The sequence below is a fragment of the Diadema antillarum genome, unplaced genomic scaffold, assembly GCF_040938485.1.
Source record: "Diadema antillarum isolate AM-2024a unplaced genomic scaffold, OU_Dant_1.0 seq00000130_RagTag, whole genome shotgun sequence".
In the NCBI taxonomy this organism is placed as follows: domain Eukaryota; kingdom Metazoa; phylum Echinodermata; class Echinoidea; order Diadematoida; family Diadematidae; genus Diadema; species Diadema antillarum.
In genome coordinates, this window is record NW_027271208.1 from 610,117 (window position 1) to 754,295 (window position 144,179).

Genomic DNA, 144,179 nt, shown 5'->3' on the forward strand with positions numbered 1-144,179 from the left:
TAGTTGCGCCCGATGCCCCCACCCCTTAATTTCCAAAGCGAAAGATAAATATAGCTACAAACGGGAGTTTGGGGACTGTAAAATGTCAAAATTTTTAAGCTCGCTCGCTTCGCTCGCTCGCATTGAATCGTTATGCCACTCTCCTAATGTTGCTGCCAGTAATTGCCAGCAGTTGCGCCCGATGCCCCCCCCTCTTAATTTCCAAAGCGAAAGGTATAGTTACAAACGGGAGTTTTTGGACTGTAACATGTCAAAATTTTCAAGCTCGCTCGCTTCGCTCGCTCGCATTGAATCGTTATGCCACTCTCCTAATAGTAGAGGCTACTATGTAATCCCGTGAGATTTTTGTGCCAAAAACTTTGTCAATTTGGGGGTGCTGAATCCAAAAAACTTTGGTTCCATTTTTTCCAACCACGTCTTCAGCCGCCATTTTGAATTTCAAAATGGCCGCCATAGCAAACTGTATTTTGACCCATATTTCATAAAGTGAGCATTGTTGAAGCTTCAAATTTGGTGCAAAATGCATGAGTGTGATGTCAGACACCATGATATATCTTTTTCTGATATTTTGGATTGTTTTGATACAATTTGTAGGCTGCCATCTGGAATTTCAAAATGGCCGCCATGGGAAACTGTAATTTGACCCATATTTCATACAGTGAGCATTGTAGAAGCTTCAAATTTGGTTCAAAATGCCTCGTTGTGATGTCAGACACTCTGATATATATATTTCTAATATTGTGGATTGTTTTGCACAATTTGTAGGCGGCCATCTTGAATTTCAAAATGGCCGCCGTAGCGTTTTTACCCATATCTTAGGTTGCAATTATTGTAGAAGCATCAAATTTTCAAGAATGCGCATGCTTGTGGTGTCCAACGTTCCAGTACAGCTGTTTCCTAATTGTGGATCATTAGACAGGCAACCATGTTGAAATTCAAGATGGCTGCTATATAGAAAACATATAATACTGTTGTAAGCGCCTTAGATGAATATGCCAAAATAGTTCTAGTTAGACCGAATTCATTTCCATTTCAAGCAGAATGACAGCCAACTCTCAATTCAAAATGACAGCCATCTCTCAAAATGGTTGCCATAAATTCAAAATGTAAGGACGAGGTTCCAATGACGTCATCAAGCCATGCTGAGGGGCAAAAACTGAGCATGGGGGGGGGGGGGGCATACCCCTGTCCCATACATGTGGGCAAGCAAGCATGTAAGCGTTACATCCCATATAGCCAGGCGGGTATATGCGGTTCCCGAATTGCGCGCTAAAGCGGTTTGTTTTTGCCTCTCAGGGAACACATCACTTTGCATCGTGGAACCTCGTTAATGATTACATTTAATCCCAGTCAGTAAGATATTTGTACAAAAGCAACCATTGATACAATTGAAGGTGATCTTCAAAAACTTGATGCTGCCTCGAGAGATTGAAGACAAACAAGGAAAAGTCTCGCAATGGCAAGAAATGCCACGGTCACCCTACCAGGCATCCCATTCACAAGCTTGTTTGTTGGCCACAAACTGAAACTAGATTTGCTAGACACTAGATATATTTCTGGAATAATGCAGAATGAATAAGGAATGAGTAGCCTCTTTCCTGATTGCCCTTGAGTGGGTCATCTTCAATCATTAAGACTTCCGAGCCAGATGCTTACTGCTGTACAGCCTATGATTCTAAAACAACAAAGGAGCAATAATTGTTCAGTTCTGTGGCACTTTGCATGCATCAGAATTCCCCCGCAATTTAGAAGACCATCACATAAGGGTAATCTCAAAAATTGTCACTGCCTTGAAGCTGATGAATGTGGTGTTTGGCATTCAGCTATCGGAAACATGCAAGGGGGATATTCTAGAAAGAGATGAAAAGGGCAGTTTTCATCTTCTATACTAAGAATTTGTATCTAAGAGAATGAAAATATATTCATTTCTCGGATAGTATGATAAGGCCAGACATTCAGCTCGTGCAATCAAAATACACCATGTAAGATTGGATCCAAAGTCATTAAGCATGAGAGGATCACCAACTTCTCAAAACATTTCTACTGGTTCTACAGTCTAATAGACCTGTCATTATCCAGTCATTGCTGGACAATACAATTATCGGAAGGTATAAGTTGTAAGTAATTCCACAATCACTCTTCATCTCATAATTTCATGGCCTTCTCCTCATTCTCACTAACAAATGTTTATTTTTCATACCCATGCCTTAGAAATCCACAAAACTGAGCCAAATAATCAGCCTGAAAGTTGAAATACTGAGCAGTCATTTCTATCTGACACAGAGACCACATCACGGAAAGAAAAGAAACAAAAGGTTCATCAAAGATGCCATGGGAACTGTCACCCGTCACTCACAACGAGGAAACAGATAACCTCATTCCATTGTATGTATTAGATGCTACTTCAAGAGCAACGGGAAAATCAGAGATGTTGATGATTATTACGTGTACACTGACATTTCAATTCTCCTGATGGATCTTGTAAGTTGGCTTTACTTACTGCATTGCATGATGTCTGCTCCATCGTTGGAAAATTGGTAAAATGATAAAAGTACAAATGACATTATTGATAGATTATGTTCTGCAGTTCGTTGTGAAAAAAACCAACAACTATAAAGATCTGCTTTTTCATGCCTTTCATGGTGCTGGCTGAAGTTGAAAATTTGAGGATGTCTCAAAGAGCAGATGGACCAAGAATTCTCTAAGCCTTGAATCATGCAGAATGTAAAATGGCACAGTTCATGCCTTCCAGAAGTCTCCCACTTTACGCTATAGTCTTTATACAACACATCGAGAGAGTAAACCTCGTCAACTCTCACAACCTAATTTGTGCCTCTACTACAGGGAAATATGATATTACATTGTAGCTATTTCCAGAGGGTATCCATAAACTGTTAAATTAAATACTTGGAGCTTCCTAAACCAACGGTGGCCACAGAATTCATTATCATGCTCATAGCAAGAAATGCAAAAGTCATTCTTTCTGGAAGAATTTTATAGAACCAATCCTCCCCGTGTACAGCCTTAAAGTGATGTGACTTCAAAACCTCATGCAGGGAATGAGCCTAGAAGACATTATATCTATTAAAGTGACTATCCCACAAATTTTTAGAACATAGGGCTGATATTGTAAACTCTACAACCAAATCGTCTAAATGGGGCATTTAGTCACTCAGACACAGTTATTAAGAGGTTCTTTTGAGAGTCATTCGTTTTGACGTCAGAATCACATGATTTCCCATTCACAATTTTTACCCAAACGCTATACGCTTTTAAAGGAATGTTTCTCATGGCAGCCATTTTGCATTTCAACATGGCAGTGTACCTACGGGACAGGAAGCAGTCCCGCCTACGCAATTCACTGGTGATTGACTTACACATGAGTGTTCCAGCATGCTTGAACGGTTTGCAGTTTAATGATCTTACAGCACCAAATATGGTCGAAATCCATCTTGAATATCAAGAGTGGCGGCCAATGCGAATAATCCATTATTACAGAATGTATAGGCCCTATGTGTTTTTTTTTTAAAGAATGTACAATGTACGCCATCATAGACATTCATTGCTTGTAACCAGAGATATTAGCTGAAAAGCAGCCATTTTAAATGTTAAGATGGCCGCCTCGAAAGTGATCTGCAATTTCAGGGAGGGGAAAAGTGCATCTGAATGTTCAACATTATAAGCCTGGTTTATGCCCGAAATGTGAATTTTCTTTATTGCTTACAACAGCCCCTAGCAACATGAGATATTGGTCAAAATATACGTTTTGGTATGGCGGCCATTTTGAATTTCAAGATGGCCACCTTCCATATCAAAATGAATCGTTTCAGAAAAAGATGTTTCAGAATGTCTGATAGCATACGCATGCTCTTTGCCCCGAATTACAACCTTACTCAATGTATACGATATGAGATACAGGCCCAATTACATTTGTTATGGTGGCCATTTTGAATTTCAAGATGGCCGCAAATAAAATGATCCATCATTTAAAAAAAAATGTATATGTTAATATGCCTGACATCACCAACATGCTTTTTACCCCGAATTTATACTTTCCATAATGCTTACAACCTTAGATATGGGTGAAATATATTTAGCTATGGCGGCCATTTTGAATTTCAAGATGGCTGCCTAAAAATTGTATTAATACTATCTACAGTATCAGAAAATGGTGTGCCAGAATGTCTGACATCATAAACATGCTTTTTTCATCAAATTTGAGCCTTCTATGATGCTCACATTATGAGAATTGGGTCAAAATACAGTTTGCTATGGCGGCCATTTTGAAATTCAAAATGGCGGCTGAAGACGTGGTCGGAAAAAATGGAACCAAAGTTTTTTGGATTCAGCACCCCAAAATTGACCAAGTTAGCCAAAAAAATCAATTTTGGCACGAAAATCTCACGGGACCCAATATTTCGACATAGTAGACTGTACTATAACGTTGCTGCCAGTAATTGCCAGCAGTTGCGCCCGATTCCCCCCCCCCCCTTAATTTCCAAAGCGAAAGACAAACGGGAGTTTTGGGACTGTAACATGTCAAAATTTTCAAGCTCGCTCGCTTCGCTCGCTCGCATTGAATCGTTATGACACTCTCCTAACGTTGCTGCCAATAATTGCCAGCAGTTGCGCCCGATGCCCCCCCCCTTAATTTCCAAAGCGAAAGATATAGCTACAAACGGGAGTTTTGGGACTGTAAAATGTCAAAATTCTCAAGCTCGCTCGCTTTGCTCGCTCGCATTGAATCGTTATGCCATTCTCGTAATGTTGCTGCCAGTAATTGCCAGCAGTTGCGCCCGATGCGCCGCCCCATTAATTTCCAAAGTGAAAGATATAGCTACAAACCCCAGTTTTTGGACTGTAAAATGTCAAAATTTTCAAGCTTGCTCGCTTCGCTCGCTCGCATTGAATCGTTATGCCACTCTCCTAACGTTGCTGCCAGTAATTGCCAGCAGTTGCGCCCGATTCCCCCCCCCCCTTAATTTCCAAAGCGAAAGACAAACGGGAGTTTTGGGACTGTAACATGTCAAAATTTTCAAGCTCGCTCGCTTCGCTCGCTCGCATTGAATCGTTATGACACTCTCCTAACGTTGCTGCCAATAATTGCCAGCAGTTGCGCCCGATGCCCCCCCCCCTTAATTTCCAAAGCGAAAGATATAGCTACAAACGGGAGTTTGGGGACTGTAAAATGTCAAAATTCTCAAGCTCGCTCGCTTTGCTCGCTCGCATTGAATCGTTATGCCATTCTCGTAATGTTGCTGCCAGTAATTGCCAGCAGTTGCGCCCGATGCGCCGCCCCATTAATTTCCAAAGTGAAAGATATAGCTACAAACCCCAGTTTTTGGACTGTAAAATGTCAAAATTTTCAAGCTTGCTCGCTTCGCTCGCTCGCATTGAATCGTTATGCCATTCTCCTAATGATGCTGCCAATAATTGCCAGCAGTTGCGCCCGATGCGCCCTCATTTATTTCCTAAGCGAAATATATAGCTACAATTAAAACTCCAGTTTTGGAACTGTGGAATATCAAAATTTTCAAGCTCGCTCGATTCGCTCGCTCGCATTTTATTGTTATGCCATTCACCTTATGTTGCTGACAGTATATAATTTGTCGATTGTTTCACACCGTCATTCCACAATCCATGTGAGGAAAACTTACAATGTTCCTCAATGACTGCGTTGTTGAATGTATCACATTCCGTAATGTATTGTAGTCCCATTATTGCTCACGCACACACGCACAAGCATACAGACCGTCAAAATTACTTTATGGTTCCCCCCATGTTTCGACAAACCGTACGCCACTTTACATATATATATATATATATATATATATATATATAATAGATGTGTGTGCGTGTGCGTGTGTGTGTGTGTGTATGTGTATATTGTGTAACATATGCATGGTCTAATCTTGAGCCCCCTCCAATGTTTGCCCCCCCCCAATCCAAAACTGCTTCCGGCGCGCCTGATATACATGTATATATCTGCTTACATTATCATGCCATAAAATATCCAGGAGATTTTTGGCACACGCACAATACGCACTGCCACAAAAATCACAAGCCGGATTTTAACCGGGGGGGGGGGGGGGGTATGATCATTTTTGAGTTAAAGCTGTTGAGTTAATGATCCTTTCTTACAATGACAGTGCTCCATCACATATTACTAGTTTTGTCTTGAATGTGCCTCTTGTTTGCTAACGAACACCTACGCTCGACAAGAAGTGAAATAGATAAATAAATAAAATATATAAGCAACAAAACCACTAGCCAAAAACAATAATAGTAAACAGAAAACAATTAAATACGAAGCCAACACGTAACGCAGTTACTTCAAGCCTCCGGATTCATGAACAGAAATTCAATATCTTTAACGTTAATACAGTGACCGATGTGTTCATTTTTTCTACTGTTATGCTATCGTCATGAACTTAATGGATTTTAGCGACCAAAAGCCCTCTCCCCTCTGACCATTTTCGACTATTTCCACAATAATCTGTGTTGATCCCTCTCAACATACTGGTTACCCTCTATTTGCATGCTTAAGTCTGTGATTCATAATCAAAGAAATGTGGCGCCACCCGCTGCCAATGCATACATGAGAAACTAATAATCGTTTAGCTCTTCCCCTTATCAATCCCCGTTGTCAGATAGCGTTTCGTCGTGAATCACGTGGCTGTATAGTGAAATTATTGTTCAAATTCATGAAATTCTTCTGTCAAGATGTTTTCATTGCAACTGATTGACGAATTGCCCTACACCAGTGTACACCGACGTAAATAAGCACTGAATTGATCAATGTTTGTTTGCTTGTTTTTTACGAAGCACACTGATCAATTCAGTGCTTATTTACGTCGATGTATACAGGGCATTTTGTCAATCAGTTGCAATGAACTTATTGTTGTCTGGAACTTGTTGAAGGGTGTATCATTTCCAGTCTGCATGGAAATGGCACATCTCAGCAGTGATAAACTAACACACATGGTTGTTCCATTACTCTCCTCATGCAGAGATGATGGTTATTATCACAGCTTGTAACACTAAAGCATTTTGAGAATTACCTGCGAATTACTTTGCCTGAAATGTAAGACGTGCAGCCATTGATAGGAAAATGCCATGAATGATAGATTCATCTATATTTTATTCGATGAACGCAGCGAAATGTCAGCATTTCTTTTTAGAAGTCCAACATTTTTTTTTTTAAGGAATGAAAGACAATTTGAATCATTAAGTAAGTATATACAATCTGACACAGCTTTATATAGGAATCTCGATAGAGTGTCACCTTATCATTACCTCGTTGATATCACTGAATATGGTGTCATGTATATAGGCAGTGCACAAGGTACATGTTATACTGAAATCTGATATAGCATGTTTCTAACGAGGTTGGTTGAAGTTCTCTATTTTGCTTCAAATCTAGTGTTTTTTTTTCACTTTTGTCTTTCTTGATATATGTCTGATTTTGATCTTATATACTTAACTACTAAAAGCACTTAAATTCAAGATTTATTTTAAATAGGTCTTTTGGTGAATTGTTCTGTGAAAGATTTAACATCCTACAACTAAGGCACAAGATCCACAGATGTATTTGAACTTAATATGAAAGAACATAGTAATCGTTAAAACTGTATACTTGCCTTGCGCTCTACAAATTTGTGTTGTTTGTGATCAATTCATTATTTCATCTTTTTTTTTTTAACAGATTGGCATTGTGTTTCACTTGCTCTTAAGTATTGTTGCCAACTGTTTTTCTTAAACATTGTCATGATAATAATTATATGCCATCATACGCCTGCAATATAACATAGTCAGCACTTTAATCTGGTGGTGATTATTGAAAAATCTATCATCGAAAACTGGTTTCGCACAATATGGATCGCACATGGGGCTTTCTCGCAGGCTGCAGAATTTCTCTGAATGCTCTCCGAAAGTCGTAGCTTCTGTAGCAGTATATCAGGGGGTAGATGGCAGATCCAGCGGCAAGTAAGATCAGGGAGATTTCATCCCACATGAAGCGTGTATTGTCGTCAATACCTTGGAAGCTTAGGGCCAAGGCGATGCAAGTCGGTGTACAGCAGAGGAGATATGTTCCGACAATGAGGGCGGTTGTCCTGAAGGCCTTGATGTTGTCATTTGTCACCCTTTGTCGCACCAGGTTTTGACCCACGTCAATTCTCAAGACTTCTATCCTGTTGGACTGCTTAAGGGCGATTAATAGAAACCAGATATTTGGAATTGCTAACGCAACGACTAGCAGTGCAACCATTCCGGCGAGGATAGCATTAGGGTATATATAAAATAAACTTGAGTAGTTATTTGTTTTGCGAGCGTAACTGATCGAAGAAAATCGTATGCTCTGAAGTAGTCCTCCACAAATCCACGCAGCCGTTACTGCAGCGGTGATGCGTTTATTTGTCGCTAGGGCTGGATATCTCAGGGGCATGGTGATGGCGATGTAACGATCTATAGTGACCGTGATCATATGCGTGTACGACACGACGGCGAGAGATATAAACGGGAAGTAGAATGCATCTCCCTCGAGGTAAGTCAGAGTCAGGAAATGCGATGCCATTTCTATTGGTAAAGCTACGATACCTTTCAGAATATCGGCAACGGCAAGGCTTGAAAGAATTAAGTTTGTCGGTTTACGTAAGCATGCACTTCTGTACACAGCGAGTAAAACAAAAAAGTTCACTACGATGACACTGGTGATGATGACCAAACGAGCAATAACTAATGCAACCGATACAGTCAGAGGTCTATCGAGGAAGTTTCCAGGCCAAATAGAGGAAGAGAAGTTCCTCTCCATTTCCCTGATGTCCGAATCTTCAGTAGAAGGTGAAGATTTCCTCTGTTGAACTTTTGTTGCCTGGAGTCACGCAGAGCAGATTATGAAGAAATCTCTTCATAAGGGAAACAAGAACACCGTCTGATTTCGTTTTTCCTCATTGTAACTTCATCATCCTCTGAAATCAGAATTCCTTGCTCGAGATCAATAATCATGGATGATAGTGCATGAAGAACATCCAATACTCAAGCCTTCAGCGCTGTTATTGGTGCCGACAAAATCGAGCCGGATGAAAGCTTCCATAGACGGGTCTCAGCTCCTATGCTGAATGATTTGGTCACTGCGATGCGTAGTTCTCCTATGTCATGTACATGTATTCGAAAACTAATGAAAGTGCTAGATTCGCCCATCGGCCGTCAGTGCGAAGTTTATTATGTGCTGTGTAAGCTTCTTCAAATAGAGCTCTCTTGATTGGTCGGTAAGGTTTGCTATAGGCCTACCCCTCAAAAAATCGGTTGTTCAGAAATTTCGGACAGCCTCCAAAGGCAGCTCTTGCAGTGTGGCATTCCCTTTGCTGGTTGTTTTTAATTCAGTCTGTCACGTGACAACCCCCTGATCTCTCCCGTGGCAATTACTAATGAGAGATGTCCTTTCAAAGAGACTATCAATACCCTGCCTGCATCCATCCCAGTTACCTTTGCTCAAGAAAATTTCCACTCACCAGTCCTTATTGCAAAATTGCTTCATTCCTGAAGGAATGTTTACTCTCGCTGTAATTGTGGAAAATTATGTTTGCACTGGCAACAGAATATTCAACTTTGATTTTCATTCTGCTCGCGCTGCATGCAAATACAATCAGATCTACCGGATAATATCTCGTTGATGCAGCACTTAACCTTTACTGAGAGAAATAGTCGAGATCTAAATCACGTTTCAGATGTTTTGCAGTTAGCAGTGTGTGATCACATGCACATGCAAGTGGCTATCTCGTGCAGTCTTTAGATGCGACGCATTTTGTCCTGAGCTGCCATACATTAATTATGAAGAACAATGTACAAGTACAGTGTACTTCAACAGTTCTTTTAAAGGACACCCAAGGACCAAACCATTTTTTTTTTCAATAGAAAAATCGAATGTTGATTAAATTTGTATGGCAAAACTCAATCAAACGAAAGTCGTGCAACCTTATTCACGTGCTGCATCAAACATTAACTTATAGTTCATAGCGGACTTTTGTCACGACGCTTTTATTTTTCACTTATCTCAAGGCAGACATTGCATGAGATGAATTTATAATGGAGAATCCATTATTACGCGCAATGACGCACTGCACCAGTGAGCAGGTTCTCTGGCGTCATTAACATTCACTTTTTCGCTGAAGAATTAATGTTTCATTGTGTTCCGTCCACAAAGGGAATTTCACGCTAATTGCATGGGTGCATGTACGGAATATGATATCTTATTGTGTTACTAATTAGCGCACTTTGCTCTGTATTTACTTCGCTGCTTTAATCGCATTTAATGAACATTTCACATTATTTCATACAACAGCTAATAATGATAGTTGCGTTTATTAGGTAATGATGTCATCACCTTACAAACCTGTACATCTTTGCTAAATTTCATGTTTGGAAATATTGTTTCAAGGAAAAGAAAAGCTTGCAGTAACTAAATTCCAAAGGCAATTGACATTGATTTGGTCTTTTTTTTTAAATAGCTTTTTATAAGTACAGGATTTTTTCGTTTTTACTGCAACACCGTCCTTTTCTTCTGTGCAATATCAATATCACTTTCCGGTTTACTTTTTATATGTTTGATTGACGCTGTATCAAAATTACTTTGAAGGGGGTATAGAGAAACTACTCTTCAATTTCTCAGTGTTTTTTGATACATTCATTTATATTGAGGGAGAGCGAGAGAGAGAGAGAGAGAGGGGGGGGGGGTGAGAATTACAAAACAGCATATCCAGAAGCATGCACGCATCCCCTATAAGCTCTTAACATTTTATGTTTCAAAACTTTTTTTTTCACCAAGAATCAAATGGTGCCCATGAAACAACATTTATTAGGCTGAAGTTTCTTAACCCTCTAGAGAGTTTATCTTTTTTAAGCGAAGTGAACATGGTACAGTTGCCTTTCTTTCTTCTTTCCGTTTTTAAGTTTGGTGTTTATTACAAATATCAGCAAAAATTTAGCATCTTTATTCTCACTGCTAATTTGTGTTCTTCCATTATGGTATATGCACGCGTTCAACCTTATAGGAACCTACTAGCATGGACAAGCATTGCTTTTAGTTAGTTCCATCATATTTCACACTTTTACCTGACGGACCTGTACTTTTACCGTCATTTACTCACAGATAGCCTTGTGTTGTCGATTCGTTTGATATCATTGCATTTAGTTTGTAGCAATACGTTTTTTCTTGTATTATGTTGAATTATAATCTGATGATTTAGGTGCTGTCCAGTGATATGTATTGTATTTGATTTTATTGTGAAATGTGAGAATGAATTAAATTAAATCAAATCAAATTGAATTGAATTGAATTGATCGCCTTCTTTACTTCTCGGATCTGTTCAAATCCCTCACTAGCTCCGTCAGGGGGCTGCAAAGATAGCAAAATACCTCAGCATCCCCTAGATACGAATAAGGATTCAGCGAAAAACAGTGTTTGTTTCTTGATATCATACTATCTGTATTTTCAAAGTGTCTCTTTAGCCCCACTCAAGTGAAATTGGAAAAGCCGAAGTAAGCGACCAAATCAGGGGATAACTGATAAAATAAAAACTAAATGCAAAAAAAAAAAGACGTTTAAAGAGGCAAGGTATCATTCTTTTCAGTATTGACACAAAAACCGAAACAGCAAAAGTACATTTCATCTCGAAATATGGAGCATTCTTTTTTTTTTTCAACTCATCTCAATAATGTTTATCATTGGGGCATGGCCGCATCTTTATCTTTAATGAATACAAAATATTACATATTGCTCCTTTTTAAAGATAAGGTTCTGTTGACATAGCGGTTTGTGAAAAGCAAAAAAAAAAAAAATAAAATAACGGAAGCGTGCAACATCTGCAAAAATTTTCTCTCCGTGCAATTTGGCCAGCTCATTTCAAAAACAACAATACGGGTCAAAATGAGTGTGAAGTGTGTTACGGTCATTTTCATCGCACTCTATATACCAGACTTGGATTTTTTCTCTTGTTTTTGTTTATACAGTCCTCATCACCTACAAAACGGCAAACTTCGATAAAGACCGGCTCATTTCCGTGACGTGGACAATGCATTTTGGTGTTACTGGAATATCAGCATGAAACAGTTTTGTCACCTTTTCTTATACTGTCAGCCGTACGCAACGGTGATTCAAATCATATCAGTTCATTAATATGTCTTTAGGGCTTTTCCTTGTCCAACAAAATATGCCAAACTAAATATATACGGCTCGCTCATTATTGCACACAGCTGTTACCATGGAGACGATACAATTTGGCACGAACATGACCTCAAAATACTTCAGATATTGAGTTTATTATCCTAAATGGCCACACTCTATATGAACTGAACACTGAAAGTTTCTGGCTGTTTATCAAGAAAGAATCACAGTCATCCCACGAGACCGACACCCACGAATCATACAGCCCACGAGTTCCGATCGACTTTGGGGAAAAGGTCCATGAGTCATACGCCCACGAGTCTACAGCCCATGAGTTATATAGGTAACAACAGCCCAAGAGTTCGATATTACAACACTACGGGGCTTTCAATGTGTCGGTCTCTATATAGGGTCTTGTTTGCCTTAGTGTCGGGCTGTATGACTCGTGAGCTGTATAACTCGTGGGCTGTATATAGGCTGTATGACTCGTGGCAGTCGTGGGCTGTACTATGATTCGTGGGTGTCGCACTCGTGACGTGCACCTAAAGAATAGACACTTTTCTCATAAACTGTACTTAATCATAATGTTGTCATAGCAATTGATTACCTTATTACTGTGATATTCATGATACGTATGCATGGCTCTTTAACATTGACTGGAGCAATACTGCATGTAAGCAACATATAATTCTACGCAATACACCCATCAAGATATTTAGATCACACTCCGAGGCAATATGATAACGAAAATATTGCATTTTCCACACATTATTTACTGCTCCGTAGGATATTGTTATGGTATAAAACATGGCTGCATATCACATGGTGCCCTTTCACAATTCACTGATTCAGGGGAAAAGGGAACGTGTAGGCCTAATTACTTTTAAATGCTGCAGATCTAAGGTACCCCGGAAGTTGTATCATGTGCGATACAATATAGGGCTCACATCCATTCTGTAAACATAATGGAATGTCCCTGACCGCTTCACAAAATCGTACCAAAGATACTTACATAAATGAAAAAAAAAAATAGAAATGCAGTTTGGCATAAAACTGAATAGCTGCAGATATTGAGTATGAATTTCTCTACAAACTGCATTTTGGTTGGAAGATGAAAGCTTTTGTCATGGAATTTGGAAGGGACTATATGTATTTGATTGGGTGCATGTACAGAAAAAGGTGACTTTTTGAGTGGAAAAAACTCGTAGTCTGGCTTTGCGAACCCTTGGACAGAGTTTGAGCTGAAGACACCCCCCCCCCCTTGGAAATTTGATGGATGAAAGGGTATATCTCACTTTTTGTCCCCGCCAAACGAGTTCGAGCAGGGGACTATGAAACGGGCTCCGTACGTGTGTGTGTCTGTGTGTCCGTCTGTCATGGGCGTAAATCCCGGGGGGATGGGGGGATATATCCCCCCCTGAAATGGAGGAGGGGGGGGGGTGGCCTGTACAATCATCCCCCCCCCCCTGAATTTTGAAAAAAAATGGAGGAAGCAGAAATGTGATTGTATCAATTTTGGCATATTGCATGACGTTTGTACGCCGGCCTTCAGACAGGTAACAGTGCTGAACAGTATTCTATCTTGTAGGAAATTGAATGCATAATTTTCTCAAGCGCTCGCTCGCTTCGCTCGCTCGCTCGCGAAGAAAGTAACATAGACATACACTGTGAGGTATGGCTCAGACGTTGACAACGTCAAATAGTATAGGCCTACATATACATGTAAACATGCTATGACGCGAGTAACCTGGGACCATCTGCAAAATATGTACGAAAACAAAAAAACAATAACAAAACTATATTGCCATAATTGAACCCAATCCATTTCCTGAATCATTCATGAGAAACGACAGTGACTGATGACTCAGTCAAGATACATCTATGGGCATACCCAGGGAAGATCAGGGGCGTCGAATCTATTTCGGGGGGGGGGGGGGGGGGGGGGCAAAGGTGCATTTGCCCCGCCCCTACGAAAGTGTTTAGGCAGACAAATCATGTATCCCCCAAGCAATTCCCGAGATGAGGACAAATCTCGAACTTTCTTAATGGAAAATTGTCCAAATACCGCCAGAACTATGCACCAAATCGTTGAATTGCAATCATAAACATGCAAAAGCTCCGCTATACTGGATCCCTTTCGATAAGTACACTGTTGAGATTGACGAATATTTCCCTAATTTGTCAAAGAGTGTGCAGCAGATCTTTCACTTAACAAAAGCTCCCTCATATGCAGAGGCGTCGATGGGGGGGGGGGGGATGGTTCCCCCATAAAAGTGGGACAAACAAAAGCGCAAAAATATAGCTAAAAACGGCAGTTTTTGGGGTGTAAAATGTCAAAATTTTAAAGCTCGCTTGCTCCGCTCGCTCGCATTTAATCGCTATGCCATTATCCTGATGTTCCTGCCAGTGATTGACAGCAGTTGCGCCCGGTGCGCCCCCCCCCCTTAATCTCCAAAGCGAAAAATATAGTTACAAACGGCAGTTTTTGGACTGTAAGATGTCAAAATTTTGAAGCTCGCTCGCATTCAATCATTATGCCACTCTCCTGATGTTGCTGCCAGTAATTGCCAGCAGTTTTCGCCCGGTGCTCCCCCCTTAATTTCCAAAGCGAAAAATATATCTATAAACGGCAGTTTTTGGACTGTAAGATGTCAAAATATTGAAGCTCGCTCGCGTTTAATCATTATGCCTTTCTCCTGATGTTGCTACCAGTAATTGTCAGCAGTTTTCGCCCGGTGCTCCCCCCTTAATCTCCAAAGCGAAAAATATAGATACAAACGGCAGTTTTTGGACTGTAAGATGTCAAAATTTTCAAGCTCGCTCGCTTCGCTCGCTCGCATTTTATCATTATGCCATTCTCCTGATGTTGCTGCCAGTAATTGCCAGCAGTTTTCGCCCGGTGCTCCCCCCTTAATCTCCAAAGCGAAAAACATAGCTAATAACGGCAGTTTTGGGACTGTAAGATGTCAAAATTTTCAAGCTCGCTCGCTCGCATTTTATCATTTTGATGCCATTCTCCTGATGTTGCTGCCAGTAATTGCCAGCAGTTTTCGCCCGGTGCTCCCCCCTTAATTTCCAAAGCGAAAAAATACAGCCACAAACGACAGTTTTTGGGACTGTAAAATGTCAAAATTTTCAAGCTCACTCGCTTCGCTCGCCCGTGTTTAGTCGTTATGCCATTCTCCTAATGTTGCTGCCAGTAACTGCCAGCAGTTGCGCCCGGTGCGCCCCCCTTAATTTCCAAAGCGAAAAAATACAGCCAAAAACGGCAGTTTTTGACTGTATAAGGTGTCAAAATTTTCAAGCTCGCTCGCTTCGCTCGCTCGCATTTAATTGTTATGCAATTCTCTTGATGTTGCTGTCAGTAATTGCCAGCAGTTGCACCCGGTGCGCCCCCTTAATTTCCAAAGCGGAAAAATACATTCACAAACTGCAGTTTTGGGACTGTAAAATGTCAAAATTTTCAAGCTCGCTTGTAACAGCTTGTCAGAAATATATCACTCTCCTCCCACTTTATATTTCATGCATAAGAGTGGGACATTCGATCCCTGTAAAGTGTACGTGTGTGTGTGTGTGGGGGGGGGGGGCGGGGGTGGGATGGGGTTACCAAGCTTCTCTTCCCCCCCCCCCTCAAGGCTACGCCGGTCCGGTTATGGGCTTGTAATCGTGGTGATGGTGACTATCGCCGATCATCCCCCCACTCCTCAGTACGGATTTACGCCGTTGCCGTCTGTCCGTCCGTCCGTCTGTACGTCCGTGTGTGATCAAAATGTTCAATTTGCTACTTCTCTGTCATTTATGAGCCAATTTTGATTCTGTTTGCTTTATATGATAGCACTACATGGGAGCTTTGAAAATCTACACAAAATTTCAGTTGTGACCTTTGACCTTGACCTTTGACCTATATTGTACATTTTGCTTCAAAATGCTACTCCTTTGCCATTTCTAACCCGATTTTGATTCCGTTTGCTTTATGTGATGGCACTAGGTGAGGGCTTCAAAACTTCTACACAGAATTTTGACCTTTGACTTCTTTGACCTTTGACCTTGATTTTTGACCTATATTGTACATTGGCTACAAAATGCTACTCCTTCGCCATTTCTAACCCGATTTCGATTCCGTTTGCTCTATGTGATAGCACTAGGTGAGGGCTTCAAAATTTCTACACAGAATTTTGACCTTTGACTTCTTTGACCTTTGACCTTGATTTTTGACCTATATTGTACATTTTGCTACTCCTTCGCCATTTATGACCCGATTTCAATTCCGTTTGCTTTAAGTGATGACACTAGGTGATGGCTTCAAAACTGCTACACGGAATTTTGACCTTTGACTTCTTTGACCTCTGACCTTGATTTTTGACCTGTATTGTACATTTTGCTACCAAATGCTACTCCTTCGCCATTTCTAACCCGATTTCGATTCCGTTTGCTTTATGTGATGGCACTAGGTTAGGGCTTCAAAACTTCTACACAGAATTTTGACCTTTGACTTCTTTGACCTTTGACCTTGATTTTTGACCTATATTGTACATTGGCTACAAAATGCTACTCCTTCGCCATTTCTAACCCGATTTCGATTCCATTTACTTTATGTGATGGCACTAGGTGAGGGCTTCAAAACTTCTACACAGAATTTTGACCTTTGACTTCTTTGACTTTTGACTTTTTTACCTATATTGTACATTTTGCTACTAAATACTACTTCCAGCGGGGACATATATTACGCACCGCGTAATTTCTACTTTTCCTTATTCACGTTAGTGAAGGTGAAACATTTCATTTCTCCCAGCTATTTTACAGAATTTTTTGAATTTTGAATCTTAACACACGTCTACTGTACATGGGGAGATATTTACCCTTGTGAGCCCTATACTTGCTCTTTTGAAAATTTTTAAGTTAAAAGAGTTTGTTTTGTGAGTAGAGTTCTGTGGGGTAGACGCGAGACCGAGTGGCGCCTCTCTGTCTCTCGCGTCCACCCGGGGGGTACTCATGAAGCATTTGTCCGACAAATCTGTCGGACAAACTTGCTCTCAGCCAATCAGATGCAAGGATTTCTGTAGCTTGTAACAGTTTGTCAGAAAAATGCCCGACCAAAACGCTTCATGAAATGCCCTCCTGGGGGGCGTTTCATGAAGGAACTTGTCGGATAAAATGTTCGACAAGTCAATTATATCCGACAAGTTCAGAGAAATCAGCCAATCAGAATAAAGAATTTCTCAAAACTTGTCGGATATAATTGACTTGTCAGATATTTTATCCGACAAGTTCCTTCATGAAAAAAAAAATGGTCCCCTGGTCTCTCGCAGTTAGTCTCTTTTTCAGCCACGAGGCCGTGGCAAAAGGCTAGAGAAGCGAACACATGCCATCAGCATGCACGTACCAGAACTTAATATTTGCCCTAACCGTATAACAGCAGACACATAGCGCGCATAAAAATATTTGTGAAATAATTGAGAAATTAATCATATGTAAAATAATGATATTACGTAGATGAGGGCGCAAATATTCATATCTAAATGACGCGTCTCAAATACAACAACTCTAACAACAATTCTAACAACAACAACAACAACAACAACAACGACGACGACAACAACAGGGTCTATGACACAGTGAAGGTTGTTGTTGTTGTTGTTGTTGTTTTGTGTTTAGTGGCGTTTTCCATTCTCTTTAGAATATTTACGCCAAACACTTATCTGTAAATTTCTTTTGCTTTTATCATTTTTTTTTTCAAAAAAGAATATTGTAATGAGTATCCTTGGTCAGCTGTCGGTACGTCTATTTGCCTGCTTTAAATATCATATCTTCTGGCCAATCCGGCTCATTGTCTCGAGCAGACTTCTCAGCCGTTTAAATGGCCTAGGCCCCTCCGATATGCAGGCAGTAGAGTCCGATGCTTACCAGCACAGGAACCTCAATTGGTCCGATACAGAGCCAAACAAAACAAACAAGCAATATCAATAAATTACAAATATATGTAATAATCACATATACATTCTTTAGTAAAGTAAGCAATCTCTGGGCTGTGGTGCGCATGAAATGCCTCTTCAGAGTACCTCGAGGCAGAGTTAGTGCAAACTATGTACACTCATAACATGCATGAAAGTTTATCTAAAATCGTTGTGATCTTTTAACATATAACACAAGAGCTTTTTGGTATACTGGGTTAGTTGAAATTAGTAAGCTTTGAATGCTGTTCTCATGAATTTTTGTTTCAACTAACATCATAGCTCTGGGTATGATATATCTGGGGCAGAACATAAGAAAATGATCAACTGTTTCTGGGACGTTACAATATTCACACATACCCGACACATGTTGGTTTATTTGAAACAAATTGTCATTTAAACCTAAGTTCCCCATCCTGAGGCGATGTAGGATTGTCTCAGCTCTTGTGTCATTCAAAGTGCATAAATAGGTCTGAGAAACCTTTCGTTGAACAAATTTCAGGGGGGAGTTTGTCTCCTCCCATTTAATTTGCCATTTTGTCATATAACACCTTTTCAATTTTTTATTAAATTCATATTTATTCAACTTGTTATTCACTTGTATGGAAACATTTTGTAAAGCCTTTTTTGCTGCTTTATCTGCCACTTCATTTCCTGTTATTCCACAGTGTCCAGGAATCCATTCCAAACTCACTAATATTCCCTTAAAGTATAGATTAGTACAGAAACTTAGAATTTCTGTAACAAAACTTTCTTCTCTTTGAGATCGAATGGCTTCAAGGGCACTGAGTGAGTCACTAAAATAACTACTCCTGTTTGAAGTGGTGGTAGTTGATCAATCCAATACAAAGCTAACGTGATAGCCGCCAATTCGGCTCTATAAACAGATGTTTGGTTCTGCATTCTTTTACTCTGAACATATTTATACACTGGCACATAAAATGAAGAGGCTACCTTGCCTTCAAGTGATTTGGAGCCATCTGTATATACATGTAAATAGTTTTGCCATTTGGTATACATCACTTCTAAGGAGGCCTGTTTTTGGAAGGCTGTGTTGTCAGTCTTTGACACACACTCTTTTAATTGTGTCGATACACACGGAGGTTTCCACATCCAGATAGGCACGTTGGGAGGTTTTACACACAATTCAACATGAAGTGGATCTAAAAATTCAAATGAGTTTTGAGTCCTTTGTCCGAAAGGTTCTTTTGAAGCAGTGTTTTTACAAAATTCAAATTGCCAACAATTCTTAAGCCCTTCTTTCATAGGATGATTGGGAGTATTCTCAATACGTGCTTTCAGTCTAGCCGAGAGCATCTCTCGACGTAACTCTAGGGGCATTTCTCCGAATTCCACTTGGAGGGTTCTTAGGGCTGTCCCTTTTTTTGCGTTTGCACAAATAGTTAAAGCCTGATATTGTATGGAGTTTAAAACATTCTTGACACTCATAGTAGCAGAATCATAAGCCTCACAAGCATAATCTATTATGGAGCGTATTAAAGATCTGTATACGCCTAACAATTCTTGTATGCTTTGACAAAAATTTGTATGAGCTAAAACTTTCAGTATATTCAACCTTTTCTTACATCGCAGAACTACGTCTTGCAAGTGTGGTCTCCAAGTCATCCTCCTATCAAATATCACTCCTAAATATCTATATTGAGGAGCAAATTTCAGCTCATTTTTCTCCAACAATAGACGAACGCGCTCATCTTTGTTTCCACGAGAGAAAAGAGCAGAAGTGGTCTTCAACGGTGATATTTTCAGTCCCCGTGAAGTGAACCATTCATTCAAAACGTCTAAGTATGTTTGAATTTGAACAGTCATTTCTCTAATATCATTTCCTGATGTCCAGATAACGCAATCATCTGCATATAACAAATTATAAACATTATTCGTTCTGCTTACAGGTACATAAGAAATAATTAGATTAAACAATATAGGGCTCAAAATACTGCCCTGCGGGAGACCGTTTTTCATATGAAAAATATCAGATTTCTCGTTTCCTATTTTGACCTGGCAAGTGCGATATAATAGAAAGTTCTTTATAAACTGTAAAATATTTCCTCCTAAACCCAAATGACTGAGTTTTACTATGAGTCCTTTTGTCCAGAGTGTATCATACGCCTTCTCCAGGTCAATGAACACTGCTAGAGACTTCACACCAGTTTCTAAATTCTTCATTATTTCATTTTCCAAATGTACGATATTATCAAGAGTGCAACGGCCTTTTCTAAAGCCATGTTGAAAATTTGCGAGCAGATCGTGTTTTTTAATAAAATATTGCAATCTGTTTTTCACCAGCGTTTCCATTATTTTCATGAAACATGATGTCAACGCTATCGGGCGGTAAGAGCACAAATGATGCGGGTCCCTACCCTGCTTGAGGAGAGGAATCAAAATCGAGTGTTTGCATGCTTCTGGAATATCTCCAGTATCCCATATTTGGTTGTACAATTTCAGTAATATCTCCTTTTTTGACTCTGGTAAATGTTTATACACTTCATATCCTATCTTATCTTCTCCCGGTGCTGAAGCCTTTTTATCTTGCAGAACTCTTTCCAATTCACTCATCACAAAAGGCTCGTTTAAGGCCAGTTGCAAGCCTTCCTTCTCCTGAACCTGGATCACATTAAATTCTTCCTCTATCTCTTTATAAATTTTACTTTCTGTATTCCCTTTCCCTGTATACTTCAAATATCTTACAAATTCATTTGCTTTGTCTTTATCATCAACAATAATACGTTCACCTACATATAACACAGACATGCTATGGGTTTTATTCCGAGGACTACCGTTCATACTCTTAATGAATTTCCACAACGCCGAAACAGACGTGGATCGATTCAGACTTGCACAAAAGGCTTGCCAAAATCTGGTTCTTGCCTGTCGTATCGTTCGCTGCGTTTCTGCTTTCTTCTTTTTGTACCTGTACAAATTTTCCTTAGACCAACACCTAGAGAGTCTATTTTTCAATCTATTCCTTTCTTTAATTTTCAAAGAACATTCTTTTGTCCACCAAGGCTGTGACTTTTGGTGTCTATTTTTTCTTCTTTTAACTCCAACTGTATCTTCAAGTACCTCTGTAATGTGTGACATAAACATCTCATAAAACATTTTAGTATCCACGTTAATATTATCTATATTCATAACATTCTCACACAATTGAGCAAATTTTTGCCAATTCATATTTTTTAGATTCCAACCATTGCTTCCATTACTCATTTCTCGGAGGAGAGACTTTCCTCCCAAACGCAACTCAATACAAACAGGAAAATGATCGCTGCCTAGTTTGTCCGGCTTAACATTCCAAGTGCACTTACTTGCTAACTGAGATGAAATCAGAGACAGATCCAAACAAGATATTTTTCCTGAATGGGGGTCAAGTCTCGTGCCAGATCCGTCATTTAATATGACTAGATCATTTTGTAAAACAAATTCCTCAATCAATTTACCATTTCTATCCAGTTTATCATCACTACCCCAAAGGGGGTTATGAGAATTAAAATCACCTACAATCAATAATTTTGCAGGATCTTTAGCTTTACTTATAAATAAATCTACAGCCTCACAGCGTATCTCTCTGCAAGGGTTATAATAATTAACTACTGTGAGGAAAAACTTACCCCCAAAAATATCAATCACTTGCAATTCAACTTCAGACTCGCCGCCTTTATAATCGTAATATACAGAGTCATGTACATAGAAACAACACCCTCCTCTACTTTGTGTTGTTCTATTTTTAAACAAACAAGTATAATTTGGAATCTGCAAAACATTATCACTGTTAAACCATGTCTCCTGTACACATATCAAATGTACAATATCAGATTTATTTGTACTTAAAAATTGTATCAATTCTTGTCCGTGTCCACTCATTCCCTGAGCATTCCATTGGAGAACGAGGAAGACCGACATATATAAACTAGCAAGTTCCCCCAACATCATAGCTGTCTTGTCCAAGAAGTTTACCGGCTGCTGCATTTATCAGGAGGCGAATTTCATCCTCTGATTTGTCTTTCATGAGATTCATGATCAAAATAACTATGAAATTGATGAGCTCATTGTCTGTAGCCTGAGCTACAAAGTTTACACCTAACCTGTTTTGGGCAGGTCCCTCTCTTTCTTGGGGTAGCTTTTGCATGATTTGCTGGGGCTGAGCTTGGTTTTTGCTTTGGTTGGGAATCAACGAAAAGGACCGTGTAGCTTTTGATGGGGGTTGTTAACTTCAGCTGAATGTGGGGTATGACTCACGGGTTGGCTTGCCCGAGGGGTACCATGCTTCATTTCTTCAGGGCTCTCTTTAGTTTCTAGCTGTTTCTTTCACTGCAGGCTGAGGTATGGGTCGTGTCTCTACTGCAACATTCGGCCTTTGCTCATGTTCTTGCCATTTGCGAGTGGCCTGTGCGTAGGTTAAGTTGTTCATTACTTTAAATTTTTGTATCTCTTTAGCCTTTTCCACCTCTCGGCATCCGCTGTATGCAGCCGAGTGGTTTTCTCCGCAATTAATGCATTTTGGAGTGTCTTTCTGTGGACATTCCTCAAAGGTATGCGGGTCGCCGCATCTCACACATCTTTGTTTTGCCTTACAATTTGCAACTGCATGCCCAAACCTTTGACAGTGGAAGCACCTGAGTACAGGGGGTATGTATTGTTTAACCTGGAATTTCTGGAAGTACAAATCAATGTCTTGGGGTAATGTGGTTGCTTCAAAAAAATAGTATGACACTGCGTGTCGGGGTGAGCTTCATTTGCTCGTTTCCTGAGTTGTTTTGATTTTTCTTTTGTTCCTTTCTCATTATTCTTTTCACATGAGACACCTTTTGCTTTTTCAATTCCATCTGAATTTCTGTCTCAGACATTTCCGTGGGGATCCCAGATATTACTCCTTTAATGGAGTACATCTGATCTTGCACCTTTACTGGCATTGTACCAATAGATTAAAGTTCCATCAGTTTTCTGTACTGTTTCTCGTTTCTACATTTCACCATAATGCCATTTCGAGTAGACTTAACAAACTCTGGTGGGGATCCACAGCAAGTATGGATGGCTTTGGCTACCGTAGCCAAGCTTGTGTTTTTTAGGGACCTTTTCTTGTCTATTGGACATATGTACAATCTCAGATCAGGTGGTTTAGATCGGGGGGTACCAAACTTTTCATTACCATTCAAAGATTTATCATGATGGTCATCCTCCGAAGAGGAGTCTACTCTTGTCGCAAGGTCCTCAACATCAACACTTCCTTCGCGTATTTTCCTCTTTTTCCGACGGACTTGTCTATCAGACACAACAGTTTGAAATTCGTCATCAGGTGTCGCAGTACCCACTTCCGAATCCATAAATGGATCCGGGGGGTTTGCGGCGGCCATATTGGCGCTACTCGATAGGGCGGGAGATTCAAAATCTATGTGTAAATCTATACTAGCTGTAATAGGTCTATACTAGAATCATTAGTTGTGCAAAATGGGGTGCAAATGAAGCCCAGAATGATTGCTTACCTCTGAGTGATTCTATCCACAGTCATGAATCCATTTAGCCACAAAAATGGAAAAACAACGAGAGACCAACAACCAGCAACCACCCTGTCCTACGCTCCCTCTCCTGCTGAAGGAGTGGTGCATGTAGTAGTCTTGGCGCAGACTCCTTTACGACCAACAAGGGTTTGTGACTGCTCACGTACCGCTACGTGTTTTACCATACGTACGCCTAGCCAGTAGCCTAGCCTGCAAACCAAAGAAAAGCGTCTTTGCATAGCTAGCTTCGTACCACGTTACCGAGCCGATCCTCATGCCTTTCGTGAAGTGGAGGAAAGAAAGTGGCGTGTAGATAGTTACACAATGGTGCATTTGACAGCAGCACGATTGCTTCGTAACAGGGGCCCGGACCGTTACTGGAAAAGGAAGTTCATACTTGATCAATCAACGGTAATTGCTCCCATACTTCTCGCAATTTTCAAGGTTTTAGCCAATCGAAGTAGAGAGAAACATCATTGTGTAGTCCCACTCGTACTCTCCTGTGTTGTAACATTTTTTTTTTTTTTTTTTTTTTTTTTTTTGAGTTTACACGTGTAACATTGCTAATCAGTCAAGTTGTGGGTGCACGTGGGGGTGGGGAGGGGCCGGGGGCAATCCGGGGTTTACGTCCTCATAGAATTGTTGATACTGTATTGTAGTCTTCATCAAAGCTGTATTCGAAACTAGGCTGCGTAGGCATGTGCGTTGCCTTGTAATCAGGTAATGTTAAATGATCTAGGCCTAGAAATCTAATGATATGATGCAGTGATGACTGATGTAAAAAATATTTAGGCATAGAGGTCTAGACCTAGAAGTACTGTCTAGTAGATCTAGCGTTAGTCTATATTTATAGCTAACGTTAGATCTAGATATCTAGATCTATAGAAATCCTATCTAGATTTCTAGTATGAATAAAATGAGTGTGTAGATTTAATTATGTCAAAACATATTTTAAGTTAAATTTAACCCTGGTGCATTCCTTCACTGTCTACACTTTTGGAACGTCCTGGATTGAATAGCTTATTACACAACTGTACATATATATATGTATCTAAGTTTACAGTTCCCCGTGCTAAACTTGTACATATTCAGACTGGTCCTGTAGTCTTGAAAATACAGTTTTCTTTGTTCATCTTCTCAAGTGCTTCGATTCACAATCTGAATCAGGGTTACATCCTCGATGCTTTATGTACGGTATACAGCTAAGCGATGATCAGCTAGCGTGTGCATATTTAGTTCCAAATCACATAGATTTCACACAAACAAAGTGTAGAAATTTCATAGTGGCTAGCATACATACTGCTGTAGTATTAACTAATAGACCAAGTCAAGAAAAAAAAACCCCATCAATTTGGACAGTGAAAAACTGAGGAACCAAATTATACCCATGGTGATTTATGCATTTATTCTACATCCTTTGTGAATTAAAACTATTAAAAAAAAAATCTTTAAAGCTTAATTTCATGTCAGAATACCACCACATACAGCTGTACAAGAATCTTGATGCAAACCTTCACAGCTGGAATGCTTTGGGCTGGTCGCAGTTCTTCTTCTTGTGTGTGTGTGTGTGATAATGTGTGTACATGTACTGACTGTACCTTTTCATGTGCTTGATGTTTGTTGACATCCTTGTGATTGGTATGTTAATAAGGTGTTGAGTCTCAAGAATAAAGAAGGGACATTGATATGATTATGAAAATGCATCAGATAATGATCATTTACATGGAGTTTGTGACACTGCACTGTACAAATGACATTGATAGTGTAGTAATGTAGAGTGTACAATGCCAATGTCAAGCTGACGTACAATTGTAATTCTCACTTAGACTTAAGCTCTACAAATTAGTTTGTCATGTTAATAGAATGCAATGTTTAAATAAACTGTCACAATGTGTACACAAATATATCTCTATTGAAGAAAAAGGACGACTCCTATTACCTCTGCCAAGGAAGGAGGTTATGTTTTCATTGGTGTTGGTTTGTTTGCTTGTGTGTCTGTGTGCAAAATAGCTCAAAAAGTTATTGACAGATTTGGATGAAACTTGCAGGAAAACTTGATAATGACACAAGGAACAGATTAATGAATTTTGGTAGTGATTTTGGGAAGTTTTATTGATTTTTAAAGGATTTTTTAATCTTTTGGCTGATAGAGTCAATGAACTTGGGAGTTCAGGCTACCTGGTATGTGTATTTGAGGTTTGCAAACGTGCTATGAAGTGCATGCTGTGCTGGGGAAAGGCGCTACGCAGCTTGAAGAGCTCTGATGACGTAAACAAAAGGCTTCTATGCTGGGAAATTGGATGATCAGCATGTGTTTATGGGTGGAAATCAGCTGCTTGGCAGAGGTTGGCACTCTCAGAGTGCTTTTCTAGTTTACAGGCTTTTTTTTTCTCTCTCTCAAAACTGGTAGCAACCATGCAGTAGAAAGGTCTACATGTACAACCTGTACATTCTGCTCTACCGTGTTCAAGGGAATTGTTACGACAATGATGCCAGATATACATTGTATGTGAAATTGTTTTATTGTGGGTACAGGGGTTTTACTTTGGTGCCATTATTTTGATGTTTTGTATTGAAGGCAATGGAAGAACAGTGTGCTTGTATGAAGCTTCACATTTCATGTGTTTCGATTAGCATTCGTAATTAGCCTTTGATGTGAAAAAGCATGGCATTGCCCCATTGCCTTTCACACCTCAAAGTGAGGACAATTCCTTGGTCTCATCAACTTTGACAGAAGTATTATAGTAAGAATAACTGTAATGACACTGTAGCCAAAGCTATAAAAAGAGCTCAGTGTTGAATATGTCGCTTTGTGTAAGGTTTTATTCACATGAGACACAAGTTTGTAGTTTAATCTGTAACTCTGGTAAAGCAATGCTGCAAGTGAGTGCATTCAAGTGGTAGTAATTCCTTGTAGCAAAGGTACAATAGATGCAGTTTTAATGTGTTCTTGGAATAAATGTTATGAGCCATTTATACTTCAAGAAAGTCATGTCACTCTTTTGTTTTTATGTGAAGTTGTTCAGCAGTTATTATTCACACTATCTACAACACCAGTATATGGGGATACCAGGATTTGCCCATTTGTGTAAATGTAGAAGATCTAATCAAAATGTTTCTTTTCTTTGTCTTCCTTTTTCATCTGTTGCTGCTGTCCAGAGATACTTTGGGAGACGCAGAAATTGTTACTCTGTAGCCCTGCGAGCTGTGAGGAGAGCCTGGCAGAATGCCACCAAGGGAAGGCGTAAGAAAAAGGGAGATATAAGAAGGGTAAGTGGAGGGCAAGCATAATAAACTTGGCTCCATCCTACACATTGATGTGCATCTACAACTTGCCTGTTATATAAGCAGAAAATGTGTCCTAGGGGTTGTAATATAAAATGAGTTTGTATTTATAATGCTAGAGCCATACCTGTCTTAGTGGCCACCTCCCCGTAGAGACCACTTGCTTAATGCGGTATCTTCAAACTTAGATTATTTGTCACAGTACAGTTCTATATTTTCAAGTTGGCTTGAGTGAATAGAGTGCCAAACTGGACACAATCAGAACAGAATTGTAGCAGTGTCATCAAGTTGAACATAAGATAAGAAAGTTCTGGAATTCAGAGGCTTTGCTGTGTCTTCACAAATCAGTGATATTCACCACAACCACATTGTTTGGTCTCAATTTTTGTCCAAACTTATTTCAACTTCTATCATTTCGTTCATCTGATTTTCCTCTAAAATTGAAGTCAACTTTCAACATTTTTAGATTTGGCAACCACCTATTTGTACATATGTGACCGTCCAGCTCAAAACCCACAAAACGTAGACCAAGATGAATTTCTGCTTAACAGTAAGCTCTAAGCTATAAAACGATACGTAGCTTGTTAAAATTGGACCATCCTAACACATTAAAATTAAAATGTGATTGAAATAAGGGAGAGAGAGAGAGAGGGAGTTAGGAGGTGCGGTTTCATAGAAAAGGGAGAAAAGAGGATCGAAAGATTGATTACCCTCACTTAGGCATGTTGTGCAGAAGTATCAATGAAACTCACAGTGAAAGCAGCATCTATCCCAAAAAGTATGGTCCAGAAAAACTGCTTGGTGGCTTTAAACAAAACTTAAACTGAGATATATCTCAGTTTAAGTTTTGTTTAAAGCCACCAAATTTTGACAGTTGGTAGAGAAGAGATAACTCTCCCAGGTAAGACAAACTTTAAACATTTGAGTTGGCCAGCCCAAATGACTATGTACATGTATTGTGGTTGATTACAGAGAATCCTAATCTGTAGCGTGACTTTTTGTGGATTTTGAGCCAGGCGGTCACATGATATTATGTACTCTGTCTTCCATTGGCAATGTTTCATTTTGTGTAGCAGCCACAGACTGCGAGTCTTGTCTGTTGACCTATCCACCCACCTCTCTACCAGTCCAACTTCGGAATTGCAGCAGCCTCAATACCTTCAAGTCTGAACTGAAGACTTATCTTTTCCAGCAACTTTGTGAATGATGTGTGACACTTTTTGGGAGCTGGGCGCCTTTGAATGTTTCTACAGATAAATGGCACCATACAAATGCTGTTTCATCATCATCGTCATCATCATCATCATCATCATCATCATCATCATCATCATCATCATCATCATCATCATTTCTAACTGCTACTATTCTTTCTGCCAGTGGTTCTTTGATACAAGTGTACCACATACTGACCCTTTTCACGGTCAAGTACTCTAAGTGAAGGAATGAGATTGAGGAAGAAAAAAAAAATACTTAAGGTGTTCGTAATGGGGTGTGACACTTGTGAGCACCGAGAGCATGATGCTGTTTGTTAACAAAGTTTTTCATGATGCTCTTCAGAAATCAGTCTCCAGATGAAATTTGTTGAAATCAGCACACATTACAAAACAGAGCTGCAGTCTCTAAAACTACAAGAGAGAACCAATAAGAAAAGAACAACATTCAAGGAAGACTTTGTTTTCTTTAAATATTTGATTTGATATCTGTGTTATCTTTGTCTCCCAACTATAGCTGTGGAATATGAGGATTGGTGCAGCTGCTCAAGAACATGGCATCAAATATGGAACATTTGTGGGAAACTTGGTGAAGGTTAGTAGTTATATGGAATATTTGTAAAATTACAGAATATACGAAACTAGTTGTTCTGTTTGTTTTTATTGAGATTTTTTCCTGTTGTTTATCAAGTTATTGTATGCTGTGACAATTTCTTCTTTTTTTCATCTGTAATCTTTGAACATTTTCATTTTGCTCCCGTGGGCAAAGATACTGATGGTATACTGATACAGGCAATGACCAATAAAGGAGGTAGGTTGCGTCAAAATAAAATCTATCGTAAAGCTCGAGTGAGTGTCAGACTTCACTGGCTCTTTGATGTTCCTTGAAGATGAAACAAAATTGTTGATCTTTAGAATACTCAAATGGCCTAGGATACTGTATGTTGTTTTCACAGTTGTATGTAGGCACCACTGCTGTTTGCAGCATTCTTGTGAAAATTCATGCAAATGGTCCATTTGGATCATTTTCAGATCCAATAGTGTACTGTGCAGAAATAATTAATTCAAGGACCCATCACATGCCAAGCTACCCAAGTACATTTATTGCAATACAATACTGAAGATGGAATGAGAATGTCGCGAACACAGCAAAAGAAGGAAAAGAATGTGAGTTAAAAAGGACTTGGACAATAGACTGGTTTAATAACATATTCAAATTTTATGCATGTTTTTCAGATGATAGTTGTTATCGACCACCTGAAAGCGTGCCTGAGGTTTGCTTTACATAGCAACAACTAATGCATGCAAAGGGATGCTGTATTAAAAAGCATGGTCTAGTCACAAATTATGATAACTGTTGTGATAATGAAACATTGTCTGAGACAAACCATTTTTTTGTGCATCCCCTGTCTGTCACAGTACAACATTCAGCTGGACAGGAAGGTGCTCTCACACTTGGCCATCTATGAACCCAAGACATTTCAGGTGAGTTGGCACACCTACCCCTCAGTCTTCACATGTATCTTGTAGGGAAGCTGAGTGATCTTTTGTTTGTAATTCTTCCATATTTCTGTAAAATACGTTTTGTATGAATATGTCTGATCAAAGTTGATTAGACTTATGCAAGGCTGACACGACTTTGAGAACAAAAGCAGTAAATATGTGGACATGTCAGCCATATTCGGGGGGGGGGGGGTGTGGAGGTGAGTCATGGAATAAAGTTACAATGCACAGAAAAGTGGACTTTCACTGCATTTGAAAGTTGAATGCTAGTCAGTGTCATTTTGTCATGCAGAAATTACATCATTAGTACTTTTGAAATGAAAACTCCATGTCAGGACAGTTTAACATACTTGTATCGAGAGTGTCTTTTATGTTCGTCATTAATATCTTTTATGTTCATCAATGGAAGCACTGATTTCTGTTTCATTTTTCAATTTTTGTACACCCCTTGAATATCACCTTTTTGCATATCACCTTTTAGTGTTTGGCAGAACTGGCAAAGAGAAAACACAGAGAGGGAATTCTGGCTGCCTTTGAGAGAAACCCAGAAGGCATCTTTACTCGCCTGACAACCCAAGACGATTTGTTGGAGGAGAGCATCAGGAAACTAAGGCTAGACTCCAAGGCGACATCCTCTTCTCCATCGGCTTCATCATGAATATTTTGATCCTGTGACCCAACGTCTTACCACAGGGCCAAGGAATTGTGTGTGGACATCGAACAAGACTTTCCCACTGTTTTCAATGATGTATCTTGGAAGTGGTGGAAGAGAGGATATCGTACGTTTTTAAGTACGTAGCTGGCACAAGCAAACTTTACTTGGCCTCCAGAAGGTGATGTTAGCGCTCTGGTCCCTAGAGCACAAAGACTTTGTTTTGATAACTCTCCTTGAAATTGTTATAACCAAACGGGTGCACTGAATGCATGTTATTAACGGTTTATACAGTGCTGATAACAATGACTTGTTTCACAGTGGTACAAATGTAGCAAAACACTCTCTTGTGCATGGTGGGGACCTTTCTGAGCAAAGCCTAGTCTTGATTCTGGACTCTTTTTATTACCGCTAATACCAGTATATCTTTATTTGAGCTGCTAAACCTGTACACATCAAATCAAGCGATGGTGTGATCCAAAAAACCCGAGAAAAAGTGTCCAGACAGATTGCTCTCAGCCCACAACAGAGGACAAAACTTCATGCACTTGTAATTCATGCATTTACTCCCTCAAACTATTCACGGAAAGTCATTAGCACAGAGCAATCGATATGGACTCCATTTTTTTCCCCATCAGTTCTTGGGATCACACCATCACTCGACTTAACACGTACAGGTTTGGCAGCTTGTATAAAGATATCATACAAAGAGTCCAGAATCTGGACCAGGCAAAGCTAATCCAGATCCATCTTTCCCAATATCTCTGGAATATCTGAAAAGTGTAGTTGAGTGATCGTCAAGATAAGGAATCATATGAAGAGTTGTACATCTGGGCAGACAAGGCTCCAAATGGGATTCACAGAGCATCTAACCCTCCCAGCACCACCATCTTAAAATGCCAGTGAGTTTGTGCATGAACATGCTGGCAGTAAGTTAATCAATTATCTGTGGCTAGTTCATGTATTGCAGAATATGTGTAATGGCATTGTTGAAGAAGTGTTATGTGTATTCGGATATACTTTACATGGCTACCAAATGCTACCAAAATACTTTTGAGCAAGTTACCATGGGACTGAAGACACAGGCCCCAATTCACAAAGGTGGTTTAAACCTGGTTAAAACCTAAACCATGGTACAAATTTAGACCATGGTCTAAAATAGGCATGAAATAGACATACCTTTGACATGCACGTATCAATGCGCGTTTGTTACTGGACGTCTGTTGGCATATGCAATCTGTCAATCGTATTTACGCGGAAGAAATTTGCATAAACCTTGGTTTAAATTTGTGCCACCTTTGTGAATTCAGGCCTTTATGTCCCCTCTGAAGGACTAGGCAGTGAAGGTAAATTGCCATGCAGAGGTGGCACAACTGTTGTTGCTAGCACAGGCAAGCCATGGACTTCATGACTGATGAGAGTGCAGTGTCATGCACTGAACCACAATGGCTCCTCAGTACAGTATAGGAATAATAAATGCTTTGATAAATGAATTGGTATGTCTTTGCAGTTTGCAAATTTGTGTCCCATCTTTTGTCATAATAATATTAACATGGGTTGTGAGCTGTGTGTCTGTGTAATATACATATGTACATATAAATACATGTACATACAAGTATTATATATATGTATATAATATACTATACAGTCCAACCTGTCTATAGCGGCCACCCAAGGGAGACGAAAAAAGTGGCCGTAATAGACAGGTGGCCGCTATACACAGGTTATCCAACTTTGTGTGCATTGCCTACATGTACATGTATCATCGTTGTATACATCTATAGGTCTAAGTACTTACATGTACCTGTATGTGTGTACGTATGCACACATGTGTTTCATGCATTGAACAGTGCTGGTGTTTATGAAATTGTTGCACAGTAGCATGTGTACAGTCGTGATGAAAGCTTAACACTAGTGCAGTATTATGACTGAATGAGTGATGAATGCAGCAGTTGCCCAGGAATGACTGGCACAACTACAAAGCAGAAAAACACGCTGAATTACTGGCTCGGCTACGGCTCCATTGGGTCTGTGGCCGTCCTAGACAGGTTAAAATCTACCGCGGGAAACAAACAGGTGGCTGCTATACACAGGGGGTGGTATTCTGAAAATCTTCCTAAGCTTCTTCCTAAGTTTCTTCTTAAGTCAGAAACTTAGGAAGTGCCGAGGAAAGACAAAATTGGTATTCTGAAATTTCTTCCTAGGCACTTCTTAATGCAAATTAGGCCATCCTTATCCCGGTCCACGTCCTTTTGCTAAGCCAGTACGAAATGCTGTATCATAAAAGGAACTAACCAATGGCAATTGCATATTACTATGACGTAGGGTCAAATACACGAGTGCGCGGCATGTCCCCTTTCTCACGCTCATTTCGCGCATCAAAGTACATGTGCGCGCAATGACTGACAAGCGCGCCTATCACGATGCTTGCAGTTTGCTGTTCTCAACAACGTACTTGGGACAGGGGTGGAGCTTTCCTAAATATTTTCCTAAAATTCTTTCTTAAGTGCATTCTAGAATACCAACTTCTTCCTAAGTCAGAAATTTGCATATTCCTGCCCCCTTCCTAAGTTTCTTCCTAAGTCTACTTTGGAAGAAACTTAGGAAGATTTTCAGAATACCACTTTGGAAAATATCCTGACTTAGGAAGAAATTTCTTCCTAGGAAGGATTTCAAAATACCACCCAGCGTCTTTAACAGGGCTTTTCTCTTGGGGGGGATTTTTCAGTGGCCGCTATAGACAGGTGGCTGCTAAGGCAGGTTTTGCTGTATATATATTGAGAATTCACATATTGGCTGCATGAAGAAATGAAGAAATTAACTGGTAATGCATTTTTTTGCCAATAAAGAATGAGTTATTCTACTCAAATTTTCAGCGGCCTCCGCCTTCTTCATTGTCAAGACCCCTGAAGAAGGCGAAGGCCGCTGAAAATTTGAGTCGAATAAACTCATTCTTTATTGGCAAGAAAAAAAGCATTACCAGTTTATTTCTTCATTTCTTATATATATATATATATATATATATACATATATATGTATACACGCAGTCCACGTGTTGGTGTGATAATATCATCAAAAATAAAATTGAAACCAAGTTCATGCTGTATTCATTCACCAACAGTTTATTTCGGCACACACATTTTCGAGCGGTTTGCTCTTTCTCAAGTTTTGCTTTTGTGTGCCAAAGGTGAATACAGCATGAACTTGGTTTCAGTTAAATATATATATGTGTGTGTGTGTGTGTGTGTGTGAATAAACACCCTCATATAACTTCATCTTATCAATATATCTGTCAGATGTGTGTTGAGTGTGTGAGAGAGAGATCAAGATGGCAAAGAGAGTTCAATGGACTCTGACTAAAATGACTGAAAGCAACATCTCACCTTCAGACAGCAACTTATTACACATGTATTGACAAATTGAAACAGAAATGTCCATGTGCAGGATCAAAGTCATCTCTTCTTTATTTACATATATATATGCTACAATTCATAACCATGTTCTTGTTTTCTCTGTAAGACAATGAACCGAGTACTTTCATTGACGACTACTTGATATGACTGAAACTGCCGCTCGCATGCTGCTATACCATTTTGTAATACTAAGCTAGGGCACTGCAGTAAAAGTTACAGAGTGAAAATGAAGGGGGAAAAAAACCCCACAAATGCTAACTGCAATTATAGATAAACCACTGATGGCCATTAAAAAAAATGTGCCCTAGATTGCACAAGTACACTGCATATTGTTAATTTTGATAGCCAGATTCTGATCACAGTTAAAGCCTTGAGTGAAAAAAAAGATTGTGTAAAAATCATGTTGCTAATTCCTAAAAAGCCATGAAGTCTGTGAGAAATGTCTTTAAACTGTACCTTGGCACCTCTGCTTGCTCCTGAAATTGCAGTATTTCATGGGTTTTTCGAGGAAAAATAAGAATTGTTAGTAAGTGCATTTTCATGAGTGCCTCTACAGGCCTGGAAGTAGGTGCCTACCCGTGCTTTAAATGACAGGTTGTTAAATGGTTGCTACATGTGTACTAACACAAAGTGACTATTATTGTTTTGTATATAAAATGCAACAAAACATCACCAATTTCATCTCAAGCCACTACCTTCCCCTTTTGCAGTGCAATAGTTTGGTAAACCAAGTTGAGAATATACGGTAATACTGCTACTCAGCAAAAGTCTATAGCAGCATATCATTTGGCTGATAAAATTTAACTGTCAAAGATGCTGCTGTGCTGGACTACAGGGTGCACAGTCAACATCCAATGGATGGGGACATTACTTTGGTCACTAGTTGATTGTTTGTACCATCTGTTGTGCTACTGTGCTAACCTAATCCTCCAAATGTTACAGATGTTCAACACATCATGATTTCATGCCATGTACCATGACACTTTTTCCACTGGCTAAAAGCACACATAGGCCTATCTGTGGTATAAGCAACGACAGATATCAAAAATTCTTACTGTGCATATGATATGCACAAACTTTGTCTCTTCAAGCAGAAGGTATGTCCTTTGTTTCAATAATAAATCATTAGCAATTATTTTATTCATTCAGTTTTTTTTTTTGTGGGGGGGGGGGAGGGGGATTTCAATTGTTATTCTAACAAACATGACACAGTGGAACCTCAATATAAAGGGGTTATCTGACAGGTCCCATTACTTTTATATAACGAGATACCTGATATCATGAGGAAATTTCAGTGGTCCCAAACAGCTTGTTTAATACAGTATAACGAGGTTCCCCTGTGTCTACAGTTGTACTATAATTGGGGGCTGTGCATGAAAATTTTGAATCGCATAAATTTCCATGTCAATGTGTGAACGTAACAGTCACACACAATGTTTTCTTAATATAAAGGATCAGCTTTTACATGCCTTTGCAGTAATCATTGTGCCACCTTCATTCTAGATTAGTTATCTTTGATCATGGAATCATGTTCATTTCATAGCATCACAAGCCCAATTAAAAATCTTGTAGGGAAACTTAATAATTCTACTCAAAACATGCACATTGAAAAATGAGAACAGATTGTTTGAAGCATGTGAGCATGTTTGAGAATTCCCCAACATGATACGCCCCACACTGCAATGGACACTCCTGCACAAGAACGGTAAGGCCTATCTTTCAATTCACAGGTGTACATAGGATGATAATCTTAACAACCATCTTTCTTACAGATACATCGTACTGTGGACGAGAGACTCGTCTGAGCACCTGTTTAAATAGACATCCGTACTGCCATAGAGGTCATAGGTCAAGCTGTGGCCAATATGCTTAATTTTCATGATGGAGGTCAATACAGGCACCTGTATGCAACACATGGACATATTTGCACAAATCTTTAATGTCTTCTTGGCCAGTATGCGTTTGATCTATGCACTGCAGCAGCATTCAACAGCTGTAAAATAACATATCCACCACCTTCACATGTACAAAGCCTATGTATAGTATGATATCACTCCAATGCATTGAGTATAGAGTATGGTGCAGCAAACAACGAAGCACAACAATTTACCCATACATGGGCTTCCATGTTGTAATTCTCGCCATATGTTTCCCTTCCAACGCTGACTTCTATTTCTTGTATATAGCTTTCATATAACCACTTACACAGGGTCTATAAAAATATTATTAACAGCTTACAATTATGCATATGCCTTCAGAAGATTAGTCAACAAACTGATTCAGAGGCCTGGCTTCACTATAATTATACTCACACAACTCAAGCACTGTATGGACTACTGGATCCCTGATTCTGTCTTTAACTCGTTGAGGACAAACTGATTTTGCTACAACATGCATTTTACCATAGACACCTGCCCGAGTATACTCGGGACTCGTCCTCAACGGGTTAACATACATGGTAATACAGTAAAGTAGATGTTGACTCTACTCACATCCTCCTTGCTCTAATCAGTTTTAAAAACCATCAGGCATCAACTATGAGCAGAGTCCACTGGGTTACAATGAAGATGTATGGGAGACACATGTATGCTACTAAAGATGAGCCCATTATTGAAACCAGTGGCCACACGTGCTTTCCCACCTATAGCTGCTGTCCAGTGTGTAACTTGTATCTTTATCCTCCACTATACCAGGTGATATGCTTACCTTTGATGTTGGTACGTAATCATATGATATCCCCCATTTGCAAAATATCACCCATTCACAAAGTTTTAAGAATATTTCATGCCTTATACTCCAATGAAAAAAAGTGTCATAATTCACTATATAACAACTTTGTAGTGACATAAAGTGAGTTGGAAAAGCTTCATTCTGGAACTAAAAGTTACCTACCAAAGACGTACTTGCTCATACCTGATTCTGAAGTATACATCTCTACACACACATCTGGTATCACCATGCATCACAAACTAGTGTATGTACGCATGCACTTGCACAAACAGTGGGCATTTACAACAGAACCAGAGTGATTCTGTAATACCTGTTTCACATCAATATTTTAGTGCACATTGTTTAAAATGAGCTATTTCAGATTTTCTTTTCATTCTAATGTTGACTTTTCAGAGAAAAGATATGATCACTGTTTATGGTTTGATACCAAATGAAACATAGAACTCCACATTCAGGGAATAATGTATTTCATAATCCTTCAGCATTTTCTGTAAGGATCCCTGACATAAAGATATCAAGGGCCTTGTTATTTAAGAAAGGACAGAAAATAGATATGATGATCCTCTTCACATTGGTTGAAGTCTTAAGAATGCATACTTTAACATGGATAATATAACCCATGATCAATCTATGTTATTTGTAGCTTACTGCAGTTTCCAAGTAGCTTTTTAAAGTGAGGACAAAAGATCTACACTGCTAGTCTATAATGTCAGTTGGTTTTCTATTTGGTAAGGCACTGGTACACTTTCCCCAAATAATCACTGTTCTTTATTAATACATGAACATTTATATTAATGGACTTATTAATAAATCACCCCACTCACTGAGTCATCTCAGTCTAGTGTGGTCACTGCTAATAAAAATGGCAATATACAGATGAATTTTATAATCATATAATAATTATATAATAATACTCTTCTTTACTGTACAATAGTAAGTTTACAATGAGCTGATGGTAATTTGATGATTCAGCTTGATTTCTTCACATTTCAAGAGAGAAAATAAAAGCTTTGTTGGCACACAAAGTCAAAAAGTTTTGATCAGGAAGTATCTCAATGGGAATACTTTTTTCAAACACGAATGTCCTGTGGTAATGCACAGCAAACTCATATAAAACTTCTACTCAGCACTGTAAGTAATTCAGAGACAGAACTATATGAAAATGGGAAAATTTACCAGATAAATGTTTTTCACTGGATCATTTACCTTCCATGAGCCCTGAAGTGAAATCCATGAACAATACAAAGTCAGAGAATGAATATATAATTTACCTGACATAACTTAAAAGCCTGTTCAATAAGCCTGAACGACCTCTTTAGCCATGAGCCTTTTGGCTAAAAAAAATGTCAGAAACATACTTTGACAGAATGATGCTTCAATCTTATTAAAAGTGACATGATTTCTTCATATATCTTTGAGAGTGCGAAGCAACCTGAATGCATCCTTTCCTGATTTCCTTACAATTCCCCCTCCCTTTTTATAGGTAGAAATCAGTTCTCTTTTGGAAAATTCAAACTCTTCCACTCATCAACATTTACAGGCTTTAATTCTATATGACATATCACTGTGGAATCTTCCAACTGCGGCATTTTGGGGACCTCTTTGCAAGCACTTGATTATGAGAGTGAATCTTTCAGGAATGAAACCAATAGAAACACATGTAATGATTTAAATGATATGGGCACCGGCAGGTTGATTTTACCTGCCTTTTACAAAGCAAAACTAAACTGAGACTGCTGTGAAAATTTGACTTTTGCAACTTGCAAAAGGTTGATGGAAGATTAGTGCTGAACCATGCATTTGTTGGTTTCCCTGACTGCATCACGGCAACTTCTACAACTTTGGAATGTTTGAATATATGTTCATTCACAGATATCCGCAGAGCAAAGGGAGACCATTATCTCCTTTACAAATAATCCACATCATTGGCAGGTCAAGATTCTTTACATTGATGACACTGATGAAAATGGTGTCCAGTGGCATCACTCCATACTTGGGAACTAAGCGACATGACAAGCATTTTTTCAACTTTTCTGAAGGTCATAGATAGATGTTATCATAGTTAAACACAACACCCAAAAGGAGAGTGAAACTGCTAGGAGCTACACCCATAACACATACACAATACACAGTGCACATCAAATTTCCAAAAGCCAACTGCATTTCCCTGTTCTGACACCTATCATCTCTTATTCTTCTGATTTGTACTCAATCCTATTAGTTAGTCAAACAAGGTTACCATTGTAGCATTATAAAATGGGCTTAAGAATATCTGCAATCTGATTGGTCAATTGTCATGCATTGATTTTTACTGATCCACACTGAGCCATGCGTCCAATAAAATCCGAATGCATGGCTCAAGTCTTGTAGGTGAAAAGGACGCTTGATGGGGAAAATGGTTGTATTTCACGAATTTACGGGCCCATTTTATAACACAAATGATGCACAGCCCTATATTGTGGATCAGTGAGAATTGGATGCTCTTGTTTAACTCTGGAACAGTCTAAAACCCACTCGCTGCACTCGTGGGTTTAAACAGTTCCAAAGCTAAACTCGCGCATCCAATTCTCACTGATCCACTCAGTCCTGTGCATCATTTGTATACTATCAGCTTTTCTTAGTCATGGACACAAGCTCATGATAAAGAAAAGCAATTGTTCAGTTTCACTAAAACAATACACACAGCATATCTATCTACTCTTTGCAGTCTACTGTTCTAATGGATTATTTCAGAAGAGTTAGAGAACTTAATGTCCGACTACTGAAGCAAAAACTGACTTTGTGACGACTTGGCTGAAATCTGGTCTACAAGGCTGAACATATATAATTTCTAAACAGTCTAGATTGCACAGACTGGTAAGATCAGGAACAAGCATAAAAAACTTTGTGTGAAAAAAAAGAACATTTTGTGTACACAAACTACAACTGAACCCAGCATTATATGTGGGACTATTACGATAATTTTTCGCTTAGGAAAAGAGTTTGTCAGCAATTCAAAGTGGCAAAAATGTGGTCATGGGGCACTGCTTTATGATAAGACTTCCTTTACCTAGCACATCAATCATATTTGTGATTGTGGAAGAAAAAGGCAATGTAACATAGTGTTCTTGCATTTGTCACCCCTCAGTGCTCCATCCTGTGTTTGTGCTTTGTAATATGACGTAAGCCAGTGACTGGAGGGACTTTTGAGTCATGTCTTCAGAATATAATGCATAAACAGGACAGCCATCTTCAAGTACACAAGTACACAAATCTGCATGTAAAGGCAGGAGACAACTTTTTCTTTTTTTCATCCTTCTCTACCACTCCATTTTTGTACACTATATTAGAGTTTGCTTTGATGATTTGTTTAAGAGTTGCCATCATGTTTTGCTGTTGTATACTCTGTTCATTTCAAAATGTTTTGTCTCTGTCTTCCTTGATGGTACAAAAGAGTGAAATGTATGCGATTTTGTTTTGACAGAAAATGAAAAAAAAAAATCAACTGAACCTGAATTCTCCATGACTAATATCAGGCAAGAAATGAAAGGCTACAAAATAATTTTGTATTTACTTTAAAACAATACAAACTCTTATACATACTATGATACCCCCTCGACAATGCATCATATGTATCTTCAGAGGAGGATTAACTTGCTGTACACAAAAATGACCAAGTACCCAATGAAGTATTTGAAATCATACTACAAATATCTACTTTTTTTTTCTTAACAATGGACTGATCTACTAAACAAGGCATTTTCTGTGTGTTGTTTAATACCAACCAACGATGCTTGGGGCAATAAATATGTCACAGAAAAAGCAAGAGGATATGATTTCAGCATGAAGCTACTCACGCTCAATGCGTAAATGTGAATTTTACAGATGAATTCAGAGTCATTGTTCTCAGGAATGCAGCAATCAGACAGTCCCAATTATCTGATTTTTTTAAAAGAAGTGACTTAATGTCAGATATATCATACATGTAAAGCAACTTGTGAACAGGGAAGACAGCAGGACAATGGGTTACAATACAGTAAATGGAGAACAGTATCTTTCCTTCACAATATTTCCAGATAAGGCAACTATTTTTCAGCTTAACAGATCAGAAAAAAAAATATTCTTGCTTAAATCATTTTAAAACTACCAAATTTCAGCTGAGGTCATGGTATATCACCATCTTGGAAAAAGCATAATATAGGAGAATAGCACAAACAAAATTGGCTGTGTTCTGCCAAACTGAAGAGTGCCACTTGAGTCTCTATGAATCTCTCAATTTCATTCGAGAATGGGCACTGGGTATTAACCCATTGAGGATGGCTGATTTTGGTATAACACGCATTTCCCATAGACACTTGCCCCAGTATACTCGGGACTCATCCTTAATGGGTTATTGAAGAAGATTGCACCATTGGTTGATATCAGACTCCAAAAACTGTATTGTATTTCACTTTAAACATAGAAATATTTGCAGTACAACATACACTGTACATTCATTTTTGCAGATTTTGGGCTACTTTTGGCTAGCACAGATTCTAAAACCTGCAAAAAATATCTGAACAATTTTATGTGCACATTTTAAATAGGTTGATTTGTGTGCTTCGTCAGATGAAAAACACTACTACAGTAGAAGTATGTGCGTATGTATGTGTCCTAGTATTAATTTGAGCGTTTGAGTATGCTAGCAGCTTTCAATGCACACCATACAATTGAATGGATCATGCATGTGTAGTTGTACTACACTGATTTTCGTGCATGGAGATGTCATATAAAATTCTGTTCTTTTTGTAGACTTGATTAAAACATACAAGTGAGCAAATTTAAGATCCCACCAATATGTTTTAAGCTGCTCAGCATAGTATACAGTATAGCTGTGGATTCTTTCATAAACAAACAAAACTAGTTTACAATATAAAGTTAGGATTTAGAACGCTGCTTGAGCTCACAAGCAGAATTATGCTATAATGTGCACTAGAAAGGCTTACAGGCAGTGTGTGCCAAAATTACAGACCTTTAAGGGGAGATGTGTTCTGCTTCAAACCCTGGCATAGGCCAGGGCCTGAGTAGCACCGCTAAGTCTTGGATTATCTACAATTCTTAACACTTTGAGAGTGCCCAAACCTGCCACATGAATATTACAATCTTACACAAGATTTGAGCTCGAGGCAAATGGTAATCAGACTCTGACTACATCAAGTATGACCTGCAAAGCATTTCGTCTCCTCTTTTGAAAAGCAGGAATAAACTGCCAAACATCACTTATTACACAGAGACATTCGGTAATAATACCAATAATTGCTACATGTATGACATATAGCAGAAGTCTGCTGTGTTCACATGTGTTGCAATACTAAATAGCAAGCATTTGATGTTCCCATGCCTTGCTTGGTATGTATGAGTGCTCAACTGTGGTTTAGCAGCACAAAGAGACATCTCCTTTTCTGGCTCACGGTGATATGAACACACAAGTCTGAGTCGCCAAATTCCATCATCTGAGGACTAACATGAGAGCTACTGGTCTGTGTTGGCTATGCTCCGTAGAACATACTTGACCGTCCATGCAAAGGCTGCGAAGCCTATGATGACCAGTACATTTGCCATGGTGCTCCCTACGATACCAGGAGCATGGTCAGGCTGGCCATTGAAGTTATTCGTCCGTTGCCGTGCCTGATGGTGGTCCGTTGCCTGGGGTGAGCCAGACTCTGCTCGCTGCTTCATTTCCGCTTCCTCTTTCTTCAGTGCTTCCGCAATTTCCTGGTGTCAGAAAGATCATTGAACCATTGTAACAGGTACATATTCCTCTTCTGTATTATTTAATGACCTTCCTAGCGTTTGTTTCAAAAGTGCACAGTCATCAGAAAAATATGTGAATTCGGAAAATGGAAAATAAAATTTGAATGTTAATGGATATGCAAGATAGTCAATTTTTGTCAATTTTCATGAAATCCTTGCTCTGTTCTCTTGAGTACAGCAACTGTACAATGTCATACCTGTAAATGCGATCACCAGCTTTGTACATAGATTTTCACGAATTTCCACTTTCCTTGGACATGTTGGTAGACTATCAGAGCAATAGGAACTTCAAAATCTGGCACTAAATCACATAAAACAACAAACTCTAACACAAATCAAAATCAATGTGAATGATTAGGTATTGCTTTAAACAGAGAATGTTATATTTCAAATGTTATATATAGTGGACTTATCTTTTTAACCAAATTATGTGGAAGTAGTAAAATTACTTGCGACATATCAAGAGTCTGTGATAACAGTTTTTGTGTGTTTGTTTGCCTTTTTTTTTGAACAAGCTAGAGTACATTGTACTACAGATTAGATACTTGACAGGAAAGCTTCATACTTTATGGCTTTGCTCCAAAAGGTGAAACATAGCACAGCTAACTCAAACTTTTAGGGACTTAAATTGTTTGGGAATTTTGTTTGAATCATTTGTCACATATAACGGCATGGACTAGCTTACCTGCGCAACATCAGGAAATAGCTCCACAAATGTTGTATTTTTGATGTTGAATGCCCCACTGTCATGGGCAAACTGCTTTTTCTATGAAGAGAAGTGTTAACATACAATGTGTAAATACATCAAGGGAAGAGAGAAGTTATTGCGATGGAAAACAAGAGACCCGGGGGTCACGCGCTCACCCGAGTATTGCAAGTTCACCTTCCATGCATTCTTGCAGATTCTTACCTGAGAACATTGGAAACTTATGGTGGGGGTAGCTTTGAGAATGGGGGCATGGTGTCCATTTACGTATTCCATCACACTGGTAAAAATACCTGCCAAGTACACTGTACTTAATAGAATGTTGGATTATGCAGCTTGGGAAAAAGGACTGAAAGCCCTATCACTTTTGATTAGAACTAGAGAAAAATAATATTGAATATTCATTAATTTAGGAGGTTTGGACCCCCTGGGGCCCCCAAGGAAAGCATGGTGCCCATTCAAACACTTTGAGATCTTATCCCTATGGGAATGCTACTTGACAAGTTTGGTGAAAATCCATTACCGGTATGTTGTTTTCAGCAAAAATTTGGACCCCTCCCCCCATCCCATCCCGCTTCCTTGGGTCCCAAGGGGGTGGGGGGGTTGGGGGTTGGGGAGGGCACCCCTGATTCTCCCATGAACAAACTTGAAACAACAGTCATCAATATACTGACTCATTGTATTAACTAAGCTCAATCACTTCCAGTTCTAGAGAAAATCTGTAAAGATTCCTTACAGGAGGGGGGGGGGGGGGGGGGGCATGGGGGCCCCCTAGGTGGGGCATGGTGCCAATTTGATGGAATTGAGATTCTATCCCCCTAGGGATGCTACCTGCAAAGTTTGGTGAAAATTAGTTACAGGGTTTACAAGAAAAAGCTGAAAATTTACAATTTTGGTCCAAATTTAGGCCCCCTGGGGCCCCCCAGGTGGGGCATGGTGCCCATTTGATGGGATTGAGATTCTTTCCCCCTGAAGATGCTACCTGCCAACTTTGGTGAAAATTCATAATGGCATTTTCAAGAAAAAGATGAAAATGTACAATTTGGGCCCCATTAGGACCCCTCCCCACCCCCCTCCACTGGGTCCGAAGGGGGGCACCCCTGATTCCACCATGAACAAACTTGAAACTACAATCATCAATGTACTAATTCATAGTATTAACTTTGCTCTATCACTTCTGGTTCTAGAGAAGAAGATTTTTTAAGATTCCTTAATTTTGGGGGGTTTGCAGAGGGGGCCCCCAGGCGGGGTATGGTGCCCACTTGAACAAATTGAGATCCTATCCCCCTAGGGATGCTACCTGCCAAATTTGGTGAAAATCGGTCGAGGGGTTCTCAAGAAGAAGATGAAAATGTAAAAGTTTACGCACGACGGACGACGCACACCGGACGAAGAGCGATCGCAATAGCTCACTTGAGCCTTCGGCTCAGGTGAGCTAAAAAAAGTTTACAAAGCAGCTTATTCTGCAGAGAAAGGATAAATTATGTGCATGAAAGTGCTATTGTGAGTGATATCAAACCCAAACAGAATTGAAGGCTTTTCTCAGGTTAGGCAGCAAAAAAAGACAAACACGTGTGGTAGTACATATCAGCAAAATCTTGACATACAAAACTTGTATCTTGATATCAGATCATTATGTGTCAAGGAACTGTCAACTCTGTGCTTTTCAGCAAAAGAGCCAAGTGAGTAACGTACGTTTGTATATTACATTCTCCATGAATGAATAGGTTTCTAAACAGTACACAAACCCTGGGTCTTTACATATCTTTTTGTTTTTCATTGTCATTATTGGATGTAAGAAACATACACGACAAAACCCATGAGATACATTGTATGTGCTTGGTATTTCCTTAACCTTATGTACACAAGAAAGTCATGTTATAATGTGAATTCTTTGTGAAAGAAGAAAGATCCATTATCAACAAAACAGCAAAATTTGCACATATGTCTTACTACCCTACCATACAGAAAGTTGCAAGATGTGCTGGTTAATAAACACCACTGACTGCTCATTTCTCATCATGGAAGTCACTATATAAATGGTCTTGATGTGTATTGCCATTTCAAAGTCACCCACTGGGAGATACCATACCAAATGTTAAAAAAAAAAGACATTTGATTTTTCTCTCAATTCCAGAAAATTCTCTTCCTACTCATTTTTTGTTAGTTCTGTAGGAAGTTCTATGACTGAATCATTTTTTTAAAATACCAAATACCATAACAATTGTTAGGATGTGGTAACTGGGAATGTTAAAAAAAAGACTTCTCTATTATCATCATCGACATTATACTTGATTTTGAAACAAATGTATCAGAAATATAAAGGTGAAAATGTGATAAATGCAATGCAAAAACTTTACTCACCACAAAATCTGTAGTCTCGATGCTACCCCACGTTGGGTTTTTCTCCACCATGAAACTGAGCAGGCCTGTGAGAATCGTTGACACTGACCAAGCTGGGTTCCATGTATCAGGGTGAAAATCACTAATTGATAAGCACAACCTATTGCGAGAAAATACAAATGTGTACAAATTGCAATATCATGATATGTAGATGACTGTCAAAACATTTGTCGCAGGCATCAAAGATCTGTATGCCCTCAGTAAACAAACTCCCATTTCCCCATTTGCTACCTTTTACTAAGAATTCTAGGCCTGTTGGTGCAGTGGATTCGATTATGGTTCATGAATAGCATATCTCAGTTATGAACTACAAAACATTGAGAAAAGAGTAATTGCATAATCTCGATGTTTCAAAGTCACATCACCACGGCAGATTATCACATATGACATGATTATTCTTAAAGGCATAATTTATCATTTTGCAGAAGAAACAAAAACCCAGCATTAGTGCTTCAAAATAATTCTAAAATGTGAGTTAGGGATAGAAACAACTAATGTGAACATTTGAACCAGTATAATCAATGTTAAGTATTGTTAAATATACAAAATGTGAACAATAGTTATAATAAAAATGTTTCCAGACCAATCCGTCTACAGTTACGGTTTAATGAAAAAAAATAGTGATATCTCCTTATATTTTCGTGACACAACTGACCTACACATACGCATCAAAAATGATATCTTGAACATTTTTTAAATCACTGCTCCCAAAGGTAAACAGGACCTTTAAAATGCACTGAAATGCATAATAAGCTCAAGTGCATCCTGGATTAATTTCTGTATTTATCCCTAGTTGCAAGGTACAAAGTAACGGCACATCACAGATCAGAAAATATCTTTTATGAGGCACACCTGTGATACTATATAGGAAAGTGTGACCATCTTTAGCAAGTTCTTCTAACACAACATAATTTACATCAAAATTTAAAATAGCATCTGTAAAACTATAAGAGATTAATATTTCACAGACTACAGATAAAGAAAGTTTCTATCATTACCTGCTCGTAATTAGTGACCTGTGTATTAAATCCATGGAGATTTCAGAATGCAAAATGAAATGGGTTAAACTAGGCAGCTGCATTTTGCATGTACAGTACCTCAAAAAGACTACATTACCTTGTGTTAACCTTGAACCGGCCATTGGGTGTGATCATGTAGATGCTTGGAGGCTTGAAGGGAAATTCTCTTGGGAATACAAGCTTGCCATGATAGACACCACCCTCATAAGGCGTGTCCTTGGGTCCCCTCACCACATAGTGCCTGTGAGTGGGCAGAAGAGAGCATGCAGTAGATGGCTGGGATGATACACAATCAACGCATTTGGCATTGTACTCATCACTAAATTGACAATCACTTTCACATGACAAACACTGGTACTCACCATTCAACAAAACCACTACTCTGTGGATACTGAAAAATTTAAAAAAATGGATTCTGGTAAATCTTTTTTTCCCCTTTTAAATCAAGCTCCAACACATGCTCTGAAACTTTGCCAGAGGGTAATTCACTTTCATATCCCCTGTACAAAATAACAAAGCAGGGAAAACTAACTACTTTGCAAAGATACTTTGTAGGATAGAGGATGCTAAAAGCTCAAGATATAAGGCATTATAAGAATGACATGTACACACTTGTTAAAAAGAGTCAAGTAATGTTCCACAGACTTATTCCATCACCTTCATCCTTCAATACAGCCCAATAAGGTGTGTCAAAAAACTGAATTATCAAAGCAATATTTCCTGCAAACTTGAAGGATGGCAACACCAGCCAACACCAACATTTGTTATTGATTCAGGATTGATATAGTGTCATGAACTTACCATTCTAAGATATTTGAAGGTAGTGGCTCAGCTGTTACATACGGAACAGGGTCCTTTTTTAGTCTCATGTAGTCTTGTTTTAAGCGTGCAGCAGCTGTTGTGTTCACCCGCTTGGTACTCATCCTGCCGAATTACGTTAGGATTTGCAAAGAATGATTTTCAACCCTGTATCCCAACTTTCTCCTCTGGAGTGTCCTTGTGAATAATGTCACCTCTTCTGAATTAGTCTGGCGTTGAGGATCAAGAGTGTCTAGAGTTGTTTCTGGAGTACCACGTAATTACAATCTGCTGTTCACTGCGTCAACAGGTATGACCAGAAAGGATTACATATATTGCCTGTAAAGGTAAGAAAGAAATAAATTGTAAAAGTGCAAAAGGCTAGGTTTTTGCAAATGGGCATGACAGTGACAGTCTCCACACAATTGTGAACAATTTATAATAGCAAAAACAATAGAGGTCAAGTCAAGTCAAATCATATCAACTTCACTCTTAATTTAGGTACTTTAAGAGCTTGTGCAGTCCAAGCTGAAAACTGGGTTATGTACATGAGGCTTGCAACTCACAGTGGGGTATGGGGTATGTGCAGCAATAGCAGAATTAAACTTGTAACAGTGTTACAAAATACTAGTACAATGTTGTATCAAATTGCCAGCAGTAGGCTCTCTACCAGACAGAAAAATCAATCTGTACGGAGGAGTAAATATCGGCTCTCCTCGGAAGTAGTCGGACCAGACGCTATGCAAAGCATGGCGTCCCTGTGTGATGCTTGTGTACAGCGAAAGGGCTGTGTATAGTTCTCTGAAGGCGGGTCTTGTCTGTGAAGCCAGACAGTCTCTGTGGAACATAGAAAGGTATATCCTCAACGACCACATACAGACTGATCTTTCGGTCAAACTCTAGCTCTAGTCCCTTCTGTATGCTTTCTTACACATCGACCACCCTTTTTGAAACGGACTGCGTAGTTTTGGCACACAAAACACTTGTACAAGTTGTAGTACGCACTGCACTGTGCGCAGAGCATATAAAAATGTATTGGCTTTGACCGTTGATGAGGATGTGTGGGGAAACGCGAAAATTCACTGCTCATGTTCATTAATGGTTATAATCAAGAACAAAATTTCGAATGAATATTTTAACCAAATCGTAATGTAAATGTCAATGCATTTTCTAAAAAGCTTTGTACAACACGGTGTTAAATACAACTGGGTTTGTGTGCATTGTCTACGCAAAAACATTGGTCGGTCTAAAAAAGGAGTGGCACCACGGGGAGCTGAAAAGAGGCAAGTCAAGTTCAACGGCAATATTTTTGCACTGAAACTTCGAATTGAAATGGGAACAACAGCATTTAATAGTGCTGGATTTTCTCTATCACGTTGGTCAAATTTTTACGTGAATTTCAGTGTTAAATATTATCAAGCAAATAAAAATTAGGCAGTCGATGAGTAACATTATTAGTCATGTGTTAGTTAGGTCCAACCATACTCTTACTAAACTGTTTGGCAGTAAATAGCCTGGGGTGGTATTCTGAACACCGTTTTATCTCTGTTGTAACTTGTGTTGTAACTTGTGTTGTAAGTCTGTGAGTTATAACACCGCTAAAACAGTTGTAAATCGGTATTCTGAAAACTGTTTTAACGGTGTTGTAAGTCATGATAACCACGCCCATCGCACTAATCATATCCAATAGGAAATATTGTTAGAAGTAGCGTCTAAGACATTTCAACCAATAAGATTGCTCCCTTGGGCAAGTGCGCCTTGCTTAACTCTGCGCGTTTTAACAAGCGCTCATTCTCTGGCGTGCGCACAAATAGGACAATGGTATGCGCAGATAAAGAGAGCCAGAGATAAAATAAAGTTACAACAGAAGCTTGATCATTATGCCTTCTTACCGGTTTTGACGTATAGTTGGCGCAGTAGGGGATTCACAAAGCTATCTCAGATTGAGTCTTTGTATTTGAAATTTTGTTTAAAAAATAAGAAGATATCTGGCGTTCATAAGAGGAACCCAAATTTCATGGTTTATGTGGAACTAGACGCTTCTAAATTAAGTTAAGCCCTTGCAATGCCATGTTATCATTATCATTAAATATTATTGTTGTTGTTGTTGTTGTTGTCACTATCTTCACAAGATATCTCTTGGAGAGCATTATCGCGTAAAGTTCCATCATGGAACCTTAGACTTCTAATACTTTTCTTAGGATTCGCGCCATCCCCAGCAATAAATATTTTTGAAACAACCAAAGGTACTGATAATGAATTCTTTTTGGTGAAAATAGTGAAATCATATTAAAAAATATTTAATATTTTGAAAGATATTTTTGAAATAAATAGTGCTTAAAACAAGTTAGTGCCGACGGTGCCGGTAACCTTTCTGTTCATGTGTTTGTGTTTTTATCTATGTGCATAATTATGCTACGCGTATGTACTTGCAATGTTACTGTTACCAAATTTTGTATTGTGGAATGAGTTTACGTTTTGTCAAACTGCTATATCATTTGCCTTTCTGTACATACATTGTTTTTATTTTTTGTATATCTTTTTTATTTTGAACTCGCATACCACAATATTGAGTTGATGAATAATCTCACTATCTAACATAAGTTAAAACGAAAGTTACAACGGAGTTATAACACCTTCCACCCTGTTTTATCTCAGAAGCATAAATTTGCAAGGGGCATGACTTACAACAGAAGATAAAACAGTTTTCAGAATACCGTGTAATCTAATGGGTGTTCAGGTTTGCGCCCACTGTTACGCGCGTGCGCATACCCTAAGACAATGGTATGCGCAGGCAAAGAGTGCGCAAGATAAAACACTACTTACAACAGAAGTTACAACAGAAGTTACAACAGAGATAAAACGGTGTTCAGAATACCGATTTGTTACAACAGACTTACAACAGAGATAAAACGGTCTCAGAATACCACCCCTGATCAGACATCGTGCTTCACACGGCGTCGCGTCCCCATACAGCGACACAGCTGCAACGTAACGTAGGGCTGTGAGCCTGTGTACATTAGTCATAGGCAGTAAATCAGTTCGGGAAACCCACTCACAAGGGGGGCCCCTCCTTATAAGTAACCCGCCCCCCCTTATAAGTAACCCCGTCCCCCTTATAAGTAACCCCCGGGGCACCCCTTATAAGGAGTCTCCACGCTTTTTTGCAAAGCAACGCGAAAATGAAAGGACTGCGGCAATTCGCTTGATTATGTCCATAAAGCTTCACAAGTTTCCTAGTTACTCACGAAATTTGAGCAAAATCGGTTTGAGGCATCATATCTAAAATCATGGATTTAAATGCGATGTCAAACGACCCATGCGAATGCTGAAATGCGAGCGATTACTGGCGTGAGTGTCGCCAGGCGTGGCGGCGCGGCAATGCTTGAGTGCAGACGTGGCGACTGAGTACGGTACTCAGTCGCCACGTCTGCACTCAGTACGGTACTCAGTCGCCACGTCTGCACTCAAGCACTGCCGCGCCGCCGCGCCTGGCGACACTCACGCCAGTAATCGCTCGCATTTCAGCATTCGCATGGGTCGTTTGACATCGCATTTAAATCCATGATTTTAGATATGATGCCTCAAACCGATTTTGCTCAAATTTCGTGAGTAACTAGGAAACTTGTGAAGCTTTATGGACATAATCAAGCGAATTGCCGCAGTCCTTTCATTTTCGCGTTACATTGCAAAAAAGCGTGGAGACTCCTTACAAGGGGTGCCCCGGGGGTTACTTATAAGGGGGACGGGGTTACTTATAAGGGGGACGGGTTACTTATAAGGAGGGGCCCCCCTTGTGAGTGGGTTTCCCGAACTGAAATAGACTACCACGACTACAGGCCTGACTGTTAGACTTTTATTTCCTTTTTATCTAGAAACCTTCTTGTCTAGCACTCTAGTCTAGATTATTAATATTGACACAGTGTGACTGGTGGTGCCACTAGTGCAGCACAGTGGTGGGTCTGTAACAAATTGACAATGTTCTGAAACTTTGAGTGCAGTCCCTCCAACAATCATCAGCTATATCATGACAATTGCAATTCAAGTTCGCCCCCTTTAAATCTAATTTAAACGAGATCTGTAAATTACCACTGGACTGTGCACTGACACGACTTTACTTAGTCTGTAAGAAGACTCAACATTGTTACCGAGAAACGTATTAAACGATACGAGGTCGAGAGTCAGTACACTACTAGTACTACTAGTAAATTTAGTACATTGTCATTAGTACTGATTACGCACAGGAGCAAATGGCGAAAGACAGCAGGACATACAGTTTGTAGGCCCTCTTTAGGCTAGCCCTAGTCAACTACAGTAAATTTACACATGTAGTTCAATACATGTACCACATAGATTTTGTGTGCACTCGACTCGCAGCAGCAGTTTACCTCAGACGGAATATCTGGTAGATCGGCATAATGAAATCACTTTTTGTGTATATTGTATACTCTGGTCACAGCCAGTTCTCGGTGACCTGTCCGCCTGTCTGCCTGTCAAGCTGTCTTGTTTTTGATTGATGGACTCCCACCGCATAAGTTACGTCAGTTGCTGATTTTTGTTCTCATGCGACATGACAAAGTCCTGTGTGTGTATTACGTGACCAGCACGGTAACGGGTGTGTACATTGACGGCGTACGGTATAAGGTACGGACGGGCGCGCGTTCAGGGAATATACCGTCTACGTACTGTTCCTCTATGTATGAATACTTTTCTTTGCCCTCCTGTGAACGCACGGTCGTCACGACACACACACACATATACACACACGTACACACACACACATGCACTGGCAATTACACGTTGTTGCTCGAGAAAAAGAAATACATTGAAATACAATATAACGAAATGAATATATATGTAGCCCTATATCTCACTTTTTTTTTTTTTTTTTTTTTTTTACAGTTCACTGAGAAGACAATGCCTTGGTATTGCTTTGATGGAGTAAAGCAACCACAACCTGCTTCAAAATTTCGGTGATGGATTTATGATTGAAATTATACCATGTAAATAATATTTCACTCAAGATAATGTATTAAGACAGTCATCACAAAGTAGTTGCAGATCAGAATACAGTAAACTACGGACGATGACATGTTACATAATTACTAGTAATAGAACCTCTTTGGAGCAACCTACTAACCGTAATTTGTAATACTGGTGTAGTATTCTGAGCTGAGTTATTGCGGGACTGATAATCAGGCGCGCCGGAAGCAGTTTTGGATTGGGGGGGGGGGGGGGGGGGGGGGGCAAACATTGGAGGGGGCTCAAGATTAGACCATGCATATGTTACACAATATACACATACACACACACACACACACACACACACACACGCGGGCGCACACATCTATTATATATATATATATATATATATATATATATATATATGTGTGTGTGTGTGTGTGTGTGTGTGTGTAAAGTGGCGTATACGGTGGGTCGAAACATGGGGGGGGGGAACCATTAAGTAATTTTAGACGGTCTGTATGCTTACAAGTGCGTGTGTGCGTGAGCAATAATGGGACTACTATACATTACGGAATGTGATACATTCAACAACACAGTCATTGAGGAACATTGTAAGTTTTCCTTACATGGATTATGGAATGACGGTGTGAAACGATCGACAAATTATATACTGTCAGCAACATAAGGTGAATGGCATAACAATAAAATGCGAGCGAGCGAAGCGAGCGAGCTTGAAAATTTTGATATTCTACAGTTCCCAAACTGGAGTTTTAATTGTAGCTATATATTTCGCTTTGGAAATAAATGGGGGCGCATCGGGCGCAACTGCTGGCAATTATTGGCAGCAACATTAGGAGAATGGCATAACGATTCAATGCGAGCGAGCGAAGCGAGCAAGCTTGCAAATTTTGACATTCTACAGTCCCAAAACTGGGGTTTGTAGCTATATCTTTCACTTTGGAAATTAATGGGGCGGCGCAGCGGGCGCAACTGCTGGCAATTACTGGCAGCAACATTAGGAGAATGGCATAACGATTCAATGCGAGCGAGCTTGAGAATTTTTTGACATTTTACAGTTCAAAAACTCCCGTTTGTAGTTATATCTTTCGCTTTGGAAATTAAGGGGGGGGCATCGGGCGCAACTGCTGGCAATTACTGGCAGCAACGTAAGGAGAGTGGCATAACGATTCAATGCGAGCGAGCGAAGCGAGCGAGCTTGAAAATTTTGACATGTTACAGTCCAAAAACTCCCGTTTAGTAGCTATATCTTTCGCTTTGGAAATTAAGGGGGGGGGGCATCGGGCGCAACTGCTGGCAATTACTGGCAGCAACGTTAGGAGAGTGGCATAACGATTCAATGCGAGTGAGCGAAGCGAGCGAGCTTGAAAATTTTGACATTTTACAGTCCCAAAACTCCCGTTTGTACCTATATTTATCTTTCGCTTTGGAAATTAAGGGGTGGGGGCATCGGGTGCAACTACTGGCAATTACTGTCAGCAACATTAGGAGAATGGCATAACGATTCAATGCGAGCGAGCGAAGCGAGCGACCTTGAAAATTTTGACATTCTAGAGTCCATAACAACTGCCGTCGTAGCTATGTTTTTCGCTTTAGAAATTAAGGGGGAGGCGCACCGGGCTCAACTGCTAGATGCGAGCGAGCGAAGCGAGCGAGCTTGAAAATTTTGACATTTTACAGTCCAAAAGCTGCCGTTTGTAGCCATATTTTTCCCTTTTATTCATATATATACATATTTATTTTATTTGTTTATTCATTTATTTTTATCATTATTATTATTATTTTTTTTTTTTTGGGGGGGGGGGCTTTTTGGGGGGCAAAAATGCGTTTTGCCCCCCCCCCCCCCATTTTTTGGATTGGGGGGGGGGGGGCGGCCGCCCCCCTGCCCTCCCCCACTTCCGGCGCCTATGCTGATAATAGCTCCATGGTTACACTCAATTTAGTTCCTAGTCAGTTACTTCCACTATAAAATTCTAAATTGATGATGACGGCAGCAATAAGCGTGAAATTTATAATTATCACATCGATGTAAACGAAACTACAATTAAAAGTGTAAATATTTTCACTGAATAGTAATTATCGGATACAAGCGCCTCTGGGCGATGACACCGTGATGTTATCGCTTTCAAATAAACCACGGAACACATAGGCCTACTTTTCAAATATGTTTGTGGATTAGTAAATGCAGTGATATATCACCATCAACAATACAAAAAAATATTGGGCTATAATGATTTTGATTCTGGAGCCCGGTGACATCTGATCAGGGAAATAAGATGCATGAATGAATAAATAAATAAATGAATAAATAAATAAATGAATAAATAAATGAATAAATAAATAAATGAATGAATAACTAAATTAATTAATTGGTTAATTAATCAATCAATAAATACTGCTACTACTACTAGGTCCCTGAATGATAATGATAAAAAGAATAACAATAACAATGATAAAGAGAATTCATCATATCAAGTTCTAATTTTTGTATAAATAGCCGACAATGAAAAGGCGATTCGCTTGATTTATGCCTCTTTCAGAAACAGGGGAAAATATGAAACTCTTTTGTATGATAATGTGAGAGGCTCTGGTGAGAGGGCCTACCAAGAAGAAGGAATTAGTGCATTTTTCATATAAAGTGAAATTTTGTGATATTCTCTTTATATTTCCTTTACATTTTTGCCCATGCATGAAGTCAGGAACAGTTTTTGTAATTCTCTCACAATCCAGAGATGGCGGCACAGAGTCATAGTCTGCATGCACCATTATGCGAGTGCTGTTTACGTCAGCTTCCGGGGGTATAGGCCCTATACGTAGTGTAAATCAGGGCCGGCGCAGTGTTTTCAAAAGTGTGGGGGCCCACTTCCGGGTTTCATGAGCTAAAAAGCAAAAAAAAAAAAAAAAAAAAAGGGTCCTCAGCTCATCTCTCCCCGTCCACTTCCGGGTTTCCCCAGCTGACAAGCAAAAAAAAAAAAAAAAAAAAAAAAAAAAACAGGTCCTCAGCTCACTCTCTCCCCTCCCATTTCCGGGTGTTATAAAAAAAAAGGTCTTCAGAGAAAACACATAACCTTACCGCCGCCATACTTCAAGATCTCTATCTATTTCTATTTTAGTGCCACTTGCGTACTTCCGGGTTGAAAAAAGTGTGGGGGCCCAAAGTGATGACACCTTATGTATTCATTTGTATGGTGCACAAAAAGTGTGGGGGCCCGAGCCCCCACGGCCCCCACGGCCCCCACGGCTACGCCGGCCCTGTAAATAGTAACCTTTTTTTTACCGTCCGCCCAAGGTTTTTTTTTTTTTTTAATTGTTTTACCTTATTTCGAAGATGTTGAATCTAAATGATGCAATTCTTCCATCCATGGGAGATCTTTTCAGATATTCAAGATGGCCGCTAACACGATGGCCGCCATGAAAATGCCCATTTCCCATCAAACGAATCAATGTAGGTGCCTATATAGTTGAAAAAGAATAGTTTGATTTCGATGGTACTGCATCCAAATATGCATGGCTGATGCAACTCCTACATCCTTGAGGATATCGAGACATTCAAGATATCCACCTAAATCAAATTCTCATATAGGCCTATTTCCTACAAATGGTGAAAATTGAAAATATTTGATGGTTTTACCCTCTTTCGAGGACGTGCTAAACCCGAACTGGTTAGTGCAACTCTTGCGCTAAGTAACTGTTTGTTTGATAGTTTTTCTTTTGAGATATCCATAATGACAGTTAAAAAAAAATCCAATATACTATTATTTCTTAATGAATAGTATAACCAAAAAAAAATATATATATAATGGAGTGTTTTACCCTGTCGAGGGTACTGAATCCTTATCTGGTTGAAGCAACTCTGGCATGCATCTCAAAGGGTTTTGAGATATCCAAAATGGCCGTCTGTTGAAATATAATCATTTCCTTACCAAATGATAAAAAATTAAAATAATTTCATTCTTTTACCCTATTTCAAGGGTGCTTAATCCTTATCTGGTTGAAGCAACTTTTGCATCCCTGAGAGTTTTATAATATCGACGATTGCCGCCAATTTAAAAAAAAAAATCAATTTGTAAGTATTTCCATATAAATGCTGATTTGAAAATAACCGGATTGTACCATATTTCGAGGGCGCTGAATCATGGTTGATGAAACTCTTGCATCCTTGAAGGCTTTGATATATTCAATGTTATAATTTTTATTTTGAGTTTGACGGCTCTCTCAAGGACCGGACCCTCAGACACAAAAATCACATTAGTTGGAGTTTAGATGCGTAGCTGTAAACCATGTGATTTTTTTTTTTTATTGTTTTTCATGGTTTTTTTCTTAAAGTTTGATGTGAGGATTAGGATTAGGGTTATGGTTATGTTTGTGGGTAGAATTTATGTTTGGCTTAGCGCGTGCTGGGCTGATATTTCATGAGAGGAAAATTTATCGCAGGAGCAAAAACGATCAGGTGACCATTTCTCAGATCACGTGATACTAACACGTCTGCAAAAAAATAGTCTTTCGGTGAACGGAAATCAGATTGGTCCGGGCCACTCGCGTCCACGATTCATACGCGAAACACACATACAAACAGCGGATTCGATCGCTTTAGGTGCGTGCAAAGACCCTACCAACCTGCTACATACGTTGGTAAGTCACCAATCCCCATCATTAAATGTTTGCACCATTTTGTTTGTTTTGCGTTTCTCATTAGATGGCTGAAACAACGGCTGTATCTAGTATCTGTATCTGGATACCGGAACCCGGGCCGGCCCGCGGGCCAGGCCAGGCGCTCCACTGTCTCCATGCACTGTGCTGTGGGAGCCAGCCCGAACGCTACGCGTTCTGGCCCGAGCTGGTCGCAGTTAATTAAGTAGATAGGGCATTGGCAAACTACTACTCCTGCCGAAGTGTACACTACTGAATTCAACTGATTGATATGATTAAATGAAGACGTATGTTACGCTCCCGTGGTGGTGATGTTGACCAATGCAGTTACTGTGTTGTGAGCCGTTCGTTCTCGAGCGAGTGCAGTATGAGCAGCATGCAGCATGGGGGTCTGCACAGATCTCGCGTCGTGGCGGCATACGTACCCAGAGATGGATCAGCACTAGCCCCGGAGACCGCGCCGCTATACGCTGCACTGCACGTTGGGGCTGGTCGCAGTTAGATCAGCACATGCACAGTACAGCACAGTGGTTGTTTCTTTACAAGTTGAACTTAAAATTTAAGATTGACAAAAAATTATTGATTGCTATGTGTGTCTTCAATGTCGCTCAACTCTCTAATGAAAATGAAGATTTTGGAGACTTTTTTTCTTGCAGCCATTGATAATAAATTTACAAGATAAATTATTCAATGAAATTATTCTGTAAAACATTAATGATAATTTCAATGGGTGGTGATTAGGCTAATGGAATTGAATAGGGAAACCAGTGGCATACCATAATTTTTAGTCAATCTTAGAGCTTAGATCTAGTTCAACTTCATTAAACACCCCCTGGAAGAATGAGTAGTGCAGAGAACATAAACTGTACTCTTTATGAGACTACAGGCCCGCCCCACTGGACTGGGGACTACACATTTCAGACTAACTATACACAGCCCTGTCGCTGTACACAAGTGTAAGTCACGACAGGGCTGTACGGTGTGGACACTACATAATCTCAGGATTCCGGGGCGCCGACTCAATTTTGAATTTACTGCACCATATTTCACTCAGACTACATCAGAGACTCCAACTCTACCGCTTTCGACGGGAGATCTCCCTCCGAAAGCCCATTTTTGCAAAATCTCCCGTTCTCCCACTTGAGATTTAATTTCTCCCGCCTTGGATCTGTGTCTCCCGCTTGAAATGATTTCTTTTTTTTTTGTCTTCGTATGTTGAAAAATAGGCCTTAGATAGCACGAGAGAGCATCAAGAACCCTAATTATTAGAGCTTCCAGGGCCCAAGCGGGCCCCGGACCCCGGCCGCAAGGAACTTTGCGCTCGTGATATGCACTTCGCGCACATCAAGTTGGAGTCTACCGTTCGCTAGGGGTTTCAGGTGGGAGAATCTCCAGATCAGAAGGTGCCCGGGGTTGGAGTCTCTGCTGCATACGGTGAATACTTTATCTGTTTAGCTACCATTGCATCTTTGGCTATCAATATTGAGATAACTATTTCACAACTTACCAAAAATGACACTTTTTTTAGTCCTGTACGTTGCAGAAATTGTAAAAAGGCAGACATGATTTGAAATGTCGGCGGCACTGCGAATGGTGGGCAAAGGGGGCGCTGTTGACCATGCGGGCGGTACAAACTCTGCAGCGCGTGCACGAAAGAGTTCGACAGGGGGTGTTGACCCCATCAGCACACACGCCGCGCTCGCTACGAAGCACTTTTGGTCACGCGTGCACAATTTGCATAGCTCAAAGCTGGGGAAGATTTATTTTGAGTTGCCCAGCGATGATCAGCATTCCGGTTAAAATTTGACTTTTTTGCTCAGTGAATGTTGCATGAGGACTCACTATGGATTGTTATAAAATGGGTTCAAGAATGTAGCCAATAGGAAGCGCTGAAATGAGACACACCTCCTTCCTTTACTTCAGTACAACTGCACTGCCTGTAATCCTATGGTAGATTGCCGATCGTCTGTGCGCGCGGCGGCTCCTTTGATGAATTGCATGCATACGCGTACGCGCTGTCAATCCTGTAAACAACTTCTAGTTCGGGCTGCCGGCCGGCCGGCCTGTCTTCCCTTGTGCATAACATATGTGGCGTACGTACGTATACTGTACTATACGTACACTTTGTACAGTACAGTAGACCAAGCGTTATGGGACCGGACGCGTACATGGAGTCACTTTGAAGAGCAAATCCAACGATTTAGCAGGTTAATTCTCACGCCGTTTTCAGAGTATGTTGTCTAGTAGGCCTATATGAGGAGTCTATATCAAGTCTTTAAGGTAAAGGGTGCATATTCTATGTAAAATAAGTAAGTTTTCATGCGGGTGTCCGGAAACCCAACCCCCCATTATACTTATACTGTATGTGCGGGACTTCCGCGAGTGCGACGTGCGTAAAAGTTTGGGACGAACATCTTCGGACGTCTTGACCCACAAAGGTACCTGAAAAACGCTGAAAAATGATGTTAGTTTTCGAATTTTCGACCCATTTTATAAAACAAATGATGCACAGGATTATTTCGTGGCGTTAGTGTAGGCGTAGCTCACTCTCGGGTATTTACAATGTAGTGCAACATGCACTCGGCTTCGCCTCGTGCATGTTTCACAATTGTAAATACCCTCGAGTGCACTACGCCTACACTAACGCACTCTATCCTGTGCATCATTTGTATAATATACCATGCTCATACAGTAGTCCAAGCATTTCAATTCACGTGAGTGATTCGTAAAATTTGTGATAATTTCAACAGTTTGTTGTTGTGTGGCTGTGTTCGAGGGGTTTGTAGATATGTGTATCACACACCGTCAGATGCTGTGCTAGTGCACGGTGTCTGGTCGGGCTAAATTTAGACATATCAGACCGGATGGGACAGCCAACTATAAAGTAAAAGAGGGTCTAGATTAGACTGCAAGTCTAGTAGAGTTATACACTGCATTTAAAAAAAAAAATCAAAAAATTCTATGCATGCAAAAGAAGATTAGGATTGAGATTAAGATTACAATGTTATCTAAATCTCATATTTCGCAAGAAGTGAAGAGATAGGCATTACATGTCTGATGGTAAGTAGAAATCTTATTTTTCATTCCTCCTTTCCTGTATTTATGTGCCACATATGATGTACTGCAAATAGAAAATTTCAAACCTCCTTTCATGTCCTTATGCACACAGGTGTGACGCTGTGATGCAACACCATTACGATGTCACGGAACATGCGGAGGTTTCTTTGGCAGCTTTTGCTGTGCATACCACTCTTTTCACTCTCCGCCATGTTCATTCTAATGATGACATGTGATGACGGCCAAGCAGGGTTGAAGGATTGCAAACAGTCACCCTTGTCTGTGGAGAGGAACCATGACAGTGGAGGATCTGATGACCAGAAAGTAGTGAAACCGCTCTCTGCATTTGTCGTTGTATTAGTGATGTCAGGGCCCAAATTGCTGGCAGGACGACAGGCCCTGCGAGAGACATGGCTGATGCTGAAAACTGATGAAGTTCTTGTGAGGTTTGTCATAGGAACTGACGGCTTATCAGCCGAGCAAATGCAACTCCTTGCTCACGAACAGGAAAAGTTCAAAGATTTGCTCTTTCTGCCTGACCTAACCGACAGTTTCAGTGCTCTTACACAAAAACTTATTGATATGTTCGTGTGGTTGGATCACAATGTTGATTACAGTTTTGTATTAAAAGTTGATGATGATTCCTTTGTGCGCTTAGACATGGTTCTTGCAGAGCTTCAAGGGAAAAACAGAGAGAAATTCTTCTGGGGATTCTTTGATGGACGAGCCCGTGTCCACAGGGCAGGGAAATATGCCGAAACTGACTGGGTCCTATGCGATCGATACCTGCCGTATGCCAAGGGTGGTGGATATGTCCTCTCTTCAGATTTGGTGCAGTTTGTCAGTGACAACTCTAGGTACTTGAAGAAATATAAAGGTGAAGATGTGTCACTGGGTTCCTGGCTCGCTGCAGTGGAAGTCAACCGCGAGCATGACACCAGATTTGACACAGAGTACAAGTCACGCGGATGCTCAAACAGCTACCTCATCACTCACAAGCAGTCCCCGGAGGACATGAGGCAGAAATGGCTGAACTACAAGAGAACAGGTAGACTTTGTGCCCAGGAGTTTCAAATAAGACCTTCCTATAGATACGACTGGCAGAAACCTCCAACAGAATGCTGTCAGAGAGAACAAGGTTTACCGTGATACACACAGAAAGGACACAGAGTTTTTATATTCTTTTGAAAAGAAATCATGGAAGTTTTTTCTGTATGTCATGCTGCATTACACTGTATGCTGTTTTGACACTTGAGGAACCCACGAATCAGATCCTGCAAATGAATCTGACTTGGCGTTCAAATGTTGTTTGCTGGCAGCAGGGATACTGGGGACCGCAAGAATTTTCTCATAACAAAATCATGTTAAAACAGATGCCCATGCAGTGTAAGTTGCCACATAGAATAGATGATGTATAATGTACAGGGTATGTTGAACTACACATGGTCATGACTCATTAAGCCTCTCTTGCAGGTAAGAGTCTTTTTGGCATAGTATGTGTGTATGTGTCAAATTCAGAGCATTTTGGATCAAGTGCATTTGTAAACACATGTATTTTGTAAACTTTTGACAGGGAGGTTGGGGAATTTTGCCACTCTGCTCATGTTGAGACCACCAGACTGAATGGTATTCATGAATACTCTGTTAAATACAAGTATGTGCATACATCGTGTAGAAAGGAGATGGGGAAGAATGGGTTGCTTCCAATAACAAACTTTGTATGGATTCCTTCCATCAGTGTGGGGGTGAAATCTGCTATTCTTAGCCTGAATATCACATAAATGTACAACCTCTCCTTTGACCTCATGCATAAATTGGTAGATGTACAGATGGTGTCACTGCATGTAACACTTACACTTACAGTGCTTAACGAATGTTACAATGTATCTCTCAACCCTGTAATGTTTGAAAAAAAAAAACCCACAGGAAAACAATAACATTTAAAAAGAAAAGATGGAAATCCTCTTGCTACGACTTTTATGAAACTTGCTCAATATGTTGTACAAGTTTTGCCAAAGACGGTGCTGAAATTCCATAGTGAGAAAATCTTTTTGAAAAAAAAAAGAAATTAAACCTGGTATCCATGTTTGCAGCTATGTACAACTCCTCGATATTGACCTACACGGAACATTGTTATATGTATCAATTTCTAACCCGGCACCATCTGTTGCCATTTAAATTGATCAGTCAGTATTACATTTTAGGATTTACAGCTGTGATTTGCAAATGGTATGTAAATTTGCAGTCAGGGGACTGAAATGGTAACTTGTTTACAAATAGAAATTATTTGTCAGGTGCGAATCATACAAATCCATTGTCATAATGTTTAATTCTCATTGGGTGTCAGCTCAATAAATACTTTTGTGTAGTGGTTGGTGGATAAATTTAGGATTTAATTGTGTTGCATTTGATGAGCTGTAAAGTGCCCATTATGCCTCAATTTATGCCTCAATTTATCAACAAACTGCCTGTATTGCATTTGCTATGGGTTTAGATTTTCATTTTTGTATAAACGTTTCTTTTGATTTATCATGCATGAAAAGAAAGAACAATATATATGAGGATGTGAAACATTAATGGTCAATGCTTATTTTCCATCAACTGAAGACACATTTTTCTATACGATTTGGTTTTGGACAGAGGAAAAGCTGATTATTGTCTGATGTATTTAGATAAATATAAAAACATTATAAATATAAGCAGGAGAGCGCAGTCTCACTTTTTGTGAAGCATTATTGGCCAGCTTCCCTACTACCGATGCTAGAATACACTGTATGTGCTCATGTATTGTGATGTTAAGATTTTCTTTTCTAGCAAACTCTGCTTTGTGTTCAAACTATTTTTGTATTTTCAGTCGGGTTAGTCATGACTGTACATCATTGTATCTCCGGGTAGTATTACAACTGTATTTGATATTACTGTGACCAATTAGCCAATATCACTGTTCAGGAAAGATAATGTATGTGTAACTTCATTATTACATACCTTTCTTATAAATTTCTTGTCCATTTTCAGCAAAACTTTCACTATTCCTTTGTGTCATTGAACTTACGTTACCTAAACTTGGAAACGATTTTCGATTTGAATAAAAGTAATGGTGCACTCATGCTAAAATGGCAGTTGCAACATCTGTCCCTTTGTATACTAGCGTAGTAGTAATTATCATGAACTTTGCATGTACTGTATGCAGGGCTCCACACTAACTTTTATTTTTGGTGACCCAAAGGCAAACATCCGACCTTTTTTGATGGCCGATCAGCCCACCAAATTCTTCATTTCTGAAATTCTGGTGGCCCGACGTGCGTTTTTGGTGGCCCCGGGCCACTGGGCCACTGTTAGTGTTGAGCCCTGCTGTATGACTCCATCATGACATTTGATTTAGTGTATCAATGAGGGTTGGCTTGATGGACTAATCTATCTGAGATGTACTTGGACAATGGCCCAGGCAACTAGGCAAGGATTTTTTTTTTCTACAGAGTGCCGGGATTGATTTTATATTTAGCATGTGAATTAAAATGAAACATAATGTGAAGATGTAGGAATTACAGTGAAAAGTGTTCTCTTAAAGTTGAGTGCTGAGCTGATGATACTTGAAATCGAATATGATGCAGGGGCGGATCCAGGAATTCTGTAAAGGGGGGGCGTGACTGATATTTCTGGTGCCACTTCCGGGTTTCATTTCATTTTTTTCTTTTTCTTTTCTTTGTTTTTAACGAAAATTAAAGGGGGGGGGGGGGCATGCGCCGGTTGCGCCCCCCTCTGGATCCGCCACTGTGATGTACATTGTAACATATGAAAGAGAGGTACATGTAGGTACATGTGTATATTCACATTTGCTCTACAAAACTGAATGAAACTGAAAATCCTGCACAGCTCCCCACCTGTGTGTGTGTGTTTTTAATTACAACAATGATTTGATCAAAATTACATTGTTCAATTCATTTCATCTTCATCTTTAGCTTTGTAGTGTAATCTGTAGATTCACAAATTTCACTCCGTCATTTCCTTGGCCTTTTTCTGTCTAGTATCATGGACCTATAATAGGTCCATTCTAGTACATGTACAATGTATCCAGTGACCAGGAAAAAGGATTTGATTTGAAGGACAGGGAAATCTAAAATGTGGTTTAAAAACTTAAACTACATGTAGTTTGTAGTCATGTTATTTGTTATGTCACATGGTACATGTATATGTCATGATTTATATTATTATCATTGTCATGTACTGTATTATCAAAATATTATTTTAACATGGTGTACTGTACTTCTTGCCATTTGTGTTTATATTTGCTGGAAAGTGAGTCTTTGTTGTACTGTATAGGATAATTAAAACAGTTATTTATACAATGCACTTCAATTGAAATGATATGTACACTTGTACTTGCGTTGTTAGTATGATGCAAGAAAGTATTTGAGATGTATGTGTGAGGAGACGAGGAGAAGACCTAGAAGGCTAAAAACTGTAACCCATATCCGCCGATCTACGGGATATCCCGTAGTTCACGCAAACACTGCGAATGCCGATCTACGGGATAATCCATGGCAGAAATGGCTTGGACAGTGCTTCTACGAAGATACTCAGCAGGATCCATAAGTCAGGATGTAGTGCTAAGGAGTTGAACTTAGGTGCTCATTTGCAGTGCATGCTTGTTGGTGCATTTAAAATACATGTATATGGTGCGAATAAAATCCAGTTCCTCAGTCTAGATGCTGAGTGGAAGAGCTCCCTTGAAGGCCTCCAATGAAGTGGCTTCAAGGGCGTTTTTAGGAAGCCCATTCCAAGCAGTTACGGTGTGTGGAAAAAATGAGTTCCGATAGAGTTGGGTCCGGGTAGGAATTGCCAGCAACTTGTTTGGATGGTACTGTCGTGTGTTGCTAACAATCATGGGTGATGTGTAGTGCTGTGCATTGATGGCTGCCATGTTGTGCTGAATCTTGTACATGAGGAAGAGGCTAGCAGCATTTCTTCTCCTCTCCAGACTTTCCAATTTCCCAAATGACGCCATTTATATAGCTTTATATTAAATTATAGCCTGTGAACTATGACCTGATATCCGTACAGTCCTTTGCATCACTTCTGTTACTGATGTTTCACTTGGATTCGTATTCACTTCTGAGGTTTACAGCAGGCTGCTGACTGAATCTACATCTATGTGAGATCGAACACTGCTGTACGTGTACGTATAAGCCTACTTTACTGTAGTCCCACCCATAGAGTCTATGAGTTTATAGACCATGCTAGTCTGCAGGTGCAGCTCTTTGAGTTATTATTCGATATTTCTTCATATTTGTAATAGTATGAGTTATATACCATCGGAAAGCTTACATTATGAAAAATTCAAAATTTATAGTTGTTTTTCTGCATAAAAGCTATGGATATTTTTCATTAGTGGTTTCCTTTGAATAAACGATGTGATTATTCATAGATATGGAAATCATATGAAAATATGAAATATTATGACGTCATATAATTCATGACATGATGCTTATTTACATCTTATATGAAAGGCCATTTCTTTCTCTTTCAATTGATATATAGTTTTCCATAGTTTTCTTTTCATAAGTGCCGGTGACATTACCTTGAATTTGAGACGGCACAGTTTAGTGAACTTATGGGAAATAGTCTCTGGCAGCAACAGCCTGTACAAAGACTGCATTACTGCAAAAGTGGATATTTTCATGCTACTAATTTTTCGCGCTTGGCGGGGTAAGAAGAGTTTCGCATGTTTTTAATTCCGCGGAATCAAGACATCACGCACAGGAACATATGGCAAAGCAAAAATATTCGCGTGCTTTTATTTTTGTGGTAGTTTCTGGTTGCGCGAAAATTTCAACACCACAAAAATTTCCATTCAGTACTCGACCGGCGGATATGGGTTAATCAAATTGTCACTAAGGGATAAATATGAACAATGACAGAGAGCTAAGATTGGAGGGGGAAAAGTACAGAAAGGGGACAAATTGTACACAATCTCAAAGGCTACCTATTAGAACTATATCATTTGATGCATATGGGTAGGTCAGTTGTACATGTATCACAAAACATTGTACCATATTTTTGTCCCCGCCGAACGAGTTCGAGCAGGGGACTATGAAATGGGCTCCGTAGGTGTGTGTGTCCGTGTGTCCGTCCGTCCGTCCGTGTGTCCGTGTGTGTGTCCGTGTGTGTGTCCGTGTGTGATCAAAATCTTCAATTTGCTACTTCTCTGTCATTTATGAGCCAATTTTGATTCTGTTTGCTTTATATGATAGCACTACATGGGAGCTTTGAAACTTCTACACAGAATTTCAGTCGTGAACTTTGACCTTGACCTTTGACCTATATTGTACATTTTGCTACAAAATGCTACTCCTTCGCCATTTCTAACCCGATTTCGATTCCGTTTGCTTTATTTGATGGCACTAGGTGAGGGCTTCAAAACTTCTACACAGAATTTTGACCTTTGACTTCTTTGACCTTTGACCTTGATTTTTGACCTGTATTGTACATTTGGCTACAAAATGCTACTCCTTCGCCATTTCTAACCCGATTTCGATTCCGTTGGCTTTATGTGATGGCACTAGGTGAGGGCTTCAAAACTTCTACACAGAATTTTGACCTTTGACTTCTTTGACCTTTGACCTTGATTTTTGACCTGTATTGTACATTTGGCTACAAAATGCTACTCCTTCGCCATTTCTAACCCGATTTCGATTCCGTTTGCTTTATGTGATGGCACTAGGTGAGGGCTTCAAAACTTCTACACAGAATTTTGACCTTTGACTTCTTTGACCTTTGACCTTGATTTTTTGACCTGTATTGTACATTTTGTTATAAAATGCTACTTCCGGCGGGGACATATATTACGCACCGCGTAATTTCTACTTTTCCTTGTTTTTTTTTTTCAATAAAGCCTAAAATATAAGGAGATATAATTGCTTTTCTCACAAAACCATACTGTATAGATGGCTTTAATAGTCTGGAAACAATCTTATTCTAACCGTTATTCACATCTGAATATCTAACTTTTTATACTGGTTGTTTCTATCCCTAACTCACATGTGTATAGAACTATTTTGAAGCACTAAAGCTGGGTTTTTGTTTAATCTGCAAATGGTAAACAATGCCTTTAATACTGAAGCAAAGTATTACAGGCTTTGAATATGTATGTGTTAGTATGCACCCATACAACACACACTCACACGTAGATTATATATATATATATATATATATATATATATATATACACTGTATATATATATATAGGCCTAGAGAGAGAGAGAGAGAGAGAGGGATGGAGAGAATGTATGTATATATACCAGTTATTTTTTAGTAGATGTTCATACCAGTAGATATTCAGATACGGATAGACACTACAGAGAGAGATGGAGAGGGAGGAAATGTTCTCACACACACACACACACACACACACACACACACACATCCACATGATTCAGTACATTTTTTTTTTCGAAATCATATTTTTATACACATTTGACAATATTTGTTGTTATGAAGGACCGTAACTTGAAAGTTTGGAAGATCTAGATGCCCTTCCGTTCCCGTCATATCTTTTACATAATAGATAAGCCACCAAATCCTACTCGCACATGTCAGGTGTTGTTATAACAACCATTGACCTGTTCTCGCCTCTTCATCACCGGCAAGTCACAATTCTCATCAGAGACCAGCGATTGCCCATTGAATGCAAAGGTCAAAACCGGATGTTAAATGCCCTCAGTCAAGTTTGAATGCGCAGACTACAGCTGTTCCACGTTGAGGGGAAACAGGGTACCGCGGGTGACCTCGCCGTGCTCTCATTATGGCTCAAGTGAGGGAAACTGCCAAGTCAATAACTTTCCAAACTGACACTGGTAGTGGTATCGCTGCGCATATGATATGCGGTCGCGGGTTAGGACGTTGCGAGCTTGAAGCTGGAGAGAGGTTGGAAACAGCTCAAATGCAGATATCTGAGGACGTCGATGAAATATCCAAGAGACCGTTCACAAGAGATCTCTTTAAGGAAGGTAAGACTGTCTGCTATAAAGTTGTTATTGTTTGAGAACTAAATCTGGCACCTGATGTTCAATGGGTTTACAAGCATTGATCCGTACTTGTGCTTGTGTGTTGTGGTTGGAAAGTTACAGTTTCGAATATTGTCGTTTGCAACGTTCAGATTTTGGGTTACCTTCATCATGTGATCTAGCTGTTAAAATATACATTAATTTACTGACATCAGATGTCGGGGTCGTGATGTACCTCCACATGAACCTCCGACGACGTCAAAATTTATGTCGATATGAACAAGAGATTAGAGAGCTGTTGTTTGGCTACTGAGTACTGCTGGTAGCTGATCAAACCAGCGTTGCCACGTAGACAGCCATAGACAAAATTGGTGCGGTCTCAAGGCAACGATTACCGTACATCCGCGTACCCCGAGTTCGGCTTTAGTTATCGTCAACTTTCTTTGACTAAATTGCTCCATACGCATTGTCATTTGCTAACAAATCTCGATGAACGGCGTAGCGTTGTGAAAATCCAAAACTTTTAACCAATCAAAGGAGATTATAGACCTCTGCAGCTGAATCCTTAGTCGTGGTTACTGAAGTGTGGTGTTATATTCATTTTAGGAGTGCTGTGGGGAATCCAATACATGTGTCATGGGCTCAACTGCGTGGTAGCTATAGTGATATAGTAGATCGTTATATCATAAAATTTTATGTTTTGTGGCATTATAATTATTTGACATAATCATGAATGATTCACTCTCGATTATATGCTACTAGTCTGGTTCTCTATTTGGTTCATTGTTTTTCTGTCTCTCATTGTCTTTCTGTCTTTCTCCTAGCTAGCTGAGATAACCACTTCTATGGGATTAGAGGGAACTCAAACCCAAAGAGCAATGTGGATTGAGTAAAAGCATTAACATTAGTATTCAATTCAGTTCAATTCAATAGTGTATTTATTTCCATCATCAAAAAGAAAAGAAAAAGTTGACATAATCCAAAGTGATACAATTTTTTCATTTTTCTTATACTCGTCTGATAAAGGATTTTTTTTTCCAAATACAATATAAAGTATATGCATGAATGATGTCATAAAAAAGAAACAATGCACTTTGCCATGGCAACAAAAATAGTAAATAATCACAATGAAGGAAAACAGTGTTCCACTAAGAAAGCCAAGCTTGTAAGACATGGAACACTGGAACAAAACAACAACAGCACCAATTTGTTATACCAATAAAACATATTCATTTTCAATTCTTCTATATACTATTGTAAATTTACTCATTGATATATGATGCTGATACTATGAACAATACTTACTAGAATTATAGAATGCAAACATATAAACTATATAATATATCACATTTGTGACACAGACACTATGGGGCCAGGTATGCCAGGAAAATTGAACGGAAAGGAAGATATGCAATCGGCCACAAAAAAAAACCCCAACATAACAACAACAACAACAACACAAAACACAGTTCAAATAACAGAACTTGAGGAAATGCACTCAGATACTGGACAACAAAGAACGAGGAAAGAGGAGCAGGGAAGATTAGAGAAGGAAAAGGAGAGGGATGGAAAAGGTCTGTGGACACACTACAAAATCTCAAGGACAAGTGAAACATGACAGGTTTTTTCATTAAACAAAATTAACTGGTATATTTAGAAAACAAATATTTTAAAAGTTTATACTTAGATGTTATTGACTTCAGTAGAACACATCAGTGAAAGTTTGAGGAAAATTGGACAATCGATGCAAAAATTATGATTTTTTTACAGTTTTGGTGTTGGAACCGCTGGATGAGGAGACTACTAGAGGTTATGACGTATGAGTGGACAAAAATATAAAGAAAATGTAAAAGGAATTCCACAAAAATTCACTTTTCTAGCAATATGAAAGAGTACTTAATTGACAACCGCTTAAAGAAAGTTGGGGAAAATCAGTGCTACCCCTAACATATGTCAGTATCAAGTTGATGGAATGTGTAATTTTCATGAAAAATTAATTTTTATTGAATACCCTTTATATTTTCTTTATACTGTAGTCCAGTCACACATCATAACCTCTAGTAGTCTCCTTACCCAGCAGTTATAACACCAAAACTTTAAAAATTGATAACTTTGACATTGATTGCCCGATTTTCCTCAAACTTTCACTGATGTGTTCTACTGATGTTACTGCTTTCACTCAATCCACATTGCTCTTTGGGTTTGTGGTCCCTTTAAACCCAGGAAATTGAGCACCTATTGTGCAGGGGCTGCCAAACCTGGGGGGGTCTTGACAAAAATTGAAGGAAAAAGAAATCAGAAAAATTCAAAACATCCATACTTTCTGATGGTGCCATCATTGGATCCTTCCCATCTAAAAAAAATGGGGGGGGGGGGGGACCATTGACCCTTGTCTCCCAGCCTTACAAAACATTCTGCAACCCCTGTTGTGTAGTGTACACTGTAGTAGTACTATACTGCTGTTACTTGTTCTATACTACCACTACATTATACTACTACTACTACTACTACTGCCACTACTAGTGCCACTATGTTGCTGTCACTAACAATTTCTACTACTACTACTACCACGGTACTACATACTACAATACTGCCACATGACCTAAATTGTCTCCCTTTCTTTCCTGTCTTTGACTTTATCCATCTCACAATCATATTGTATTCTAATGGAGGGTTACCCACTACATACATTGGTTACATTGTATTGTTGCTATTTGGAATGATGGTACATGTACAATGTATTATATTTGTTTGGTTTTTTTTTTACTGCTGGGGGTGCTCTTTGCATGAGAGGGCAACAGTGCAAAAGCATCTCTTCTTTCTCATCATGTTTGCTTGTTTGCTTTATATCATTTAATCATGGGATAAAATGCCGTTGATCAGCCTTGAAGTAAGACTGTTTTTCACAGAGGCCATGAACAGTGGCAGATCCAGAGGGCGGCGCACCGGGCCCCCTCTTTATATTTTGTTCTAACAAAAGAAAAAAAAAAAAGAATGAGATGAACCCGGAATTAGCACCAAAAATATTTTTGCGCCCCTGCACCCTTTACGAAATTCCTGGATCCACCCCTGATGAATACAATGTTACAAATACAACAGTCACAAAAACAACAAAGGAATGGGCAAATCAATCAAATCAAATTACAGTAACAACGAAAAAGAGAAGGTGACAACCAGTTTCGCATTTAAAGGACAAGTTCACCTTCATAGACATGTGGGTTGAGTGAATGCAGCAATATTAGTAGAACACATCAATGAAAGTTTGAGCAAAATCCGACAATCCGTTAAAAAGTTATGAATTTTTGAAGTTTCTGCTCAGTCACGGCTGGATGAAAAGACTGCCATAGCTTGTGATGTCACATGAGTACAACGATATAAAGAAAGAATAAAGAAAATTCAACATATTTCCATTTTTCTCGCATAACAAAAGAACACTCGACTTCTCTCTTTCAGAAGGCAGGAAGAATAATATTACCCTTAACATACGTCAGTAGCAAGTCGAAGAAATGTGCACTTTATTCAAAAAGTAAAGTTTTGTGAAATTCTCTTTTTATTTTCCTTATACAGTTGTAGGCATGTGACATCATACACTGTAGTAGTCTTCTCTTCCAGCAGTGACTGCGCTGATACTTAAAATATTCACAACTTTTGAACGGATTGTCCAATTTTCCTCAAACATTCACTGATGTGTTCTGCTAATATTGCTGCATTCTCTCAATCCTTATGTATATGAAGGTGGACTTGTCCTTTAAATGCAAACAAATTACCTCAAACATTTGAAATCCAAGTTAACACACACAATCAAATATTGCAAAACTTTTTCAGCCTGGAAGTTGTTAGATATCTTAGCACTGGAATAAATGCACCCAAATTTCATTGAATTTGTCCAAGGTTTTTGTAAATCTGATAATGTTGCATGATTAATGTACTCCCGCCCCAGTTGTTTCCATCTTCATTTTCTCTACCTTTGTTTTCATTGTCAGCAGTTTACCCACCCTTTTTCTGTGATTGCCGTGAGCAGGGAACAAATATTTAGACAAGATTGTCTCAAGTTTACTAATAGTGCATAATGACATTTCAAAGGAAAAAAATAGCCTAATTCAAGAGACAATTGTCTTTATTTTTGTTTTCAGACATTGAAAACAGTTTGAGAATTTGATAGAATGTAACATACTCTCTTTTCTCTATCTCTCTCTCTTTCTCTTTCACAAAGTAGCTGTCTGAAGATGATATTTGTGAGCAGGTAATAGACTAACATATCTTTCACTTTTTCTCTCCCTTTTTTGCTCCCTCTCATTGCTTCGAATTGTCAGAGTTGAAAAAAAAATTATTATGAGTGGATGAATAATAAACAATTCTCTTTGTTGTTTATCATTGATACAAGCAAGTACTGAGTATCTTTAAATGGCCTTAATAGATCGTTTTTTTTATCGAATTTTTTTTTTCTGTAATGGTGTACTCAACCAAAGGAACCAACTAGAGTTTACAAGCATTGATTTTCACATAAATTTAATGGGTTCTGTCACACTTCCCACTCTTATTTATTATGGACCTAAATCTTTGGTTCCATAAATTATTTAGATGATATTCTTGTATTATTTACCTACTCAGTCTCAGGTCTCATTATCAGTTTGTATGTTTCTATCAGTATTTTGATAATGTTGATATTTTGTTTGGTGATAAATATATGTTTGCTGATGTTGTGAAATACGAGAAGTAAATTCGGTTCACTGTAATATTGTTTTTTTCCTCTGTCTCCCCTATCTACCTGTCTCTTCATCAACAGGAATATAAATACTGTAAGGCTTATCCGAGATCCCGTCATGGCACGGAAGGTGAAGTCCCCAACAGTGACGCTGCTCCTCATCATTCCAGTCCTCTCCTTTATCGGGGTGTTTATGTACATGTCAAAGTGCAACCCTGGTCCTGCCCCTGAATGCCCACCTCAAGACACTGCCCGCAACGAGGGGCTAAAGTCGGTCAAGCGAGACCACTCGTCCTTTCTGGTGGTGCTCATTATGTCTGGACCACAGCTGGATGCACGGCGTTACACCATCCGGGAGACATGGATGACGAAGAGAACCAAGGACATGATCATCAAGTTTGTCATCGGGACGTACGGCCTGTCCGGCGAGGAGAAACGAGCACTGGAGAAAGAGAGCGGCCAGCATCATGACCTCTTGCTGCTTTCTTCCGTCCAAGAAAACATCAAGTCTAACACCCAGAAGCTCATCGATTCCTTCGTCTGGGTGGACAGGCATGTGGATGCCAAGTTTGTGCTGAAGGTCGACGATGATTCGTTGGTGAGACTGGATGCTCTGTCACGGGAGCTGCGCAGCAAGAACCAGGAGAAGCTGTACTGGGGCTTCTTCGATGGACGCCAGCATGCGCACACACGTGGAAAGTACGCAGAAAACGACTGGCTCCTCTGCGATCACTACCTTCCCTATGCTCTCGGTGGAGGGTATGTGCTTTCCAGCGACTTGGTGCACTATGTAGCTGTGAACGCTAAAATGCTCAAAAAGTACAATGCGGAAGACATCTCACTAGGTTCATGGATGGGTGCCATTGACGTCGATCGCGAGCACGATCCACGCTTTGACACAGAGTACAAGTCGCGAGGTTGCAGAAATGTTTACCTCATCACGCACAAACAGACAAACCAGGAACTCAAGGAGAAGTGGAGCCACCTCCAAAAACATGGCAAAATGTGTGCGAGGGAGGAACAGCTGCGGCAGTCCTATGTGTACAACTGGAACAAGCCACCCTCGGAGTGCTGTGAGAGAGTTCAGGGTGTGCCATGAGTGTTGATGATGGGTTAGGAACCCATAGACTCATTTCAGCTTACCCTCTAAGAGGAAAATGCTAACTTCAAGAGAAGTTAAACTTTCTCCAAGAATGAAATGGAAAAGCACAAGATATTGCACAGATAAAACTTGAGTGGAATGAATGGGAAAATTATGTGACAGCACTAATGTAGAAACTTCACCATGGTAGTACGATTGTACTCTCTAAAAAAAAATCGAGTGAAAATATTCACTCTTGAAAGAGTGAATTCAACAAAGAGTGAATTAAGGGTGAAATTGGAGTGAATTTTGAGTGAAAATGGTCATTTTCACTTGTTTTAGAGTGACCTCAGGGATCACTCCAAAATCTTCGAGTGATCCTTGAGGTCACTCCAAAATGAGTGAAACTTAACATTTTCATTCAAAATTCACTCCAATTTCACACTAAATTCACTCTTTTTTGAATTTGCTACTCTAAGAGTGAATATTTTCACTTGATTTTTTTTTAGAGAGTATCACACAGAAAACAGGGTAATAGCTTTCATTTTTTCATTTACAATGAATCATTTTATATGCAACTTTTCTCCATGTTACCATGATACAGTCGCAATCAGTATATCTGTGAAAATTGGAAATACGGTACTTTGGTTGAAAAATAAGAGATTTATATTTGTGTCAAACTCAATGCTGAACAATCTCCCTTTAGACGTGTGTTTTATCTTTACATACTTGAATGTTTATAATAACTGCATCTCAACATCAAAGCCAAATTTGTGTGGCCTGCAATCTTGCCATTTTTATGGTAGGTTCGTGGAAATGAAGCACCAGGTATGCCTTTTATATCACAAGAAAGGTTAGAGTCTGGAAAAAGTATACATGTATTTACTGCAATTTGAAAATCAATGCTTTTCTTTTATCTAACTTTATCATGTTTTGTGGTGAAAGTTCATATTTCCATGAAATCATGGTAGCAGCTCACATTAAAAAAGAGAAGCCGTTCAATATGAACATATTAAATGTATTGTCTCTTTGGGATACAAAACATTCAAACACTACAGGACAAACTATATTGCAATGCTATTTTTTAACTGCATATGGGTAACAAATAATTGAAAGAGGTTATTATGGTTTTGATACTACAGTACATGTCTTTTCCAGCAGCCTCTGTAATGGAAAAAAACACACCAGATAGCATCTTGAGCAAAAATATTACTGAAATGAAAATCAGTCGAGATCACTGCATAAGTAATTCATTGCTCAACTCATTATGTGTGTAGTAGTATCAGGGAGGTGGAAGTCCAACTCCCTAGTAGTATGGGGAATGAACTCTCCAGAACAGAAACATTGTAAAATTTTATCACACATTTCTGTGTAGATTTCAATACTTTAATGATTCTTGAAAAGACTGATCAGGTTAAAGTATGTTTATCACATCATACACAAACTATAAAAAAAGACATCAGTAGTTTCACACAAATGTTAGAAAAAGCATTTTAACTATTATTTCATATTGAAAGTAGTGAACACTTGAACAGTACTTGACAAATTAGGCTAATGTCATGACAGGTGAATTCATATGATGTCGTTGAAGGAGACGTGATCAATGATAAATAGTGATTTTCCCCATTTAGAAGTCTTTCTTACTCAAATAAATCTCTTACCTATTTCATTATTAAAGTGAACAACTTGATGTGACAAAAATTCCCAGATATTTATCTTGCTGTTGCCACATTGAAGAGATATGATTTCAAGTGAGATAAATATTTTGTCTCTTAACCCATTGAGGACGAGTCCTGGGGGTGTTTCATCAATAAATTAGTCTGCGCTGACAAGTTGTCAGTCTCTGACAATTTCAGTAAAATCCTTGGTTTTGATTGGTTGAGATGCTCTTGTCACTGACTGTTACTATGGTAATTGTCAGTGACTGACAACTTGTCAGGGCTGACAACTTTTATGAAATGGTGCCCTGAGTGTACTTGGCAAGTGTCTGTGGGAAGTGTGTGTTGTAGCAAAATCAGTCCATCAACAGGTTAATGAAATGTCTTGATAAGAAGGTGTCATAGTAGATGCCTTTTTACTTGAGACTCTGTGCTTTGCACTATTGTTGGTGTTGTATGTGCCTAATTAAGTAGGTTCAGTGAATTCACACTGTATACATAAAGCTGAAATTAGAACACTATAGTTAGTATTTTCACCTCTACTGATTATATGTTTGTGTTGATGTGTAGACAGAAATTGCATTTAAGTCTCCTTCTTTCAGTGGCAGATCTCAAGCTTTGAGGTCACTTTAATTTCTCAAAATCTCTCAATCTCCCACTTGAGTTTGAATTTCTCCCAGTCTGGCTGTTTGTCCTTAGCTTGCCTTCAACCGTTCTAGATGCCTTACATTTAATCTATCTTGTTGTATCATACATATACACTCAGTCAGTGATGCTTGTTTTTACACTGGTCATGGTTTTTATGTCTGGGAGAAATGTGTATTGACTTTAAGCCATTCCACACATTGGTCCAGTGAACAAATTCTGATGTAATACTCTTGCCATTACACCCGTGCTTTGGATATGTGTGTTTTATGAAACATCAATTCTATGCAGCCTTTTCAAGTGTATGATATAGTGTACAGTGTACAAATTATTGTATGAATATACCACTGGATACTTCTGAAAGTTTGTATCCCAGACAGGTAGAGCACATAATGTGTGTGTTTATATGTGTGCCTGTTGGTTTGTTTGTTGATTTTTTTTTCTGTAGGATGTAAAAAGGACTATTAGTGAATGGTTAAATCCTCCTGAAGGGTTTGTAAAACTGTAATTGTAATTTCATGTGCAGAATTTAGTTCAAGCCTGGGGAGACGGAGATTCTTTGCATTGCTTATTTAGTGATTAAATTTAGAGCTTCAGGTTGTAGAAAAAGATTTCTTCCTGTCCTTCATTACGTATGCTTGACAATTCAAATATCGGCATGTGTAAATAGTTTATGTGTTATCAGCATAACATAGACACTTCCACACCACCTTCTGAGTATATTGATAAGCAACTGATGTGAACATCAGTGTGCATTCATTTTTTTGTACTGCTTTTGATTTGGGAGGGTGTGTTGTCTGAAAAAATATTTTCTTGCCTTTTAATGTTTCTGTGATATAATGCTAGTGTATATTCTTATCATTCCAGCTGTAATTGCAGAGCAGAGGAAGAATTCTTGAAATGACATGGTGCTTTTAAAGAGGACTGTTTTTCTGTCTTGCCTTATAGACTAAGCCACAACATTTGCCAGTTCTTGTATGTGTAGTAGTCTTGCCACATAGATTTAGCCACAACATTTGCCAGTGCTTGTATGTGTAGTAGTCTACTCATCAAAATTAAGTATGATGTGCTTAACATTAAGTGGATAAAAGTTCATTTTGCCACAATCAGTTGTAAATTACCTGTTTGATTATACTTTCACTTACTGGATCTGTAGGCTTCTTCAGATCGAACACTGTGAGAAATTTGTTTTCCCACTAGCCGACGTAGCTGGCGCATGACGATCTGAGAGAACGGGATCATATTTTGAGGAAAGGGAGTATAATTACCCTAGGTCTCGGTTGAAAGTTTTTCCTTGTTGTTTGTGAATGTGGATGGCTTCTGTTATCCATCGTGAGGTTTTGACAGAGTCTCTGGCTAGGATGGAACACTTTCCCCAGTAGATGTGGTGATTTTCACTGGCCACGTGGTCACTGATTGCGACAAAATGAACTTTTATCCAGTTGACATTCCAATCAGATGAATCTGTTCGGCAAGCTCAACAGTAATTTGGCAAAATTTTTGGCCCATGCTATTACAAAACAAAACTGTAATTCTTCTGTAATGAGTATGTGGAATTACAATGATTCATGGTCAGGAGTATTCTGCTGCTGCTCTGTGGTGTTATTTTTTTCTTTTTATGTTTTATAATCACTTGCATTGCAACATTTGTGATACTGTCATTTTATATAATCAACATAAATGTCACCATCTCAGGTATGCTTTTATTTCAAGCAGAATTAAGACAGATGAAGGATGAAGGAGCTGCATGACCTATCTCTTCTTACTTTGTTGTAAGATTGGACTAAAATTAAAATGAATTAATGGATACTATTAATTCCTGCAGGTCTGCTTCTGATTTTGCTGCTTGTATATAACATGTAATCTGTTCGACTAGACTTACCTGTGAAAATCACCGAGAGAAGAATTTTGTTATTATCATGAAGAGAGCAGTAATTTGTGATTTTCACAAGTAAGTCCAGTTGAACAGATTTGATTAAGTCTTGTTATCATTCTACCTGGATGAATCAAAATCAACATGGATATACTGCCAGTGTTTAATAGTCCATTTACCCCCTTGTAATGTCAGGGTCAACTAAGCAAAAGCAGGCCAAGTACCGGTATAAGCAATGCGTTACTTGGCGAGCTGTAACTCAAGCTTCCCTGGTACCTCCCTGGTACATGTATATGTAAGGGACAGGAGTTTTCCTCTCATTCACAACTACATGTTGGTCTTGGAAATATGCATGCATAACAGTCATCATATCACTGTAGTGTTTGATTACCTACTGCCGCAAATTTAAGTTTAGAAAATTTACAGTTTGTACCGGTTGTAGGTTTGTAAGAATGTTGTTATCAATATTATTGATATCATAATTACGATAATTGTGATTATGATTATTGTACTTTTTATCATTGTCATGATAAAAGTTATTCTTGTTGAAGGTTCACTCCTGACAATCATGATCACATCCTATAACATGTTAGGGATGGTACAGCACAGGAGAGAGATATCTCTCCAACACTGAATATAACTATCAAAATCTGAGGCAATTCTGTCAGTATGCTTTTCTCTCTGTTAAATTTCACACCTACATACATGTATATTTGTGATGACAAATAATAGCACAAATAACAAGAGAAATGTGTGATCATGTGCTGTAGCATTGCCACATGATTAAGTGTTAATCCCGGAGATCATTGTCTTAACAGGGATTGAGGTTAGAGTGCAGTAATGCATTGATATTTTGCATTATGAATACAAATATGTATTTGCCACACACTTTCTCTGTCAATTTTTTTTTTTTCTGTTGCAAGTGTGAATAAATGAAGTTGAACGATCAGGACCAAAGAATTGTCTATCTCCCATGGTTTTATAGCCAGCTAAACAAACTGATGCCGACACATTCTTATTCCTCCCCCTCCCATCCCCTCTCTCTTTCCATGTACAGTACTGTAAAAGTGGATATTTTCGCCTGAGAAATTTTTTTCGCGCTCGGTTGGGTAAGACGAGTTTCTAGTGTTTTTAATTCTGCGGAATCAAGACATGAACAACTGGAACATATTGCAAACAAACATATCCGCATGCTTTTATTTTATCCTAGTTTCTGGCTGCACGGATTGCCTAAAAATTTCAACACTGCAGAAATTTCTTTTACAGTGGGTATCGTAGAAATAACACCTTTGTGCTCAGGATCAAGCTGTACAAAGTCTAGTTAATTATGTGGAAGTATTGCCCTTGCCCAAGTCAAAACTAATTCTTAAACTGAAATAGTAAAAGAGTGCACTATTTACACCATGGAAATTGAATGTTGATGAAGTCAATGCTTACTACAAGGTCGAAAAAGTGTGACGTGTGCATGGTTGATTATTTTTTTCTGACTTGTTGTCAATGGAATATTTATATTAGAGGTAACTTGTAGCAGGGCTCCAGTGCAGTAAGAACATTGTGACAACAACCTACTGTATACGACGAATATTTTGCGAGGTTTTTATTTTTGTGAGTCAGCTGCTATTCGCAAAATTAAAAACACGCGGAAATATTGACCCTAATGCCGATATGAACGTGACATATGTGTATACATTTCTCCGTTCAGTACAGGACTCCACGATTGCGAATTCAACCACTCGCGAAATTGTCGGGAAGTCCCGATTCGCAACAATTTAGACTCGCGAAATATATGGTGTATGTACAGTACTTCCATATCTGGAAACATTCTTACACTTGCCTAGAGCAATCAGACAGACACACACCATTTTTCCATACGTCCTCTCAATTTCTAAGTGACTGATAATCACATCTGATACCACTCCCTGCAGATCAAGATATCATACTCCTTGAACAGGCTAATGTGTAGAGTCCTGGTTTTTCTCTTCTTTTATTGCAAAATAACACTTTAATGCAAATCATTCCATCACATTTGGGCAAAAACTTATTTCAAATGTCATTTCATGAACACGGGGAGCAGATAAGTAGTGGACTACCCAACTCTCAGTAATACTCTTAGTATTCAAATAACCATGAAATACATATTCTTCATTTCCTAAACAGTGAAAAAAAAAAGGAAAATAAAGTAAATCGAGATGGATTGTAAACATTAGTTTCCCTAAGCATTTCAGCACATTAATTTCATCTGTGAGAACAGGTACATGTACACTTATTGCATCTACTGCAAAAATACTTCATATGGAAATTTTGAACACATTCTCAACATTGTGTCTTTGTCCACTGACACACTTAATCAAGAGAATTTGGCAGGGAAAGATTGTGAAACGAGACAGAGGCTTGCAGTGTTCACTTTCCTCCTGGCAGTTTTTGTAAACCACCCCCTTGTTAATGCCTCACGATGTTATGTACTGAATTCTGTGGCTGAAACTTTGTATACTTGGATCTGTTCCACACTTACCCTTTCATTTGCACCGATGAAATGGTTAACCACTCAGTGTAATGAACAATGAGCTATAATTTGGAAGGCATTGAACAGATTCATGACAAGCAACTATTGCTGCATTAAAGCAGAGAAGTGACAGATCGTCACTCAATATTGAAGCCCTAGGGTCTAAAACACTGTAGAGGCAACCAGGACAGATTTACATTGTACAAATATGGTATGTGATCGCCGTGCTTCAAGTTCCTGATGCTCGTTTTGTGCCACTTAAAAGTATCTCGACTGGACTCTCGCAAACTTTTTGTTTCCCTAATTCCAGAGAAGAACAAACAAAATTTAAGTCTTCTCAGGAAAGTGCACAATGCACAGTTGGAATGATGTTAATGCTGAAGAACATTTAATACTCATTTTAGAAGGATGAAAATGACAAAATTTGTTTCTCGCACTTTCCAAAGCATCAAGTACTTTTCACTTTATGGCAGATATCAGGAAACATACATGAACAAACATATACAGCATACTGGCATTGAGAAACATTTCCATTTTTGCCATGAACATCTTTGCATAATACAATGTTTTGGTCACTGTTTGGCAGCACATAGTACAAAAGTGTTCAAAAAGTTTCTAAAGATTTTAGTTTGGTATCAAAACTGCACCAAGTACAAGTTCAAATCTTCGTCATTTGCACATCATCTTTTTTAACTTCTATGAAATATTAAAAATACATTTTCAACAATGCCCTTCTTGATATTTTCAAATATTGTCTGCATTTTGTTCATAGCGACTATCCTAGTCAATGGAAATATTTCTGCTCTGCCACTTGTAAATCTTGAAGATGACAAACTTACATTTGTACTGCTGGAGCAGCAAGGTACACATGAAATATGAACACACATGCAGTGTAAATATGGACACACATGCACAGTGTCAAAAAAAAAAAATCATCAATGACTATTAAACAGTACATTTGAAATTGAGGTTTGCCTAGCTTTGTTTGGCTGATCAGAGATGTATGTGATACCCTATGGAGAAAAACAACTTCCACAAAAAAGTAATGAAGAATCAGTAACTAAAAAAAAAAATATGTGTAAGATTGTACCATTTTCAGTGGAGTAACTTAAATGCAATTTTACATGTTACTTTTCTTTCCAAAATAATCATTCAAGCAAAGGCAAACCCCCCATGTAAAGTCACTACAGGAGAAGCTTGTTATAAAGAGGTTGAGAATATCAGTATATCAGCTTTTGAAAGCAAAACGTCAATTTCCATTTTCACTTAAATAATTTGGGTGCAATGACTTTCTTCTAGCTATAAATATAAAGAATTCATCCTGAACACAAGTAAATCAATTTGACCCCTCTGTTAACATGCTACTTTCTCCATATGATATATGCTATTTAATGTGCTCTGTCTTATGAAATCATTATGAATGCCAGTTCCAACCTCTTAATAACATGCCTCCCTTTTACAAAATGGCTTGTGAACTACTAAAACAAAGAAAAAATACTGGTAATACAGCACAGAGACAAAAGAAATTTAATGCCATACAGTGTACTTCACATTTGACAGTACATGGGTCAACAGCTATCTGCATATACATGCATGACACCTTCTTCACGCTGCTAACCACATGGGAAAACTGAAAAGTGTTGCTTGCCGATCATTTTGGGCACAGTGATTTGCAAGATCATTGTAATCATGTACTATCAATTAGTCCAATTTTATGACTAGAAGAAAGCCAACTTATTTGTATGACCAAGTGCAAACCCCCTCCCTCCCCCCACCCCTCTCTCTCAATAAAAAAACAAAACAAAACATAAAAGGATATCATCACTTCCTTTACACTGTATCATGACCACTGCAACATGCTGTGTAAAAAATAAAAGTCCATGGGTTAAGCCTCATTGTTTCCCTTTCCTCACATCTTTACATGACAGCAGTCTGTAAAAATGCTTCCATATCATCAATATCGAACCAAGGCAAGAAAGTAGTATGACTAAATGACACTGAAAACTGGTCACTGAGCTCTGTTTCCAAGCCACAAGGAAACAAAAAACAACAAACCTTTCAATGAACCAAATCAAAACTCTGAACCAGGTAACACAACCTGACTGAACAGATGCAGCATGTGAATGTCATCATGAAGAAGTTGTGTCACCAGCAGAATAGATTAAGAGAAAACCAGAGCTGTGTGGCTCTTCAGATCCCTCCATTTAGTTGGAAAAAAAGAGAAAGAAATTATGCCAATCAAAATGTCCAAATAGATCGGCCAGCCATTCAAACAACATTTAAGTTCATGCCTGAGTGATATTTCCAATGGCGTTGCAGTCAGAAGAGAGAGAGAGAGAAAAAAACAATTGGTACAACCCACATGAGTGAACTTTCAAGAACATGGGAGACTCCTTACGGTACTGTACAAGCTGTTATTTTTGCAAGGGTTTAATTCTTGCGAATTTTGCGAATCGCTGTGGGACCGCGAATTTGACAACACATGAAAATGTCACTGTACGGTAGTATTAATAGTGCACTTATGTCTCACGAAAATGTCTATGACCTCCTCATTCGCAAAAATATATGTATGCGAAAATAACAGCTTATACAGTATTGCTGTAGGTCCTAGTCTTGTTTGCTGACAAGCACTCAGCCCACTGAGTACAAACCACCTGGCAATACGGGTGCACCTTTAATGCTCTCAAGAGCTTATGTGACTGAAATATGATATGTCTCGATTCTACAGCTGCTGTAGGTGTCCGTACACAAAATAAATGCCTGGTAATCCAACTTCCCTGCATGTTGCTGTATCACTACACAGGTGAAATTCATCCAACCCTTTACATTAACAATATATGATTTCTTGGTGTGCATTGATCTTTGTACCATTTCTCACTTGGAAATAGCAGTGCCTGTTGCAAGGTGACCATGCAACCTGCTGCCTCGTTAAGCTGGAAGATGGTACTGTTCAAAATGCTTACAAGCTACAGCGCAGCATCACAGGACAGATTTATGATGAAATGAACATAACTGTCTCCTCCTTCAGTCATATTTCCACGAGAAGCTGTGTGAATTACTTTCCTTCAAAACAGTTTTTGAGTGATTTGGCAGAAAAGTGTTAAGTGATAGAGACCTAAGCTTGGATGCTCCCTTGGAGTCTCTATAAAAGAATATTGAAATAAAAAAGATTAAAAAGCCTAAAGACATATACAAACTGTACTGCACAGATTGATAAAAGAAAGGCAGGTTTTTGAGCAGAGTAGAGTGGCAGGGAGCTCACAAGCTCTTTATGACCCCGTTTACAGTGCGAGGCTCGGCCGCAGCTCGGCCGCGGCCTAGCCCAGCCTCACTTCAGTGTAAACGCGCAAAAGGCCAATTGCGAGGCCAAAAAGGACTCGCATTTGGCCTCGCTCTGGAGGTGGTCTCGGCCTTTTCGCAGTGTAAACGCAAACTGGGCCAAATGCGCGGCCAATTTTAGTCTGGCTTCCAAACCCTCTGCCTGTATCTTGCGCTATTCGGGATATTAACCCCCTCAACGTCGAAAACTAATATAGTTTAAGGTGGTTTTGTCCTGCAAAGGATTTTTTCCTTCGGCAAAGGCCTTTGCCCGAACGGCGACTTTGTCGCCACGGAATTCATTTGGCAAAGGGTCTGAAAACCAGACAATACCAAATTGCATTTGTTTACAAGCAGAGCGCCACTACGACAACATATTGAAAGGTTTGAATCAAAAGCGCGGCCGAGCCCGGCAGTGTAAACGGACAAAATTGCGGGGCCCGGCCTCGCAATTGAGGCTGGGCTCGGCTGCGGCTCGGCCCAGCCCCGCACTGTAAACGGGGTCAATGTATATTCTCTAAACACTCTTGGTATTAAAGGTCAGATGCCAGGGCTCAACACCAACTTTTCTACTCTGATGGTCCATTAAGACCACTAAAATTTCAAAATCGGAAATTCTGGTGGCCCGAAAAAGATACATAGTGGCACAAAATAATAGCAAATGTAACTATCCATTCTGAATTTGCCTGATTGGGCCAGCACAAGATAACCTTTTCAAATTTTGTAGCCCAAAGTCCACTTTTAGTGGCCCTGGGCCACCAGTAACGTTGAGCCCCGTATGTGCCGTGAGAAGAGGTATATGTTTATCTCTACAGATAGAACACTGCCCATGTGATCAGAGGAAACTGTGCTCAAACTAAAATACTGAATGGCCCTGGTACATTGATACCTGTCCCAACATAACATTACTTGCCACAAGCACTTTTGACGGATATATACACAAAAAAACAAAGTGATCATGAAATAATGTTAAACATAACATGTCCAACATCAAATGCAAAGCAAAGGTTAGAGCTTAAGCAAGCAAAAGTCCCCAACAGCTTTGGGTGATGACAATAAAGTCTGCTGAACAACGCTCATTGTCCAACCAGTAGGGAGTAACAAAGGCTGAAAAGGTATCAAGAATTGGCATAACTCAAGTAGTGCAGATCACGAGAAACTAATCCTTCAAATTCTAACTTCTCTTGCAGCAGAAAAGTATGAGTAAGTCTGAATGTGGAGCATGACTTCACCACTTTTTTTCCATTTCCCTCATACACTGTCCTTCCAGTCTTAATCTTTCATCTCTCTGGTCACATCTATGACAAAAGTCACTTAATTCTGGAGGTGCACTTCACCCTCTACCGTGCTCTGCTCTTCTGTTGCCATCACAGATTCTTCTGGTGATGCAGCATCAATAGTAGGTTCACCTCTGGGCTTGTCTTGTGCCTGCTGGATTATGCCACCAGGGGGAAGACTGCCAATATCACCATGGTTACGTTTGGTTTCCTTCGTTGATTTCATACCCTCCTTGGGCATGACGTGATCCTTAATCTCATCAGCTGCTTTCGTCATCTCGTCTGGAGGCAGATTGTCATTGGTGTCAATGCTTTTCTCTGATTTGGCCTTTCCTTTTTCATCCTTCCCTTCACCTTTCCCTTCTTTGTCCTTCCCTTCTTCATTCTTCTCTTCATCCTTCCCTCCTTTGTCCTTCCCTTCTTCATTCTTCTCTTCATCATTCCCTCCTTTGTCCTTCCCCTCTTCATCCTTCCCTCCTTCGTCCTTCCCTCCTTTGTCCTTCAAGGCCATGGCATCGTGCCCATGCTCACGCGATACCCTCCGTTTCTTCTGTGCATCCGTTCCTCCTTGAGCCAGCCTGCTGCTGGTCCCCGCTCTGGATGAAGTGTGTGATTTCTTTCTCTCCGGTATCTTCCCTTCTCTGCTCCTCCTCCCGTGCCAATCCCAGGATGACCTCGAGGAGCGCATCTCGTGGCGGCCCCGGTGATCCCTGGAGGATGAGTCCCTGTTCCTCTCTTGCTGCTGCCTCCTTGACAAAGCCTGAGAGCCTTGGGCGGAGTCACTGGTAGTTGTGGATACCCTCTCTGGCGAGGGCGGCTGGCTGACTGGACGACTGCCAGCCTGGAGCTTGGTGAACATCAGTATGGGCCGACGGAACCCTGCAGAAGTTTTAAATGAATAGAGAAGAGGCAAAAACAAAGAGAGAAAAGTGAGTATGATATATCTATCTCAAAAATCTCATCAGCTTCCTCCTAAATACATGTATGTCAAATTGTCTACCATGTCAAATGCTGTTCATATTGAGTGAGGCCTAGTAATTTGTAGTTCTAATATCACAACAGCACACATCCTACCGTTCTGTCAATTTATTCATGGTGGGAAATTGTGTCAAACCCTGCACAAATATAACATTTTAAAGAGGGAGATATAGTATGCAACGGCAAAAAAACAATGTAATGCTTTTCAGGCCAACACAATCTTGATAAGTAGCACATACAAATAACAACAAGAGACCCGGGGCTCTTCCGCTCACCCGAGTATCGCAAGTTCACCTTTCACGCAGTCACTAATCTAAATTACACACAGCTCTACCAAAATTTGACCAGGCATTCTCAAGTGGAAGATGGAAATGTACAATTAGGGCCCAAATTTGGACCCCCCCCCCTCCACTCACAGTATTAATTTTAGCTCTATCACTTCTTGTTCCGGAAAAGAAGATTTTTTTTTTGAAGATTCCTTAATTTGGGGGGGGGGGGGGGGGGGATTGGGGGCCCCCTGGGCGGGGCATGGTGCGCATTTTAACAAATTGAGATCCTAACCCCCTAGGGATGCTACCTGCCAAGTTTGGTGAAAATCCATCATGAGGTTTTCAAGAAGAAGATGAAAATTTACAATTTAAGCCCTAATTTGGACCTCCCCACCCCTCCCCCTGCCCCCAAGGGGGGGGGGGGGGGCACCCCTGGATCTCCTATGAACAAACTTGAAACTACAGTCATTAATGTACTAACTCATAGTATTACCGGTACCTTAGCTGTATCATTTCTGATTCTAGAGAAATTTTTTAAAGATTCCAAGATTTTTGGAGGTTTTGGCCCCTTGGGGCCCTCCAGGTGGGACAGGGTGCCCATTTGAACAAATTGAGCTTCCATCTCCCTAGGATGCTACCTCCCAAGTTTGGTGAAAATAGGTCATGGGGTTTCCAAGAAGATGAAAATTTACAATTTTGACCCCATTAAGACCCCTCCCCTGATTCCACCATGAACAAACTTGAAACTACGTAACTCATAGTATCAACTTAGCTCTATTACTTCTGGTTCTAGAGAAGAAGATTTTTAAAGACACCTTAATTTTGGGGGGTTTGGGCCCCCTGGGAGCCCCCTGGGTGGGGCATGGTGCCCATTTTAACAAATTTAGATCCTGCCCAAGGGATGTTACCTGCCAAGTTTGGTGAAAATTGGTCAGGAGGTTTCCAATAAGAAGGTGAAATGTATAATCAAGGCCCACATTTGGATCTCCCCATCCCCCCCCCCCCCCCCCCCCCCCCGCCCCAAGGGAGGCATCCCTGGATCTGCCATGAACAAATTTGGAACTACAGTCACTGAAATGTACTAACTCATAGTATTAACTTAGCTCTATAGCTTCTGGTTCTAGGGTAGAAGATTTTTAAAGATTCTTTAATTTGGGGGGGGGGGGGGTTGGGCCCCCCTGGGGGCCCCCTGGGTGGGGCATGGTGCCCATTTTAACAAATTGAAATCCTCACCCCCTTGGGATGCTATCTGCAAAGTTTGGTGAAAATTGGTAGTGGGGTTTTCAAGAAGAAAATGTAAAAAGTTTACGCACGCTGGCTGCCGGACGAAGAACAATCGCAATAGCTCACTTGAGCCTTTGGCTCAGGTGAGCTAAAAATATGGAATTATGAAGAATTATGATGATACCTCATTTCATTCAGTATATTATGTTAGAATAAGGAGCAAAGACAGAGGGTCATTTACAAGTTGCAAATATTAAGGAAAGTATGCGGTAGGAACAACTTGATTTTTCTTGGGATTTGCAAAGACATTTTATGGAATCTCATCACCAATTGTTTGAAAGCAGAACACTGCTGATGATCAAAAAATGTTGACAGACATCATGCCACCTGTGCTTTTGGAAAGGAGCTTAAGGGTTACCTACATACCAGTTACAGGTTGAAAGAATAACTGATCAAGGAAATAAAACCATTATTACATGGTGGTAATGTACACTTTAAAACAAAACAAAATGAAAGAATTAAGAGAAGTCTTTGAAATTGTAAAAGAAGCGTAGTGGTGCTAAATAAAATGAAACACAGCAATCTCTTTAGAATCTTAGTTGCCCGACTGAACCGCCAAAACATATGCTCTTTGAAAGTTTGGTGGCCCAACATCAATTTTCAGTGGTCCCGTGCCACTGCTAATGTCGAGCCCTGCCTATCACACTCTGTGTTTCTAATGACTAACATTTGAACAGAGAAGAGAGACCTGTAATAAAGCGATACAAGCTCAAGGACTACATTTAAACACACACACCTATACAAGTACACCATGCAAACAAGTGGCTGTTCATGCTTTATCTGATACTGCACCTTTGGATTTGTTGAGCGGTGTGCCAATCACCTCACAGCTGGCAAAGCCCACTTCTTTGGACAACAAGTACTCCTTGAACAGATGTGGCTTGAAGACAATCTGTTCGTAGTGCTGAAATGTGGTTTCCTAGTACAATGTAATATACACACAGAGAGAAGAAAAATGAAGCAAGATCAGTAACTGGCATCAATAATGAAAAGACAGTATGCTCAACATAGAGGTAGGTGTTAAAATCAGAGGATATGCTACTGCATTTAATCAGAGTATATCTCTCTTCCACCTCCCTGCTCATACTGTAGAAATGATATTTGCTACAGCCCTCCAAACTAAGATTAGGAACTAGCATTTAAATGATTCAAACTGCGCCACTATGGAAGGATACATGCCACATATTGTTAGGCCTGGGCTTAAAGAGCAAAATTTCAGAATGTAAAAAGACACTTCAACCCCTAACCTTTACCAGACTTTGCATTAAATGCAATCAGTGCATCACTTACCCAGTCATACATGTACATACAAAAACAGTGAATCTGATTCATTTGCTGCCCATTAGGTTACATGTACATTCGAAAACCATGAATGGCACCAGTCAGGAAATACACCATGTGTAATGAGCATCGAAGCGTACACTCATTATTAACCATTATAAATCCTGTCCAGATTCTTTGGCTCAGAGATGCCAAGTTCAAAAAACTTTTATGAGTGAGATTTTCATAACTCGGCATCTCGGCGCTCGCGCACATGCCGCGCGCTAACGAGGGGGTGTCCCCCCTCCCATGGTAGGGAGCTTTTTTAAATCATTAGCTCTTAATGATGCGATCTGGTGCATACTTACGTGACTATCTTTTACTAAATTTGAAAGACAAAGGGAAAATATACCTTCAATTGCAACTATCACTTTAATCCTTTGAGCTATGCTTTTTATTTTGGCCCAAATTGCAGACTTCACTCGATGCGTGAGAAAAATGGGTGCCATGCGTGAGATCGTGAGACAGACTCTAAATGCTTGAGTCTCACGCAGAATGCATGAGACTTGGTAGCTCTGTTGGCTGTGTGTGTACTTATACAGCGACTGGTGATAAAGCTATACCCAATTTTTTACATGGATTCACGAACATATCCGAGCTGGGCCAGCCTTCCAACTAATTTGCTCTCAGCCAATCAGATGCAAGGATTCAGTAGCTTGTACCAACTATCATAACTTGTTACTGGTTACAAGTTTTGTGAACTGGGCCCAGGTCTTTAACCAACCATACAGACCAAGTGAGCAGTAACAAATCAAAGACAAAGTTGACTGTGATCTTTGACTCCATGACATTTGATGTTTTTTTGTCTAACCCCCCCCCCCCCGACAACTAATACTAGTATAAGTACTTTGCTGTGCATATTGTATCTATGTCTAAGTTTGAGTGAAATGTTCCTTGAGTCATGTCAACAGTGCCATTAGATTTTGACCTTGATATCTGACAACCACACAACCCATCAATTCTAACCACAGAAACATCCTGTCAAACTATTTTCCATAATAATTTCATGGAATTCTTTCTGACTCATACTATTCTTGAGCAGCTGCGTAGAAGTTGACCAGGACTTTATTATACCGTAAATGCATTTAACATGAAACAAAACCAATGATCCAAGAGGATTTCTCAGATCACCTGATAAAAGGTCAGTTACTAATTTTTTGTCACAAATAGGCTTGCATCAAGTTCACAAAATGGAATTCTTCAGAGATATTTTGGAGATATGTTATAAAGAAATGGATGAAGGTATGACACCTATACAAGGAAAGGACAGCTGGCAGAATACTAGCTTGAGAAACTGAGCCAGAAGTGACATAGTACTCTAAGTTATTACTGTAAAACATGATATATTCGCGGCATGAATTTTTCGCGAATTGGAGCAGACGGCTTTTTTTTCGGCATGAAATTTTCGCGAAATGCCACTGGCATTCAATGCATATAGTGTAGACAAGAATTTTCGCGTGTATTTTAATTTCGCGAATCTTGGCGTTCGCGAAATTCGCGAAATTAAAATGCATGCGAACATTCCTCGTTTTACAGTAGTTTCTGTTCATGCAGGTGCTGAATTCAAATGCACTCCTGATGTTACAATATAGTTGTATGTATACAGACTTAGAACTGGAATGTTCATTAATACTGATTGTAGTGATGCTATGATTGGTAGAGAAATAAAAAGACATTCCAGAGTGTCACCCCCATTGTTTTGCTAGTTTATAATCATGTCTCAGAGGTGCTGTAGTTTCTATGCAATTGATGATCTAACTTCTTTCAAAAAAATTCAATGAGAGCTGCTTGCTACAAATTACAGAAATATTTTGTATTAAGTTCTTGGTGATCGACCAACTGTGAGGATATTCACCTCTACCTCCTTGTCATCTTTTCAGTTATCTCAGACTGTGTTTGATCATACATTATGAGATCATGAAAATTTAAATTCATGTCATATCACACAATGTACACAAGTAATTACTTGAAGCATACCGAACTGAGTAAATCCAACAAGAACCCCCCCCCCCATGCCATATGTTGGCAACAGCTACTGCTAGCATTTACATACAGTAAACCACATTATATGAATGGTAGCATTGGGAGGAGGGTGGGGACAAGCCTGAATAAATGGAGAGCTTTAATTGCAGATCTCTTTCAAGGTAAAGACACAAATCTGTACAGTGCAATAAGTCATCAGTACAGGAAAAGATGAACGACGCTGCTATTAACATGTACAGGAGAGCAACATGCAAGAGAATATTTTGCTTCAGCTTTGATTATCTGCAAGAATCATCCATGAATACTTTGTTGTGTTAACGGTTAAGTGACTAACAAAAACTATCCTTTACATGAGGCAAAATTAACACAATGGAAGAATTTCAAATTTATTTTATTTTATTTTTTATTTTTTGGTTAATGTCCCTCAACTTTACCCTGCTTGGAAGTACCTCAATATTCCTTTCCACAAAATTGTTTAATTATGCTCATCAGCCCATTCTAATTAGAATATTTGGAAGCTGCCATGTTACCTTTTACTTTACAGGAATTTGATGATGGCACAACACTTCCTAATCAGGCTACATTAAAGGGATGGTATAGTATTGGTGGAAATGAGGATTGAGCTTTAAACATTTTGTGAGATACCAAGAAACCACTTATGAAACAGTACAGAGTATACCAGTAGTGGAATTCAAAGTTTCTTTGATGAAAATGGGTTTTGGAATGGCTGAGACATCCAAAAACAGAGTACAACAAAGGGATTGTACATGGATCCCAACTTTTATCAAGATCACTCTATTTTGGATATCTCAGCCATTTCAAAACCAATTTTTCTCATATAAACATTGAATTCCTCTAGGAATTTTCACATTTCATAAGAGGTTTCTCATAATCTTCTTATTTTTTTTTTTTTTAGAAAACTGAAGTTAAGTCTCAACCAAAACTATACAATCTCTTTAACTCCGCATTTCTCAAATTGCAGCAATGCTACAAGATTGCCTGTTAGCTTTGTTGAACATCATCAGGTTATTAGCTTGCTAAATGGTGAGTAATGGGCATCTAATAGTCCGTGAGACCATGTGACACTACTTGCTATAAGAACTCCTTGTATGATCCATATCTAAAATATCACAAAGTTGCACAGTTTTCTGTACTTTTTTTCTTGATGACTCATTGCACTCTCTTCTTTACCTTTCAACCACTAGAGAGGAAGTCAGTTCCTTCAACGAAAAGTGAGAAAGTCACTTTGAAAGAAGAAGATACAACCATACAAAGCTATTTCAGGAACTAGTGACATCAATCAAATAAAATGGCTGACTAGCTTTGCTATACAGTGCCTACAGGATACCACCTTTGATTGTGTACAGAAATTTAAAAACTTGTGCTTTCATTTGTGTACTAGTAAACACTATTTAAGTTTTTACATCCAGTTTACAACTGAAACTTTGGTTGGTTTTCTCTCTCACATTTTGTATAATATGAAGTATAATGACTTCCTCTTTAAAAGTTAAACCTAAATGTGCCAGATTGGGAGTTCTGCCATGTTTTTTCAATCAATAAACTGGTAACAAAGAAAGCACTCTCATTATTGTTCAGAGTACTGTAAAAGTGGATATTTTCGCATGTGTAATTTTTCATGCTCGGCCAGGTAAGATTGGTTTCACAAGTTTTCAATTCCGCGGAGTCACCTATAGGCAACAAATAGCAAAAATATTTGCATGCTTTATTTTCGCACTAGTTTCTGGTTGTGCTAAATGTGTGAAAATTTTAATACTGCGAAAATGTCCACTTTTACAGTATTCATATATAAAAGTCTGTAAATATGAAGAATGCACAATCAGGTTATAGCATGCTCCCATCAGCTGACTTTCTTCCCTTCCAAAAGGGAATATAATCGAAGTTATTATTATTATTATTTTTTTTTGGGGGGGGGGGGGAGGTCTGCCCTTGAGTGCTAGTAATGAGGATGGATGCGGAGACGTCCATTGAAGTCTTCAGCAAACATTTATCTCAGACAAAGATCATCAACTTTATTACTGCTTTCCTGTCCCCACGAACAAAAATAGCCATTTCCCCTATATTTTCAATACAAACAAGACAACCCATTTGCACATTCAGTCTAGCCTGTAACACACTCATATGAAGCAGAGTGGACATGCTTTCCTTTCGTTAATGTGAAGAGTACTATCATTCAAAATTTGTCACTAAATTGATAGAGTCCCAATAAAGGAACAGATAATTACAATGTATTTCAAATGAAAATTGAAATGCATATGGTGTAGGTATGCCTGGACAGGACTGATGAGGAGATTTATTTTCATAAAGCACGTCATGAGTCTGTGCAGACATATTCGGGACTTTTCAATGGTGTGGATGAGGATACTGTTACTGTTCTTTTGCAGTGACAGAAAGCTGCGGTCCACTCATTATGTCCACCCAATTAGAGGCAACTTTGATTTTCTGTACGCATGTTCACAACATGAATGTAATTTGCCCTACAACTTGTAGTCCTGAATGTGGAATTCAATTACAAGGAGTATCAACCACTCAGTGTATAGAGAACTGCAACAATGAATGTAAAGCCTAATTTTTGTAGTTTTTAGGACGGCTTATATAAACTTCCGAAGTGTAAGAACATAGGCAAGACCATTTTTAACAAGAAGTCGAAGAACCCAGGTAGCTATCAATTGCCCTTCCTTTGTTATACTGTAAAAGTGGAAATTTTTGCAGTGTTGAAATTTTCGCGCATTTCGTGCAACCCGAAACTACAAAAATTGTAGCGCGAAAATAAAAGCACGCAAATTATATTATTTGCTTGCTATATAGTCTAGTAGTTGATGTCTGGATTCCACAGAATTGAAAACACGCTAAACTCTTCTTACCCGGCCTAGCGTGAAAAATTAGTCACGCGAAAATATCCACTTTTACAGTATCGCTGCTGGGACTGCACCAGCTTGGGTCATAGGCCGCCAGCCACAAGAACACAAACTTTGAGCTGAAGTTACGTCGTCGGGCATTCAGCACATACAGTGTACGTTGTACTTTCACTCTTGGATGGAAGATGGAATAAATTTTTGGAAGAAAGATTTAAAAAAAAAGGCTAAGATTTATTCACATCGCATTTATAACCATGAATGTTTTCTTTATTGGTAGAGGACTCATTTTACTTGTTGCAATTCAGCAACCCTCAGGTGCAACGTCAATTATTCAGGATGCAATACAAATTGGGTTTACGGGACAATACAAACATACACTGTTTATATGATGTCTCATTGGAAGTGTTGTGATTTGATGGATCATTCTGCAGAACAAAATTATTTGACTTGTAAAAAGTAGGGATATAGTGTACTTTTATTCTAACACTGCACTCTAGCAAAATATGGGTGATTGAAGCCATTCAAGCAGATATTGTGGCAGAAAAAGGGAAGTACATCATCATGTACATGTATAAGAGGTAACATGGACTACGGGCGATGTGATAAGATAAAAATAAAATTTGGTGGATTGCCAAAAGACTTTACTGCTGTAGGTATTTTATCACACAGACTGAGAAAATATGATATGAAGAAACTACAAATGATGTCAACTGTTAACAAGTGCACCTTTAAGAAGTTTGGATACAGCATTTTGTTTTGTTTGCAAACTTTGACTACTTTTGTACTTGTACCTTATATTCATCACATCAGAATCTTCCTAACTTGATGAAATTAGAAACTTGATTAAACCAGACACTATTAAATAAATTAAACAATCTGGATACAGAATATTTCTAGTAATGAATTTGACTCAGAGATAGAATTACTTGATGAATCCTCGCACCCATCATCTCTCTTTCAGTGACGTGAGAGTCTAATAGACATCTGTGATCAAGAGGGTCCTATCAGCTTCCATCTTTCCCTACATTTCCGACTTGCCACCATGACAAGTGTATTCTGCACTTAGTGATTCATGGGCAATGAGAGATTCTTGCAGAATGCAAAATGAGGGGTAATGGAATTTAGCAGGTGAAGGTGCAAACAGAGGGAGACATGGCAACTATCAACGAAGAAGGCATGACTAGTCTTGGCATCAGACTCTACTGCAAGTATTTATTTTTGGTCAATCATCACTTTAAGCTCTAAAATGAGAGTGCAGCGCTATTGAACATAAAGTCATGAATGGCTGTCAGCGAAATATCCAACACTTGTCTCTTGACAAAACTACGATGTGAACAATTCTCACTGCCAATGTCTGGTAAGTTAGTCACATTTTCATTTGCAGTCATGAATGCAATAAATGATAGAAACATGCAGGTTCAGAGGTAACAAAGGTTTCCTTGAAAGTTGAAAGAAAAAAAAGAAAAATCTCCTCTCTAACATCAATTACTGGCAACAGTACAGAGAGGGAGAAGAAAAAGTAGTAGATACAAAAAGTCACGAAATTATGTTGCAAAACATTCCTTCCAAGGATTCCTATTCCAAATCTACTTGTTTAGATATCACACATAAAAAGTTGCTACTGATTGACACATTGCCCTTCATCGATGTAAATACGCACCAATTATTCAGGGTTTAGAATAACAGCCATGATAATGGGTGTGCATACTGGGGTGGGATTAGAACCCATGACCTCCTGATTGCTGGAAAGCCATCATGTCCAATAGACTACTGGGCTTCTGCCCTATAGCCAATGATAGTTCTTTATCCCTTATAGCAGCAGGTACTGCATGATATTATTAGCATATGATTCTTGCATCAAGTTGTGTCACTGCAAGTGATTAATAAGTTGTCCTTCGATGCAAATAAGCACCAACATATAATCTTGTCAAACCTCCCAATTTCAAAACCTGGACTTTACTTTTGCCCAGAAGGCATGTTTTATACAAGCTTACACCCAGAACAAGGATGTACAATCAAATATGCAGTGTTTTGTATAGAGCCTGATCAAAATGATCCTGAATGAGGTCACACTCTTCCACTCTTCACTCATTCTAAATTTCCATGTCAACATGCTTTTAAGACCACTTGTTGCTCTAATGGGTGCTAGTCATTACCTAAAGTCTAAAGCCCTGTTTCAAAAGAGTCTTTCAAACCAGAGTTACCATGACAACATCAGGGCAATCATTTTTTACCCTGCCTGCTAAAACGGTCCCCACAGAATGTTGCTCGGACGTTGGTAACTTTTGCTACATTCTATCCTAGCCAGCTTGTTTGTAATTACAGTTTGTAATTACCCTGACATTTACCCCGAAAACCTTTCTGTTAAAACGCTCTCGCGGTAACATTTCTTTCATATGCTCAATGAGCATCATGTGAATGGCTTGTAACCACACCTCCTTTGTGCATGAAAAGGTAGGTTGTTGTGGAAACCTACCCAGAGAAAGTTTTGGTGTATGTCTGTTAAAAAGGTATCCCTAACTCTCCTAGGGTTTTATTGCCCAAGGCAAGGAATTTGCTCTCCGGACATTGTCCCGTTGTCGGGTAAGGTTTGTTAAAAATGGGCTTTTAGTCAAACTTTAAAATACAATATAGCAGGCACCTCTTTAAAGGGAAAATATCATTCCTGCTCAAGCACAATTGAAAAAAAAAAATGCCACAGCAATATGGTGACATAAAAAAGCAGAACACACAAAATACTGCATGATCAAGACAATATACTGTATTTGTTAGATGGTCTGCTGTCACCATGCCCAATTAATGACAGCAGTGACTTACAAGTACAAGTACAATAATCCATGCATTCCCTGAACTTTTCAGAATGCCAATCTTTGATGCTTTTTAAATTTCAGATTACCAATAATAATTCAGACGTTTCGACTGAGCACATGTTATTTTATCTTCATTTGTAACAATTTCAGGAACTTTGTAAATGTGTTTCATACAGCAATTGCACCGACTGATCATGATTTCAGTCAAAAGCTCTAATAAAATGTCTCTTGAATGATTTCCACTGATGCAGTCTTTAAAATGCACCTGCTGGATATTTGCACCACCATTGGATTAAAATATTCATATTCCCCCTTTAAAGCCTTTTAACTAAGTAGTAACTTCATAAAGATCTGAATGCCTCATCATAATGTCATCTACAACTATTTCAGTGACCAAAACATAAATGTACACATATGCTGGAAAGGGGGGTTAACTGCAGAGACAAATTTCTACTGCAAGGGACATCATGTCTGCCTTTTGTTTTTTAATACCTGGGATCAAACAGTACTTTAAAGCCAAGAAGAGAACACACTACATTGCGACAGGAAAGATTCTACAAGACTACTTCAACTTTGAGAGGAAGAACTAGGGGTGGTGAGTAATCCTCAATACACACCAAACTTGACACTGATTATACACTTGCAGTTTGCAAAACATGCCAGCACGTACAATCCACAGCAGAAAGGGATCTGTGAGCGGGTGTGTGAATGCACTGCACGTGCACGTGTGTGTTCTACTAGTGTGGATTTGTCCATGCACTGGTTTGTATTTGGTGCACCCTTTTATTTTGACCTCTTTGTATGTGGATATCTCAGCCATTTCAAAACCAATCTTTATCAAATAAACTTTGAAATCCTTTTAGAATTGTATGCTCCCTCATATTTCATAACAGGTTTTCATTATCTCACAAAAAGTTGGAATCCTGGAGACAAATCTCAACCAAACTTATACCACCCCCTTAAAAAGTGAGCTCTTCCAAGAGATGTAGTGAGTATGGCAAGCATTTTCTGCTGAAAATCAATAAAATTTAACTTCCCAAAACTGGTAATTCAATCTTTACTCTTACATCCACTCTTTGACATAGCACTTTCCTAACCTGCATTATAATAAATGCCCTATTAGTATTAGAATGGAATGCACACTATTATATACTACTCTGTAGACAAACTTTGCAGCTGTTTGTATTTAGTACTTCATTCCCATGCAGACGGTAAGTTCTCTGACTTTAAAGCGCAAGGTGATAAGCACAATCAGGGTATGCAATCATGACTTTCTCACTTTAAAAAATTATAACTTCTAAAAGAATGCACCAACTGACTTAAAAATTCACATGCAGCATGCTAAGACATCAGTAATCACATGTGGTAAGACATTAGCTAATTTCTTCTCATTTACTGTTAATTATTACAGATTAATTACCAAAAAGTCCCCCAAAACCCACGTAATGCGTCAAAAAAAGCGTTTTACAACTTACGTAAAATCAAGATTTGAGGTCCATATTTTAAGTCTACCCCTATGTGTTTGGTATCAAATTAATGGATTTTTTCCTGGCATTGCTTGCATGCAATAAAAAACAGTGGTTCTTTCAGCTGGAGAAAGTTATAAGGTCTGAAGTCCCATCCTGGTAGGAGTGTAATGCTGGCTTATTTTTGTGACATTGTGACCTTTTAACCCATGCTGTACAGCTATACATGGAGAAACAGCTTATTTTTCTGCTTTTCCTGAAAGTACTGAAGACACACTACAATATGGTGTGCTGTTTGCCAATAAATGTTCAGCCAGTTTTGAGTTTTGAGCCATTTTCAAATGCTGAGTAAAATAAGTGCAGCTGTTTTTCAGTATTTCCAGTGAGGTATATCCTAATTTGACTACTTTAAAGAATCTTTCCCCCTTATTGAATATCCTTGTTTTTTAACCATGAATTGTACATATGTAGAAATCTATTGTGTGAAAATTTTAGCAAATTTGAGCAATAGGAACTTATTTTTTTATATTTTTACAAATTACTGAGCATAAAAAAAGTGTGATACACGCCCATGTTATACTGCATGAAGGTCATATGATAAGTGTTTAGTGTTCATATTTCAATGCTTGTTCAATTTCTAAAGATATCATAAGCAAAAACATAGTATTTTGGCTTAATATGTCATTGTTTGAGTGTCACAGCTTGGATATCAACTCAAGTCATCATAAATCTCACATTCATTCTTCTATCTGTGTTTACAAATATGAGAATTGATCCAAACACTGTGCGCACATTCAAGGTCAAACTGTACAGATAATTTTTTGATGAAAAATATAATATCTTCCAAAGTACCAGCCCTAAATCCATAAAAATTTGTAATAATGGCCACTATATGTCTGTTACCCATTCCTGAAAGTTTCGCCTCTTCACTCTTTGGCAAAAGTGAAATATGATAAAATATGTAAAAGTGGTTTTATTTGAATTCAAAATAATGCCTACAAAATTGATCATCCATTTCGAGAAGTGAAAATATGAAATTCATTCATATTTTGTGATATGTCATGGCTATGTGCTGGTGGTGAATGAAAGGGATATTTATCAGGAATATCTAACAGCAATATCAGATGAAAAAAACATTCTCCTTTTTTTTAATGAATTTTTCTAATATATTAGTCATTTCAATGTAATTCGACACCCCTAATTTAAATGCTAATTTATGCGCAGTTTAATGCAAAATTTTGACTCTTTCTTTACATGAAATGAAAATTTGAACACTCAGCTACATCAAACAACAAAAAAAGCATTTTCACCAAGTTTTTTCATTTTTGCCCTGTTACACAATTGCATACCCTGATTATGCTATTGACCATTTAAGGCAGGTACTTGAGGGTATCATGTACATGCTGGTGGATCTTTTTGTTTGTTTGTTTGATTTTTTTTTTTTTTTGAGGGGGGGGGGGAGAATACTAATTCTCCCTCCCATTGAGTTCAGATATCAGATGATTTTAGGGAGTATTTGATGAGAGTTGTCACAGCTTCTGCTACACATACAATGACTTCTTCCTTCTTTTCTTCCAACCACTTCTCGCTGCCTAAACGATTTCAGATAAACAAGATTTGAATACGAGATAAAGACTATGCTTTGTAAGAACGTGAAAGAGCATTTGGTGTTTGCATGCTGAGCATATGAGGTTTAAGAACAGACACCCATTTACAAAGTAAGCCCTTGGCTAACATTGTCAGGAAAAAAACAACAACAAACAAACAAGCTTAGAACTTGCCTTTAAGCAAGAAATATGATTATGTTATAGTTTCTTGTGTGTGTTTGTGAGTATGTGTGTGGGTGCACCCATCAAAACTACTGAGATCAACAGCCCTATTCATGTGTAAGAGAGTGATAATGGTGAGGGTGCATCCTGACCTTTGCCAATGTGCAAGGGTCAGAAAACTCCTTTTCTCATCCCCCATATTTGTGTATCTTGATGGTCTGCTCATGCTCAGCACAATGGCACAATGTAGACTAGTGGATGGTTGTGTCAACAAGGGTTATAAATACAGTACTTGGCCACTACATGCCATTGCTAGGCTGTACTGTAAAAGTGGTTTCTTTCGCGTACAGAAACTTTTGCAGTTTCCATCGGTGCGGACTTTTTCGCGTGTGTTTAAATTCGCGGTCGGTAATGATAGCGTTATACAAGCGACGAGTTCAAAACATTTTCGTGTGATGTTAAATTCGTGGTTCAACCTCAAGCGCGAAAAGCGCGAAAATAAAACCACTGCGAAAGAAACCACTTTTACAGTATGTAAGCAATATGTTAATATGTAGTAACCAAGAGCTGATACGTCACATGCCAAAAAAAAAGAACAAAGAGAGAACAAAAACAAACAAAACAAAAATTTTCATGTTATACAACAATGACACCACTGAATCTTCTTGCAATGCATGAATGCAGAGTGCCTATATGGTAAAACTTGATGCAATGGGAAGAAAGATGTCAGGATTCATAGAGATGGATGAGATGGTATTCATATGTAGAAAACAAACGAACAAACAAACAAAAATAAGAGAGATCTTGCATGATACTACCTACCGTCATTTTTCTCTTTTTCCTGTATGAGGGCCAGGCCTGGGGCTCTAGAATCAGTCTGCCTCCAGGATAGAGTGCTCTGAAGATGCGCTGGAAGAAACGTTTCATGCCTGCATCTCCCCAGTTGAGGTGGACCCATTTGGTTACGCTCAGACACAGGATGGTGTCAAACTCTTCCTTCTGCGTGCTAAGTAGTGCATCATCTTCCAAGACAAAGTTGGCCTGCAAAAGAAAAAAAAAATGAGGGGGAAAAAATGGAATATTTTTGCTAATGCTTGCATCATACAGATCTGGATATTATGTGCAATTTCAGCTCCTACAGATGTGTTGACCAGCATCTTCTTGTTGTCCAGAAAAAAAGAAAAAAAAATTGAGAGGAAATCTTAAAACACACATTGTATCTCATGCACAGCTTTGCATATATTTACAGTGTATATTAACTTAATGATATTGTATCACTTGGTAGTTCACTGGAAATAACAGTTTTAGGGCAAACGACCACACAAGCACATCACTACAGGGGAGCAGAAATAGAAATCTAACTTCATTACAACTACACATGTAGAGATGAAAACCAAATACACTCCTACAGTTAGTATGTATCACAGCATGAAGTCTGGATCCTTACCTGGTATGCATACTATTGAATTACATTGTTAGGGTTGGCCACAACTTCGGACTCTGCACTTAATACAAACTTAACAAGCATGACAGAATAAATGTACTTGCAAGTTGTGAAAAATAATACAGATATGCCCAAACAGTTCCTTGTAAAGCTGGGGAAAAAAAAACACATTTAAAGAGTCAGAATGTTTTTTTTTCATAATTCTAAACAATTTGACATAAAGTTCACAGCATGTGATGTTTAATTTTCTAAACAGAAAAAACAAAATGCTGGGAGGGAGAACAAAAATTAAACTATAGGCAGGGCTCGACACTAACGGTGGCGCGGTGGCCCGGGGCCACCAAAAACGCACGTCGGGCCACCAAAATTTCAGAAATGAAGAATGTGGTAGCCTGATCGGGCCAGCAAAAAAGGTTGGATGTTTGCCTTTGGGCCACCAAAAATAAAAGTTAGTGTGGAGCCCTGCTATAGGCCTTAAATATAAAATGTATCTCGCTCTACAAGGTAATGAGCTCATACAATGTACACCAATCTGCAGCATAAGGTGCAGCTACTACATTTGTATCTTAAAGGGCAAGTCCACCTTCATATGTGTACATAAGGATTGATAGAATGCAGCAATATTAGTAGAACACATTAATAAGTAAAAGTTTGAGGAAAATTGGACAATCCGTTCAAAAGTTACGAATATTTTAAGTATCTACGCAGTGACTGCTGGAAGAGAAAACTACTACAGTGTATGATGTCACATGCGTACAACTACAAGTATACATTGTATAAGGAAAATAAAAAGAGAATTTCACAAAACTTTACTTTTTGAATAAAGTGCACAGTTTTTCGACTTGCTACTGACTGTACATGTATGTTAAGGGTAACATTATTCCCCCTGCCTTCTGAAAGAGAGAAGTCGAGTGTTCTTTTGTTATGCGAGAAAAATGGAAATATGTTAAATCTTCTTTATTCTTTCTTTATATTGTTGTACTCATGTGACATCACAAGCTATAGTAGTCTTTTCATCCAGCCGTGACTGAGCAGAAACTTCAAAAATTCATAAAGTTCTTTTAACGGATTGTCCGATTTTGCTCAAACTCTAATTGGGTGTTCTACTAATATTGCTGCATTCACTCAACCCACATGTCTATGAAGCCAAAGGTGAACTTGTCCTAAAGTGTCAGTCCCCTCTTCAATCAGGCTGCTGATACATTGTACTCAACTCACTGAAATAAAACATTCATTCCAAAGGAGCATGCAGACATGCTGCAAAGGGAAATGAAAATTAGCATTTCCTGCCTACAGCTGCCAGGTAGGTGAGCATTATGGGCAAGTGACAGCATGTCTGAACCTGACTTTGACTATCTAATGCATAAATCAGAACTGTGTTCACACAGAAGGTGTTTTTGCCTACATTTTTGAAGAGCTGTATGAGTCAAATCACAGTAGGTTACTAGAAGGGAAGGGATATCGCCAAACACAATTTCAACAAGGGGTGATAAATCAATGGGGTGATAAATCAATAGACTATGCTTAGCCCATTTGTTGTTGTGATGCATATTGCACTTCAACAAATCTTGTGAAAAGTGCATGATACATAACTGTACCTACAACAGCTGATACAGGATTGTACTAGGACATCATGTTAGTCTAAAGTTGAAATGTACCCTGCACTCTTTGAATAATGTGTTATTCGGTAATTCTGCTCGCTAGGAGCAACATAAACTAAAACAGTATTATCAATAATTTACATAAATCACCAACACACTCATTATCAAACATGAGCAATACTGTGCAAAAATACTCTAGAAGCAAGATTCTGAGGCTCTGAACTTGAAAAATTGTACATTGTATGATCCATGATAAGTTGTTCCAATGGACCATGACAGACTGCTACAAACAAACTTGCCTAAGGTACATCGTAACTAAATCATACTGTAGGGCAAGTAAAATATAATTGTACAATGTAAATTAGCACTGCCTGGTAGTGTTACCAGTGAATGGGGGGATCATTGCCCAAGTGCCCATTCAGCTATTCAGCTGTTGCAAGAAATTGGTAATGCCATGCTAAGGACAAAAAGAAGTTAATAATACAGGGCCCTGTTGCATAAAAGTTGAGATCAGATACTACAGAGTCAGAATATCAAACATACGTGTATAGTAGTCTGTGAATACTCACTTCTGATTGGCCGATACCAGACTTACAAGTTGTACATTGTATGTACTAGTATTGTATTGATTTTCTGACTAATAAAGTACAATGTACAAGGCTGTACAATGTATGCTTGATTGTATCTTTTTGTGCAGCAGGGCCCTGCATACACAAATGTTCATTTTTGTACATTTAACAATTACCAGTAGGCATTTCCATCTATTCTCATAATAAACAAGAGACCCAGGGGTCACGCCCTCACCTGAGTATCACAATTTCACCTTCCATGCATTCTTGCACACTCTTACCTGAGAACATTGGAAACTTAGGTCTGCATATGGATCCCCCCTCAACTCCCAGGCTTTGGGGGGGGGGGGGGGGGGGGGGCAGGCAGCCCTGGATCTGCAATGAACGAACTTGGAACTAAAGTCATCAATGTACAAACTCATGGTATTAACTATGCTTTTATCATTTCTGGTTCTAGAGTAGAAGATTTTAAATATTCCTTAATATGGGGGTGGGGGGGGGGGGGGGGGCTCTAGGGGCCCCCCAAGAGGGACATGGTGCCCATTTGAAGGAATTGAGACTCTATCCCCCTAGGGATGCTACCTGCTAAGTTTGGTCAAAATTCATCATGAGGTTTTAAAGAAGAAGATGAACATACTGTACAATTCAGGCCCCATTACAACTGTAGGACTTCTCTCCATCCCCTCTCCTGGGTCAAGGGGGGGGGGGGGGCTACCCCTGATTCCGCCAATCCCATGAACAAACTTGAAACTACAGTCATCAATGTACTAACTCATAGTATTATCTACGCCCTATCACTTCTGGTTCTAGAAGATTTTTAAAGATTCCTTAATTTTAGGGGGTTTGGGCCCTCCTGGGGACCCCAAGGTGGGCCATGGTGCCCATTTGAACAAATTGAGATCCTATCCCCCTAGGGATGCTACATGTACCTACCAAGTTTGGTGAAAATCAGACATGGGGATATCAAAGTAAAGATGAAAATGTACAATTTAGGCCCCATTAGGACCTCTCCTCACCCCCCCCCCCCCCTCCCCCGGGTCCCAAGGGGGGGGGGGGGGGGGGGGGGCACCCCTGCTTCCCCCATGAACAAACTTGAAACTACAGTCATCAATGGACTAACTCATAGTATTAACTAAGCTCTATCACTTCTGGTTCTAGAGAAGAAAATTTTTACAGATTCCTTAATTTTAGGGTGTTTGGGCCCCCTGGCCCCCCCCCCCCCCAGGTGGGCCATGGTGCCCATTTGGACAAACTGAGATCCTACCCCCTAGGGATACTACCTGCCAAGTTTGGTGAAAATCGGTCATGGGGTTCTCAAGAAGAAGATGAAAATGTAAAAAGTTTACGCACGACGGACGACGCACAACGGACGCCGGACGAAGAGCGATCGTAATGTAGCTCACTTGAGCCTTCGGCTCAGGTGAGCTAAAAAATGTACAGTACATGTACATGTACTATGTACAATTTGTATGTGCATTATATTGGTTACAGCCTTGTTACTGGGACTTGATATTGGGCACACAGCTCTAACAGCACAAAAATCACTCCAACAACATTCCCTGTAACACAGGCATGGCATTATCACCATTTGAACAGTAAATCACAAATTATATGGAAAACAGGACATATCACAATTTGTAAAATTCTCACGAAATATTTGAACAAATATACCAGAAACTTTGTACAAGATTCTTACAAGTGGAAGGGAGAAACTTCATGCAATGTAGGATTAAATGTAGAAATTTGTGTAGGACATCCTTTCTCCATTCACGGAGAATACAATACATTGTATACAATGAAGATGTACATGTACACTGTATGCTGTTTAGGCCTAAACACCAGAGACTGACAATGCTATTAGGAGTACTCATGGGGCCCTATAAAACAAATAATTTGCCCCAAAGGGATCTTGAGATGTGGTACACTGACTGGAAATATTCATTACATGTGGTGTGTGGAAAATAAGAGTACATTGTACTTTTAAAATGCAATTACTACAAACAAGAAAAGTACTTTGAAATGTAGAGTAGATTCTTCATTTCTTCTTCATCTTCTTTTTTTTAAGTTAAGCACCAAATTATTTTTTTTTCCTTATTAAAGATGCATTCTTTTTTCTTTCATATTTTTTCTGAAACGTTTAGAAAGTCCCTGTAGCTTACTATTGGCGCTTTTGTGTGTGTGTGTGTGTGTGTGTGTGTGTGTGTATGCATGACAAACTTCAGATCAAAAATTTGCTGTCTTTTTTGACACAACTTTTTCAAAACCCCACAGATGAAAGGGACACAAATTGTTTTATCTAAATATGGATAAGATAAATACATAGAAACAGAAACAAAAAAGCTCCAGCAAAGAGGATTGAAATGAAATTTACAAACACATCAGGTTATGGGTGATGTACACAAGAGGTGCATATCAGGGCAATTACCACCCCCCCCCCCCCCCCCCAGCTAAATACTGGTTAGTGATAAGGTTAGAGCAAAAATAAAGGTTAGGGTTAGAGTTAGGGTTAGGATTAGGTTCAGGATTAGGATTAGGGTCTTGGTTAATTGCCCAGGGGGTAAAATTGCCCTAGACCCGCGATGTGATCTGTCATCCCGACAATGACCTAGAGAGTGCATTGCCAGAGTACATCTTACATTTGTGTGTAGTTCCAGCCAAGACAGATCATTTCTACAGCTTAGAAAGAAAGTACTTGATGAGTAGGTTCTCAGAAAAGTTAAACAAAGAGTCTTTACAAGTATAGTGAGGTGCCCGCACCTCATCAGGGGCCCGAATACCGTCACCCCGCTTAAAATTGTTTTAAGCGCACTTAACAATAATTTATGCCCGGGACTGTGTTCAGTAGGCTTGAAACTTGGCAGGGCTACCACAACCAAGCAAATTGTGGTGAAAACTGAACAGTTTTTCGCGAAAATCTGAAATTTAATCGGAATACGTGTTATAAGTATCACCACTGTCCCCCACGCATCTTTTACGTGTATGTCTATGGGAGCATCACGGTCACCTGCACACGTCTTTTACGTGCTTTGTCTATGGGAGCGCGGGTGACGAGTTGCGGGCCCCTTCCTCAGCGCGCAACTTTTTCGCATCGTTCGCGTTTGACGACGATAGCTGCAAATTTTCAATATCGATCAGTGAACTTGTGATTCCACTGGAATTTTCAGCATTTTTCCTGTATGTGAGTTGGATTTCAAAGACTTTCAGTGGCGAAATGTGATTCAAACATGCGCAAACATTAACTATGACGAGGTGCGGGTCACCCAAGTATACATGAGTTGATATCAAGTTGTCATACTTACGCAGCGAAACAAAACATTGGCTGGAAAAGATGGTTTTACAGGACACTCGATAACTTTGGATGACACTGCTTCAGCTGTAGATGGAATTGCTAATGGGCCATAGGTCTTTTCCATTGAAATGGGAAACTGGCTTTTTCCCTTTCCGGTACGGTCAAGGAACTGATCCTGCAGACAATGCTTTACATTCTTGCGAGCCACACCAATCAAGTTTCCATCAATGTCCAAGCCCACAATTTTTGTAGGCTCAAATGCTTTGGCAACAGCTAGAGTCACATGACCTGTGTTACAACCAATGTCAAGGCATTTTTTCCCATGAAACCATTCTCTCTTAAACAAACCAATGCGACCATCATCACTGTCTGGATTTCGATAGCCATAGTAGCGAGAGTAATTGCCATACTGGAACTTTTTGTCCTGTTCCTTGAATTTGGGCTTTTGCTTAGATAGTTTTGATTCATGACTATGTTGCCTTCTGAATCTCCAACCTACTTCTGGAGATTTGCGCTGCCTCTTCGTCTCTGTTTCTTTAACACTCAGTTGCGGTTCAATATTGTCAATGAGAAGAGCCTTGGCAAGTCTTGAACTCGGCTCTGACCTTGCTTTCCGCTTGCGGCTCCTGGAGTCTGGAAGAACTGGTGACACAATCTTATCGGTGATCTTTGAATTTCTGTTGTTTGCCTTGTTGTTTTGGAGCTCAAGTCTGAGTGGTCTTACAGACAGACTTGTCTCACTGCTATCTGCATTAGTAACAGTGTCCTCAACGCTCTCACATTTTCCTTCACTACTCCTACTTTTCTTTTTCTTGCCCGACAGTTTTCTTGGACAAATAGTTCTTGTGAGCGAGGAGCTGCTGTCTTCATTATCACTGACTGAATTAAGTTTGAGAGGGTCTTTGTAGTCTTGGGGCACAATGACTGTGTCAGGTTCTTTTATGTCTTCCAGCGGGGATGCTGCAGGAGTCGCATTTGCAATCTTTGAAATTTCCTCATCTGCCAAGCTGTTCAGGTTCAGTGGATCAGTGATGGACCCTCCCAGAAGAAATTTAGGCTTTGGACCATTCCGTTCATATGTTTTCCTCCTCCTCTTCACCTGGCCTGCTGATTTCGATGAGCTATGATGCCGCTTTCGCCCTAGGCCTCCGCTCCCGCTGCCGGTGACTTGTGACGAGAGACTTCCGCCAGATATCGTTCCTGCTGCACTGTCGTCTCCAGCTCCCACTACCGCTACCCCCGATAACATCATGTTCACGGGCGGCGAGAGGCCACAACTTGTTGCGGCAGTAAGACTTCCATAAGCACCAGAGGTCATGGAAGAAATAGTGTCACTTCGATTCCCCGATTCGGGGATGGCTTCCAACACCTCAGTAGACATCGTTCCGAGCCCGCGGAAAGTGCATTGACAAAACGTTGCACGTGCGATCGTAGCTTGAAGTAAACAAAACCCAACGACCTACCCACGATTTGCATAGAAATATCTTATGAATAATGCAAAACAGGGTCACACTACCCCAATGCACCGTGCTCAGTCCAAGTACAACGCCACAGATTTCGGCCCAAAATTCGGTGAAATGGAGGTTGTCCTTTCCATAACAAGGTTATACAGCAGGCGCCCATATCATTAATGTTACCACAGTAGTATAAAGGATGCATGAAATATGATATTTTCGGCTATATCGCTAAGAAACACAGCTACTCTCTCTCAGCGCCGTGTTGACCACATTGCTTGTACAGCGTACGTTTTGATGGCAAAGCCAACTTCATCATCATCGTTCGCGTTGCTGCGTGTGTGTACAAGGGTACTGCCTGTGTGTAGTAAATGCAGCAATGTAAACGTACGAGCGCACTGTTCGTCCGTTTTCCTCACGTACACAAAACCCGCCCGGTGGGATGGTGCGGTGTGATTGTACCTGGATTGTACACATATCCCAGCTTCTAACACACATAGCTACAGCGTACGCTCCATCCCCAATCCGTGGTGCACCACCGAATCGCTGCGCTTGCGCGATCTCGGTTGAGGGAATCTTGGGAAATGGACTGTGGGCGTACTGGTTTTGCGCCATCACCAGAGGTCTTTTGGATCATTCGGTTTACTCTCGCCTCAAATGCCAGAAAATAAAGGGCTTACTTGCACAAGGTCCTAAATCGGTTCTAGGAACACTACCCCCTGAAAAACCACCCTCCGGATAACTACCACCCGGATAATTACCCCCCAGGAAAATCCCCCCCTAGGGCAACTACTTTACCCCCGGACAACTATCCTCCAAGGGCAATTACCCTCCAGGGTAATTACCCCCTAGGACAACTACCCCCCGGACAACTACCCTCCTAGGGCAATCACCCCCAGGGCAATTCCCCCTTAGTAAACTACCCCCTGGATAACTACCCCTCGGATAACTACCCCTGGATAACTACCCCCTGGATAACTACCCCCGGAATACTACCCCCTGGGTAACTAACCCCCCCCCCCCCCCCCCGAGAACTACCCTCTGGATAAAGTCTACCCCCGGAGAACTACACTCTGGGTAACTACCCCCCGGATACTACGCACCCCCGGATAACTACCTTCCGGATAATTAACCCCCCCCCCCCGGATAATTACCCTCCAGATAACTACCCCCCAGATAATTACCACCAGGATAACTATCCCCAGGTTAACTACCCCTCCTCCGATAACTAGACCCCAGATAACTTCCACCGATAACTACCCCCTCCGATAACTTCCCATGGATGATTACCCCGGATAAGTAGGCCTACAACTCCCCCTCCCCTATATAACTATCAAAAGGAAAATTACCCCCAGGACAGTGCACCACGTCAATTACCCCCTGGATAACTACCTCCCGGGTCATTGCCCCCCCCCCCCCCCAAAAAAAAAAAAAAAAAAACTCTTACTTTTAATAAACAGAATATTATTACTACAGGAAACGAAGTTCTTTGTGTCATTTGCCAGGAATCACGGAGATGCCATATTGATACTTCATCTTACGAAAACAACATCTTAAGATTTACGATTTGTATCGTTTGCATTTAGGACGATTTATGTACAACTTCTGTATTTTGACTCTATATGTTCATCAAAAACGAAACTGTCTCTGCATATCCTACCCGGTAATCCAGTAAATATCAATGCCTTTAACCAAAACTATTTTCGCTAAATCTTTTCTTTTACTGTTCCGAAATTTCGGATTTCTCTTGATAGTAGTATAAAAGAAGTTTTAAGTTTGAATGCCTTTACCACTGAACTAAAGACATTTTGAAGAAATGTTACACTTCACTTTTTGCAATATATTTTTTTAACCACAATCGTCTATCGTTTACCACAACTCCATGTAACACTTCTTTATTTTGAGGAGCTTATATCTCATGCCTCACGTGCCCTGGTTTTGACCCATCATCTTCCTCTTCCCTCTCGCTTTTCTCTGTCCATGTACAACGAAGGTAGTCTATTCCTGTCATTCATTACTCACCTTTCCTCTTTCTCTCATTACAAGGGATTTATCTCGTGTGTGTCCATGTGCAGTGCACTCCCGTTATGACGAAATGCTCAGGACCGGCAGTTGCTTTTGTTTTTTCGTTTTAAACGAAATTTCGTTATAACCGAACAAATAATTATAATATGCAATGTATAACGGAAAGAAGGAAATGGGAGAGTGCCTTTTTAATTTCGTTTAAATATTACATTTTAAAAAGAGCATAAAGTTGTTTGTGTTGTCACACATGTGTAGAAAATGACGGTGTATAGGATTTGGTTATACAGTTCGCTATTCCAAAGGTTCTTTTCTTACTTAAATACGTTACTCCGAAGGCTCCTTATTCCGAAGTTTAGCCATTCCCGGGATTCCGATGGTTTGTTTATCTGAAGGTTCGCATTTCCGAAGAATCATTATTCCGAAAGGTCATGATTTAGATTAAAATAATATATTGTTCATTTTCCGAAAGTTCGTTGATCTGAAAATGAAATGAGGTTCGTCATTCTGAAGGTTAATTAATAATATAAATCAAGAAAAAAAAAATGAGAAAGGTTCACTATTCAGAAAGTCCGTTGTTCCGAAAGCTTTTTCATCCGAAAATGAAATAAGGTTCGTTATTCCGAAGAAAGTGTGTTAATGAAAAAAAAAAATGAGAAAGGTTAGTTATTTCGAAAATTTATTTATCTTAAAGCGATTATAAGGATTGCAATTCTTAAGTTTTGTTAGTGTACTCACCTTTTTCCACCATGGATTAACGATTCTTTTTGTAATGTTCCAATTAACGAACGTTTTGAATTCCTATCATTTTCGGACTAACGAACCGTATAAGAATAAGAATAAGAACCATATTTTATTATCGGATTAACGAACCTTTGGAATAACGCCAAAATGTGCTTAATATCTCATTTCCGAACCATTACGGACATTTAGTTGTATCAGAATCTGTGTATTTTTGTATTAAAGGACTTCGGAACAATGAAACAAACTTTATCTGAATTCAGATTATTGTATGACAACAACGCAAGTTCCCCTCGGAAACTGTGCGTGATACACGGAGTGAACATACAATGATGTGAAGCGTTCGCTCATGCATGCAGAGACGCTATAAAAATGCTTGTTCCTCTACGCATTTTTGAATGCGATCCGCATTTCGTTGTAACGGAGCACATTTCTTTTGTTTTTCTTTGTCAGTGGTGCTCAGAAAAGACTTCGAGATAACGAAAATTTTGTTATAACTGTCTTCGTTATAAGCGAATTTTGTACCATAGATTTTAATGGCGATAATTTTGGGACCAGAAGTTGTGCTTCGTTATAACGAAATTTCGTTTCAAATTAAATGTTCTCGACACTTTAAGGGGAAATCCAGTTCAAATATAAGCTAGTCAAATATAAGTTATAGTTCGCTATATAACAACGAAATTTCGTTATAACCGTTTACGTTGTAACGGGAGTACACTGTATCTTTATTTGTGTACTTCGTCTCTGTCTTAATTTGCTTTCTTTGCATTGTTTCATCAATTTTGTAACTGTTTTACTATATATTATACCGTTAACGCTCATTTCAGAATTGCCCTACTGCATCATTGGGCATTAACAACTAACATAAGGATGCGGGAAGAGATTGTCACATCCTTGGTATGATCACCGCAGAGCATTACCTCCCTCGACAATTACTCCTTATTAAAATCAGGCTCCAAACAATCACGATGTATACAATTCAGAAGACGTTGAAAAACCTTCTTATATGTGGAAATAATAAAACACTTCAAAATAACAACAATAACAGTAACAACAACAACAACAACAACATCTAAAACCTCCATTTCATGCAAAACACAAAAAACGTTGATAATGTTGATAATGTTGCTACGGAAAGCAAAAGAATTATTGGGTTCTTATTGGTCTGTTTATTATTCACTTTAAAAGAAACCAAAGCCCAACTCCGGATTTGTTAAAAGCAGCAATGGAAGTCTTGTAGAACTGTTGAGTTTTAGGAATATCGAACAAAATGGATATAGGCCTAGCGTGAACTTTTCGGTTAGTTAAGGAGACTACTACGTACACCCCATGACGTCATTATGGACCTCTGTAAAAGAAAATGCAAAGAAAATTCATCTTATTTTCACTTGTCTACGAGTCGTGGAAGAGTATACGTATACCTCTTCCAGAAAGCAGAGTGGATGATACTATACCTCAACATAAAATGCCAGTATCAAAGACGATTGATATGGACACTAAGTTCAAGTTCAAGTTCAAGTTCAAGTTTATTTAACCAATTCATTAAACATTTGACATTTTACAAAAGGATACTGCATTAAGAATAATGAATGGTTTGGGACCCCAAAAGAAGCAGAGCTTGTAAAAAAGGGGTCCCGGATAAACATATAAAACAAAACAAAACAAAACATATACTAAAGTTTTAAACATATTAACAAGAAGTATAATAGTAACATATTTACATAGGACAGATGCAACACAAGCACACACACACACACACACACACACACGCACACACACACATTCAATCACACAAACACGTGTCACAAAAACGCTCATGCACATATTACATGTAGTTCAATTCTTGTTTTACAAATTTCCCTCAAGATAGATGCGACATGTATGTTTAAAGTTAGATAGTGTTGAGGCTGACCTAATTCTCAATGGCAAATTATTCCATTCTCTAATACAAACATATACAAATGAATTTTGGGCAGTTTGAGTTCTTGCAAAGGGTTGATGAATGAGATTACTTTTACGCGTATTATACTCTCTAAAAAAAATCGAGTGAAAATATTCACTCTTAAAGAAGTGAATACAAAAAAGAGTGAATTAAGAGTGAAATTGGAGTGAATTTCGAGTGAAAGTGTTCATATTCACTCATTTTGGAGTGACCTCAGGGATCACTCGAAGATTTTGAAGTGATCCCTGACGTCACTCTAAAACGAGTGAAAATGAACATTTTTACTCAAAATTCACTCCTTTAAGAGTGTAAATTTTCACTCGACTTTTTTTAGAGAGTAAGCATGAACGGTAGAATTTAACACAAACGCATCCTTCATGAAAGATTTCGGATCACCTTGTGTCTTAAACATAAAAATCAAGCAACTCAAGATAACTAATTTGTCAAATGGCAAAATGATTGTGCGGAATTATCGCTTTATTTTTTTTTCTTCCCTAGTGACGTTAAGAAGTGAAGCAAAGTCTCCTTATCCAGCAATGGCGGCACTAAAATTTTGAATTCGATTAGTTTAAATCAATAGTTTTTGAATGAATTGTCTGATTTTGCTCATTTTTAAAAATTAATAATGAATCATTATACTCATTGAGTATTGGTGTTTTCACTCAACCACTCAATTTGGGCTGTTGTGTGTACACGGTATAATGTGTGTGTGTGTGTGTGTGTGTGTGTGTGTGTGTGTGTGTGTCGTGCATAGGTACCTACTTGTATGGGGGGGGGGGGGTCTACTGGAGCCTGATGGGTACGACAGTCACACAGTGTGGTCTATGTGGAAATGTCCCAATTTCACATTATTATATATTGTGTGAAATTGGTTCCATAAGGGGTTTGGGGGGGGGGGATGCTATTATGGTGTATACCCTTTAGAACGTTCTGACCATCCCCATTCCGCTTTAAAGGGATCATATAGTTTTGGTTGAGACCTAATTTCAGGTTTCTAACATTTTTTTTTTTTTTGGTGAGATAATGAGAAACCTCTTATGAAATATGAAAGAGCATGTAATTCTATGGGGAATTCAACGTCTATTTGATGAAAATTGGTTTTGAAATGGCTGAGATATCCAAAAAAGAGCGATCCCACACTTACGATCGCTTTGTTTTACTTTGTTTTTGGATGTTTCAGTCATTCCAAACCCGATCTTCATCAAATAAACTTTAAATTCTTCTTATAAAATGGTATGTTCTGTACTAGATTATAAGTGTTTTCTTGGTATCTCGCAAAAAGTTAAAAGCCCAGTTCTCATCTCCACCAGTACTGTACCGTACCTTTAATGTTCGCTATCTATAGGTCTATACTATAGCGACCTCTGGATCTAAATCGCAATAAGCATGCCTTGAATTCGACTATATATTTAGATTAATACGGTACTCGAAAAGTAGCACCTTCCCCCTGCGATGCATGGGTTCTAAAGGGAATTCAAAAAAACAAAAATAATTTTTCATGAAAATTACATATTCCATCAACTTGATACTGACATAATAAGGGTAGCAATTATTTTCCCTGTTTTCTATAAAAAGCATTAGTCAAGAGCTCTTTATATATACTGTTATAGCGAGAAAAGTGAATTTTTCTGGAATTCCTTTTATATTTTCTTTGTTTATATCTACACATTCGTCATAACCTCAGCAGTCCGTATATCCAGCGGTTCCAACACCAAAACTTTAAAAAAATTCTTAACTATTGCATCGAGTGTCCGATTTCCCTCAATTTTTCATTGATGTGTGCTATTAAAACTTGCTGCTTTCACTCAATCCACATTTCTCTTTGGGTTTTGGTTTCCTTTTAGTTCGATTAAAGATTCTTAGAGATTAACACCGGAAGGATGGAAATGTGTGATTATTTCAATCCCCTTTCTTTCACTGTCTTTTTGGGAGGAAGCCGTCAAAATTACTAATTTACCCCTATAACAATAGATTAAAAACGGCTTTTGGACTATAAAACATCACTAGGGAAACCTGTTGTACCTATACAGCAGAAGCAGCTTTCACTTCGGACGTGTTTACCGTTTAAGCGTTTATTCCTACACAACTTTAACGCCTAAAATAGAATAATGACAACTTTATCACCTCCAGTAAGCCATAAAATCACATTTTCTTTTTAAACAGTGATAGTGTCGATCTTGACCTACATCAGTGATTTGATAAGACATCAAAAGTTTATACCATGAGCTATCATTGTAGTAAAACAATTACCACTCAGGATTGCCTATTCTATCATGAGGGCTAATACTTTATTCATTATTTATTCATTTATTCATTCACTATTATCATTATTGATATCATTATTCCTATCATTATTTTGTTATTATTATTGGTGCTTTATAGACTAACTTGATGGCTTAAAACTGAAGATCCTCTGCGAAGAGGGGGGGGGGGGAGGGCAGGGTGAAGTGGTTCATACTGATATAACAGGTCCTATACTGTATCTTTGAATCCTTTCGTTACTCAAGTCACTGATCAATGAAAGTTGTCAGTCAGTCTCTGACTGCTTCAGAAGAATCCTTGGTTTTGATGGCTGATAACCTTCGGTCACTGACTATTAAAGAGACTACGAGTTTTCACTGACAGTCCATGGGCCAAGACCCGAAAAATGGGTTATTGGTACCACCTGAGGTGGCAAAACCTTTTTGGTGTCATTTTGTTTTCGGGCAGAGAAATGCTTATCAAATTAAGATAGCATTTCCAAATGAGTAGCTTAGTCATAATAAATGAATTTTAACCAGTTTGGTCTCGTTTTTATATCCCTACTTCTGAATCGAGACTAACCGCCCTACAAAGAAGAGCGCTGTTTTGTTTTGTTTTTCTTGTTAGCAGTGTTTACAAGAATATTGTTGTTAGTCAGGCAAAAAAGAAGAAGGAAAAAACAACAACAACAACAACACGCAGACACGAAAGCAATTGTCACATAATAAGGCCATGGGCCGAGACCCGAAAAATGGGTTATTGGTACCACGACCTGAGGTGGCAAGTTCTAGTTGTGCATTTTGAAATGGTATATTATTATCTAAGGATTATATTTTGCTATGATAGCGTTTCCAGAGTAGTAGCTTAGTCATAGATTTCAGCCATTAACCCGACCAATACAAAATATTTTTTGACGCTCTTTGACCGTACAAAGACAGGCAGAGTGTGACCTTTGATAATTTCAAGGTTTTTAAACCAATTCCTCTGAAATTTGGCGCGTATATTATTCAGCATATAAGATGCTCTAAAAAAATGACACCATCAAAATTTCATCAAAACGCCGGATGCAGGTGCAATCAGTCAAAATACTACCCTCTCAACAAATATACAGTTTTAAACAAAAATCACTCTGTTCATTTACAATATTATTTATTATAATGTATTGTAGTGTGCCGGTACATTGTTTTTGCATTATCTTTCATTGTTGGATGGGAATAAATCGACATTGGCGTGACCTTAGCGTTTTCGCCGTAGCGTTTTCACCGGAAAAAGATGAATAATTGAAAAATAAGGCAAAATCCATGAGGAATTGCTTTTTTTATTTTTGTTTTTAGATAACAAGGGATATACACTATATCATAAGCTTTGGATATTCCCTTCGCCGTCTTGAATAAAGACTAAGCACACCGCGTTTAAAACAGGACACCTGTGGATATACAGAAGACAGTGCTTTTATTTATATAGCGGTTAGTCTCCATCCAGAAGTAAAGGGATATAAAAACGAGACCGAATTGGTTAAAAATTCATTTATTATGACCACGCTACTCATTTGGAAATGCTATCATAGCTTGATAAGCATATCTGTGCCCGACAAACAAAATGACACCAAAAAGGTTTTGCCACCTCAGGTGGTACCAATATCTGGCCTGGGCCCCGTTTTATCAAAAGATAGAATTTATTTTACATTTCCTTACATAACAGGCTGCCATAGACTTACAGCTGAAATCAACATTACAATCAATTTTAACTCTTCATAAAACAGATAATAGAGTGGCCCTGGCCAGCCCTGGCCCATGGACTATGAGCGCGCGTAGTCGAATGATTCTTGCGTCTGTCCTTGTGACGTCACAATCCCCATGTCACAGTCGCTTTCTCGGCCTTGTCACCTTCTACGTAGTAATTACTGAGTACAATGTACTAGTATTCTGACGAATCAGACAGCTACATGCAGGCAGCAGTGTGATGCAGGGGTTGGGCGGGAAAAATAAATAGCGATAAAATCAGAACCACGTAGTGCGCGCGCCGCTCGCTATGTGCAGCTCGCAGGGACGTGCATCGTTACACCCATTGGCCCACCTGTGGGATGTGGCAGAGCTAGAGCTAGCTCTAGCCAGTGCCGTATACGGCACTGGCTCTAGCTAGCTAGCGAGCGATAGCTAGCTGTACACCGCGCGCGCGCGGGTACCAAACCGGACCTCTTATCTAGTATTATGCTGCAGCTAGCAGCATGCATGCACTACATGTACGCTACATACTCTACATGCATCTAACGTCGTCTGGATCACGATATGAAGGCCTGAAAGGCTGGATCTCGATGCTAAAAGTATTGTAAGTAACATGAATTACTACCAAGTAAGTGATTATAGTTTGCAGCTGTGTGAACAGTGATGATAGACCCTAATTTCATCCATGGCATGAAGAAATTTAGGTAGGCCCCTGTTGAAGAAAAGTAACTGAAGTGTAACGTTTTAATACTAACGTGTTAATAGATCAAGACTAGTTCTATTTGTTATGTAACATTAAAATGTTAGAGCTTCTAACATGTTGATTGTTACTGTTAGCTAGCGTTCATGCTAACTAAGGACCTAACATTAGGCCTAACGAACGTTACATAGATTCCGTTGTGAGGCCTTTGTTGACTTGCGTCTTGAGTATAAAAACACTAACACTAAACCTCTAACGCTACCTAGCATTTTAGCAAAGCCAAAGAGTCTAACCGTCCCATCATTTCACAGTACTTGTCATTTATAGACTCCTAACGTTAACTGTGTGTTAACTAGTTAATGGTTAATGTTAACAGGTTAGAACCTACTGTACTAACGTGTTAACGGTTAACGTTAGTGTCTAACAGTTAACCTGTTAGGTCTTAAACGTTAGACAAACTAAGTTGGATAGGCCTAACGTTAGACTCTTAAAATAGAGTTTGTTAGCTGTTGTTAGTGTTAGAACCATGTCTAACCGAAAGTCTAATGTTAACGTTTGTTAAAGTTAGTAGGATAGTAAACTAATGTTACTATATACAGTCAAACCTGTCTATAGCGGCCACCCAAGGGATACGGAAAAAGTGGCCGTTATAGACAGGTGGCCGCTATAGACAGGTAATCCAACTTTGTGTGCATTGCCTACATGTACATGTATCATCGTTGTATATACATGTACATTTATGTACGTATGCACACGTGTGTATCATGCATAGAACAATGCCGGTGTTTATGAAATTGTTGCACAGTACACTAGACGTAGCATGTGCACAGTCATGAATTAGTGCATTATTGTGACTAAATAAGTGATGAATGCAACGGTGGCGATCACTGAATGTTGTCCAGAAATGACTGGCACAGCTAAAAAGCAGAAAAACACCCTGAATTATCAGCTCGGCTACGGCTCCATCGGGTTTTTGGCCGCTATAGACAGGTTAAAATCTACCGCGGGAAACAAAATTTGTGGCCGCTGGCCGCGTTAGACAGGTGGCCGCTATACACAGGGTCTTTAACATGGCTTTTCTCTCGGGGGGATTTTTCAGTGGCCGCTATAGACAGGTGGCCGCTAAGGCAGGTTTGACTGTACTACAGTAGAAACAACTACGACTAGGAGACCTAGTAAATAGAGTACGGTAACGTTAGTAAGGTTAGTGTGAAATTTCTATAAATCTAACACTAACGTTAGCATATAAAGGTCTAGGCTCTAACATTAAACGTTAAAACCGTCTAGCGTTTAATAGTCTGTTGTTAACGTTCTACTTCTAACGCTAGAACAGGGCAAGTCCAAGACAATGCGCGCGTTATGTATGGGACATTCAGAGACTTTTATGACCTGAAAAATAATGTTAATGGCCCTTGATCATATTGAACTTTATCATGGTGATTGATATCTAGGAGAAGTGTAATCATGTAAAAAATGGAGAAAAATGACCTTGATTTTATGTTCTATTCTAGGAGAGAAAATATGCGCCGTTACGTATGGGACCAGAAAATTTTTGTTCTTTTGAACGTTTTTTTTTTTCAACCTCTATTTTTATCAGGATAGTTACTACTAAAAAAACGAATAGTGAAGTGTTTACTTCCATTAATGAAGGGCAGTTTGCCATTCAGTTTGAATAAAAAACAACTCGACACAAGAAATATTAATTTCAATAAATATACCTGCTGCGTGGAACCCCAGTGATCAAGTAGATCCTGTCTAGCAATCAGGTTGTTGATACGAGTCACACCTCAGTGTGTACCCATGATTTTCGTCGTGGCTACTACTAAAAACTGAATAACTGAGATATCCGGAAACGTGGTGTCCTAATAAAAGGTGGGTCACATTTTTCATTAGGACCACTTCGTTTTTTTACTTTGTAGAACTCTAGATCCTCTAGACTTCTATATGTTTGTTTTTTGACATCTCAGCCATTTCAAATTGGATCTTCATCAAATAAACTTTGAATTCCTCTAGTCTTAGAATTGTACAATGTATGTTCTTTAATGATTCATATCAGTAGTTTCCAATCATCTTGTAAAATGTTGAAAACTGAATCCCCATTTGTACAAAAACTATAACATCCCTTTAATGCTGATTTTCATTGTGTATTTTGGCATCTCCCCCTCCCCCTTTCTGGAAATTGTTCAGTCAAGTACATGTATTGTTTCAAGTGCCTATAACTCAAAAGGTGCAAAGTTGGGATGCTTTCTGCTGGATGATTGACGATTTGTGTACTAGGATACCTTCCCAGCTAGCTATCAAAACATGCATTCACATGCAATATGTATGAGGATGCTGTCCCATACGTAACGCATTTGTCCCATATGTAACATTATTTGATTGCCTAATAAAAAATATTTCTTTTACTATTTTTTTTCTTTCTGTGGTACCGGTATTTAACTTCTTTAAACAATACATTAGATCTTCCCAAAAGGGCATTCAAATGACCTTAGAAATTTCAGAAAAACCTTAAAAAATGACCTCAATCTGTTACTTATGGACATCTCATGATAGGACACGAGCTAATTTGCATAATCATTTGCATAATCCCTAAATTTTCATACCAAGTTAAACTATTTGATGAACTTCTTATGTCCACATATTAATCAAATATCATTTGCTTTCCTTTGAACAAATATGAATTTTTATAAATGTCCCATATACGTAACGCTGTATTTCACATTTAAGCAAACGAAGCCCGTGAAATTTGCATAAATTTACATAATATCATATTTTCCTCCCTGGAAATCAAAACTTCAACTCATAAGCTTCAAAATTATACCAAACATGTCAATATTCAGTAAAGATGAAAATTTGCCTTCTGAGGGGACCTTATCTTGGACTTGCCCAACATCTAACTTGTTAGCCCCACGGTTTCTGTGCCTAACGTAGGCCCTAGGACCCTACCTATAAAAATTATGTGGCGTAACGTTAGAAGTACATGTAACACGTGTACCTACCATTAGTCATAGTGATACTCGTGTCGTCATGATAGGCATTCTGGTCTGGCTTACAACACGATATTTTTGACTGCATCATTGTCATTGACATTGCACTTGCAGTGCACCCTGGGTTTTATTTTTTATCTAACGTTAGCTAGACTCAGTCTCTAGCTAGGCCCTATATAGGATAGCCATAGCATAGGGCCTAGAGTTTCTAGACACTGTCACTATGAATGCTCTAGAAACTCTAACAGTTAGAAATGGTCTAGTTTAATACCCCTATCTACTCTCTCTCTCTCTCTCTCTCTCTCTCTCTTTCTTGTCAGCTGATTAAACCTGGAAGCAGTCCACTTTTTCTAATTCTGATTCTTGGACTCTTGATTCTTGGACTCTGAACCCCCCCCCCCCCCATGAAAATCCTAGTTACGCCCCTGTGGTCTATCCCCCCCCCCCCCCCCCCCAAAAAAAAAAAAATATAAATAAAAATCATTGATAAAAGTGCATTTCACTTCTGTCAAAACATGAGTAATCATTTTTTTTTTTATTCTTGGAATTGATTTTTAATCTAACGTTGGATGTCAAACCTTAAAACCCCAAGGTTCTTACTGCTCTACCCCTTTCAATGATGCAAAAAATAGTAATAATAGTGGTAGAGCACTTAAGAGTTTGAGGAAAATCAGACAATCCATTCCAAAGAAGTTATGAATTTTTGAAGTTTCTGCTCTGTCACTGCTGTTATCACAGGAAGAGAAGATTACTAATGTTTAAATTTCAGCTGCTTGTGATGTCACATGTGTTGGACGATATCATAAAGAAAATATAACATTAAAGAAAATTCATCATATTTTCACTTTTCTCGCATTTCAAAAGAATTAATACTTAACGTGCCTCTCTGAGAAGGCAGGGGGAATATTACACTCAACAAACATACGTCAGTGACAAGTCGAGGAAATTTTTACTTTTTTTTCTAAAAATAAACATTTGTGGAATTCTACTTTATATTTTCCTTATATTGCTCTATGCACTGTAGTAGTCTTCTCATCATTCATAACTTTTCAATGCTGAATGAATTGTCCAATTTCCCCCAAACATTCAATGATGTGTTGACTTCATTTTGCTGAATAATGCAGCAAAAATTAAAGGACAACTCCACCTTCATTGTCCTTTTATTATTGTTGCATTATTCAGATTTGAATGGTATCAAAATGAAATAGAATATATCCATGTTAACTACTATTGTACACATGGTTTTTTTCACATTAATCAGGAATTGAAGCTGATGTTCAAAATGGCGACAGAGCATTGTACTGAAGGGTAAGTAACTAGGGGGCTTTGAGGGGGTTCAAGTTTGTATTTATTGAAAGTAAATATCCTGAGATATTATAATCATTTTGTTCACTTAAATTTAAAAAAAAAATTTTCTCCATAAGAATAAGTATGAATTACTTATTACTACTGTAGTTCATATACCATAGTTCATTAGAACATCTGTCAAAGTGTTGTCAGAGGTACTCCAGTAAATTGTTCTTCCTTATGGAATTTTTCGGTATTCTATCTAAAGAAATATGATTAAAGTGGAGAATATTGCCTCAAAGGTGTTGAGGAGTGAAAATTTTCTACAAATTTAGTTTGTTTCTATCCTTTTCGTCTTGTTTGTTGTATCCTGGAAGGTGAAGGTGAACATTGCGTTACAATACCTATGTGTGTGCTCTATCAGTCACTGAAGGGAACCTCAGTCATCTTTGGTGTGAAACTAAGTGTATCATGGGTTAATCTAAATGTCTATCGGTTTGTTGACAGCGCCCTCATTGTTGTGATTTTTTACAGGGAAATGGTAAAGTTTGAAGGATCATCTGGGTTTATTGTGTGTTCTTCGAGCGACATTACAAAGTAGTATACATCTCCAAATTTGCAAAGAGGTGTATCTCAGCAAAACTGCATAATTTAAATGCCATAACTTTGTCTATTATCCACCGGATATTGTGCACCCTCTGCATATATGGAGGTGTGTGATTGGTCACTCAAGATCTGTTTTAAGTTGGTGATGTGCTGTACAGGCTACCACATCCTATTCATATGTCATGTGTGCACTCTGTTGGCCAGATGTGGGCAGGATTTCATTGAAATTTAGTGTTGTGACACTAGCTTGTCGCTTTTTTTTTTCTTTGTTCTGACAATGTTCTCATTCTGACTTTCATACGTGTGAAAAATAAGAGAGATACTGATTGCATCGCTATTTGTGTGGTAACAAATACTTTTAGTTGGGCAGGGAAATCCTTTGTGGTTTAGCACATTTCAGATATTTATCTCTTTCAATTGATTTCAGTCAAATCTGTCTTTACCATCTGCAGGATGAATTCACCTGTCAAGGAAGAAGATACTGGAAGAGATTGCACTCCTCCCAGACTGCATAAAAAACACAGATTATGCAGGAAACCAACTCACAAGGCAACTTGTCCAATGAACCCAAGTCGACGACTAGTGTTTTCCTCACAAGAAGGTAAACTTAGAGTTATAAACACTAGTTGTTGTGGTCCAGTGGATGAGATGCACTATCAGTTATGAGGTCCTTGGTAATTCAAGTCCCCTGGCTGCAGTGGTTATGCCCCTGTCATAGGCAAGACACTGCCTTCATTTTGTTTAGTTCATCATCAGTCCCTTGCTTTCTTACTTTCAAGCACTCTTAACTTCCTACTTCCTTATCGGCTGCTATATGTGAAGCAAATTCAAATCAAAATCAATACCAGATGAGATACTGAGATAGCTTTTCTGGCATCTTATCTTGGGTTGGCTCAATTGAAGAAGTGCATGTTCCAAAATTCATTAATTTCCATTACTAGGTCATGAAAACAAAATCAAAACTGATGCCTTATGTGCTGGGCAGGTGTCTATTGGAAATACATGTTTTAGCAAAATCAGTCTCTCCTCAATGGATTAATTCAGACCACTAGCATATATGTTACAGTGCAGCTGTCCTCTTTACCTCACTAAAGCCAAGGGAATCACAGCAATTCCCTGAATCTCAATGTATATATAAGTGAAGAAATAAACTAGTAAAGTTGCATTTTTTTTTTGCCAATAAAGAATGTCAAGACTCCTCAGAAGGCGGAGGCCGCTGAAAATTTGAGTTGAATAAACTCATTATTTATTGGCAACAGAATGCATTACCAGTTTATTTCTTCATTTCTTCGTGGAGCCAATACGTGAATTCTCAACATGTGTATATATATATATATTTATATACTCGTGTATTTAAAAGAGTTTGGCTCATGCTGTAAAGGTAGAGTGGTTGCTCAGATAAGCACTATATTGACCTGTGGGTTATGCTTCTTTGAAATTAGATGTGGTAATTGCTAATTTATGAGGATATATCTCAATATGCTATAAAAACTGTTTCACTATTTCATTGAGCTTTAACTTTCATTTTATTTTTTCATACAAAAATCCCCAAACATGTTGGCAGTTCAAAGTCCTCTCTCAGCAAATGTTCCAGGAAGAAAGAGGAAGCGGAAGGTCAAACACAGACGCAAGGGTCGATCCATAAAGCAGGACTTTCAGACACGCAGCATTGATGTCCTTGGCACATGGGTCCAGTGTAACAATACAGACTGCATGAAATGGCGCTACCTATCGGATGTGTCTGATCCTTCTCTTGTCCCAGATGTCTGGACATGTGAAATGAATTCAGGTGAATTTAGACACAGAGGCAGCAGGAGTTAGTGAATATCACATAAATAGTTTGAGGATTTGAATATTTCCAAATGAAATGTTTGTTTCTAACAATTCTACAATTTCCATTTAGTAAGTTAAAGGAAACTGAACCAAAAGATAAATGTGAATTGAGTGAAAGCAACAATTTTACTAGAACAAAGGGGAAGTTTAAAGAAATTCAGATGATCGATTCCAAAGTTCTGAGTTTTTAAAGTTTTGATGCTGTCATTGAATTGCTGGATAAGAAGACTGCAGGTCATGTCATCATTTTCAACATAAATGTAAAGAAAACATAAGGAGAATCCCACAAAATTGCATTTTTGATGAAAAGAACTGTTGCACACTCCATCAACTTGTCACTGACATATAGGTTAATATTATTTCCTTGTAAGCTTGCTTTCTGAAAGTGGTAAGTCAAGTGCTCTTTTATTGTGCTAGAAAAGTGAAAATATATTTAATTTTCTTTGTATTTTCTTTATGCTGTTGTCCATTGAGACATCATGAAGTGTAGTACCGTAGTCAACCTACGCATCCAGCACAGACAGCACAGAGACTTTAACAATTCATAACTTTTGAATAATTTTTCTGATTTTCCTCAAACTTTCATCGATGTGTTCTACTATTTTACTGCCTTCACTCAATCCATACATTTGAACTTCGGTTTCCATTAAGATTAACAATTTTGTAACAGGACTGTGTATTACTACTGAAAAGTGCAAAATAAAAAGTGAAAGGATCATTTGTGAATACCCGATTGTAAACTGCTGCAAATTGGGAGTCAGACTGCTTTTTATCAACAATTATATATTTAATAATTTCTTTTTTAATGCTCAGTTCACTTTTGCTTTTTAGTTTGGGGAGGAAGGTGAAATTCTCATGGCAAAAATTAAGAGGGACTGGGGTGTAGAAAATATTTGTCCTTTTATCAACAGGTGATCATGAGTTACATGATAAATCTATAATCTATTAAAACATCAAGGCAAAAAAAAATTATGCTTCAAAGTAGACGATTATCAATTACATCCATCACTTATGCATGTACAAGAAATGGTACATATAAGTATGGTGTAGCTAGTCATTTGGGTGTATCAAACTATTGAGCTACATTATGATTCTTGCAACATATTGCAGATGATGAAATTCATGTCGGAAGATTTGTGTTTTGATATTTGTTATATTATAAAAGCCACCAATGATTTTGGTCATTAGTCAATTTGTATTTTTATCATTGTAAAGTGACTGGACATAAAAATGAGTGAATATGCAGTTAAACTCATTTAGAAAGTGTGCTGAAATGCCTTTGATTCCATAATAATGACTCTTAATAAGAAAACAAATCAATGTCTAATGTGTATATGGAGATACTATTCTTTTGTATGCCTTTTGCAAATAGTACACAGGGCATGAAGCTTTCCTATTCTTTGTAATTCCCACATTCAAAAGTAATTTTCTATTTCATGTGCCATATCCATGTGTTCCTGCTTTCTCACAATATTGCAGATACATCTCACAATTCTTGCATGTTACTGGAAGAAGACTATTCATCGCTTGAGTTTGTTCATGCCAAGTACACCGAAGGATCAATTGTTTGGGCCAAAATGCAAGGATATCCATGGTAAGGTTCAATCATAAGCAACACAGTATCTGTGGTGTGGTTAATCAGCGCTGGGTTAATTAAACACAAGTAAATGCACACATAAGCAAATATTGTAGAAGAAAGAACAGGATCTGTTTTGTTTTAGTATGTTTAAGATGAGGGGATGCACATTGGAAACAGAAAATAACCCAGCATCCTCAAAAAGTACCCTTTTACTGTGGAAATGCCAATATACAATCAATTTTTGTTCTGCCTTTCATTTTAAAAGCTGTTCATCTCACAATTATAAGAATTACAACTACACAAGTGTATAACATGCATCATATCTTGTACACAGCTATGAATCAGTTATAGTTATGTTGTGCTAAACAGTAAACATTTTCGATGTCACCATCATCTTAGATAGCCAGTGTTAGTCTCATCTGAATGTGGCCTATCTGATAAATCCAGTAATGCTCAAGTTGCTGTGTCAATGTAATAATCTGCATTTTGAAATTTTAAATTGTTTGATATTACCACTCATTACTCTATCTCAGTTACCTGATTCACACAATGCTTTCAGATTTTTGCATCAGTTGTATTATTTCCAGTTTATACTGCATTTGGCAATAGTCTTGTGCATGTTCAAGCTAGAATAGTGGCATGATAAAAAACAAACAAACAAACAATTTAGAGCATCTTTTCAAATTTAGGTGGCCAGCTATGGTTGAAGAAGACCCTGACACAGAACTGTTTCTTTATCGTGATCCCATCTCAGACTATGTTGTGAGTATAATTATCATCAGTAACAAAATTCATGTGCGATTTTGTCCTTCATTGGATCTATATCATGAAGTTCCTAGACTTGATCCCCATTTGAAAAGAAGAGGAAGTAGAAGAAAACAGATTTACAGGCACCAGACAAAATCCTACTGCTCTGCAGGAGGAATAAAAAATTGCAGATGTATCTTTTTTTTTAAAATCTCTACCTGTATGATGTTTCCAATTCAATAATAATTCAGTCGAGTCACATAGATCCTTTTCCGGTATTATACCGCTATGTATTGACTGTCCTAATTGATGCATAGCTTCAGCCCTATCTGCTTTTCCAAGAGAAAAAAATGAAACACATTTTTACTCATCTTTCAATTGCAAACATTGTGGTAGGATTGACACCAGACAACCAATAGTTAAAAGCATTTGGGTCACAGAGAATATTTGACAAAACCTTTTGATCTTGGCTGAATTTCATTCACTATAATTTATTCTTTTTATGTCACAATGTGTGTGCACATTTCAATTTGAAATCATCAAATTATTCATACTTTTGTCATAGTGGCAACAAGAATGGATTTTATACTGCACAAATTTAAACTTTGAAGAAGAGATTAAAGGGCTGTGTTGGAAAGAGAAATGACATATGATCCTATTTGTATGTATTTCTGTAAATATAAGATCAGCAAGACATAATTTTTTTCAAAAAAATGGCATACATTTTTAATGGTGATATGTTACTGTTAATTACAGAAATAAGAAAATGTATACAATCTTCTTGATGTTCTACCCATGAATTATTCCTGTAAGGGGAGGAATATATACCTTGGCGAAATTTCAGAAGTGAAAATCTAATATTTTGTTTCTTTTTTAAATGCTTTGCTGCCATCTTTATTTCAGACTGACTATCATGTGGTGTTCTTGGACAAGCGTGTCACAAGAATGTGGGTCAAACTCGCAAACATTCAGAAATATGATGGAGGTGAATGTCCTGGGCCAGTAAGTATCACACTATGATGTATCATAATTACCCTGGTACAATTTGTTTCACCTATTGATTGTTAACTGTATGTGAGGTGGCCATGGAAGTTACAAAAGTTACTACAGTTTCTAATAAACTTCTCTTTTTTTTTGGGGGGGGGGGGCATCTGATAAATATCTCTGTTTGGTGACGTAATATAGACAATGACATGAATGATCCCCTAATAGAAAGTGAAAATCATTAAGTGGAAGAAGACATTAACATGAGAAAGCCATAAAAAGTAGGAATATGATAGAGAATACAAAATTACTTGTGCTAAATTGAATGCACAGATAGTATGAATGAATGCCCTATGGCAAAATTGAATGCTTAAGAACAAAGTTGATTGCACTGTGTACAAATATGTATGCCAATTTACAAGTTTGGTTACTCTTTTTACTATTTCTTTGCTGGTTGTGAAATGTGGTTGTCCTAAAGTGCCTGAATGCAGATTAGTAGTTTTGGCTGCACTTTGACAAATTTGAAGCACTGAAATTTTGCCTTACGGTATACCATGATCATTACATATATATATTTTTTTTCTTGATTGTCAGAAATAGAAAGAGATATATTGAGCTTGTTTGGACACTTACACCCTTACAGAACAATAATTTTTACACTGCTACTTTGCATTGCAGCAACATTGATCAGATTTATTTCATATTTCCATATTTGTCAAAGGGATTACAAATTTATTGACATGGGAAAAACAAAGAAGAATACAAATGTATTACAAAATAAAGAATATACTGGACACATATGTCAGTGGTCATATTACGGTACAAGGGTATCGCAGTGAAGTAACAGAAATATGATGGGGCCTACATAAAAGCTAGCTTGTAAAACTGCAGTTCCCAAAATTCATGGGTGTGGAAATTTAAGCAGAATGTCATGACCAAGAAAAAGTATACAAATCAATTTTGAAGAATGGAACTGTATAAGTCACATCTTCCTTCAACTTATCTGTTGAATAAATTCATGCATTTCATGATACAAAATACAAATGTGATAAGTACACCATTAAGATATAAAATTGTCAGCAGTTCCCTCCATTTCCGGCAACTTTTCCTTGATACAATTCAGTTACAGTTTGCCTATCGTGATTGCATTCTCTAAAACTATGTTTTCTTTATTACAAGAAAAAAAAATGAGCTGCAATGATTTCGTATGCATATGCAAATGTTGTATTGCACTTTATACTTTTGTCGGAATGAAATAAAATTAATGAAATGAAATTGCCAATATAATTATGTTACACGGCAAATGCACATTTGTAAAACATGGTAGCATACAAAAGGTAGATTGTGGCATAGTAATGCCAGATCTGTGTACCCTTTTCCACATTTCTTTACCAAACAAATTGCATACTAATAGAGCCATAGAATATGCATGGTCTCCACATAGTGCCCAGTATTGAAATTTGTCCAACCATCATGTTTGTAACATGCATATTTTCTAACACTCTAATTTATATTTCTATATTTTTCAAATACATGGTCAATTAGTGATTTATTTACTTTTTTATTAGTTTTTTATTTATTAGTGGTCTAAAAAAAAAGTTGTAATGGCATCCTGCAGGCCAAATTGAGGTAATTTCTAATTTAATCCATGTCAACATGATAAACTTTCCAAAATCCTAACGACTACGTGATTGAGAATTTAGACAAGATTGATAATGGCGCCTTCAATCTCAGAAAAATGCTAGCTATGTTCAGGTAACCACTATGTATCAGGACTGGCTCGAAATAGCGGTGGCCCGGGGCCTCGAAAAAATGATGTTGGGCCACCAAATTTTCTAAAAAAGCTATCTTGTGATGGCCCTATCAGGAAGGTAAAATTCAAAATGAATTTTATATTTCCATTTGTTTTAGGCCACTATGTTTCTTCTTTGGGCCACCAAAATGTCAAATTAAGATTTTAGTGGCCCTAACAGGCCATCAGAAAAGAAGTTAATGCCAAGCCTTGTATCAATGAGAGTGATTATGTATATACGGATAATAAGATTGCAGGTATTAGAAAATTTTCATTGTCAAAAATCAATAAAAACTCAGGCTGCATTGCCCATGTATCTTTCATTTTGCCTGAGAATTATTGTATCACTTTAGTTGATATTACCATGTTTAATCTTTAACATACACAAGTCAATAACATGCGTGATTAGCTTCAGCTTTAATTACAGTTTTGGTTGAGATGAGGCTTGAGGTTTCCAATGTTTTTTTTATGATAATTTTCTGAGATAATCAGAAACCCCCTACAAAATATGAAAGAACATATAATTCTATGATGAATTCAGAGTTAATTTGACGAGAATTGAGTTTGAGGTGGCTGAGATATCCAAAACAAAGCAATCCTGATAAAAACTGGGACCCACCTCTTATTAGGATCGCTTTCTTTTACTTTGTTTTTGGATACCTTAGCTATTTCAAAACAGATTTTCCTCAAATAGACTTTTTAATTCCTCTTAAAATTGTATGCTTTGTAACATTTTCATACAGTGGTTTCTAAGTACACTGTATCTCACAAAAAGTCAAAGCTGAATTCTCACCGCAACCGATACTATACCATCCCTTGTTAAAGGGCAATGAAAACATCATTAATAGTGGGGTGGCTTAGTGACAAATATACTGATAATCGTGACACGCCGGACAAAAGTGTCATTTTTTCCTCAGACATTTGTATATATATGAGGATCAAAATTAGGGGGTGCTCCAAGAAATCCGCTAACAGAAAAAATGAGAAAATGCCCTTAATTTGTACATAACAATAATGTCTGAATTCAAAGACTACACACAGGGCATTCGCCAGGTTTCTGTACAATGCAATGCAATGTACATGGTTGCTAGTCTTAAAATTCAGACCCATAATACGACATATTATGTGCATGTTTACAGTAATACACCATTTTTACTGGTTTTCCTATGGTAACAGGTGGTTAGTCTGTGCTGCGGACCTGAGGGAGGTGTGTTGGAATAGTCCAGTTTTCTTAAGCACCTTTTCATTAAATAATTTCATATAATTTCTGGTAAAGGATTTTTTTAGTACTGTCTACCTCCTGTAGAGAAATGGCAAAGAGTGACATGTGACTCTGGCTCAGATACTTTAAATCTTGGGCAATGACTGAGCCAGGTGTAGGACTATGTCACAGTTCATTTTTTCTCCCAGAACTACTAGTTTACCAGTAGAAGAGCTGCATATTCCATTGAGAACTTAAGGTTTTGGGTATTGCCTTACATATTTCCTAACAAATTTAACCCGTTTCCTCCAAAATTGTGTAAATTCCATAGGTTTAGCGCAGGGATTACCTGGTTCCCGTAAGCAATTTTTATAGTCCGCACCTCCCCTCTTTATATGTTTCTTATTTCTTATGGGGGTATTCAAATGTTTAAAAAGGTTAAAAGTCTGTTTTCATAGATGAAGTTGAATTTAGACAATTTGAATATTTTTAAAAATATATTGATATTTGTAATTTCACTCATAAAGACTTAAAGCGGTTTGAATATTTTTGGTCTGATAGCTATGTATAGACATGTTATTAAAAAGTAAAAGCAATGTTTGATTGGTTCACATTATCCAAAGAGGGTGGGATGTAGTTGGCTGGTGAACAAAGTCTATGGGGAAGTTTAAAAAGTTGATAGAAATGAAACAAAATCGGCATAGAGCAGAATCTAAATTACAATATAATATGACAAAATTCCCGACCCAAAGGCGGTTGATTCTATGATGCTTTATGTCAAAATACATTCCACCCAAAATACATGTGATTGATAGGAGGAAAAAGTATAGTACATTAAAAACAATATAGTTCAACTAACCCCATTAGTCCAGCAGCATAATGAAATGATTGTTAAGTTTTATCGCCTTGTCAATTGAAGATGATGTTACATAATGACAATTATCAAAGTCAGCTAGATCTACTAGTATATCAAGAAACCAAAAAGAAGGGGTGGGGTGGGGTGGGGAGAGAAGAATGAAGTAAGTTATTAGTATCTGTAGTTTTGGTTTTCAGTATATTCATTTTAATTTCCTTAATTTCCGTTTTGTGTACTAGTAATCTGCCAGGAACAAACACAAGAAAAACTTAAAGGTCCTATATACACTTTTGGGAGAGTGACTTGAAAAAAATGTTCAGGATATCACATTTTATGCATAATATGTGTAGGTGGGGGCATTTCATGAAGCATTTTGTCCGACAAGTTGTCGGACAAATTTGCTCTCTGCCAATCAGATGCAAGGATTTCTGTAGTTTGAAACAGTTTGTCAGTAAAATATCTGACCAAACTGCTTCATGAAATGCCCCCCTGTTGTATCACAAGACATCCTACCATATACAGTTTTTACAATCAAAGCAAACATATAAAGAGATATCAGTATTTTTCTCATTAAAGCATAAATGCGGACGGTTTAGTCTGGAAACATGTTATCATAGAAATATTGTTCACATTTTGTGTTATTAACAATACTTAACATTGATTATACAGATTCATTTTTTACAGAGGTTCTTTCTATCAGTAACTCACACTTAAGAATAATTTTCAAGCACTAATTTTGGGTTTTTGCCTTTAATTATCCACAAAAAGGAGGACTCAATGCATAAAAGGTGTATGCTTTATTTTTGGAAAATGTTGAGGAGATCAGGAAAATAATATATATAAATGTAGATTTTGGACCTGAAGGAGCAGTTGAAGCATTTTTAAGAAACAATGCCTTGTGGCATCGTTCTTATCATCAAAAATTAATAATGACAAACTCAAATGAAAATTGGAGGGGGGAAGAAAAGATGAACATAATGACATGAGACAGCTTGGTAAAGATTGAACGCTAAAATAGACAATGCAGCCTCTTTTCTCAGTTCATACTTATCCAGAGTGTGTGCTTTCTTTCCAGTACCGGTATTATTATTTAGATAGGTTAGGGGAATCCCTTTGGATTGTGTGATACATCATTTTAAAGCTTACAGTCTGCTCTTTCAGAATCTGTCCTTAAAGGACAAGTCCACCTTCATGCACACGTGGATTCAGTGAATACAACAATATTAGTAGGACACATCACAGAAAGCTTGGAAAAAATCGTACAATCCGTTCAAAAGTTATGATTTTTTAAGGTATCTGCACAGTCGCGGCTGGATGAAAAGACTACCACAGTGTATGATGTCACATGTGCACATTCTAAGGAAAATGAAATGAGAATTTCACAAAACCATACTTTTTGAATAAAGTTCACATAGTTTCTTTGACTTGCTACTGACGTATGTCAAGGGTAATATTATTCCCCCTGCCTTCTGAAAGAGAAGTCGAGTATCCTTTTGTAAGCGAAAATAATTTATGTTGAATTTTCTTTATTCATTCTTTATATCGTTGTACACATGTGACATTACAAGGTATAGTAGTCTTCTCATCCAGCCTCGACTGCATGAGCAGAAACTTCAAAAATTCATAACTTTAGAACAGATTGTCCAATTTTCCTCAAACTCTCACTGATGTGTTCTACTATTGTTGCTGCATTCACTCAACCCACATGCTATATAGGTGACAAATCTTTGTCTGGCTACTTTTTTGTTGATCAATTATACCAACCCTGATGGAAATCTCTTCAAATTCATAAGTTCTGAAGTCTCCTTTAAGTTTAACCAAAATCTATATATGTAGTTGCCATGGCAACATACCACTTAACACTAATGAAAAGTATTTCAAACCTCTATACATCCTGTTGATCAGTTGCACCTATTCAAATGGAATCTCTTCCAAACTGGAAAATAGCCTCCTGTAACTAACTTCAATTAAAAACCCTAGTTTTGGGTTGCCATGGCAACGCACAAATCAACAATAATATTTGACCCCTGGTTTATACTCTTGGTACCTTCTATACAACGTTCATATCAAATTTTGTGAAAATTGAATCTTCCTACCTGGAGAAATAAACAAAAACATGATTTTTAGAAAAAGTTCATTGACCTTTGACCTTTGACCTTTGGAAAATTCACCCCAAATTCAATCAAAATATTTTACTTGTTCTCAATATTCTTCCTGCCAAGTTTTATCCAGATTGGATATTCCTGACCTCAGAAATAGCCAACAAACCTATTTCACAAATAAAGGTCATTGACCTTTGACCTCTGACCTCCTTCCCAGCATCAATTTTCTTGGAGCACCCTATTTTTAGAGAAGGTACATCATGAAGTACCTTTGGTGAAAAAATCATGCTTTTGTCCGCCGTGTCACGATAATTTCACTAAGCCACCCCACTATAAGAAGCCAGCTGCAATACACTATGTATGAAGTGCTATGGGCAATTAGTGCAAGGCCCTGCAAAATGGTTTTCTTTTTGGATCATTATTTGGAACTGACACATAATATATAAGCGAAACAAATCAAATGTGTTTACATGATATCAAATACAGGGGCGGATCCAGGAATTCCGTAAAGAGGGGGCGCGTTTACAAAATTAAAAGGGGGGCGCACGCACCCCTCCCCCATTTTTTTTTAAATTTCTTTTGTTTCAACAAAAAATAAAGGGAGGGCGTGCGCCGGTTGTGGTCCTCCCTGGATCCGCCCTTGAAATATGTTTTCAAGGTGATTGGAGATACTGTAGACAGTGCAAAGGGCTTTAATGAATCGACTGCAATGGAATATCAAGTCTGTGACTTCAGCCATTTGGTACATAATGAGTCATAATTCACACTGATGCATAATGCACCAATGTTCACAAGCAGACTATCCTCTGTGTATTACATTACCAGATGCACTCACAACTCTGCGTTTAATCATATTCTGAGTCTTTTTAGTGACATCAACGTTACAATTGTACTCATTTTGCTGAATAAAGAAAGAAAGTACAACATATTCTAGACATTCTTTTATCTTATCAAAAAGGGAATTCCACACAGAAAATTAGTCTATGCCTTCTGAAAAGTAAAAAAACCTAGAACAACAAGACAGTGAGAGTTTGAGCAAATTTTGATAAATATTGTGGAAGTTATGATATTTTTGGCGTTGTGAGCAGTCAAACATGAATCGCCAATTCCATGATGTCACATGCGAGCTCACACCCCATTTGATCTTTACTATAAAATAAGGATTTTCATTTTTCACATCATGTCAATTTCTAATTGTAGTATTGTAGTATGCACCATCAATAAATCATTGTAAATTTATTCTATAGAATCCCCACATGCAAAAAATATGATTCTTTTATTCCATCATCAATAATGAAAAAGAAAAGAAAAGAGAAAGATCTTACGGAATTTCTGCACAGGGCAAATGAAAAATGAGTTCACATTCTTCATCACAAGTTGGCAGTTTTTGCTAGATTGATCACAACATCAAGAAGTCATAAGTTTTTCAGTTCTGATTGGAATGTACTTAACCTGTTCCTCTACTTTTGGCTTCTACTCACATATGTTCTTATTTTCAGGTTGGACTACCCCTTCCACTTAAATTAAATGGCTCCAAAAACTCTGTACACAGGTAGATTGTGACAAGACATATCAAATTTCATAATCCACATAAATTGAATACAACCATCTTGCCATGCAAACAGGGCCCGGTCTGCAATTTCTCATCTGTTTGTCACCATTTCATATAATGGCTCATTGTCTTTTGTGGCAGGTAGCTTATACTTGGTACTGGGATCAGTTCTTCTGACCCCAAGTTTGTCTCTCTTCACCACTTATTCAAATGAGGGTCAGGTATCTTACCACAAGAGCAATAGGTTAAATGTCTATATAGGCTAGATATTGACACATACTTCAATGGCTCTCTTGCAGACATGGAGTTTATATTCTGCCAATGTTGATATGCAAATGAAGTTTTCAAGAATGTCATTTGCATGAAGTATCATAATATGAAGCAATAACATATATGTATTAGATGGGCATAAGATCATTCATTCTTCTGTTGATGCTGATATTTTTCACTAACTTATCCCAAAATAATAGTTGCCCATACATGTCTTCATTCCACAGTATGTATGGTTTGTTTTCACTGAGAAAGAGTCGAACCAAGTAAGGTAAATTGTCAGCAGGAAGATCTCTCACAAATACTAGAATAGCTTTTTCCACCTCCTCTTCATTCATGTTATCCACAACATGTCTCAATTTGGTAATAAAATTGTGATTGGTAACTGCTGCTTCACTCACAACAACTATTGTCTTATAACTGTTTTCAATGACATAAATAACAGCATCCATGTAGTACATTCCAAGTGGTAAGTCATCATCACCACAGACAAATCTATTTAAATCAGGCAACTTTTCCTCTATGCCAGGCATCAAAACTTGCTCTACCCACTCTAGGTCATCATCATAAAAAATGATGTTTATATCATAGCGATAGTCGGTGTGTTTCCTAGCATCTTCAACCTCCTCATAACCAATAAGAAGTAATTTAAGATGAAACAGTTTGTACTGGAGCCACCATCGTTTATTGTAGGACATTATTACACCTAGAAGGAGGCCCAAAATAATGAACACAATGCTTATGTACAGTATGACATCTGGGCCACACTTGTATTTGGGGTCAAAACTTAACAACAGCTTTCCTTGCAGACCATCAAGGGATGTTTTGGAACATACAGTCTGATTAGGTCTCATCAGTGTTACATTGCTCTTATCTATCCACCTTCTAAACCACTGCAGCTGGCAAACACAAGAAAGTGGATTGCCAGAAATGTCTAAAAAGTATTTTGGTAGAGCTGTGCCCTCTGCTACTACCGAAAGAACATTATTTGCTATATATACATAGGATAATCTTTTCTTGTTGGATAAAAGATTTGTATCAATTTGTGTGATTTCATTGTGTTGTAATTTAATACCAATAAGGGATATCAGGTTTATGAAATGATGAGGGTCCAGTGTCTTTATCTTATTGTCATGGAGAAAGAGATATTGCAGTGAGGTGAGATTGCTAAATATATCTGGATGTAGGTATGTAATATCACAGTTATCAAGTGTCAATTTTGTCAGAGCAGTCATATTTGCAAAAGTTTTAGAATGCATGTCATCTAGGACATTGCCACTCAGTAAGAGAGTCTTCAGTTTCAATAGCATAGAGAAAGCAGAAGTATTCTTCTTAGGATCCCATATGTCATTTTTGGTCAGTGATGCTGTTTTTAGAGAAAGTTCTTGCAAGGATTTGAGGCCTGTAAATGTTTGGCTGTCGGCATTCAAAGTGGTGCCTGCCAGGTTTAGATTCTTGAGTTGTCCTAGTTGTGCAAAAGGAGTTGAAAATGAACCAAGTGGGCCAAGGTTTGATAGGTCCAGGCTTTGAAGGTTGTCTACCCCATGCAATGCATTGTTCATGATTATTGTGATTGGGTTCTGGGAGAGACTGAGACTGTTTAGTTTCTGTGAACCTTCAAAGGAATTTCTTTCCAATCTTGGCAGCTTATTGTTTGAAAGGTCCAGAGACTCCAGGGAAGATAAATCCCAAGTATCCAAATCAAGTTTCTCAATCTTGTTAAAGCGAAGCTGCAAGGTTTTTAAAGTTTTGATCCCGCTAAATTGTGATACACTTGTCAGTCTATTGTTGGTTAATTGGAGAGTCTGGAGACTAGGTAATATCCTGAAACTTTCCAAAGGACAATTTTCAATCAAATTATTGTCTAAGAAAAGTTTCTTCAAGGAACCAAGACCAGCAAAAGCGTGATCAAGAATATCAACCACTCTGCTTTGGTGTAAATCAAGTGTCTGAAGTTTATCTAGGCCATTGAATGCATATGATGGAATGGTTCTGATTCCATTTCCTTCTAAGTGTAGCTGAACAATACCCAGTCTATACATAATGGTTGTAAATTGGCTGGGTAAAGGTTTGATAGTTGATATGTTGTTAAATGTAATAGAGAGAGTTTGAAGATTAACCATTCCAAGAAAAGGCATCACGCTAAATTCTTCAATTATATTAGCGGCAAGATCAATATGTGTTACATTGTTGAGGTACATGAACACCTGATCTTGTAAGACTTTGATTTTGTTGCCTTTCAGCATGAACTGGGCTATGCTCATATCTTTAAGTGGATAGAAATGGTCTTGCTCAATTACAGATATGTTATTTTCGGATAGATCTAACAAAGACAATTTAGAACTTTTGATACCAGTGATATCTATTGTGTTAATATAGTTGTGTCCGATCTGCAGTATTGTCAAGTGCTTTAGTGGATGAAGAGCTTTGTTTGGAAAAGAAAAAAACGAATTGTAAGATATATCTAATATTTTCAGTTTCGGAGCGCAAAGAAACAAGTTGTCAGCCAGGTCTTGTAGAGCATTATGGTTGAGTACTAATTCCTGTAGATCTGGCATAGTGTAGAAAGCAGCTACCTCGATGTGAACCATATCATTGAAACTGGCTCGCAAAGTTGTCAGTGCAGGAAACCCAGAGAAGGAGTCATTGTAGAGGGCTGTTATGTCATTGTAGCCAACGTCAAGTTCTGTGACATCGACTGGGAGATCCTTAGGGATTTTAGTGAGACCAAGGAACCTGCAGTCAGCTGTCATCCCAGTAGCAGTTCGCTGTAGTTGACACTTCTGATTTTGTAGGATGGGCAGTCTTGTGCTTCTACTTGTCTTGATATTTGTAGATGTCAGAGTTAGGATAGTGATCACTAAAAAAAATGTAGTTGATGAAGTAATCCAGAATGCCATGATTTCTGTATGTTGGTGCATCCACTAGGGTGCATTAGAGTGAAAAACAAACAATTCAAACAAGATGGCAAAACCAAACAGTTCCTGTAGGGGAATGCTGTGCTGGTCTTCTGACTTGTGTTACTGTCCTGCAAATGACATAGAGACACACATAGAAGAACATGACTTATGCTCGATCTGCAGGTACACATGGCAAGGATTTTTTTTAATTTGTTTATTTAGGTAAGAGTAAATTTTGCTTTAAATTGATGCAAAGCTCTCAGCTAGCAAAGCAAACTCACAGAATATATATTACTTCTCCAACTTGTTTCACATCGTAGCAAAAGATATGCACATGGAATGGAAGAACTCATTCAAAGTTCATGATAAAGTCTTTGATTTTATAATAATTACAATTTGCAGATAAACCATTGTGGAGAAAAGACAGGCAATCTGCCTTCCATTACAACACAAAGCCACCATTACTTCACTTTACCCATGGATGTTAAAGCCAGTCCTGTACTTCATTCTATAGCATGTATAAATGCTGCAAAAACAAATTTAGATATTGAACAACTTCCCTTTGAGTTAATTTCTGATACCAAGGTGATTTTTACAGCTTTTATGACAAAAGAAAAAGAGAGAAAACTACCAGTACTCCTACCTTTAGCATTAACACAGAACATGGTGTTCTAGCAAGTAGGCCAAGAGCTAAATTCAAAAATCCTACAGTACTGTGAATATATGCACTCTCACATCTCCTTCCTTCATATTTCCTTCCTTCATATCCTGCGGTTCTCACCTAACCTGTCTTGACCAGTTATGAAATCTTAGGACTTTCGTTTTGAAGGCTACACTTACCCTGTGTGCTCTGAATTACTAGTATTACTTTCCTGTACCCTCTACATCAAAGTTCAAAATGAAAACAACAGCACTCATCCCTGCGGGAAGGATGGCATATTTTTGCAGGACTCAAGACAGCAAAACTCTTATTGCTTGACCTCTGCTTTGTGGGATCCAACCCATGAAAATGATGACACCAACTGTAACGCCTACATTATTGTGGTATACCACAGGGAATAATTTTCCTATTCAAATTTGATGAGCAATATCAGATGATGAATAATACATGTATTTCAAATGGTATCCTGTACACTTCCATGGAAAAAAAAAGATACTACATGAAATATAGTTTGTGTAGCAGTGGAATAAGAAAATGCATCCCAAATTGCAATGTGATACCAGAAAAATAAATCTCTTTTCTTTTCTAGTATGGTAACATTACACTATATCATGTATGGAACCAATTACAATGAAGTCTTTACACTTACCTTTTGAAGAATAATAATTGGGTGCAGCAGTAGATGAAAGTTGTTAGTACTGCAAGAAATGCACAAATGCTTTCCGGGTTGTAAGGCAACTGCTATATTCACAAGCAGCATTATGGTTTTCTCGTCGTGTGACTACAGGATATGCGAGTTCTCAGTTGGTGTTGTTGTTGGTTTTTTTTTTTCTGGTTCCTCATTCATGTCTCAAAGGGCAATCGACAAATAAACAATGGCCCATTTCCTTTCACAGGAAAGAATCAGAGTGCAGCCCTTGGAACATTACCAAGATATTTTGATGCTGACAGTGAGAACAACATATCATATATTAATCTTACAGATGAAAGAAAGAGAATATCGCAATGCATAGTATATATATATATATACATCTAGATAATATACATGATGCTAATATTTCTATATCGAGAGAGAAAGAGAACGATAAAGAGGAGAAGAGGGATAATTTTGTAAGAAGTGGTGATGTTAGAAAATGGGTATGAATGAATTCAGATTTGCACCTTCTTCCCTAAATGATGCTACTCACACTGTTATTAGTCACTGTCTGCCAATTCCTGCTTTCCAGTTATTTTCATGTGTTCCTTTGGTAATTCTGAAACAGCATGACATTTTACACTGCAATTTAGTTAAATTATAAGTATCGTCACAGAAGAATGATAGGGCTTCAATGGCTGTACAAGCTTGTATAGAACTAGTACTCTCCGCGTAATCGGGTATCGCTTAAACGGGTACTCCGTTTAAATGGGTAGTAATTTCAAAATCAGTTCCAATGCACATTAAGATTACCTGATAATCGGGTTGCCTCTCCGCATAAATGGGTAAATAATTTTCTTCTTATCTAATTTTTACCCATATTTTATCGCAGATATAACACTTTAAGAAATCCTGAATGTCAAACTTTCCACTGCTAATCGCATTCTCTACTTAATTTGCAAACAAGACCGATCATTTGGAGAGTGATTAAACATGAAAACACGTGCACCAGTAGGCCTACAGTATACCGACTTGCCACACGTAAACAACATTACAGATGTAGCTGGCACTCACAACTGCATAGACAGACAGAAGTTGAACACACTTGCGCTCCTCTCTTGAAGTTTGCAACGAAAGTCAGGCCATGCACCATCTTCATAATTCTACTATCCCCCATTAACTTCTCGAAAAGTAACCCGACGTTCTACGTGACTATATAGTGCACGCAAAAAGATGTGTTCATCTCGGAAAACCCCTGCGTGTTAGCGAGGAGTCCATAGTCAAACGACAAAGTTTTCTGAAGACGTATTTGTCCATAAAAGACCGTAAATTATTGCTCGTGACTGAACAAGTGTTATTGGAAGGTGTGTATTTAATGTGCCGTGCAAACACGCTTGTTACCACAACCATACAGTGTAGGTGTTTGGTGCAGTGTAAAATGCATGTACATACACATTGTGTGTGTCAATTGTGAATGAAACGTGTTCTTCTGTTAATCGGGTAAGAAACGCTCTGCCCGAGCCTACCCGATTATGCGGAGAGTACTGTAGTCCCATGTAGGCATATCTAAAATGTAATTTCACGCAGATCAAGCATCTGGCAAAAATTTATTGAATTTTGAGGGAAAGACCACAATAAGCCAATTCTGTATATACAATGTACATCAATATAGTTCAGATAAGTATCTTTAGAAGGTAGATATGGCCAAAGTAGCTAAAGCTCAAGTGTAATTTAAAGGAGAATTCCAGCTGATATCCAGACTTTAAATAGGGTATACTGGGTACAAAGGTTAAGAATTCATTTTAATAGGGATGAGGATTTAAATGAGAAGGTTTTCAAAAACTATCAATGGACAATGATGCTTCACCTTAAGAATTCATGAGTGGGGGCTCAAAGAATCACAACAACAGAAGAAATCATGCATAAATTCTACACAAGTGACCATGTTTAGCAAGTGTTATTGTAATAGAATTACATTGGTACATTTCTGACTGCTCATGCATTCTTATAGTGAGCCCCCACTCATGCATTCTCATGGTTAAACTACTATGCCATTATCCTTGTTCAATGTGATTTGTTGTGGGCTTTTCAGAGTTGGTTTCTTTGCTCAAGGACTACAATTGATTCCACAAATCTAAATGTGGACCTGTCTGTTTATGTACTGCATGATGTGAAATTAGGTTTATTATGTACTGTCTGATGTGAAACTATGAAAATTGCCTTTATGCGATGATGCATTAGATGGAAACCGAATCTTAACAATCTTTGTAAATGATGTTTATGATACCAATTTATCAAGTGGAAACAAAACTGCTGCTTTACATCTACTTATTTTTTTGGTTATGTGCTCTACAATAACTGTTTTTCCTCACTTTGCTCATCCTTTCACTACATGCGGACATTTTCTTCATTTTTAGTTTGTTTGGTTTTGTTTTTGTTTTTGCCTGAAGTATATGATCTATAAAACTCTGGATCCAGTTTTAGGGAGACATTGTGTAAATAAGGGACGTCAGCAGAGAAGCAAGCAATTGAATGGAACATTATATACTAACAGTAGTTGAAAATATTAAGAAGACACATAAGTCATCTCCGCGACGACATGTGCCTCCGTATTAAAGTAGGTATTAGTATACAATGTCTTCCTAAAGATTAATCCATGAATCCATAATGGGGGGGGGGGGGGGCAGCCCCTGAATCCATGGGATGATGGGCATGGCCAATGTGGTATTCAAGTGTGTGCCTACCAACTCCATCTAAAGATTTCCACAACTGATTCAATCTTCAAGGTGATTGAAATGACAGAGTTGACTCCACCCTCTTAGAGTACCGAGTTTCAAATTTTCTACTTTCAATTTCAGAAGAATGTGAAATGTAGGGTTAGTAATCTGTACATTCTTGCAACAGGAAATTAGCATGGAGGGCTTTGATCTGCTCTAGAAAGTGATATGGCAACACTGTCCTTCGTGCCACTTGAAATTTGTTGCAAAATTTTTATCAACAATGGAAGTGAAACCAGTCTCCACAGTTTTATAGACTTGGTAACACTCAATGCCTTGATAACTCTCAAAGCCTTAACACCTACTAGTATTCCAAGTCCAGGATCCCCTATAGCTGTTTGTCATGAAACAAAGCTGACGATATGGCTTGATACCCTTGACGGATCATGATCGGTTCCAAAATTGTGTGCCAGTTGTATACGATGCTCCTGTTTCCTTTAATAAGTCTTCTTTTTGAATGCCTTCCTTCATGTGCAGATGACAATCAAAGGCCACAACTACTCTCAGAAGATATTGGAAGCTAAAGCAGTGGCAGATGAGGCTCTGAAAATGCCAATAAAGGTAATAATTATGAGACTAAACATAGTGCAAAATCAAACTGATAATTGATGGTATAGTTAGAAACAAATAGACCGTGGCTTAAAGCTGCACTGCTGTATTTTCTGTGATGAAACTTTGGGAAATGTCACTTTATGGCACTAACTGTCACCTATAGATGTCTAATTTACTATGCTCTCCCACACACACAAAAGAAAAAGCTGGTGAGAGATATGAGATTAATCCTCCAGTTAAGCCATGACATCGTGATATACCTGCTGAATTCTACAAATGTTGAGAAATCAATGTTTTAGATTTGTAATGACTCACCAAATGAGATCAACTGTACAAAATTTTGCAATGGGTTTTTCTCCAGTAATCTATTCAAACATATTAATTGGCAGCTTACAGTTACAGTTGGCAGCTTACAGGTGAAGGTCAATGATTTCATGTAACAAAGTTTTCATTGTCATGATTCCAGTAACTTAATGCATTAGTGTAAGCCTGCTGGTCCCACTGGACTTAATAATGATTTGAACCAAATATTGTTATTGTTGTTACACACATTACATATCCAGAGATGCAGAATAAGTAATTGAATCAGATTAAAAATTAATGTGAATAACAATATTCTTTTTTCCAAGGGTGGCTGGGCTTGGCTCAGGGCAGTATGTGGAATTTTGTGATAAAGAAAATAAAAATGATAAATTCTAAACAAGGTTTATGCAGATGTGTGCTAAAATAGACATCCAGTCTAACTATAAAAACACTGTGCCTTTGAAATGGTAATACCATGATATTGCCCTGTTTTGACCATTTTCCTGTATGTCCTAGCCAAGAATCAAGAATAGCAAGTGTTCTCAATGATACACTAGAACATATTCCAGTACATTATTATTTTAGGGACTACTCAAGTAAATGCATGACTATTTCAAGAAAAAAAAGTTGTGAAAGGTCAGCGGTTAGGGTCTCTGTACCTTTGGCAATGAAAAGCTGTTATCCCAAGGCATAAGTTTAGCTTGGAATGTAGTTAAGTGACTGGACAATATTTGATGCAAATTAATCAACTATCATTCACAGGAATGACAATGATAACAGGTTGAAGGCCAGGTCAAAGGTCAACCAGCTGCATACGCTTTGGTTAAAAAAAAAAAACAAGCACACAAATCATTATCAAGGCATAACCTTAGCTAGGGATATGAGTTGTTTTATAGGGCTGGGATTAGATGAAAATTCAGTTGCTTGGACTGACAGGAGTGAAAAATCAAAGATGAAGGACCAAGGTCGCACCAAAATTGTGAAGCTACGATGTCAATTTCTGTCACAAAGTCCAGTAGGTTTTTATCCATATATGTTTTCACATTTGGTGTTATGGATATATGTAAATTGGAAAGTTTCCTTTGAGCAGATGGGTTTAAAGGTCAATCCTTGGTTCGTGTTCAAGGTCAATGAACTTCATCAAAATTTTCATGAAAGACTGTCATAAATGTACCTTTGCAGAGTGTGTGAAACTTGGAGTC

The 144,179-nt window shown here is 38.6% G+C and overlaps 6 protein-coding genes across 6 annotated transcripts; 3 read left to right on the forward strand and 3 right to left on the reverse strand.

The window, feature by feature from the left end:
* Positions 1–23,951: 23,951 nt before the first annotated feature.
* Positions 23,952–30,284, forward strand: LOC139727411 (large ribosomal subunit protein bL20m-like). The gene is made up of 5 exons (XM_071638365.1): positions 23,952–24,038; positions 26,787–26,897; positions 28,641–28,718; positions 29,543–29,608; positions 30,108–30,284. The coding sequence occupies exons 1-5, from the start codon at positions 23,952–23,954 to the stop codon at positions 30,282–30,284; spliced, it is 519 nt and encodes a 172-aa protein (XP_071494466.1).
* A 9,775-nt stretch (positions 30,285–40,059) lies between these two features.
* Positions 40,060–51,688, reverse strand: LOC139727412 (ubiquitin-conjugating enzyme E2 J2-like). Its single transcript, XM_071638366.1, has 6 exons — positions 51,508–51,688; positions 47,123–47,458; positions 46,419–46,562; positions 45,264–45,402; positions 42,879–42,959; positions 40,060–42,154 (listed from the first exon to the last, which is right to left on the reverse strand). The coding sequence occupies exons 2-6, from the start codon at positions 47,242–47,244 to the stop codon at positions 41,912–41,914; spliced, it is 729 nt and encodes a 242-aa protein (XP_071494467.1). The 5' UTR covers positions 47,245–47,458; positions 51,508–51,688; the 3' UTR covers positions 40,060–41,911.
* Positions 51,689–56,618: 4,930 nt separating this feature from the next.
* On the forward strand, positions 56,619–63,911 carry LOC139727413 (beta-1,3-galactosyltransferase 6-like). The gene is made up of 2 exons (XM_071638367.1): positions 56,619–56,734; positions 59,922–63,911. Exon 2 carries the CDS (start codon positions 59,951–59,953, stop codon positions 60,956–60,958), a length of 1,008 nt encoding a protein of 335 aa, XP_071494468.1. The 5' UTR covers positions 56,619–56,734; positions 59,922–59,950; the 3' UTR covers positions 60,959–63,911.
* Positions 63,912–67,694: 3,783 nt separating this feature from the next.
* LOC139727414 (beta-1,3-galactosyltransferase 6-like) lies at positions 67,695–73,616 on the forward strand. The gene is made up of 2 exons (XM_071638368.1): positions 67,695–67,815; positions 72,599–73,616. The coding sequence occupies exon 2, from the start codon at positions 72,636–72,638 to the stop codon at positions 73,614–73,616; it is 981 nt and encodes a 326-aa protein (XP_071494469.1). The 5' UTR covers positions 67,695–67,815; positions 72,599–72,635.
* An 8,865-nt stretch (positions 73,617–82,481) lies between these two features.
* LOC139727421 (7SK snRNA methylphosphate capping enzyme-like) lies at positions 82,482–108,256 on the reverse strand. The gene is made up of 4 exons (XM_071638374.1): positions 106,541–108,256; positions 100,450–100,668; positions 88,196–88,322; positions 82,482–85,751 (listed from the first exon to the last, which is right to left on the reverse strand). The coding sequence occupies exons 1-4, from the start codon at positions 107,909–107,911 to the stop codon at positions 84,910–84,912; spliced, it is 2,559 nt and encodes an 852-aa protein (XP_071494475.1). The 5' UTR covers positions 107,912–108,256; the 3' UTR covers positions 82,482–84,909.
* Positions 108,257–134,461: 26,205 nt separating this feature from the next.
* On the reverse strand, positions 134,462–137,903 carry LOC139727397 (toll-like receptor 4). Its single transcript, XM_071638352.1, has 2 exons — positions 137,727–137,903; positions 134,462–136,166 (listed from the first exon to the last, which is right to left on the reverse strand). The coding sequence occupies exons 1-2, from the start codon at positions 137,901–137,903 to the stop codon at positions 135,279–135,281; spliced, it is 1,065 nt and encodes a 354-aa protein (XP_071494453.1). The 3' UTR covers positions 134,462–135,278.
* Positions 137,904–144,179: the final 6,276 nt, after the last annotated feature.

What these genes read in the sequence shown, in the direction of transcription:
- LOC139727411 (XM_071638365.1), top strand. Translation starts at nt 23,952, where the DNA reads ATGGTGCATTTGACAGCAGCACGATTGCTTCGTAACAGGGGCCCGGAC. An exon ending in AAAAGGGAGATATAAGAAGG is followed by an intron (nt 26,898 to 28,640) that starts GTAAGTGGAGGG and finishes TCCCAACTATAG; the next exon opens with CTGTGGAATATGAGGATTGG. An exon ending in ATGAACCCAAGACATTTCAG is followed by an intron (nt 29,609 to 30,107) that starts GTGAGTTGGCAC and finishes ATCACCTTTTAG; the next exon opens with TGTTTGGCAGAACTGGCAAA.
- LOC139727412 (XM_071638366.1), bottom strand. Translation starts at nt 47,244, where the DNA reads ATGAGTACCAAGCGGGTGAACACAACAGCTGCTGCACGCTTAAAACAA. An exon ending in CCTTCAAATATCTTAGAATG is followed by an intron (nt 46,563 to 47,122) that starts GTAAGTTCATGA and finishes GCCCACTCACAG; the next exon opens with GCACTATGTGGTGAGGGGAC. An exon ending in TCGAGACTACAGATTTTGTG is followed by an intron (nt 42,960 to 45,263) that starts GTGAGTAAAGTT and finishes TTCTCTTCATAG; the next exon opens with AAAAAGCAGTTTGCCCATGA.
- LOC139727413 (XM_071638367.1), top strand. Translation starts at nt 59,951, where the DNA reads ATGTCACGGAACATGCGGAGGTTTCTTTGGCAGCTTTTGCTGTGCATA.
- LOC139727414 (XM_071638368.1), top strand. Translation starts at nt 72,636, where the DNA reads ATGGCACGGAAGGTGAAGTCCCCAACAGTGACGCTGCTCCTCATCATT.
- LOC139727421 (XM_071638374.1), bottom strand. Translation starts at nt 107,911, where the DNA reads ATGTCTACTGAGGTGTTGGAAGCCATCCCCGAATCGGGGAATCGAAGT. An exon ending in CCAATGTTTTGTTTCGCTGC is followed by an intron (nt 100,669 to 106,540) that starts GTAAGTATGACA and finishes TTTCTTTTGCAG; the next exon opens with GCCAACTTTGTCTTGGAAGA. An exon ending in GGAAAAAGAGAAAAATGACG is followed by an intron (nt 88,323 to 100,449) that starts GTAGGTAGTATC and finishes ACATTGTACTAG; the next exon opens with GAAACCACATTTCAGCACTA.
- LOC139727397 (XM_071638352.1), bottom strand. Translation starts at nt 137,903, where the DNA reads ATGACAGCTGACTGCAGGTTCCTTGGTCTCACTAAAATCCCTAAGGAT. An exon ending in ATGATATGGTTCACATCGAG is followed by an intron (nt 136,167 to 137,726) that starts GTAGCTGCTTTC and finishes TTATCCAACAAG; the next exon opens with AAAAGATTATCCTATGTATA.